The following is a 144179-nucleotide window of genomic DNA, read 5'->3' as shown; positions in this document are numbered from 1 at the left end:
AAGACTATTGATATTGCCTCCTCCCACCCCCCTTCACCACACACACACACACACACACACCAATCTTCCCTAAATACTTGGGAAGATATCGATCAGAATTATTCATTATTTCGAGTTATATGACGAGTCAACAGTAAAGGTCATACGCCGAGGTGATGCTAATCAAAAATTTGTCACCTTTAAAATTATATTCATCATTACTCTCACAAGGAGATCTAATATTACCATCAAATCTTATCGTTTCCCTAAACCAAGATCTTACCATTACCCTTAAAATCTATCGTTACCCTCAGATAAAATTTATTTTTACCCTAGGATCTATTGTTAACCTCAGGTAAAATATATTTTTACCCTAGGATCTATTGTTAACCTCAGATAAAATCTATTTTTACCCTAAGATCTACTGTTACCCTCAGATAAAATCTATTTTTACCTTAAGATCTATTGTTAACCTCAAATGAAATCTATTTTTACCCTAAGATCTACTGTTACCCTCAGATAAAATCTATTTTTACCCTAAGATCTATTGTTAACCTCAGATGAAATCTATCAACACCCAGATAAGATTCTGTTACCCTTTGACAAGAGCTACTGTTACCCTTAGATAAGATCTATTATTACCCTGAAATAGAATATATCATCACCCTAAATGGTAACATCTATTATTACCCTCTGATAAGATCTATTGTTATCCTAAGATCTCTCATTACCCCTTTCTTTTAAGACCAATTACTGTAATACCCTCAAATTAGAGTCAAAATAATAACCTCCAATATAAAATACGTAACTCACCAGACTTGACGTAAATAATTCCTACCTTTCTATAAAGATTTCTTCTACGTATACAATGTGAAATATACTTAAAAAAAAAAAAATTGTTAGTCCAGAAGAATCTTCAAGGCTCCAAGACCATTCTCTCCATATATGTAAATCGTGCGTTCAAGTACAGCAGTCTGGGAATACAGTGTATAAACAGTGATGACAAACATTGACATACATTCCTAATGAGGTTTCTCATTCATGTAAATTGCCATGAGGAGTGTTCAGGAACTAGAGGATATATATATATATATATATATATATATATATATATATATATATATATATATATATATATATATATATAATATATATATATATATATATATATATATATATATATATATATATATATATATATATATATATATATAAACTATCCCTGGGGATAGGGTAGAAAGAATACTTCCCACGTATTCCCTGCGTGTCGTAGAAGGCGACTAAAAGGGAAGGGAGCGGGGGGGCTGGAAATCCTCCCCTCTCGTTTTTATTTTTTAATTTTCCAAAAGAAGGAACAGAGAAGGTGGCCAGGTGAGGATATTCCCTCAAAGGCCCAGTCCTCTGTTCTTAGCGCTACCTCGCTATCGCGGGAAATGGCGAATACTATGAAAGAAAAAGAAAGATATATATAAAATGTATATCTTGTGTATTGCGAAATACCTCGATGACTGCAAATCCTCTGCCATTCACTGCAAAATCTCCGTCTTATGTTGCAAAACTGCTTGCTGTAAATTAGCAGACGCATGACGTAAATCGGAGAACTGTCTGTACTGTGTTGTAAAATTCCTGCCGGATATTGCAAAAATGTCTACCGTACATTGCGTAATGCCTCCCGGGAATTCTACAAGTAGGATGCAAATTGCAAAATGACTGATGCATATTGCTAAATGTCTATAGCATGTTGCAATGCGACTGTTGCATATTGCAAATTGTCTGCCGCATCTTGCAAAACGACAGCGATACATTGCAAAATATCTGTATCACATTGCAAAAGGTCTGCCGAATGTTGCAAAATATCTTCAATATATTGCGAAATGTCTGCGGTGTATTACAAAATGTCTGCTGTACATTGCAAAACGTCTGCTAAATATTGCAAAAAGTCGTCTACGTATATTGCAAACTGTCTACCGTATGTTGCAAACTGTCTACCATATATTGCAAACTGTCTACCGTATTTTGCAAACTGTCTACCGTGTGTTGAAAACTGTCTACCGTATGTTGCAAACTGTCTACTGTATTTTGCAAAGTAAAATTTTTCCCCCGTGCACGCAGCCATAAATCCACAATCACTCTTGTCCAATAATTAACACATCACCATCTCTGGCTTACTTTTAATAAGCATAATCCTACCAAATCCCCATTCGACGTTTCATTAATCCCCAGAGTACGCGTGGTAATCCCAAGATAACACAACACACCACCAGTAATCCTACCCAGGGAAATCCGCAAGATGGATTTTCAGTAATCCGTAAACTGCGAGTTCAAAAAAGTACGTCTGATAATTCTAGGATTACATCACTGCCCAGCTGACGGTCAATAATTCCAAGACCGCTAAGGGGATTACTTTGGTAAATCCATGAACTTAATGATGGTACAATGTATAGTGAACGCTTTACAGGACAGGATTTTGTCGAGTGCAATGATAATATCGACCTTAGAAACTGTTCTAAGGTCAGAATCTTTTGGGTACGGCAAAACTGACCATGACCCTCATGGGTCCTCCTGCAGGTCAAAGGTCCAAACCCCATAACACTGAGGGTCAGGACCGTCGAGCCTAAGGGTCCGTCTGTTCCCCATGTTCATGGGTCTGCGTTCCGTTCCTCCGTTCCCCTCCACCATCACCGAAGACGCTGGAAACACGACTTGCGTCGCCATTCTACAAGTCCTCCCCACCCCACTACAAGCTAGGGTCGAGTTGTAGGCCACGACAAGTGAGCCCCGTCCCGGGAACTACAAGCTGGGGGTCGTCACAAGCCACAAGAGCAGCGTGTCAAGCCATCACAAGCCAGATCAGCCGCCAGCTACCTTAACAAGCCACGGCTCGTCGCCCCAAAGCGATCACAAGCCAGGTTCCTTTACGAGCTACAACAAGCCCTGTCCGTCCGTCCGTCTGTCTCACAAGCCACAATAACAACAACCTTCCTCCCCCCCAGGGGTGAGGCCACAACCGGAAGGCCTGGGAGCAACAGCTACTGCAGACACACTTACCAGTATACGAGACCTTTAACTAGACCCAGTTCACCCCCAGGTCGTCTTGATCCGTCCAGGGCGTGACTGGGCACATGTCCTCCCTTAACCCCACACCCCCCCCCCCTACATGGGGGAATCTCCTCCTTGAGAGGATTACAGGAGCCACTGTCCCCCTTCCCCATGCCCTGCTTAGCTTACTCTACAGTACACAACATGGCTCGACACTCGACCCAGCCTATGGGTCGAGTGTCGATCCTAGCCTATGGGGGCGGGTCGACAAATTGTGTACGTGCCTTAGTGTGTGTGTGTGTGTATATATATATATATATATATATATATGGAAGTAAGGGGAGTGGGGGAGGAATGGGATGTATTTAGGGAATCAGTGATGGATTGCGCAAAAGATGCTTGTGGCATGAGAAGAGTGGGAGGTGGGCTGTTTAGAAAGGGTAGTGAGTGGTGGGATGAAGAAGTAAGAGTATTAGTGAAAGAGAAGAGAGAGGCATTTGGACGATTTTTGCAGGGAAAAAATGCAATTGAGTGGGAGAAGTATAAAAGAAAGAGACAGGAGGTCAAGAGAAAGGTGCAAGAGGTGAAAAAAAGGGCAAATGAGAGTTGGGGTGAGAGACTATCAGTAAATTTTAGGGAGAATAAAAAGATGTTCTGGAAGGAGGTAAATAGGGTGCGTAAGACAAGGGAGCAAATGGGAACTTCAGTGAAGGGCGCAAATGGGGAGGTGATAACAAGTAGCGGTGAGGTGAGAAGGAGATGGAATGAGTATTTTGAAGGTTTGTTGAATGTGTCTGATGACAGAGTGGCAGATATAGGGTGTTTTGGTCGAGGTGGTGTGCAAAGTGAGAGGGTTAGGGAAAATGATTTGGTAAACAGAGAAGAGGTAGTAAAAGCTTTGCGGAAGATGAAAGCCGGCAAGGCAGCAGGTTTGGATGGTATTGCAGTGGAATTTATTAAAAAAGGGGGTGACTGTATTGTTGACTGGTTGGTAAGGTTATTTAATGTATGTATGACTCATGGTGAGGTGCCTGAGGATTGGCGGAATGCGTGCATAGTGCCATTGTACAAAGGCAAAGGGGATAAGAGTGAGTGCTCAAATTACAGAGGTATAAGTTTGTTGAGTATTCCTGGTAAATTATATGGGAGGGTATTGATCGAGAGGGTGAAGGCATGTACAGAGCATCAGATTGGGGAAGAGCAGTGCGGTTTCAGAAGTGGTAGAGGATGTGTGGATCAGGTGTTTGCTTTGAAGAATGTATGTGAGAAATACTTAGAAAAGCAAATGGATTTGTATGTAGCATTTATGGATCTGGAGAAGGCATATGATAGAGTTGATAGAGATGCTCTGTGGAAGGTATTAAGAATATATGGTGTGGGAGGCAAGTTGTTAGAAGCAGTGAAAAGTTTTTATCGAGGATGTAAGGCATGTGTACGTGTAGGAAGAGAGGAAAGTGATTGGTTCTCAGTGAATGTAGGTTTGCGGCAGGGGTGTGTGATGTCTCCATGGTTGTTTAATTTGTTTATGGATGGGGTTGTAAGGGAGGTAAATGCAAGAGTCCTGGAAAGAGGGGCAAGTATGAAGTCTGTTGGGGATGAGAGAGCTTGGGAAGTGAGTCAGTTGTTGTTCGCTGATGATACAGCGCTGGTGGCTGATTCATGTGAGAAACTGCAGAAGCTGGTGACTGAGTTTGGTAAAGTGTGTGGAAGAAGAAAGTTGAGAGTAAATGTGAATAAGAGCAAGGTTATTAGGTACAGTAGGGGTGAGGGTCAAGTCAATTGGGAGGTGAGTTTGAATGGAGAAAAACTGGAGGAAGTGAAGTGTTTTAGATATCTGGGAGTGGATCTGTCAGCGGATGGAACCATGGAAGCGGAAGTGGATCATAGGGTGGGGGAGGGGGCGAAAATTTTGGGAGCCTTGAAAAATGTGTGGAAGTCGAGAACATTATCTCGGAAAGCGAAAATGGGTATGTTTGAGGGAATAGTGGTTCCAACAATGTTGTATGGTTGCGAGGCGTGGGCTATGGATAGAGATGTGCGCAGGAGGATGGATGTGCTGGAAATGAGATGTTTGAGGACAATGTGTGGTGTGAGGTGGTTTGATCGAGTAAGTAACGTAAGGGTAAGAGAGATGTGTGGAAATAAAAAGAGCGTGGTTGAGAGAGCAGAAGAGGGTGTTTTGAAATGGTTTGGGCACATGGAGAGAATGAGTGAGGAGAGATTGACCAAGAGGATATATGTGTCGGAGGTGGAGGGAACGAGGAGAAGAGGGAGACCAAATTGGAGGTGGAAAGATGGAGTGAAAAAGATTTTGTGTGATCGGGGCCTGAACATGCAGGAGGGTGAAAGGAGGGCAAGGAATAGAGTGAATTGGAGTCATGTGGTATACAGGGGTTGACGTGCTGTCAGTGGATTGAATCAAGGCATGTGAAGCGTCTGGGGTAAACCATGGAAAGCTGTGTAGGTATGTATATTTGCGTGTGTGGACGTGTGTATGTACATGTGTATGGGGGGGGGGGGTTGGGCCATTTCTTTCGTCTGTTTCCTTGCGCTACCTCGCAAACGCGGGAGACAGCGACAAAGTATAAAAAAAAAAAAAAAAAAAAAAAAATATATATATATATATATATATATATATATATATATATATATATATATATATATATATAGCGTTGATGGGATTTTAATGAGGGCTTCAGATGCTGTCTCGAGTGGTTTAAAGAATCGCAAGGACAATGGCCTGGGGCACTTATACCTCCCTCCCCCCTGGGCAATGTGTACTGCTGGTGAGGTAAACTAACTGCTGTGTATACTGAGGGCTGTTTTGTCTACCTGGTCTGTGGGGTTCACTCCTACAGTCGTATGGATGACATACTACAGACGTCTGGATGACATGCCAGAGTCGTATGGATGACATACTACAGTCGTCTGGATGAGACACACAGACACTTAAGTCGTCTGGATGAGTCACACAGGAGTGACCTGGTTGAGCGGGAGGGCTGGTGGCGTGCTTGCGTGACCAGTGAGTTATATTTAACTGCTCTGCTTGATGCAGGCAGAGCGGGCCGTCCCGCACACCCCACCCCCGCCCTGTCATGAATCGCTAATGTGGAATAATTAGTCAAGTGAAGATTAAATCCTTCTGATATATATATATATATTTTTTCATACATATTCGCGCCACTTCACGCGTTAGCGAGGTAGCGTTAAGAACAGAGGACCAAGCCTAAGAGGGAAAATCCTCACTTGGCCCCCCTCTCTGTTCCTTCCTTTCTCTTTCATTTAAGTCGACACATGCAGAGAGGATCCTCCAGCGACTTGCAGTCTCTCTCTCTCTCTCTCTCTCTCTCTCTCTCTCTCTCTCTCTCTCTCTCTCTCTCTCTCTCTCCTTCTCAGATACGTGGCGAGTAACGACACTGTCTGACGGAGGACCTTGCGTGCTTCTGTGTGTGTGTGTGTGTGTGTGTGTGTGTGTGTGTGTGTGTGTGTGTGTGTGCCTCAGTGATGATGCCCGTCGTTATCACAGCCTCCCTCAGGCCCCTAAGATCACCTGGGCTGCTTCTTCAAGACTGATAACCGCACAGAAGCACTAGCCCTATGTAGAGATAGGTCTACTCTCCGTCTACGTCCAGGTAGTTCGTTCACACGTCTTCACCGTGTGCTGCAGACATGGGAGAGATGACTAAGAATTACCACAGGGGCGCCCAGGATTCGAACCCTGGCCCTGACGCGTGGATGATAAGGAGTTACCATAGGGGCGCCCAGGATTCGAACCCTGGCCCTGACGCGTGGCAGGCCCATACAATCAAGGAGACCTTCATTAAGGTAATCATTATCTTTCGTGTCATTATCCCCCCCCCCCCTCGGCCGAACCTCACTCAAACCTGCGTTGTTTTCATTTTCCCTCTCGACTGAGTCATTATCCAAGTGACGCGTTATCCACAACCATTCCTGGAGACTCGCTCTTTTCCAGGGACGTAGCCGGTTCCAGGCATAACCCCCCCCCCCCCCTCGCTCCTCTCCCTCCGTCCCTGGGAACCTCGCATCCGACTGACCGATAAATCCACATCCGGAAGCCCTCGTCTTCCCCAGCAGGAGCCGCCCAACGCGACCGAAGAATTCCCAAGAATTCTCTCTCTCTCTCTCTCTCTCTCTCTCTCTCTCTCTCTCTCTCTCTCTCTCTCTCTCTCTCTCTCTCTCTCTCTCGCTCTCTCTCTCTCTCTCCGGAGTGGCGAAGAAAAAAAAAAACTACTGTTGTTTAATCTGAACTTAACGAGAAAAATCAAGTTTGGGGTAACTGCAGGTCACAATTGACGGTGTTGTGGCGTATGTACGCTGGATTCGCCAGGTGTGTGTGTGTGTGTGTGTGTGTGTGTGTGTAGGACCACTATCCTCAGACGGACGGGCCCATCCACTTGAGACAGAGTACGGTGGATAGGCAGACCCCTTGTGACTGACCTAGCCACGACCCGTGGGTTGATCAAGACATGCCAGCGTGACGCGCTCGCCCGGTCGTCTCTCCTCACCAGTGAGGCGTCTCCAATCCCTCCCTCCCTCCCTCCATCGTCTAAATCATCTCCTGCTCCTCCTCCCTTGAGCGAGATATCCCCCCCTCCCCAGGGTACGAGGGGGTACGATACGACCCATCAAGCACGTGCGTACGACCCCCTCCGGAACGGACACACGAGGGTCGTCGTCCCGTCGTGCTCTATGGGGTCGTACCGTCGTGAGCTCCCCCAGGTCCCACACGAATAACCCCCCACCCCTTCCCCCTACTTAACGAACTTACCCTCGTCCCACGGGTGATGTCATCAGCACCCCAGGGTAAGAAATCCTTAAGTAACACTACCAGGCCATCGTCCTTAAGGTAGGCGACTGTGTGTACCCTGATGGTAATACTAATAACAATAACAATATCAACAACCATTACCTCAAATAGTTTAATACTCCGGCCCTGTCGTTACTGACACCATACACGTTCAACGCACCTCGACCCAGTGCTACTGGTCGCACGCTCAACGATCCTCGACCCAGTGCTACTGGTCGCACGCTCAACGCACCTCGACCCAGTGCTACTGGTCGCACGCTCAACGATCCTCGACCCAGTGCTACTGGTCGCACGCTCAACGCACCTCGACCCAGTGCTACTGGTCGCACGCTCAACGCACCTCGACCCAGTACACTACTGGTCGCCTGGTGGATAGCCGTTGGATTACATACCCGCCCAGATTGCTCCTCTTAAACCAGAGCGTCCGGGCAATTACCTTACCTGCGACAGTAAATTTACTGTTGGCATTAGAATTCGACAGCCATGCAAGTCGATACCGGAACGGGAACGGAACCGCCGCTTCACCGTTGTTGTTGGCACCTACCGCTTTACCGCTGAGGGAATCCCCGCTTCGCGCTTGGTGACATCCCCCTCTTCAACGCTGGTGACATCCCCCTCTTCAACGCTGGTGACATCCCCCTCTTCAACGCTGGTAGCATCCCCCTCTTCAGCGCTGGTAGCATCCCCCTCTTCAACGCTGGTAGCATCGCCCGCTTCACCGATGATGGCGACACCGCTTTAGCGTTGATGACAATATCGCTTCGATAATGATGATGACACCCTCCCCCCCCCCAGCTTCAGCGTTGATGGTCCCCCCCCCCCGGCCTCAGCGTTCACACCATCATCGACGTCGTCAACGTCAGCGTTGACGACACAGTCTCTTCAACGCCGGACGGCGACACCGTTCCAACGCTCCTCCCAGCGCTGATGGGAGCGGTCGCCCGGCTTCAGTATGGCATCTCGCTTGTCTCTAAAAAGTCTGATCTATTTATTGTCTTCAGTGTACCCGGGTGGCAGCCGCTGGTAAGTGACTCGTTCCTACTACGTCTCCCGAGGTGTGCCAGTGTCATCCCAAGAGCACAAGGAGACAGTCAAGACGTAGGTACGTAGGTACGACACCACAGCACGACGGTACGATACTTGAGCAAGACGGTGCGATGCTGGTGCACGACGGTGCGACACTGGAGCACAGCGGTACGACTCTGTAGTACGACGGTACGACACTGGAACACGACGATGCGACACTAGAGAGTACGACGGTACGATGCTTGAGCAAGACGGTGCGATACTGGTGCACGACGGTACGGCACTTAAGAGTATGACGGTACGATCGCTGGGTATGACGGCCTAGCCTTTATCTACATAGATCCTGAAAGGCCAGACCATCACACCCAGGGTTCGTCGTACCGTCGAGCAGAGGAATTTTAAACAGAACATACGACATACAATATACACACATGACACTGGCATTCTAAACAGACCCAACTAACTCCGGCCGAGGTATAATAAACCTCGGTGTAGTATTTAACCCCCGGGGTTGTACATCGGCCGTTATCAAAGGCTAACGAGTTTGTTGGGGTTTTTTTTTTCTAATGAAGATATATTTGCGTAATTCAATCATCCACGACTTGGCTCTTGTAGCAGGGCCGCGTTACAAGAGGCGTTACGACGCGCCGACGGGTAAGAACGCCTCAAACACACGCCCCGCGAAACATCGAGAAGACAACTTCGGGCGAAAATCTGCTGGTGAATATGAACCCCCTCACCCTCACCCTCACCCTCACATCTGCCGGAGCTCACGGAGTCTTGATCCCACTTTGCCACAATTCCCGTGAGGTTGTGTTTGCCTACGTTGATCAAACTCATCACAAGTCTTTAAGATAAAGGAGTAGATTAGATCTGGCTCGTGGGTGGGGCGCCATGAGCAGTTAGTAACAATGCCTCGTACCTCAAACCAGACCAAGATGTAGTACTTGTTAATAACGCTAGGGGACATTTAAGGTTGGTTCATCCCGTCGTTTTATCTCCGCGTTACTCTCTACATTTTCAGTCATCAATAAATCGAAATATATCAAAATCCTGTTATACTCTCCTAATTTTCCTTTTTAAATTGTACTTGTCATTTCAAAGAAAAAAAATGCAAACACACCGTTGGCTAACGCAAGAGGTAACATATACCAAGGTTTGGGACAATCTAGAATCCATGGAGGGTCCCACAGCAACACAGTAAATACCACAGACAAACCTAAACATAACAGACAAACCTTTAGCCGCCATACTAGTAGAACAGACAAGACGTGACCGACTTACCTCGAAGAGGCGAAACACTTCTAACTACACAGACAGACTTTTCAAAACGACACACTTAACTGAACAGACTTGTCCTTGAAGGCCAGACTGACAGAAGACACAAGTCCTTGAGTGACACACTAAACAGAACAGACAAGTCCTGAACCCACATACTAGCAAAACAGACAAGTCCTGAACCCACATGCTAACAAAACAGACAAGTCCTGAACCCACATACCAGCAAAACAGACAAGTCCTGAACCCACACACAGGCAGAAAAGACAAGTCCTGAACCCACATACTAGCAGAACAGACAAGTCCTGAACCCACATACTAGCAAAACAGACAAGTTCTACACCCACATACTAGCAAAACAGACAAGTTCTACACCCACATACTAGCAGAACAGACAAGTCCTGAACCCGCATACTAGCAAAACAGACAAGCCCTGAACCCACATACCAAAACACACAAGTTCTACACCCATATACTAACAGAACAGACAGATTATAAACCAAACTAATAACAGAACAGACAAGTCCGTGATTAACATACTATACAACACACTACCTCTAATATAATGACAGAAATGACAAATACCTGTCACACTAGACAGGGTAGCAATCTCTAGAACATGCTAGATCCCATAAGCCTTGTCATAACATACCAGACTGATAAAGGCCGTGGAAGTCATAGAACGCTTAAATTTAATGGATATTCAGCGCTTTTTAGCCTGAAAAAATATTTCTAAAACCTCAAAACCATTTATGTAAAATCATATAATTTGGCTCTTCACAAAAAAAAAAATCTGTTGACATTAGTATCATTTTTTCCCCAATACTTCGTTTCTTCCAATTCTAGTGCAAAATTCATAGTATATGACTCGGAGATTCCTTTTTTTTTTATATATATTACTCATCAATTACGGCAACAATGAAATTCAGGTGTCATACTGAGAGCTGGTGACCTCTCCATATGACTCCAACACCTTTCTTAATCCTTTGTAGTCTGTTATTCTTTAAGGTTTCCGTGTGCCATCTTGCCTGCGTTCTACATTCAATATAATCATCTACTCCGCTCACAGTCTCTGTGAGGTATAACTCTCGTATATAGATAGCTAGATATAGATGCTTTAGCCTTAGCATCTTCTAATTTACACTCATCTATAGATTGCTAGATGTAGTTGCTTTAGCCACAGCATCTACCATCTACCTCTTGTATACAGACTGCTAGATATAACTCCCTTTTGTCTCAACACCTGCTATCTTATCACCAGTGATGCCAACATGTCCATGAACAAGCATCAGAATTCTACACTCTTATGCTCTGAGTACATTCTTAAAATCCAATCTTGGATTCATTGGAGGTACTGAAGCAGAGTGTCATATGGCCTGGAGTGCATTCTGGGAACCTTGTATCGACTACACATTTAATTATTTTGCGATCACTCACTTCAATAAACTGTATCCTGTATACCTTATACAGCTCCGAGGTAAATACTGAATATTCTCTTGGTAGTTTTGCAATACCAGATTCTCCCACAATAACCACAGCAAAACTTAACACCTTCTTCACCTTCCTGGCCACCATTAAATATTACTATCCTGTTTGCACGAATAGTGTTATGCTGAAGGAATTTACGTTTTATTACGGAGGCAATGTTACTTTTCTTGATTTCATTCTTCCTTTGATTCCTGGAACCAAACAAATGTACTTGAACTGAGTTTATGCCCAACCTACTGTAATCAAATACCATTATTTTGACCAGCGATCTTTAACCTTTTTCTATGCAATTTTGTCATTTAACCCAGCCTACAACACAGAAATCAACCCCACCTCCATCCACGAATAATGGCAAATACACACGAAAAAAAAGAAAATCAGGAAACAATAACAGGATTTTGATTTCTTTCTCATATTGTCTCAGCCATTATATGATATCCAATGGTTGATATATATATATATATATATATATATATATATATATATATATATATATATATATATATATATATACCAAATGTGAAAATGAATCTCATTCCGTGGCGTCACTAGCAATTACTTATTCACTGTTTTCAGGTTAGTGGCTTTGTCACACATACGGCACGACATGGTATGGGCCAGATGCGATCCATGCCTTCAACTTAGTTTCAACGGTAACAAGTGAAGCCTCACGGCGATGACACACTGCGGGACAGATGGGATCAGGAAGGACCAGCAACTCTTTCGCTACAAGTCGTTGTTATCGATGCCTCTTGCGATGCTCGAGTATAATGAGGCGTTCTTAACGTTTAATTTTCGCTTGTCCTACAAACGACGAACAGCGCCCAATTCTCTCACCTGGTTTTGAAAAATACAGCTGCCTTAGAGGATCGTTTGGTGGCTCTTCAACCCAAGAGAAACAACATAACACAGACACGTTTGTGTACGATTAAATACTATGTACTCCTCTCATTAACTAGAGACGTTCAGATAACAACCAAAAAATATTTTCACAAGCCAAGTAAATCAAAGACAATCACAAACCTTCACCCTAAAACGCTCGTGTCCAGTCAACCGTACATATTCACACAGTACCGCCCTACCACAACTACCAGACGTTGACAAGAGACAACCACACACAACCATTCATCACCATGACACTCAACACCATCCCAACAACCGGACCATCGTACACCATAAACCCCACGCGGAAATATTTGCCTTTTACATTGTTTGAAAAAAAAAAAGTAATTCGACACAATTATCAAATAAAATCAATAAAATGAGAATAATGCACGATAACATATGGCCTATATAGCGGATATCCCAGCGACCAGGACTAGCCAGTAAACAAGGTAATTTACGCGCGGTCAAATGGGCCAATCATGAGGTGCTGGCAACCCAGAAGCACCACAAAAACACCAATCACTCAATTACCACAACAGTCCCACAAGTCAGCCACTCAACGCTTGACATCCTCTGAATACAATTAGTTAATGACGATTTAAAAAGTAAAATTGGTCCTTAGTACGAGACAATATTCTAAATCCAAGACAATATCACTGCGAGACATTATTAAAATGAACTGATGCAGACATGAATTAGTATAGCAGGACAATATGCATATCCGAATAATATATAGCTATAAGAGATATAAGCGCAATATGCGCTTCCGAGACTATAATGTCGTATAACAAAAGAATATAACGATATGAGATTTATATCATGACAATATTCTGATCCAACGACAGCACAGCTATAACACAATATATCAATACAGTAACATAATCGTATGACAATATAGCTGTAAGATACCATATCAAGCCAGTAGCGTAATCCTCAGACAATACAGCTATAAAGTCACGCAATTCTATAACAAAGCTACAAGATATAAAACCAACACTACAGTCTTTACAATAAGAGCTTATGAAGACAATGTTCTAATCCTAACACAATATATCTACAAAGATAGTAAAACCAGACAATATACTGTACTCTTGAGACAATAAGAAATATACAATCACTCCAAGTAATGGACTACCGTAAATAAACCCCCACACATATGAATGACCAACGGGTATTTCATTTCATTTAAATAATGTATTCATATCTAATCCCAGGAGTGATGGACCAGGGGAATTATTAACCTGATGTCAACCACTGCTCAAACAACCATCGTATTCACTGTCAACACGTATTCAGTAATACTCACTGGCGAAACGTCTGTCCTCAGGACAATATTCAGTGCGAAGCGAGACCAATCTAATGTAGCCTAGTGTTCGTGATATCCCACGGAAATCCGTGCCTTACTTCTCCCATCACGGACCCATGAAGTCCTTCCTGCTCTGTGGAGAGCAGACTGGTTTCTTCGGTAACTACCAGACGGTTTTCACCTAAAAAACATATTGGTTCCTCCTATTTGCTACCAGAAAGCTAGCTATCCTCGAAGAATATTGGTTCTCTACCAGACTGATGGTGCCTTTCGAAAATACACTGCTTTCTTCTATCACAGACAACTATTGCCTATAAATCAAACTGGTGTCTTCTAAACCAAACAGATATCACCTAAAAAGGAGACTGGCTTCTATACCGAACAGCTATATAATATATAATTCTAAAAAACAGGATTTGGTTAAGCTTAAGCTACGCTATGAGCACTCAATTACGAACCTTGGCCATGGTTCTGGAAATAACCATTTAGGATGAAAGGATCGAATTCTGAGTGGAGACGAGAGACAAAACCCACGGTGACAATGGACACACTTGTACTCCCTCCCCAGGACGCAGAATACACTCCTGCATGCTGACGCCGCCACCAAGTCGGACGGACGGTGGGATCAGGCGATGCAGAACCGTTCAGCAACGGTCGCTCACACTCACGCGTCATCCAGTACCAACATCTACCAATTATAACTACAATTCTACCTATTCTCTGCTGACGAAAGACGTCATCATGATATTCAGGATGTCTGAAAAATCCGGAGTCAAAATTCAGCATTCACTTTTAATTCAACAAATGCTCATGTACGTATGCGGGAACTGAAATACACATACACATTGTGTACGTAAATTTATCCCGTGCAGTTTGAATTTGTGCGGAGCTTAGGTAAATGATGAATTCTGCTTAATTCGGGTAAAAAAAAAATCCAGAAAACTTGAATAAAAAGAAAAATTCTATATGCATAATTCCTGATCTACCCTAAACACCGCTGCCTACTGGCAGAACAGGCGCGAGAGACCAAAACAGCATCACTAATAAGGAGCCATAAGAATAACAAAATATATTTCCTGCAAGTTTAAATGAATTAAGGACCGCCCAGTGGGGAGCTTCAAGAGAAAACGAGGGGGGTAAATCTCGACGAATACGTGACCCGCCAAGTTGCGGCATTAAACAGCTTGACCGATTAGAACAGCATCTCCAGAACCCGTGACCCAGGTCCATATGGTCAGGTTACAATGGCCTACGGACTGCGACCACCCGAAATAACCTAACTGATCAACTGGAGCAAGCGTAACTTTTGGTCTCAATCCTAGCGAGTGGAGGATACGGAACACAGCCACAAATAGCATGACTAATCAGAGTAGCTAAATCACATCCTGGTCCCAAAACCTCAGCTGTTCACAAAAAGCCTCGAAAATCATAGCATCATTGTACGGGTAATGTTTAAAAAAAAATCTGTTACCGTCTGTAAAATTATTCAGACCAGCTCCTTATTTTGAAATTTGTATATGAATGAATAACAGCAATTAATTAAATTACAGCCGTTGAAACTTCGCCCACGTCCTTTAAAATATCAATAAGAGCAATTACATTATCCCAAAAACCATCCGGTATGCACATCATAAAACAGCAATCATAAATCGGTGATTTACATGGGGAGAAGGGGTGTAAGAGTGATAAAGTTTCAGGATATGACAAATAATAGTATTTGCTCAAAGTTCTGACTTCATCCGAGGCACATAATTCGGAACTCCCGCTATAATCTACATTGTTAACACTAGTCGCATTTGCTAGCGAGTGTTCAAACCGTGAAAAACTGAACATTTCAGCAAAAACATTATTAGCTCCACAGTACCATAGACACTTGGGCCGCCCGAATAGTTTTACGTTAACTATACCTCCTAGAGGCCTTGGGCGAGTGGTACTATATACAACGGAAAGCAGTAGAAAAATGTTACCTAACTTATAATAATAATAATCTTCCTTGTGTCAACATATTCTACTACTGATAGTTTGAGGATCACCTCACAGTTCCCACATCTACTTGATTATGCATCAGCGAAAACTAATCCGTGCAATAAGCTTGGAGACACGACACACCACGACTGATGGAATCCCAGGAAAATAATAAAAACATTCACTACGTCACAGCCACAATTTAAAACAGGAAAAGATCAGCAATCATGAAAATCAATTCTGCCATTTCATAAAAAATGGGCTTAGAAGCAATTTCAAGTCGTTAATCTTATAACTAAGAGTTTTAAGCTATGTGCCTAAAATTGCGTTGTAGCATCACCATCCTATACCCCACAGACCAACCAAAAACCACAATGTAACCAAGCTGAAGATAAGAGTAGTGACAATGATGTTTCTTCCTCTTACAGTGTTGACGCCCGGGAGTGGTCCGCTAACAGTCTACTAATTTCAAAAAGTTTAACCTCTTGATCGCGACGGTATTGACCAGTGTGTATGACAGTCTGGCCTTTGACCTGACCAGTGAAAAGAGGTGAACATCCCAGGCTTCAGACCACAACCAGAATCAACCAAGCTGTCATTACTCGGGGAAGAAAAAATACACACTTCAAGTTATGAGGAAGGATAAGCTAGTAAGAGCACAGAGGGAAACGCGTATACGGGCCAGCGGTGTGATCCCAGCCTACAATGATGGGCTTGTTCCTCTGTATGGGATCCAAAGACGTACTCGGCTTGCATGACTTGGCCAGGCGCCTTAGCAAGTCGGTGGCACCGCCAAGGGGAGTTAAGCCACATACCACGACTCTCACCACACACGCAGCACGCATTTTTGAATTGAGCGTTTGCGCATCTCAAAGTGACATGGAGTATTTTGATAAAACTAATTAATTCCTCCTTTAGCGAGGAGAACTCCAGCCATCACGCCATGTAACAGACTACACCAGACAACGGGTCATCACTAACCAATACGTATCACAGTGGTGGTTTTCAAACGTTCAACCCCGACGAAGGTGAGGAGGTTGACACCCGGGTGTTTGCTTGGGTGGTGGCGGAGACCGGCCGGCTGGTGGCGGGGACTTGAACGAGCGGCGCGAGCCATACCTCAGGACCCCAGCCAAGCAAGTCACTCCCTCCGCCAGCCTAACCTCACCGGACACCAGATTCAAATAGCGCCTTTTATACACTTCTTGTATCAAGTTGCTCTTCAGCAATTTCCTAGTTGTTTCAAGTATGATGAAAGAAATATTTTCACATCAAAATAGCCGTGGAGGTTAAACCAATAAACCCACAGGAAATTTACCACAATGGTAAAGCGTCTGTCTCTCGAGACATCTTCAAGGAAACCGAGTTGCCCTTGAAAATGTCTTGAGAAATAGACGGAAGCTTATTGTCTGCCTTTCCACCACATCTTGTAAGTTTATTGGGTTTTCTCGTATGCTCTTATATTACGCTTAAAGCCGAAAAACGCCGACCTCATTTATATCTACGAATATTCCATCACCGTCAACACCTTTTTCTGATAGTCATCGTTGCCTATAAATGGTCACTCGAAACAAATCAATCAGTAAGCTTCCCTATAACAATTATACTGGTACGTGGCGATCCTGGGTTAAATATGAAACACGGGTGCTGGTCATTTACGGGTTTCGCTATATTCTAACTTCATTCCTCGACCGTAAATATATTCGTAGGCTGTAATTTGCCCACGTGTAATATGTAACGGACTTGGGGCGGGGGGAGGGAATAAGCGCTTACAGAGATAAATGCGGTTATCTATATAATGTTGGAGTCAGATGACAAATGATAGTCCGCATCAAGAAAACAGAATATTATTACACTAGTCTCATGTAGATTTATATAATACAGCAGATACAGCCTCTGCGTCAACTACAGCTACGTAAATTACATGAGAAGCGTAATAATCCACACAACCAGACACAATAACATGATATATTTTTACTATAAATTTGTGACACTTCGGGTGATAGACAACTCCTTATCAGATCCGTATTTTTCGACAAAACATTAAATCCCAAATTTCAAGGTTTTATGAAAGGTTTTCACATTACCAGAAAGACTTGAGTTACGAATAAAAATCAAAACTAAAACTGAGTGTAGCAACATATATTCATGCACTTACCTGGTGCTCACTACAATATACTTTAAGTACAATACACGCAAAAAAAAGCTAAACACTTGAACAAAAAACAAATCACAAAGCTTTCTATTACCTTGTTGAAATATTCCATCAACACAAAGGTACAGTACCAGTTTTCAGTCACACAAAAATATATAAAATAAATATCCGGGTCTGAGTAAAAGTTTCCAATATATTTCCCCCAAGCGATGGGGTGATCACTGGCTCAGCACCACGGGACGCGGAGACACGAGCGAGATGCTTCCCCTACGACGTCCGGGCGTCAACTAACTAGTCCAGCTAGGCAGCGCCCTCACTACCCGCGCGCTCCCGCAAGTCCCACCAGCCAGCGACCGACCCGCCCTGGACAAGGGGCGGGGAAGGAGAGGCCGATGTTGAAGGATAGATGTTAAAAAGGTGTGAGGGATCGTGATACTGCGGAGGGATTGGGGGAGGGGAAGGAGGGGGCGCTGGCGGTGGTGGTGGTGGGGAGGGCTAGAGGTTGGTGAGAGATGAAGATGTGCGACCCTCGCGTCTGCCGAGGGATCTAACGGAGATGTCGGTATTGAGAGACGGAGAATGTTGAGAGAGGCGCTGAGTAGGAGGCGGGCCTGAGTTGCAGGTACGGTGGCGGGAATGGAGTCGCATCGCCAGCAGGAGTACCTCAGGGGGAGTTAAGGGGAGGGGTGGGGTTGGCAAGAAGTGACCGCCCGGAGGAAGATACGCAGGTACAAGTGGTCGTCTGGATGGGTTCATGATCCTTAGTGTTACACGACAAGTACGACCATTTGTAAACGACAGTACGACCCTTGTGCACGACAAGACCCTAGAGCACGACGGTACGACCCTTAGGCATCGTGACCTGGTCTTTGAAATGACTAGGGGTCATTATCGTGCTGACGGGATCATGTATAACCTCGAATGAACTTGGGTCAACATTCCGATCATTGCTACGCATAAACAAGTGCGTAAAAGCCATTCAGTATAACAGGTAAATAACGGATGTACCCAACCAACAGAAACACCGGACTTTACGAGCAGTTTACTAACTGCCGGGGCTACCACTCCAATCACCACCACAGCCTGTACGGTGACTGTAAATCATTGTGTTGTTTGGTTGAGCTGGGGAACATATATACCCCTACTAAAGATGGGGGACTGGGGAAGGGGGGAAGGTTTACATGCCCTTTCCCTTAACCCTTAACAGCTTCCTTTGACAACAGTCCCTTTCCATAAGTAATCTTCTTTCAGCACTCCATCCCTTCCCACCATTACATTAAGCTAGCTCAGTTTCTTCAACCCCCACTAGGGGCAATGACCATAAGTCGTGGGTTAACTATACCGTCACGGTGGTTGACGACATCATCACACCGTGGGTTAACTATAGCGTCACTGTGGTTGATTTATACCGTCACACTGTGGTTCACTATACCGTCACAATGTGACTGACTGTATCGTCACATGTCGTCTCGCTTTCGTTAACTATACCGTCACACTGTGGCTAACTACGTCGTCTCACTTTGGTTAACTACACCGTCACGCTGTGGTTGACCATCTGCAGGGACTCCCCCGTCACGCCGTCACACACACACACACACACACACACACACATCCGGGCACGTCACCCCTGGTGGCGCACTCAACATAGGCATCTACAAATACACATTATACTCTCTTATAACTTCTTCCTCATATACACAAAAATGCCACTGTGGATATAACCACCAAACTGCTTGTTTCACAAGTGTCTCTGTCCCCTGATTGATATGACAACCAGACAAGCGAACACAGCAGGCGCGACCCTCCGGGTATGCTGACCTGACTTTTAACTCGGTCTTTAAAGGGGGTAAGGTCAAAAAACCAGATCTTCATACGCTAACGGTCGTACGCTGACAGGTCGTGGCTGAAGGTCGTACCGTCATGTTCAAACAGCCACGTCAAAAGTCTTGACACATGAGCATGGCGTCTCGACATAGTTTTCTCAGCGGGGTAGACGAAATCTGGTTAAGTTTAATTGCCTCATAGACCCAGTATCTACCCATCTCTACACCGGAAATTCCCCACTAAACTTTCTATTCTCCTTTGACGGGTTCTGTAATTCCACCTCTTGACTCAATGAACATACTTGGCGTTACTGTGACATCCACTCTACCTTGGACACCCCACAGAACGGAAATAGCCAAGTCTGCCTCTCAGAAGCCCGGAGACCTACCTGTTTAGATGTCGAAATTACTTTTCTTCTGAACAGATGCTCCTTTTTATACAAAGAATTTTTCCGTTCTTGTATGGTGGTTCAAGCTCTGAGTCCTTGCTTGACAGAATTCAATCGAAAGCGGTCCGACTTATAACCTGTCCCAGGCTAACTTCCAAATTTGACCTACTTGCCTTGCGCCACAGTGTTGGTTCACTTTCCTTCTTCTGTAGGTAATACTGTAGTTTTTGTTCCAGAGAGCTGGCTGCTTGTGTGCCCCCGCCACTAGCCAGACCACGCAATACTCGGCAAGCTGCTGCGTCACACGATTATTGTGTGGTCGCTTGCAACTCAAGGGTGGGCCGTTTTGATAAGTGTTCCATGCCTTACACCTCAAGGCCTTGGAACTCTCTATCTTCTCATGTCTTTCCCAACAACTCTGACCTTGCATATTTGAAAAGACAGGCATATCTGTTCCTCCAAAGTTCGTAAATACCTTCCCACGTCTCTTCTTTTTCCCTTTCAGTAACCTCTCTGTATTTCAATCAAGATCCGTGACTGGAGTCTCCAAAAACAACCTATACAGAACTTGAACGCCAATCCTGTAAGGATCACCTTAAAAGCTCAACAACATAGTTCCCAGACACTGGTAGATGCATCCGATAACAACCTCCTTAATTCAACCCTAGCCATAGGCTTCCCATGCTCACGTTAAAGCAATGTCAACGAAGCGATGAGGCCGTTTCAAATCTACGGTTACTGCCCTCCACATTTTGAGGACGAATGTGTTGGTTCGTACACACATTCTCACTCACTCAACATACTTCTCCTGTGAATGATGCACTTGTACTGAGGGCCTTTGTGTCACACATACTCATGGTAGGTCTGGCCCTCACAGAAATTTCTGGGGCGGATATAAACAACGTCACAGACGAACCATATCTAGGGTCCTAGATGAGCCACACCGGACCTATGTATGGTCTCAGACGAACCACAGTGGTCCTTCACGTATATAAGGCCAATCTCTTTGGTATAACGAGCCAAGCTGGTCCCGTCCACACACACACACACACACACACACACACACACACACACACACATATACACACACACACACACATCTTCCCACCACTATAACCACAGGGACCCAGTTCAAACACACATCCCGTCCCAACTCAAACATATTTTCGAGCCACTGCGAGGGTCCTCGCCCCCCCAAAAAACACCGACACCACCACCATCATCTGCCTCGCACAACCACCCACCTTACACCCTATTCCAACATTCGCTTCAGGTTCCATAAAATCCAATTTCGTCTCCCACATAAGCGTTTCACTTCTCCAAAGGACCCATTTATCTCAACCAATTTCGGCCTCACAAACACTCATTTCCGTCCCGGCCCCAGCAAGCCTGGTCCTCCCAAAATTAAGTTTACTCTCATACGCAGTGTTTCCGTTCCACATGTGCCCGTCTCCCTTGTACAAGAAACGTTTTCCTGTTCCACACACTCCTTTCCACACGTACCTATCTCATATTCTACAGGCACATGTTTCAGTACAACCCTCCTGACTGAGGAGTGTTGAAGTGATGGCCGGAACCATCTTACCATCCTCCGTGTCAGTAGGTTGTAGCAGGCAGCAGCCGCGCTAGAGAGATACAACCCTCCTGACTTAGGAGTGTTGTAGTGATGGCCGGAACCATCTTACAAACTCCGTGTCAATAGGTTGTAGCAGACAGCAGCCTCCCCAGGGAAGTACAACATTCCTGACTTACTTGTGTTGAAGTGACTGTGGGACGAAGGCGATCGCAATAGATGAAGACGGACCTTTGGAAGCTATACAGGAGCCAGGCCTTCTGTCGCTGAGGCCGCAAATGGCTGCCTCTGACCTCTAACCTGTGTAGCTCGCCAGGGTCAAGTGCGAAGTCACTGGATCAGCTGATCAGCTGCTGTCAAGAGTTGCAACAATGGCGGCCTCTGGCGTCCGTGTGGGAATGCGATTTCAGCACGACGAGAGAGAGAGAGAGAGAGAGAGAGAGAGAGAGAGAGAGAGAGAGAGAGAGAGAGAGAGAGAGAGAGAGAGAGAGAGAGAGAAGGGGGAGGGGGAGAGATCTTAACACCCGTATCCTCACCTAATCCAGATACCGGAAGATAAGATACAGACTTAATAATGGACGGAGAAAGACACTCTAAAAATATATCACATGTCCTGCACAAAAATGTAAATATACGCGAATGAATGACAAGCATATGAGTAGCTAAGACTACTGTATTTCGGTGTATTAGACACCTATACATGAAACTACATAGGAAAGTTCATAACATACGTGAGTCGAACAGAGGAATATACAACCTTCATAAACCAGTCGGTCCAATAGAGAGAAGAGATTAAACGTTGGTGAAAATCATAGGAGATAATACATGGTCATAAAAACAAGGGAGTGGATACAGTAAGAATTATACACGTACGGTAACTGTATCAGAGAAAAAAGATGTATAATGCAATAACTGGATACTGTATTAATGTGTCAGGAGTATACATGAGGGGGGGGGGGTAGTTTGTTGAGACATAACGATGGTTGGCGATCAGTGTTGATCGACCAAGCACTTAGTAAGCTGATGAACCCCTTGGTTGGGTTATATAGGGCCAGCTGCCGCGCCCAGGATTCGAACCCACTCGGGCTAAAATCTAAAACTACCACCGTAAATCACTGAACAAGAATTTGAACAGCCAATGGCTGGAGGGAAGAGAGAGAGAGAGAGAGAGAGAGAGAGAGAGAGAGAGAGAGAGAGAGAGAGAGAGAGAGAGAGAGAGAGAGAGAGCAATGGTAGAGGGAAATGTAATAAGAGTGGATGGGAATCAAGAGCGAAGCCTAGGATGGAGTTGCTGAGGAGAGACGGGTCGTGTTCAGCGCCGACTATGAAGCAGCGATGTATGATCCTAAGGTCAGAAATCATGATAGGGTAATTCCCGTGCACTGAGGCGGGCTGGTCTAAGTAACTCCACCAGCCATGGCACAGCCACATAATGCCAGCTTCAGTTACTACATCACCCATGGCACTGCCAGTCCTCCCTACCTTTGACAGACGACAGATCTAGTTCGAAATATTTCTCCGTTGACCTCAAAGCATAAACGTAAATGTAACCAATCATTTTTCTCTTCTGTGTAAACAAAATCACATGCGCTCTGCTCTAATTCAGACGTCACGGACAAAAATCCTTGCTAAGTGACAAAATAAAGTTGTTCCAGGCAAGAAAAATGATTAGAACGAGCTTAGGAGATAAACCTCTGCTTCTCTATTTCCACCTCTGAAGACATGGTGATGATGACATGTGTGGAGACGTGACACTACAGTACATTCTGTATTCAAAGCGTTACGTCACAGCGTACAACTGAGCACCACCCGGGAACGTGGCGCGTGTGTGTGACTAAAGCCCCACACACCAGCTCTTCTGTGAACTCCGGGGCGCGTGTGTGTGAACGGCTTAAATCACCTCTAAACCACTTTGCTGTTAACTACACATCACCCAAGTCTCTTAAAGGTGTCACATCTTTAAAAAGAGAAAATCCCCCAACGGTCTGCACTCATTCAACCTCTTAAGAAAGCTACGCTATGTTTCAAAACACGATGGCTGTTTCTCCTCCAAGGTACATAATTTATACGAATGGAGATATACCAGGGCCAAGTGTCTGCTGGCTTTGTGGAGTGTAGTGGTATTTCTTAGCTCTAGGGCTTGTCAACCAAGGGCACCCATCCTAAGGAGTGGTAGTGATGCGAGGACAGCCAAGGACTCACCCTAGAAAGTGGTATCTCATGCTCAAATACGGTCCTTACCCTAGGAAGTGGTATGGTCCTAAGTAATACTAGGACAGCCAGGGAGATGCTATCTTATGCTGAGACACGCCCTTACGATATGCTCCCTGCCACGTATATAATGTCCTAGGCTATTATTATCGACGTAAAGATAATGCCCGTGGGGTTTTAATGGGCATTTATACCCCCTTAAGGAAAAAAAACAGCAAAAATATCTGCGTCCACGCAGAAATATATGGAGTATGCAACTCAAAACATGAATTCCGTAAGGCCACAAGCCATTGCTGACGGGAAAACGATTCGTCACCAAACTGCAAACCACGAACAATTTCTACGGACGAAAGTTGTCAAATTTGCATCTACGTATGGACAGCATCAAAGTAACTACAGATTACCTTCCATACGACGTGTGTGTGTTGTAAAACGTAATTCGAGATGATACATATCCATATCTTGAAGCTTAAAGATAATTTTTTTTCTAATAATCTAAGTTTATTTAATAATGCCAGTATAAAAAATTTCATGCGAACACAGATTGCAAAGATTGAATGTTTTATTCTAAATCAACCAGAATGAAAAAAAGATCATTTTTCAAAATTTCATAAAACCTACCACTCGGTGACCTTTGCAAAACTATATCTAAATATAATTACGAATCACTTCCACTCGCAGCATGAAACAGCCGACCCCGACCCGCATAGCTAAGTTGATAACATCATTATAGCCAACAGCTCTTTACAACTAACTCTCACAATCGCTGGAAAAAAACTAGACCAAAATCCAGCTACAGTGATCACAAGTCTTGGGAGGAAAATCAATTGATCTCTCTAAGTAATATTACCAACAATGCTGATAAACATGTCTTAATAATCATCTACATAATCAGGCACAGATCTGAGATATTTGTCTTTCAAATTATCTTATCATGTACTTTCGAACAAGACCTATGCTACAAATATGAAGACACCCTGTGTAGGATTCATAGATTAAACTCTGAGTTGACACACGATGGAAAATGAGGCTGCATATACGAACTATGTATCAACAGGTCTTTCAGAATTTTTCGCTTTTGTATGCATTACATCAACTTCGGAAATAACACGGCCTAAAGAGGTAGGGACACTTATGTTTCTGGCTGCTCATTCATCTGAAACTATTTAATACATACGGCCCAAAAAGCATATTTGAAACACCTTCAAGCCAAATATATCCTTGGACGTGTAACTTATATATAATATAGTTACCCTTATAAATATATCGCCATTTTCTAATATGCCGTATTCAAAGAAAATGTCACTTTTCCCAGTACAACTATTATATGATAGTATCTGTTGTACTAGCTTCTTAAAAGCCATTTAACATATACGGACGTAAATTGTCTACATGTCATTCTTACGTCATGCTTATATTCACTGAGACCTTCCTAGGTTCATTCACAGCTCTTCACGTTCACTTACAGCACTACATATTCACTTAAAATGCTTCACGTTCACTTTGTGCGCTCTACGCTCGTTTAGAATGTTCCATGTTCACTTCGAGAGCTCCATATCACTTAGAGTGCTCTATGCTCACCAACAGTGCTCCATGGTCACTTAGAACGCACCATCTTCACTCAGAACGCTACACATTCGATTGCAACGCCACGTCTTCACTCAGACCGCTCCACGTTCAATCTGAGCACTACATTCACTCATAGCACTCTAGGTTCACTTAGAGGGCTCAACGTTCACCTTAAACGATCCACGCCCACTAAAAGCACTCCACATTCACTCAAAGTGTTCTAAGTTCACTTACAGAGCCCCAGTTCATCCAGAGCGCTCCACGTTCACCCAAAGCACTCTACGTTCACTCAGAACGTTCCAACGTCATTCAGAAAGGTCTATGGTCAATTGCAACACTCCAAGTTCGCTTACAGATAACTCAGTGAGGAAGATGTAAGGACTGAGTGCAAGAAATACGTATGGGAGAGATTTAGGATTTGAAAGGTGAAGAGAAAGGGGTGAGAGAGGGAGAAGAGAAAATATAGAGAAGGGGGATGGGGAGAAGGGATAGGGGATAGGGAAGAAGGAGAGGAAAAAGGTAGAAATGGAAAAGAAGCGGGGACTATGAAGTGAAACAGAAAGATGATAAGGAGGCGATGATAAATGTAATAACAGAAGGGAGGGGGAAATGGAAGAGGTGGAAGCTAAGAAAGTGAAATGGCAGAATAGGGAAAGCGATCTACTTATATCTATATAATTTTGACATGTTATTAATCATAACGAACAACACCTGCAGGTCAGCTGGGGTTATGAAACAGACAACACCGAGCGTTTGTGTTTCGCTTCCCAGAAGCCGCACCCTGGCGCTACATGTCACTTCAAATTCATACGAGACATTTTGCAGTGGCGTATCTAGGGTACGGCAGGTAGGGCAGGTGCCCTGGGCGCCACTTGAAGGGGGGCGCCACTCAACAGGTTTGTTTTTTGACATATGCTAACCGAGTGACATTTTTAACGGTTTGGTTTGGTGAGATAAAAAAGAAACTCGCCTACTTTTCAACTACAGTAATATTTTGCTACTATCAGTTGCATTACCGCTTCTACGTTAAAATTTTGATCAAATAAGTCCTTAAGTCTTTAAGAGTTTATATAAATTTAAGTTTGGCCTATCTCTTCAACAGTTTATAATTACACTGTGTATATTTTCATATACATCCACTGTATGTACATTTTTAATCAAGTCAGGGGCGCAATTTCAGTGCTCCAATTGATACGCCCCTGACATTTTGGTAACATTTTCAGGTATTCTGGTGCTCAAAAGGCATAGCCGATGAGCCAAAGTTTGCGAACGTCGTTATTCGGCAAGTTTTAAACGTATTCATAACTGTCGCGTAATTCTGTCTCGATAAAACTGGACAAAAATGAGAGAGTGAATCTGGAAATGTCAAGCGTTCGCCTCTTCGTCCAACGAGTCAGAGCGTTTGAATTTCTGTGAATTTCCTCCTTCATGTTTATTCATAGATTGAAATCCTCATCCAAGACAGACACAAAAATATACATTGAAAAAGATTAAAGGAATAAAGAAGTAATGAAAGAAGAGGAAAAAGACGGATACTGCAGTAGACATGAGAGAAGTTTTAGTGCAGCAAAACAGCTAAAAACATCATCCACGTATCTAGTGGACAATATATTTACTGTTGCCTTAACTAAGACTTACTCCTCAGCCTTAATCAAAGTTGCAAAGGAAATCAACGTATTCAAGACTATACATATATACATACATATATATATATATATATATATATATATATATATATATATATATATATATATATATATATATATATATATATATAGCTTAAATTAACCAGTCATGCCGGTTTCCGGAATTACAGTTCTGTTTCTTTTGCCTTTATGTACATAGCTTATAGGTATTCGTATGATACATTCATACACAAAGAGATTTTGTACATATTTAGATAGAGCACAAGTCAACCTTTTAAGACGTATGTATATCCGCCAGCCAAGATTGGTTCTGCTGCAGGTGGGGCGTTGTGCTGCTTCGGTGTGTGTGTGTGTGTGTGTGTATGTGTGTGTGTGTGTGTTGTCCAGCATTTCCCACTGTAGCAAGGTAGCGCTAGGAACAGATGAAGAATGGCTGCATTTGCTCACATCCTTTCTTTAACTGTCGTGCAATGCACCGATGACACAGCCTAGTCGTAGCAGCCGGCTGTGTCATCGGTGCATTGCACGACAGTTAAAAGAATAGATGTGAGCAAATGCAGCCTTTCTTCATCTTTTCCTAGCGCTACCTTGCTATAGTGGGAAATATGCTGGACAACACACACACACACACACGCACACACACACACACACACACACCGAAGCAGCACAACGCCCCACCTGGTGCAGCAGAACCAATCTTGGCTGGCAGATATACATACGTCTTAAAAGGGTGACTTGTGCTCTATCTCAATATGTACAATCTCTCTCTGTGTTTGAATCTATCATACGAATACCTATAAGCTATGTATATAAAGGCAAAAGAAACAAAAGCTGTAATTCCGGAAACCGGCATGACTGGTTAATTTAAGCTTAGCATATTCTGTCTACTGGAGATTTCTAAAACATCCTGTTTTTTGCCCACGGAGTTTTAAATCAATCATATCTAAACCTGATCAGACGGGTAATTAACATGTGTCCATCTAAAACTAGGTACTGTTCATGGTAACAGTGACCGACTATCTATTCCTAGAAAACAAGGAGGTATTGTATGAGGCGTCGGAGACACGTATGTGTTGGAATATTCGTCATAATCCATTCATATTTACCTTAGGACTTATTTCTAAGAAAGAATCCAAGGTTTACCAAGGATCTCTTTCCAGAGGCTCCTGAAGCCTATGGCTGCGCAACTTCCCACAACAGGGAAACGTGAACTACATTGGAATAAGTTCTTTTACGAGGCTGTATTCCCAGTTACACAGCCCCGCCAAAGGTGACCTTTCACTTGCCGTGTAATCTCGAGCAGGCATAGATCGGTAACACCTTTTAGAACATTCAAACCTCGCTTTAGAATTAGACAATGACAGCAGTCTAATCTCATCTCAAAATTCTCTCATCACATCAAAGTCTATCATCATCAAGTCACGCCTATTGACCAATGACCATCCGAGATTCGACCACGCTCCGCCCAGAATGTTATAAATAAAGCTACACCAACACCAGCTGCTCACATCCCTCGGTACACGGTAAGTGTTCGAAACCATTTCCTCTATTTAGTTACCTGAAATAAGCAATCCAAACCATAGGTGAAAGCTGGTCAAGCAAACAATATGAAGCGACCGACTGTCTTTTCACACATACACAAGATACTGATGCAAGCACAGGTTCCCTCATTTGGTTAATCCACATGAAACGTAAAATTCAACCTTTCGTCAACTGAACGTAAGTTTCCTTTAAGGGAGACAGTTTGTCGAAGTCGGGACAGCCAGAGTAGCACGGTTTAGCCGTGGAAAGAAACAAGCAGAAATTAGATCAGCCACTCTCTAAGCAGCTAATCTGCACGGTATAAAGTACCATTTACTGGCCTGTCAGCTGCTGGCGACCGAGCCAGAGGAGGACGCATGTAATCTCCCAACTCTCAAGAACAAAAGCTAAGACGCGGATTTCAACGTAAGGGAAGTTAGTGAAATAGGATGATGTCGAATAAAAATGTGGAGGCTAGTGAGAAGTACATTATAAATACGCTCGAAATCAAAAAAAGAAAAAAAAATACGTTTCTGGTGTTTCCTTGACATGAAATTTATGTAAATGATTGCAGCTAAAATCAGTCTCATACAATCTACATACATATATAGTCATTATTTACCTTTATTTCCTTTTTTGAAAACTTTGTCAGTTCTGAAAGGCTTCGACGCTTGGATGACCTCTAGTGACGCTACACTGCCATTCTGTGCATATTTTCTTGGTCCTTTACCTCCTCACATCTTACCTAAAGAGGAAATACTAATTCAGTGCACTATTCTCCAATTCATACATCATCACAAACCTACAAAACAATAATGCATTCCCTAAGCCTTGATGACAAAATATGCTTTTGATTAAGTTAGTGTTTCTGTCTGATCTTAACAATGGCTCACACTCACCGGAGCTAATTCATTATCTTCTACCAAAGGTAAACCATGACAGTCCAGTTAACCAGGGTGGTGATAGTGGTGGTGTTGGTGCTCTGTCTGTCCCGGTATGCCGAGAGCAGCCCCACCACAGTGCTATGGGCCACTCCGAGTGAACTCCACCCAGAGCCAAGGTCTGCTCCAGCTGTAGGTAAATTACAGGTTAGTTCAATGCTTCAGTTCGGGTAGGTACAGGATCTGACAATGGACCTCCATTCAATATCCATTCACATTAATATAAAGACTAATTTCAAAAGGTTTCTTAAACAGAATTTTCAGTCATATAAAACACAGACAAATTTCAAAAGGTTTCTTGAAAACAGAATTTTCAGTTACTTATACTGAAAAATAATGTCCGCTCACTGACATTTTGCCACTTTCTTATTGTAATTCGAAAGGATAAATACATTACAAGTAAGAAATTAAGATTAAACGTACGTGGGAGACGAAGGAATTTTATGCTCTTGATTATTCATTTGGGTGGGGCCTTTATTCGAGAGGAAGATCCTATTTCAGATCAGTTATAAAATACAAGACAAGCAAAATGATTCATAAGGATAGTCACACAAAGTTAGGAGAATTAAGGATATTGAGAGCGAGAAAAGTGAGCCTTGGATATGGAGAATGGTTAATAAGTTTCCCATGATACATTTTTATGACATAAAAACACCATCATCTCTTAAACCAATATCAAATACACTTAATTTGTTATGGTTTTCGTTACTTAGGTTATACTGTAATGTCGATACATCACAAACGAGTTATAGAAATAATTGTTTTCCGATGCATATGATTAGAAGCAAAACATCTTTGTCATGTTAAAGTAAATTGATTTCCTAGGGCAAATATAACCAAGCCCGTGTTTTCTTCCTTTCACACAGTCAGGCTGCACAAGAACATTAAAGTATACTTCTCACCGGGAAGCACTTGTAAGTAAACCAAGAAGTTTGTTACACGCTTCTCTATACTTTGTGCTTTAGCAATACGTAAATTACGTGACCTCCACTTTCTCTTTTAAATAATATCTTTCATCCTCGGTATTACGAAGTTACAAATATCAATTGAGTCAAAGAAAACATACACTGCTAATAACGTACGTGCATATACAGCTAACTTACAATATACATCTTGTAAAGTTCACATGAAAAACTTGAAACATGGGAGCGCAATTTGACGCTTCCCCCTACACAAGGTAACTGATGTACAGACCAGAAACATGTACATTCTAGTCGCTTCCTCGCATGTAGCTTGGAATCGCTTTCTTCTCTGCCACCATAAACCAGATTATTCTGAATAAAGTTTTGTTGTGATATTTTGAGAAGGCATACTATAAAGATTTGTTCTTCTTCACGGGATTGTACTTTCAGGATGCGACTTTTTTTTCGGACACTTACGCATGTGATCAGTAAAGTATCTTGTTTCCAGTCCTAAATATACACTGGGATAAATCAACAAACTGTTAATATCATTTTAAACTCTCCAGGTACTATACCTTAAACTGAAAGTACAGCTATGCATAGTTGAGCTACTTCAAGCATTACAAAGTTTGGTATACATAATTCCACTTACACCTGACCTTTGCATACTGGCTATAGAAAAGGATAAAAGCAATCAAATGAATTTCAAGACACACCGGAAAGACCTGAACATGTAAAATAGAAACGAGGGGGAGATCGTTTGAACAGCTGGGGTCATTGTCATAACCCGTGCAAATCCAAGGTCCACCAACGCTTATTATGTTATATGTGGACTTAACAAGATAAAGAACCGTTTATTTCTGCATTACAATATGGGGTAGGGACTAACCAACCCATCGTAACCATAAAATTTCACTGTAAACTGCCCACAAACACAACCGCGAATGACAATCGTTCTTGAATACAAATAAGGTAGCCAGACTACCTCTTAATCAAGGTATACTCTTGAGCACCATAATGTTAGCTGTGTTCATGGGTAACTGAAAGGGGTAAGACGGTCTGTCCCCAAACTCATTTGGTGTAAACTATACCACTGGAAAATGAAATTTGCTCTCGGAGCCCTGAAGACGTGTAGGTTATATTATGTGTAACGATGTACTTACGATTTCATAAACCATTACTATCAATAATTTGACCTCTACAATATTCACTTACGGGGATATTCAAAATCTTTTGAAAGGATAACTTAGAAATTACGTAAATACGACTCTATGAGACTAGCGAAATATTTTTTCTCGAATGGACATGCAACTACCTACTTGTTCTGTACAGGGAGGGTGTTCTACTCTTACCGCCATATTTCTTTTTTGTCATGATTCTTTTTCACTTCTCTATGCTGCTTTTATTCATTGTCTCGTAACTCATATAATTCCATTCGTCCACCACTCTCTGTGTTACAAAAGTAGTTCTTTACATTTTTCTAACGTTTCGTGCTTCATTTCCTGTTCTATCCTTCGGTTGTTCTATCCCTACATCTCTCGAGGAACTGTTCACTGTATACGTGATCGGTTTTAAAAAAAATGTTGTGATCTGGTCACCCCTCATTCTTCTCTCTACCAAGGTAGGCAAATTTAAAGCCTTCCCCCTGTAAACTAACCTAGCATGAGTCTGTCTTTGTTCCCGTTCTCTGGACCAGAATTCTTTATTTGCTCTTTGGGTTTCTTAAGAGAAGTGACTAAACTTGTGAAGCATATTCTAGCTGTGGCCTTATATACGATGTGAACAACACGCTAAATAATCCCTTATCCTTGAATTTAGATAATTGCTCGCAGACATTTGTCTCCTTAATATACGATAGGCTAGGAACTCCTGTGTCGCTTCTCAAATCTTTCTCACACACACACTCCTGCTGCGTGCTTCCTGCTGAATGATACTATCGTATCGTCTCTAGGTTTGCGTAGGACATTACACTAGTTCACTATGTAACAACGATCAGAGCAGCTCATCTAACAATAAATACACGACCCTGACGACTGTAGAACACAGGCGGTGAAAACGAAACGGGAATGCCTCACCTGGGGAACTGATATCCTTGCAGATGTCTCTGGGTCGCCTCTCTCGGCCATCTGGCCGAAGGATAACAGCCGTCCAGGATGCTGAAGCATTATCCCTGGGCCAGCTGCTGAGGACGGTGGTGCAAGAGGCGCTAGCCGAGTGTGACCTGCTGCTGCTGGTGGGAGGAAGGCGAGGCTTCGTGACCTGGGACTTCATGCTTCACCATCTCCTCCTCCAGCTTCCTAACCCCAGCAGGTCAGTCTCACTGGTAACCTTTATTTCAAACAAATGATCAAATTGTATACGACTAGGTGTAAAACTGGCATCCATGAAAACGCGTTTCAAGTAAATTTATATATTTGCGGAGTATTTTATTTTGGAGGGAGGAGATAAGATAGAAATATCAGAAAGTGAAATATGGCATAAGAATAGACTTGTGTGGCTCGAACAACCACAATAATATCATGGCAAACAGAAAGAACATACAGGGTGACAGGGTAGCTATTTCTTCTATTCGTATTGTTCTGCTTCCATGAGTGGCTGATAATGAATGGTCAGTAGTAATCTTAATATCTCTATATTTCTCTTAACAGCAACCACAAATGACCTAGAAGCTGACCCACTGCCACACCCATATGTATCATTATCTCGCACCTTGTGTCAAAACATCTGATGAAATCGATAGCTATCACAGTACAGGGATACAGTAATGGTACATAACATGGGGTGCAGAAGGAGGTAATGTTGATCCCTTTGATGGAAGATATGGATGTTCAATCATCCTAGAATATAACAGGGGCTAAATCATTACTATACCAAACTCTGCCTTTGAAAGTCTGTTATTAAAAATTATGTTCTAGGGGTTATATGATATGGAGTTACGAGATACGTAATGGACAATATGTTACACATGCCTTACCTTACAGGTGATGCGCATGACAGTGACCCAGGTTCCTGGAGGCTGGCTTCAGCTATCAACCAAGTGTCGTGGAGTCATCTACCTCATGGATGAGCCAGAACCACTCCTCACTTTGGCCAACATGACCTCCTCCTCATGGGACTACGATGGCAAGTGAGGGGCAACAGAAAACCTGAGTGATTAGAAAATAATATGTTGTTATTTATGTACCTCTCTCTTACTGTACAAACATTACATTCATATGATAAAGGCCCGGCACAATTAACATACCATAATGTGTATTTTTTGCTTGTAACATAACTTGTATCGGTCATTTTCTCAAAATTCGATTCAGATGCATATATATTTTTTTGGTTCGTTCTTTCCCGCAAAGGTGAAGTCGTGGTAGGAACAGATCAAGAAGTGGCAATGACTTGCTCACATCCAGTCTCTAGCTAGCTAGTCATGTAACCTGAGCCTATTAGTGTAATTTGGTCTGTGCTATGCACGCCTCACATCCTCCTGCGTGTTCCACTCCATCCTCCAATTTTCTCCCTGACGTCCTCCTCTTTGTTCCCTTCACGTTTCATGCATATATCCTCTTAGACTCTCCTCATTCATCCACTCCATATGTCTAGACCATTTGCATTTAGCTGTCTCCAAATTACTCCGCCTACTGCCTCTCTCTCTCTCTCTCTCTCTCTCTCTCTCTCTCTCTCTCTCTCTCTCTCTCTCTCTCTCTCTCTCTCTCTCATTCCTTACACGAGGAACCCTCCTCAAACCACATACTGCACTCAGGCATTTCATTTCCAACACATCCACACCTCTTCCATACTGTAGCATTTGGGACCTACAACTCATACCCATACAGTACCGTCAGGACTACTGTGCTGTTACACATGTCCATCTTTGCCCTTAGACAATGACCTCTTTCCACACTCTCCGCATTACACCCAGGACCTTTGTCCCCTCACCTTCCCTGGTTCACTTCAGCTCCCATTGTTCCAAAGTTCTTATCGCTGCCATTTACACTCCCAGGCAGCTAGAACATATATCCTCCACGTCCTCTCCTGGTATATATCATCCCAAACCTCTTAAGTTCGAATTTCACACATCCAACTTATCTATGTCCCTTTTTTTAAACCAGGTATTCCCGGTTACAAATCTCCTTTCAGCACATAGCTCCATAAGCTGTTCTCCATTTCCATTTTCATTCAGAGTGGGTAACCCATGCTACCTCCAACTGTACCCCTGACTGCCAAGTCACCCATTCTGTAAAGGGATAAAGTTTTCAAGAAGAGTTGTCATTTTCATGTTTATCTTCCACGGAGGACGGTGGTCGTGGGGCTGACCAGAGAACAGCTTCAGGAACTGACCTTCACCAAGAGTGGAAGGAAGACACAAAATATTGTAGGAGTGGTCAAGGTAAATGGAGAGGGGTGAAAGTCTGGGTAATCTGTGGATGGGTGAATGTCTGGGTAATCTATGGGGTGGCCAATTAAGTTAGTGGTTATTCAGATAAGTAGAAGTGGTCTGGGTTGGTGTCAGGTGGTTAGCGGCACTGTAGAAGTAGTGGTTAACAGTAGAAGTTGCCCAAATTTTTTAATATAAATCTTAGGAAGTTACCAATTATCTATATGATCATATAACTAAGTGAATGGCAACTAAAGTTAGAACATTGAAAATCTGCATTTCTAAAATTGTAGAATTTCAAAATCCAATGTTTACTACATTCAAACTTAATATATGAGCTTCCAGTAAAGAAATTCTGTAAAAGTATACATTCGCAGTACATATATTAACATATAATTAAAATCTAAACCTGCAGTAAGCATAAAAATAACAATGTGTTAAGATTATGCTATGATTAGACAACAAACTGGTCCAAGCATTTCTATAATTCATAAAATTGCAAAATCTGTATACAGCTTCTGTCCAAAGATTATTCATTTCCTATATTCTACCTACGCTGATGTATATACAGTGGAATAATTTTGATTTTTTCTTCTCATTCCTGTACTGTATGAGACCATGATTTCTAACATAGCATGCACTGAGTACACCATGTGATTTCGTCCAGTCTGAGCAGCCAGGACAATGGTGGTTGTACATGAACCAGTTGTTTGTGGGTGAAGGACTGACCCCTGCGACCATGTGGAGGGAAAACAAGTTTATCCAGAAACATGACCTCTTCCCAGATAAACTGGGTAATCTCCAAGGTGCTACCCTAAAAGTAAGGCTTGCCTTTATGTATTCTGAAATGTACGTAACGAAACTATATATATATACATATATATATATATATATATATATATATATATATATATATATATATATATATATATATATTTTTTTTTTTTTTTTTTTCATACTATTCGCTATTTCCCGCGATAGCGAGGTAGCGTTAAGAACAGAGGACTGGGCCTTTGAGGGAATATCCTCACCTGGCCCGCTTCTCTGTTCCTTCTTTTGGAAAAAAAAAAAAAAAAAAAACGAGAGGGAAGGATTTCCAGCCCCCCGCTCCCTTCCCTTTTAGTCGCCTTCTACGACATGCAGGGAATACGTGGGAAGTATTCTTTCTCCCCTATCCCCAGGGAATATATATATATATATATATATATATATATATATATATATATATATATATATATATATATATATATATATATATATATATCGATGAACATATACTTCCATGGAAAACAAGGGTTCGAACCCAGCACCATTCGTTTAGTAACTGGGTACGGGACACCATGTGGTTTGTGTACCCATTTACCAAATGACACGGGTATCGAATCCTTGTTGTTGGGGGGCATTATGTGATATATTTACATAATTAACCCAACGCCTTTTGCTGAAGGCCCATGTAGCCCAGTGCTGCGTTACTTCCAGTTGCAAGAAATTGTGGCCTCCTTTGAACTAAGTGACAAGACAATTTTGAGCTGCTGGGTAGCCAAGAGTCATCTCTGTCGTGGTCTTTGATTTGGTTGAAGGCAATCCTGAAAGAGCCAGTTTCCATTATCGGAGTGGCAGGACAGCAATGGTTGAAGAAACCAGAGCTTCCTAACGAGGAAGACTTGAGAGTTTCAAGTTCTAATTTTCCTAGAATATATCGTACAGAATCTCGCATGGTCATCAGACACCACACACAAAGCAAGATTTCAGAGTACACTTCCTTGAGTCGGTGAAGATCAGAACAAATCCTTTGTGACCAATCTGTTAACCTACTGTGATATCCTCCACAGGTGGTGACCCTTGAGTATGCTCCAGTGTTGTTCTTCCAGAGGGACAGAAATGGCTCATTAATGTACCGCTATGGTCGAGATATGGACATCATCAATGCACTGTCCCAAGTTCTTAACTTCACCATGGAGTTCTTGCAAGTCCCTCCAGGTAGGTGCACATTCTTCCATATATTCGTAAGTTTTTCGATTGTTGGTAAAGATAATGACTCGCAATATCCTAAGCCTCTAACCTTGACAACTCTACAGTTTCATCTTACAGAACTTTGCGGTTTTGAGTTTTTTCGAGAAATTCAATATGTCAAATTCTGTTAAGTACAGTTGTACTGAGGCAAGTTTAATGTAAGACCACCGACCAGTTTGGAATGAAGATAAGTGTTTGATATACACCAAACGGCTGACAGCTTTAATCAAGGAAGTTTATTTAATGAAACAAATGAACACGTTTTTGTAGGTGGAGAAAATTTCTGTGTTGTAAACTTTTGTCTGTTTTGGGTAGGTTGTGATAATGATTAGAATCGTTGTAAGAAAAAAATGAATCAATATTATTAACTTGTAATCGATAGTATGTAGGGAGAGATGGCCCTTAGCTCCCCCCTGGATATGCACAGGTAAGTAAAAAATTCAGTGGGTATGAGTGTTTCACACATGTTCATATTCACTAGGCCAGATGTGAAAGTCTCGGAGATCTTTGGTACCACATGTAAAATAACTTCATCACAAGTCCTAAAGTTAACTTAGCTAAATAATACAACACACCCTAATCAAACCAGAGAAAGATACTTATCCATGTAAAGGTGTTAGAAGCAAGAATAATGATAAAACAAAAAAGGAAGACGAATTAAAAAACTTAGATATGTCCTGGATCCAGAGAATTATGAGGTAATTAAGTACCAACGGCCAGGGGATGATGAATGGAGTTTGCTGATTGGTTGGTGGGCAGATCCTAGATAAGCCATAAGGCTGATAGCATGATGTAGAGGTTAGCGAGGGGTGAGAGGCATCTGCCTCACCAGAGGGCAAGGGTTTAAGAAGCTTCTGTCTCCCAGGGGTCCCAGAGAATCTCTCAAGGGTTATGAAACAAATCAACCTCGAAGAGAAAGTTCCCAAAGGGGAAATTGGAGTGTTTGACATGGCCCACTCCTGAATGGGTTATGTACATTTTGGTTTCCAAAACTCACATTCCTTGATGCACCTGGAGTTATTTCCATGCTTGTCAAGTCTCACACCTGGGCCAGAACACACATTTTCACTCTACATCACTCTCATACACACATTGCCCAGCCTGTCTAATGTCTCCCAGTAAGATACAAATGAATTCGATTTTTCTGCACATAAACATCAAATTATTAGGACAATCAACAAACCCAATATAATATCAAGGCTGTTTAAATGAAATATTAAACTATAAAATGATAGTGAATGGGATTTTGTTTGAATAAACCATAACATTGTATGCATAATGTAACAAGAAAAGTGAAAACAAAATGATATTGTGATTACTTTTTGTGTATTATGAGGAGAGAACATTACAAAGTTAAATTGATGTTGCCCTGTCTCTTAACCTTGTATACATGTACTGTGTCTTAACTACTATAAATGTATGTACACACCTCAACCTAAGCCAGGTATCCAGGGCTCTACGTGCATATGACATTGTGATTATGTGTGGATATATCCATGCCTCAGGAAATTGAGATATTTGTTGGAAAAAGGAATGAGCAATCATAAGTATTCATTTCATATCACTGTATATCCCTAACATTTAAGCATAATATAGGATAAAGTACTGTTTGTTCACTGTTTATACCCTTAACACTGTAAGGGTCAGTACCAATTAGCATGACTTTTGCCAAGATGGATCATAAACTACACCTGGACAATAATTTAACAGTATGCATTTCACAGTTTCCCGTGTTTCTTACACTGTGATTTACAAGATAATATACCTTGGTTAACAATCAGTCTGTTAATCATACCAGGTATGAGAGACTACATGTACTTAAAAGTTTGACATCTCATTCCTAGAGTTGGTATATCACTCATTAAAACCAACTGACCCTTGGTAGTTCTGTGATTCTATACATGCATTTTGTACACTAGATATCCCTGTTATTTCTTTGACACAGACTTACAGCATAACTGTTTTGCTTCTTAGTATCATAACCCTTATCTCTGTGTACACTTGACAGTTTTCAACATATTTGTAAACCAAATATCACATCATAACCTATTACTTTGGTGGTATTTAAAAGGGAAACTGAAATAACTTGTTTATGAACCTATATATCTTACTCTGATGGCAAAGTAAAGAACTAAAATAATGCATTGCTTTGCAGATTTACAAAATAATGTTTGCTTTAGACTCACTACAATCAAACCTGAATGTATTTTTAGAGTATTTTCATCCTTATATGGGATGGACACTAGCATCATCAAAATTTTTCTGTTCTTCTTTGTGATATGATATTGCAGGTGAGCTGTGGGGAGAGAGGCTGGAAAATGGCTCCTTCAATGGACTAGTTGGATTTCTTAGCAGGGATGAGGCTGACATTGCCTCTGGTAATGTGTACCTCTCCTCCCATCTGGGCCGCCTAGAACACCAATCATTCAGTGCATCATACACCACTGATGTAAGGATGCATACTCACCTTACCTAACACACCAACCTCATGCCATATATGACTTTATACAACATCCTTGTGTTCCATATCAATCAGATTATAGACTATCATTAACTGAAGTTTATCAAGAAATGAACACTTGTGCACACTAACCCTTCTTTTCCGTTAAAGGCTTTTGTCAAATGTCCCATTGCTTCTCAGCGATGAGGAATTATCATATACACCTAACATGTCTGATCTTTAATCACACTCTGCTGATTTTATCTGCTCTTGTGACATCTGCTACTTCTGTCTAATCTTGTATCATCTGGTGCTGCTTCCATCTAATCATGAGCCATACATTGTAGCTATCTACAATGTATGTAGATGTTAAAGATTGTTCAGAAGATTGTTTTGATTGATGTAGGAATGACATCAATGACCCTGGGAGTTAATAGGCCAAAAGCCCAATCAGCTATTTATCTAGTCATGGGTCCTCTTCAGTTGTTGTCTATCTTGGTTTAACTTCTGCAGCTTTTGTTTGATTACCTGTTGGTTGTCAAATTTAAGCTGCATCTGTCCAGTCTTGGTTCATCTGCTAATTCTTTTTAATCTTAAGTCATGCTCAGTTATTTCTATTTCATCTTATCTTTTACAGCACCTGCTTAATTTTGGGACTGCTGCTTCTCTCAAATCTTTTGTCATTTGCTGCATGTTATCCTTGGGTTATCCTTGCTGCATCTGTTTTTCATGGGTCATATTCTGAGTTCAGTTTAAATGATTTTTCAGATTCATCTTTTCCTTTAACTTGTGTTACTTGTTTTACTTATATATTTATCATTTTTGGTTTATAAAATTTGCTATTTCACACACTTTATTACTCATAGGACATAACTTATTTTTTCTCCCTTTTTTATCAGCAAAGCTGTTTCACAGCAAGAGTGGAACCACCACTACCCCACTGGCAGTCTTTGGGTCTTCCCTATCAGCTGAACACTTGGTTGGCACTCCTTGTGGGCCTCCTCATATACTCCACCTTCCTCTACACCTTGACCAGGATTGGTAAAGTAGGGTATGTGTGTTTGGAGGAATGATTTTTTAAAAAGATTCACAAAGCAGAAATTTTGCCAGTGCCATGAGTGCATACCTAATATCTTAATGCAAAAATGAATGTATCTAAATGCATGATCTCTCTTATATCTAATTACTTATTTAAATGTTACTAAAAAAAAGGAGTATCTACACTTATGGTATCCAACACATAAATTCTGTGTACATAATCATACAAGCCTGTGAACTTTTCATTGCTTGCAGCATTCATTTACTATTTCCTGAGCTCATTGCAGATGTCTACTATTTTCTTGAACTGGTACTTTTTTAACACCCTGCTTGTCACATCTTTGCATAGGTTTTTGCTGTTCCCCTTGTTGTCCTAGGTTTAGATGTAGAAAACTAGTTAACAAGGACAATATTATCCAAGCAATCTAAAGGCATCTTCTCCTTTATCCTTTTCTTCACTGTTGTTATTCGTAGTGCTTCTCTTCTTTCCTTGATTCATCCTCAAATTCTGGATTGAAATTTTTTGTAACTTTTCCAATACCACTTTGTCTTTTCAAATAGTTAATCCAAGCAAGTGATACATATTCCACTTTGCCCATGAATTTGAAGTGTTTCTTGTTATGTTTACCTTTATACAATCTACTTGCTTTACAGTCTTTTCATGATGGTATGCTGGTCATATATATTCCTAAGTTCCCTGTGCAGGTTGGCATCTACAGCTTACTGACTTCTAAAGTAACAGAAATTTTATGTTTTCACATTGCCCACTCCTGTTATTTGGCTAGGTCTCCATGCAAATTGTTGCATTCCTTAGTACTCCCAATTCTCTTCTTAAATCAGGCATCAAGAACACTGTAACTTAATCTGTAACTTAATGCTGTAACTTAATCCATTTGAAGGGTTTTCTCTATGACTGTCTGGAATTGTATTTCCTTTCACTGCAATTTTATGTAAACAGAATTTTCCCTTTGGAGGCAGTTGACCTCATATGAGGACCAACTCTTCAAATGGCCACCTCTGCCTTGAGTGCAATATATATGGCATAAATACTTGTAGTGGTATCCACATGCTGTGTTTTCAAACACTAAAGCCTCAACATTTTCCATATACTGTAAAGTACATGTGCATTATGCAGATTTCAAAGACATCAGCATGAGATCTTCACCATAATGTCAGGTAAAATTTTCTTTACTGTGTCTTACAAGATAACAGATGTTTCTGATGTAGATTCATTAGTACTTATCTTTGTAGCAAAAATACCTAAAATATCACACAGCCTGAAAATACTCATGGAGTACCTCCATTTCCTGGATGTGGTGCAGTATAAATTAAAAAGCATGCAGTACTAATAAAAAATGATTCAGCACATTGAATTATATATATCATTTTAGTAAAAAAATTAGGCTCTGGTCAATCATAAGAAGAGACTTAGGAAGGTAATCTTTTTTTAACATTTTGAAGTTTTGCCTCCAGTGAGCTTGGAAAATTATTGCATTTTCCTCAACAAAGGGTTAACGGACCTTAACCATCTCACCTCTTGAGTGATTTCTACTGAAGGTATTGGTATACGAGCAGCATCATTGTGCAATATTTTCATTTCAGTTTTGTAATTACCGCAGGACAAATTTCACACTCAGTCTCTAACTGTCATGTGTAATGCACTGAAACCACAACTCCCTTTCCACATACAGGTCCCACAAAACTTTCCATGGTTTATCCCAGATGCTTTACATTCCCTGGTTCAATCCACTGACAGCACGGCGACCCTGGTATACCACATCGTTCCAATTCACTCTATTCCTTGCACGCCTTTCACCCTCCAGTATGTTCAGGCCCCAATCGCTCAAAATCTTATTACTCCATCCTTCCACCTCCAATTTGGTCTCCCACTTATCCTTGTTACCTCCACCTCTGACACATATATCCTCTTTGTCAATCTTTCCTCACTCATTCTCTCCATGTGACTAAACCATTTCAATACACCCTCTTCTGCTCTCTCAACCACACTCTTTTTATTGCCATACTTCTCTCTTACCCTTTCATTACTTACTTGATCAAACCACCTCACACCACACATTGTCCTCAAACATCTCATTTCCAACACATCCACCCACCTCCGCACAACCCTATCTATAGCCCTATATATATACATATATATATTTATTTATTTATTTATTATACTTTGTCGCTGTCTCCCGCGACACACACACACAGACACACTGTACGTGTAAGCATTTTTGTACTCTGCTCATATGAAGTTGCACTGCTGTATTGAATCAATACATCATTGATATATTTAATCTCACCAGTTATAATAAAAATTCAATATAAACTTAAACTGAAGATGGGATTTGGGACTTGTACTAATATACATACAGCTGTGTGATTCCACTGCATATTCAGACCTAGGTGTTACTGGACTCTGCTTACTTTAGGTTACGCCCTAAGTGAAATGTCACCTTTGGCAAGGCTGTATCACTGGGAGTATAGTCTTGTCACAGAACTTCTCCCTCCAAAGGAGTTGACATTTCTCTGCTACTTGAAGTAGTGCACTGCTAAGCTACAAGAACCTTTAGAAAAGTCCTGGATAACACCAGGACTCTTTCATAGAAACTGGTCCTGAGGTAGTTATAATCAGAATATTCAGATTTTGCTAAGGACTCTTGAATTGAGTCATCTTATGGTTGATCAAGTTCATTATTAAAGTAAAGACAAGACACTGCATTCAGGAATGAAAAGTATGAGGTACATAATTTGGTCCATCATGCAATGAGTGGGAATCTAAAAAGTTAAGGCTTTAAAAAATACTCGAGATGAGTGAGGGAAAGCATAGCAAAGGAAGAGTGAGCAAACCAATGTAGAGGTAGAAACTAAGAGAATCATATTTTTTGAGAAGCACAGAAAAACAAGTAGAATGGGGAGGAATAATATATCTGATCTTTCCCAGGACAGAAATCATGAATTTCCAGTCCTTGACATACAGCAGCCTGTATGTATTTGGCATGCACTTCCGAGTATCTCAATCCCAGATGCCCCTGCAAAGTAACACCCAGATCTTTGTGGCATTCCTGTGGATTTATGTCATAATCATCACTACTGGCTACAGCTCCAACCTTACAGCTTTCCTCACAGTGACAAGAGACCCAGAGGGCATAGAGACTATTAAGGAGCTTCATGAATCCAAGTTGCCGGTCCTTGGGCTTGGGGAATATTTCAAATATTCTATGCTACAATCAATGAACAAACATGTCAGAGTAAGCAAAAAAATATTCTTTATGTAGTAAATTATTTGCTTTGCTTTTCATGAACTTTCATCCCGTGATCTACACAGGCTTTGTTTGCAAAATTTCATAGATACAAATAGATAGAAAAGATCCATTGGCTTGATTGGCATACAAAAATTTTTAGTAACAAATATTCCAAAGAATTTTCAAAACTTGTTTGGTTGAAAACTGTATCATAACCCTCCTGAAATGAATTGGAAGCACCTAGCATTTATTAGTTATGACAATGATCTGAAAAACAGCGAGTGTATCAGTCATGTTGTAAAACTGGATGTATTAATGCAATAAGATAATGGATGAAGTCTTATTGATAATGGTAAGCCATTTTATTTCATAATTTTGTCAATTAATAAATGTTAAACTAATTTCATTAACATTTACCATGTACTTTGAGTTTTAAATGATGTAAAACTAATCTCAAAATAGGTTTCCAGAGACTTTTATAACATTTTGGAGAAAATTTTCTCTCCTGCAGGAATGTATTTCCTGTTTTGAAGTGTAAGTCAATGGAGAAATGAGTACTGATTTTGATGTTTTGCTTTCTCATATCTTATAAATGCTGCCTGACTAGAATTCTGTCAACATTGCAGCAGCAGACGGCAAAGCTGCTTTGCTTTCCAACATCTTTTATTGAACCATTCCTCCTCCTTTCTCAACTTTCCCTCTGTATTTGTAGCTAAATGTATTCAAGCTCCTACTCCTTTGTTATAAATTTCACAGAATCTTTCTGGCCACTAAACTCCATTTCCCAATCTGTGTTACCAAGAAATTGTGGTTTCATATCATTTCCAAAAACGTCTCCTCTTGGAGTTTGGTCTTATCTCTGCTCTTTTTATACCTTTATTCAGTCCATAACGACTGAAGCTTTACATGATCACTTTTTCCATTAATGTATTGTATATGGTATTCTCAGTTTACATGCTAGTTATGTGTGAAGATAAAATCCAGTAGTGATAGTATATCAGTCCCTCTCTTCCTTGTATGTTCATCGACATACTTGTAAAGGAAATCTTCCAGTATATATTTCTTTGAACTCGTCTCCATGAAAATCCAAATTCCTCCAGTTTATCTCTGTATAATTAGTACCACACTGTTCTGAGAAGCAAGTGTTTTAATACTTCCATGTATCATCCTGATTGTTCTTTCACTGTTATTATTCTTTGGACGACTGTATATTATCAACATTATGCATTTCTTTTCTGTAATATCCTTCTCATTATATATTGTAGGAATGGGCCATCTTTCAGCATTTCCTGAAATTTACAAATATTTTTGATTAAGAGCACCAATCCTTGTCCTCTGTTGTCTTTCTTTCCCACCTTTGTACCATACATCCCTATGGACAGAACAAGTGAGATTTTATCTCTAGTAAGCTTTGTTTTCACAGCTAGAACAACAGTGCTTCTATTCGTGTCATAGTTTGGCCTGTTCTCACACTTTCCAGTCTTTGTTATTTTTTTTTACCACTGCAGTATTTTAACAGGATATCTCTGCAGCCTATCATCTTCTATTGCTTTGCAAGATAGCATTTTCAACAAAGAGATTCTGGTATAATCAACTTTTTTATGGCAAATAATTTTCATGACCGAAAATGGTAGTAGTTCCACCACTGAACTCTGTGGGGTCCCACTTATCCTACTCAGCATGAAAAGACACTCTTGACATTATCTCCTCTCTCCTCGTTTGGTACTTTAGTTTCATTTCATGCAACTAGTCTTCCTGCAACACCAGCCAGGGTAACCAATTTCATCAATCTTATTTGGGAACAGCTCTAAAGGCCTTCTAGCAGTCCAACCTCTCATTTATAATATGTTGCTTGTTCTCTACACAAGTCTAAGGAGTCTGCTGTGTAAGATCCCCTTCAGAATCCAAGTTGTCTCTCATTGTTTTAGTCCCAGTGGAGGAAAATTAAATCATGAAGTGAGAAGTGCATTAATATGCTTGGAAAAGACTTTCCAAAAGTTACTCTGCTCATCTGTTAGTGAATGATGTTTTACATATTAATACCATAGATAATGATGAATGAATCAGTGTCCATTACAAATAGATATATCTATATTTTGACCTTTGGTGAAAAAGTTGCCTAAGGTCAGTTTGTCTTTTAAACTACAAACTAAATGAAAATCAGTACCATTCTAACTGAAGTCTTTTGCAGGGCCTAGCTGATCACTATGTAGCCTCTTTTGATGTTGATGAGGTTGACAAGCTTATCATGAATGGCAAAGGTGTTAGCATCCAAGGTCGCAAGTATCAGCAGTATGTAATACAAAAACGCTATACATCCACCAGGGGTCATGCCAGTATGAGAATTCTAAAGGTAAGAATAAATCACTTATGAGGAATGATGGATTAACCAAGAATATTGCAGTCAAAATGATAGCTGCTTTGATTGAACAATGGACGTAATGATGGTATCCTTGTAAAGAAGAATTGTTTCAAGAGAGTATATAATGGCAAGATTATGCAATGGGAGGCAAAGTATGAAAAACATTTAGGACATATCAGTATTATCAAAAATGGAAATCACAAACAGTTACGAAGAAATTTTGGAAGGATATAGTTTACGTGAACCAATTCCTTATGAAGAACATATTTCTTCATAAAGCACTCTAAAAGAATATGAAGCAAAAGCAGCTTTTTTTAACTTAGAGTATATTATATAGATGACACAATATTGTTGTGGAATGCATTAAATTTGTATGGAGCATTTGCTCTCTTTTTCAGCCTTGCTTACTTTTGTATATCTCTGTCTCTCAATCATTTACACTCCTTTCCTGAAAGTACCACCCATACACCTCTCTTTTCCCTTTCACTAGCAACTTTACTTTGTCAACCCACCACCAACCACCCTTTCTCACCTGCCTACCTTCTACATGCCAGACACTTCTCTTGCACATGCCAACATCGCTTCCTTAGATACCTCCCAATCCTCACCCACTCCCCTGGCTTCAATTACGCTCACCTTTTGCCATTCTATACTCAATCTTCTGGTATTTCTTCACACAGGTCTCCTTTTCAAACTTACTCACTTTTGCCATCCTATTCTCACTCATATCATTTCTTCTACTCTAAAAACCTATACAAATCTTCACCACTGCCTCCACCAGATACTGATCAGACATCCCACCACTGCCCTTCTTAGCACATTCATATCAAAAAGTATCTCTTTTGGATGCCTATTAATCAGCATGTAGTCTAATAATGCCTGATGACCATCTTTCTTACTCAAACACATATACTTGTCCCTCTTTTTAAACCAGGTATTCCTGATCACCAGTCCTTTTTTTTAAAGTACACACCTTCAAAAACTGTTCACCCTTCTTACTCACTGGGTACCCCTACACCCTAATTACACCCTCGACTGCCACATTACTTAGCTTTGTATCTACATCACCCCTAACCTAAACCTGATTTCTTGCATCACAACTACTAACACACACAGTCAGCTGTTCTTAAAACACTCACTTCTCTTTATTGTCCTCCTCTAGGCCAGATGCATAAGCATCAATAATCACCCAGCTCTTGTAATCTACCTTCTGTTTTACCCACATCATTCTGGAGCTAACTTCCTCACACTCTTTCACATATTTCCACAGCTCTAGCTTCAGCAGTAGTGCTACCTCTTCCTTAGCTTTCACCCTCACACCAATCCCTGACTTTATCCCCCCCCGAGGTATTTTCAACCCATTCTTTTCCGTTACCCTTCAGTTTAGTTTTACTGTGAGCCAGAAAAGCCAAGTTCCTTTTTTCAAACATACTACCTATCACTCCTTTCTTCTCTTCTTGGTTACAATCAGACATCCCATCCTGAGCCTTCAAGGGAAATGAGTGCTCCTTGCTTGGCTCCTTTTGTTTCAACTTACAGAAACTGAAATACAATAAGAGGGAGGTTTCTAACCTGCTGCTTCTTCCCCTCTTAGCCATCTTCTATGATACACAAGGAATATGAGGGTAGAATTTGTTCTCTCCTATCCCTTTGGATTATACATATACATGGTGGGTGAGGGGGGGAAAGGTTCTGGGAGTGATGAAGGATGTGTGGAAGGAGAAAATGTTATCTCGGAGAGCAAAAATGAGTATGTTTGAAGGAATAGTAGTTCCAACAATTGTATAGTTGCCAGGCATGGGCTATAGATAGGACTGTATGGAGGAAGGTGGATGCTGTACGGAGGAAGGTGGATGTGATGGAAATGAAATGTCTTAGGACAATATGTGGTGTGAGGTGGTTTGATCAAGTAAGTAATGAAAGGGTAAGAGAGATGTGTGGTAAGAGTGTGGTTGAGAGAGCAGAAGAGGGTGTTTTGAAATGGTTTGGTCACATGGAGAGAATGAGTGAGGAAAGATTGACAAAGAGGATATATATGTGTCACAGGTGGAGGTAACGAGAAGTGGGAGACCAAATTGGAGGTGGAAAGATGGAGTGAAAAAGATTTTGAGCAATCAGGGCCTGAACATGCTGGAGGGTGAAAGGTGTGCAAGGAATAGAGTGAATTGGAACGATGTAGTATACCGGGGTGACGTGCTGTCAGTGGATTGAACCAGGGCATGTGAAGCGTCTGGGGTAAACCATGGAAAGTTTTGTGGGGCCTGGATGTGGAAAGGGAGCTGTGGTTTCAGTGCACTATACATGACAGCTAGAGACTGAGTGTGAACAAATGTGGCCTTTGTTATCTTTTCCTGGCGTTGCCTCGCACGCATGCGGGGGGGAAGGGGTTGTTATTTCATGTGTGGCGGGGTGGTGACGGGAATGAATAAGGGCAGACAGTATAGCACCCTAAAATACAGACCAAGACACACATAGTATACCATTAGAAAATAAAGGAAAAGAATACTAATCCACAGAAAGGTCAAAGCCAGTCTTGCTGTAGGTCAGAAGTGAGTAAGTCAATGACATTATCCCAACAGTGGTTGCTGACTGGCTGAGACCATGCCCAAAAGCAGTGATCCACCATGATCACACCTGAATGTGGTTAGTGAAGGGCGAGTGAAGGCCAGCATTTCCTCACTGGAAATACTGAGAAATGGCATATCTTGACCCAGTATTCATTGAGAATATATCCCATGCTAATGGAAAAGACCACAGAGAAAAGAAAACTGCATATAAGACACTAATACACAGAGAAGGATCTAAGTTGGTGCTATAGCAGTATTAACCACTTAGCCTCACATCACAGACAATTATAGTTTATGAGAGTAATGTAAAAAGCATATACTGGAATGCTTAACAATAATTACATATATGAAAGCCAGTATGGACTTATACCATATAAAAGTAAACAAACTCATCTCCTTAGTACACTACAATGACATATGTAAAGGTTTATTGCAAGGAAAGAGAATGGACCCTGTTTACCAAGATTTTGCTAACACATTAAACACAGTAATCTTTAGTTTTATGACATAAGGTAGATCACAAAAATTAATCAGGGTTCTTATCTACCCAAAAATACAAAGTGGTTGCTAATGGCACTGTGAAGAAAAGGATGTTCCATCAGGAGTACCATAAGTCATGGTATTATCTTCAGTGTGATTTGTAATAATTATTTCTGACACTGACAGAAAAGTGAAAGAAAGTACAGTCACAGGTTTTGTTGATATGAGAATGAGTAAAAATGATAGAAGACTAACTAAGAAGCTTGAATATGAATTACAAAAGGGGAGAAGACAATCTGATTGAATTTAATGAAGAAAATTTGAGCAAATAAGTCATGAAATATCAGCAATACATCAGCAACTCCATACAAAAGCCTAACAGGGAAGGATATAGAAAGGGAGGAAAACATCAAAGTTACCATAAACAAGCAAGTTAAATTCAAGGAGCCCATTAATAAGATCAATACTATCAAGCTAAATAATGAGTGTTTTGATAAGAACTTACAATTGGAGAGAGAAAGCTAATGATGAAAATGTTTAATGTTTACATGATACATAAGAAGCTACTCTATAGATCAGAGAGAAGAAAGGAAAGATAAATGATATAACCAATGCTTAGTAACAAATCAGGGGCATCAAAAATAATTTACTGGATCTAAGAGCATCTCAATGAGGATGATACAGAACTGGAGTCTGTAATAATACCTGGGAATATACAAGAAAGATATCAAGCTAAAACATATGATATCTCAGCAAACCAGCAAATTTTTTTTTAAAGATTAGTAACTGTCATACTGTATAAGGAAATGTAAGAGACATGCATCGAAAAATTACAGAAACACGTAAAAGAAAAATTGATATTTGGTATAGGTCAGTCCCAGACAAACCCAAGATTGATAACTATGGAATGTGCATGGTTATGACAAGAATCATTAGTCGCTGAATAAGATGTGTAGTGAGTGTTACACACAAGTCCTGCCTTTTTGGCAAAATTTTGTTGCATATACTTGAGGGTAGCTTGGCTTGGAATTACATACAAAATCAATCAAATTTTTTTCATATATAGCTTAAGTGTTAAGCTGGTACTAATACTTTCCTACAGGAATGTTTTGCATCACACAGCATTACCCTAGGCCTCCAGAGACACTCACCTCTCAAGAGTATATTTGACCGTGTGATCAGCTGGGTGGTAGAAGGTGGCCTCGTGGATCATTGGTTTTTGGAGTCTATTAATCTCTCCATACAGGTCAGTATCCACACCTTTGACAGGAAAAAAACTAGTTGATCCACAATTCAGTTATCTAAATTATAATGAAGTTTTCAAAACCCTACAGAATTTCAATACTAGACAACAGGGTGGATCATCAAAAACATCTTCCATATACAGCACTAAAATCTTGGTACATTTTTGCAGATTCCTCCATCAGTACATTCCTCAAACACGTGAACAATCTAACTGTCCTTTCACATTTATATTGGTCTTCATGTTTGCCAAATGTATTCGTCTGACTCAAACCACAGTTAAAGGCATGCTCTGCTTACCCACTCTCTCCATACATTCTTGACTATCTCAATAGTTTTATCATGTACTTTATCATACTTCATGTAAGAGTAGTGAAGATGGATTAGGTATGAAGTATAATTGGAATTACAAAAGCTCATAGATTAACTAATGAAGATTTGAGGATGTATAGAATGAAAATCTCTTAAAGACATACAGTGAGGTCATGAATCCAACTTTCATCTAATTTTCAGGCACATGACCACCTCCACCTAATCACTGAGCACATGACCACAGTACCAGGCAATCCTGTACATGTTCCAAGTCAATTTAATAACAGTTTTACATTTATTGTTAACCATCTCATCTATACCCCTATCTTTTCCCATTCTTCAGGTGCATTATTGTTATTCTCACTTACTCCATTGTAATTATTGTGCTTCTGTCTCTTTTTTCCTTTATATCTATTCCATTTTCTTCTGACTTTAATCCTATCAGGCAAACAACCACATCACTCAATCCACTTTCCTCAATCACCTCCATTAAAAAGTACTGTATCCATAATCTTCCTTACTACATCTTTTGTCACAAGCTGTGTCCCAAACCTGTCTAATACACTCCCACTCTACACACAAACCTTTTTACTTTATCTACTTCCTCCCAAAATACCTTGTTAGTTTACCTTAAGCTCACCATCATTATATTTCTGTGATCATCTGTTTTCCTTTTTCTCATATGTACCAACTTTTCTTCTTTACTCCTCAGATCTTTAAATTCATCAACTTTTGCTATTCTTGTATCACTATTTTCAGGAAGATGTGCTTCCTTTAAACTTTTTTCTTTGACCAACTTTCTTAAATCTTAGATTACACTATTCTCTTTTCATATCCAATAACTACAATGTTGAACACCATAAAGGTGTGCCATTTCAATCCACTCCTTATCTCGACACCACATTACAGCTAGTACTTGTAAAAAGTTGACAATCTTAAAGGATTAGTAAACTTAGCAGGCAAATTCTCCTTGCATAATTCACAAGGAAGCTTTAAGAACATTCTTTAAAACAAGAATGGACCTAATTTTAAAACTATTGTATCCAAACAATTCTAACAAAACTAAATCACCTTTAAGGATGGTATGGAAGAAAGTTTGTAAGCAACAAATTGTGCTACACCCTCTCAGATACTAAGAGCCATGATAGAAGATTTACTAAAATCCCAAAGAGAGTAGGACCAGAGATGGGCAACACAGGAGAGACCACCATTGGACTGAATGTTCTCAAGTAGAGAAATGAGAGTGTAAGCACTTAAGGAAATTAAAGTTCAGGAGAATATCAAACACTTTGGAGACATTAGAAGTGAAAGAGATGGGGTGCTAGTTGGAAAAGTTACATTGGTCGACTTTCTTAAGGTGGAGCTAGGCCCAGGCATGATTCCAGTGAAGAATGTAAGGTTTGGGTTTTTAGACAGGCAAAAGGAGAAAAGAAACTCAGAGACATTCCTCTGACCTTTTCACTGTGCTGTGTCACATGCATGGCCATAGTAGTATGATGTGCTATGCCACCATCAGGAGTCTAAACCATAGTGCTCTCATTTAAAATCCCCTCTAATATATGATTCCGCATCTTATCCAAAGATGTCATATAGATATGATTTTTAGGGATATGCATCAATAACAAAGTTTGGAGATGATCTCCTTTAGCTAGAAGTTATTCAAAATTACAAAAAAGCATCATACAGAATGTCTGCTGATTACCATACACTTTCATTACAGAATGAAGAAATGAATGAGAAAGTCTTGGGATCTGAAGATGTTGAAACTGAACAAAATCTGGTGACACCTGGAAATGAAGGAGTGATCCCACTTGGCCTTGATCACATGCAAGGAATTTTTCTGATTCTTATTTTTAGCTACTTAGTTTCTATTTTTGTCTTCCTAACTGAGACTACACTAATCAAAAATTATGGATAAAGGATTTATGCTAGCTTGATCATAGATATGACTTGAGTGCATATAAGAACTTTCATACTTCATGTATGTGTTTACATTAGTAGCTAATTTACAGAAGCAAGAAAAATTGGCACTACTTACAAGTTTTACCTCTCTATCTAGCCAACTTAAAAATAAAAGCTATTGCAACTTTATTTTTTAATCTTGCACTAATATTTGTATGACTAAGGCAAATAAGGATGCTACTCTGTAGCTGATTTGTGTACAACTGATGCACTTACCTGTATTCAGATTATTTCAAGATTTTTACAATACTTGTGCTAAAAAGCATAATTTTGATCTACAGTTACACCCAACAATTCTACCAAGTTTAAAGCCTATTTGTGGTGCCATTTCAGACTTATCTGTCTTGGTCACATAGATAAACAGTCATGAAATTAAGTAAGAAATGTTGAAAAAGATGTAAAGAAATACTTTTATGACATAAGGTTGGTGGATGAATGGAATAAGCTAACAGGTGATATGGTAAATGTAGATACTTGTATGACAGTAGAGAATGCTCAAGAGATGGAGCCCCATAAGAGTTAAACTCCTTCCCTTTACACAACAAACATGTTAAACCCCCTCCCCATATAGTATAAACAAGTAATTATAAACAGCTGATTTTAGTAAGATTACACTTTCCACCACACTCCAAGTAGAAGTCATACAACCATTCACCACTACATCCAGTTGTGCCTTCTTGGTGAATACTTGTTCACTTTCATGATGTTCTCATGCATTATATTATTCATATGTATCACACGTACATTTATCACTTTGTGTAATTTGGTGCATTGAGTATGAATTTGCCTCTTATAAATGTCATGAACAAGTGATAAAAATGGGTCTGGGGATGGGTCAGTCAAGATTCAAAAACATTTCCCTAACTCTTACATATCAGTGCCATATGGCACAATGTTGTACTTCAATACAATATTCTATGTTTTACTTTTTCAAACATTTAGACTGATAATGTACCTGAACCATAATGTATGTTTCTAGGCATTTTATATACATTTTGGGTGAAAATTAGCTTGATCGTCCACAAAATGTAATTCCCTTTTATCACACTGAATCCTACGATAAAATGGGTTCCAGTATTGAGTGATTCTACAGAACTGTTTTTCAGTACCACATTTCCAATGTAAAGGTACCAGGGCTAGTTCAAGAAGGTCTCACATTCAAATATGTTCTGCACACATTATGGGATGAAAATAATCTTACCTTATATTCAACATGGGACCCAGTCCTAAAACTGGAAACAATTGAATTATGGGCATTGTTTCTTTCTTGAAGAATTTTCCAAACTATTGACACCAAAATGTTACAAACAAACACATCTTTCAAAAAAAAAATTCTTATTTCATCTTTTCATGTCATCTTATCTCTTATATTTTCACCTTCCTTACATAAAATGTCATTACTTCTTTTCTGTATAACTTTATTCCAATATAATAATGTTGCATGGTAAGCAGAGAGGGGTAAAACAGTATATTTATTCAATTTCTTATAAGAGACAACTCCAAATTTGAATGCAATACAAAATCTAACAGTGTTTCCTATATGAAATATTGTCTTTCTATGAATAACCTACAGCACCAGAAATAAACAAATGAAAAGCAACTACATTAAGGCACATTTCACACTATACTCTACAACTGGGAGATCAAGTTAATACAATTTTCTAAAATTGTAATTTGTGAAATTACAACAGTATCTATCTAAAACAACAACTAAGCTAATTCACTTGGCTCTTAGTCATATGAATCTTTCACTAACCCTTAAAAATGTATTTGACAGCTCCTGTATAAGGATGGTGAACTTGCAACCGAAAACATCAAGTTTTATCAAGCTTTATATACTACGAAATGTAAATTTTAGAGTAAAAAAAAAAATGATTCATTCTAAGGCAGTATCTTGTGAGCCTTGAGTGAATCTCTGGGATCCCTTGGGGATAGAAACCTCTTAACCCTCTTCCTTATGGTGGGGTAAAAGACCCTTCACTAAACACCTGTAAAGTGCTAACAGCTTATGAACTTGGCTAGGGTTTGCCCACCAATCAATTAGCAACTTCCACCATCAATGACATCATTGTCCCTTGAATGTTGGTACTGACTTGCCTTATAATTCTAAAAATACAGACACCCATCTGATGGATGTCAACATCAGCTAAAAGAAAGTTTTTTCAAAAGGGAAGAAAATGTTGGGCAGGAAATAACTTGGTTAAATGCTCATGGGACACCATCATGGAGAGAAACAGTTTTTCATTCTTCAAAACTTGCATCCCTCTCCTGAGTTAGCTTCTCCCACAAACCTTAACAGCAAACCAACATGGAAAAAGATGGAGGTAAACTTCCTTAAAATGACATCAAAATATGGAAGAAAAGTACCTTAAAGAGTCATCTTATGGCACTCTAGGGTCTGTCTGCCTGAAGGCAGCAACTCTAGTGTCATAGAAGACATCCTCAATATACATCAAAAGTCACTGTATGTCAGCAGAATGTAAAGATCTCCACTACTGATTTCCAAGGAAGGGTACCTCAGAAAGGCCATGGTGGAGGCTACATTCCCAAAATCATAGACTTTACATAAAGACCACATTGCACCAACAAAACTGGACTCTTAGTTCAACAAGAGATGTCCCTTACTGACAGAGGTTTTGAGCATCTTTGATTCAAATATATGTTCTTCTCAATTGTCTTTGATGATCTCAACCAATTCATTTGGAGAAATAGGTGGACATAAGGAATGAGGTTCTCTAGCTATCTATAGTCTTCCAGAAGTAAATCAATGGCTTTTATCTTACTCTAATCTGTTCATTTGTTTTTTCATATTTGACCACCTTTTACTGCGTTAGTGAGGTAGCGCCTGGAACAGATGAAGAAAGGCCACATCTGCTTACATTTATTCTCTAGCTGTCATATGTAAGCACTAAAATCATAGCTCCCTAAACACAACCAGGCCCACAGAACTTTCTATAGTTTAGGCTAGATGTGTCACATGCCCTGGTTTAGTCCACTGACAGCAGGTTGACCCCAGTATAACACATTGTTCCAATCCACTCTATCCCTTCCACACCTTTCATCTTCCTGCATGTTCAGGCCCAGATCTCTCAAAATCTTTTTCACTCCATCCTTCCAATGTCCAATTTGGTCTCCCAGTTCTTGTTCCTTCCAGTTCTGAGACATATATCAGATTTGTGAATACTTCCTCACTCATTCTCTCCATATGTTTAAACCATTTCAGCAAACCCTCTTCAGTTACCTCAACCACACATGTTTTATTACCACATATCTCTCTTATCCTTTTGTTACTCAATCAAACCACCTCACACCACATACTGTCCTCGAGTATTTCATTTCCAACACATCCACTTTCCTCCACACAGCCTTATGTATGGCCCATGCCTTGCATCCATACAATATTGCTGGGACTGCTACACCTTCAAACATACCTATTTTGCTCCCCCTATAACATTCACTTTTTCCGCACATTCTTCAGTGCTCTTAAAACTTTTGCCCCCTCACCCACCTTATGAATCACTTCCACTTCCATTTGCTACCACAACCACTCCCAGATATCTAAAACACCTCACTTCCACCAAGTTTTCATCATTCAAACTCAAATCCCAAGTAATCTGTCCTTCAACCCTGCTAGACCGGATAAACTTGCTTTAATTCACATTTACTCTCAACTTCCTCCTTTCACACACTCTTCCAAACTCAGTTACCAACTTCTACAGTTTCTCACTCAAATCTTCCACCAGTGCTGAATCCATCCAAAAAGAAATTGAACAACCATGGCAACATCACACACCCCTGCTGCAGACCAACTTTCACTTAGAACTATCCACTCTCCTGTCTTCCTACTAATACATATGCCTTACTCCCTTGATAAAAACTTCTCTGCTTCTAGCAGCTTTCCTCCCACAACGTATATTCTTAGGACCTTTCACAAGGCAATTGGTTCAACCATATAATATGCTCTCTGCAGATCCATAAATGCCACATGCCATCTGTTTCTCTCTAAGTATTGCTCACACACATTCTTTAAAGCAAACACCAGATCCACACATTACCACTTCTAAAACCACACTGCCCCTCCCCAATATGATGCTCTGTACATGCCTTCACCCTCTCAATCACTATCCTCCCACATAATTTACCAGGTACACTCAATAATTTTATGCCTATGTAGTTTGAACATTCACCTTTTCCCCCTCTTACCTTTAAACAATGGCACTAAACATGCATTCCACCAATCCTGAAGCACCTCACCATGATTCATACATACACTGAAAATCCTTACCAGCCACTCAACCCTTTCTTAATAAATTCAACTGCAATACCATCCACTCCAGCTGCCTTGTCACATTTCATCTTACATACGGCTTCCACCGTCTCTTCTCTCTGTTATTTATTTTTTGCTAAATACCTTGGGTTTGCTGTTACTCACCCCAAGACATGCCAACATAAAAAATGAGAAAGTTACTTTGTCTAAACATGTATCTCAAGAACTCTTCTTGCAACATCAAAGGCTATCAACACGAGTTTTAAAAATATGGCATTAAGGGGAAAAAAGTATTTATTTATTTATTTATTATCCATTATACTTAATCTAATCGCTGTCTCCACGTCAGTGAGGTAGCATATGGAAACAGACTAAAAATGGCCCAGCCCACCCTTATACACACGTATACACATAAACGCCCACACACGCATTGCTCAACTAAAGGCAACAATCTTAAGGAGAGTTGTTCAATAAACTGCCAAAGTGTTGTTCATGAAAAACAATCCCACATCCCATGATTAAGGATATTCTAGAAGACAAAGACTCAAGGATCCCATAGCAACTTATGTTGGGCAAGGACTTTTGTTCCATCAAGAAGGTCAAACTCACATGACCTTCCAAGGAATGGAAACCCCATCCCTGACACTGGGCATCTATCTAAACCATCAAGGAGGAACAGTCTAAGACATAGGCCACATACATCTAGGATCCAGAGAAATATGAAGCAGGTCAGTACCACATCCTGGGGAACATCACATCATTGCTAAATTGAGGTTGCTGATTGGTTGGTGGGCTGATGGAGGCAAAGCCAGTATGCCACTAGTACTAAAATGACAAGAAGTTATGAGGTTTTTAACAGCCAAGGATCCTAGAAATTCCCTCAAGGGCTAACCCATCTCTGGAAAGAACACTTTACATAAATAACACAGGCTATAAAGAATAGTACATGAAACAAATGGTAAGCATTATCATACCATTTCATCTGAATTACACATTCAATGTTAGACCTATAGATATGATAAATATGAAAGTATATCAATATTTTCCTTGATATGAACAACATTTAATAAAGTTGCTCTGTTGACACAAACCACAAATAATGATGGAAAACCTTCAAGAAACATCTAAAAGTTACTTGATTCCAAAAGAACTGCATATGAAAAATATGGGCCAATGAGGTAACACTTATCAAGACTACATTTCAGTGATGTCCTCAGGTAGGGTTACTAAAATGTTGGTTCTGCTACTGGCAATGCAACAGTGATGTTGCTGATTTACAAAATAAGCTATAATAAAAATGCCTACTCTTTCAAAGAGTCAAAAGAATGTTATTCACTAAGGCACCCAATGAGGCTGAAAAATTTTCATGGCAAGTGAGGAATAAGGCAACACTGTATTGCACTTGTACTGAGAAGCCTTGAGAAGTTATTTATCACAGGAGGTCACAAAAAAAGTTAGTGTTACAAAGGTACTTCAAACTAATTCATAAGAAGGCTTCACAAACTATGTCTAATAATGAGTTCCTCATACTAAATATATCTTCATCACATAAAGAGTCAGCCATGGACAAAAAGGCATCCAATGAGAAAATGAAACATCTTGTGATATAGCTGCATATATAACAAAAGGTGATATAAGTACAGTAGTTTCATTCTAATGAATACCAAAAATAAAAATTTCTACAGTAATGTTAATAAATCTATAGCAATCATAAATATGTCACAAAAACATTAACAGTCATGTTGTAATCAGGCACAGTTCTGGGACTTAAACTATGTTGGAATAAAATTTAAGTAGTGTATACTCCAAAATATTATGTTTGCTGAGTGATAAAATTACAGTAAAACCCATAAGAAGCACTTAAGTATGCACCAACTGATGTGATAAAGCAATCTACCATACACAAAATATTTTGTACTGCAAAAAATTTAGGTTTTAAAAACTGGAAAACCATTTCTTTATGACCCGATTTCCTGCAAGATGAGAGATTCTCAGGACATTCTCCAAGAAAATCAGGGTTAGAATCTTTCAACCCTCAGCATTGCCAGTGACGAACTACTGGCCTTCCTGACATTTTCCTTGATTTGGGCTCTCCTTCAGCCAGCCAAAGACTGCCAGAGAGATGAAGTCATCAACATTCTCCTTCCATCCACCAATCACAGTTGTAATGAAAAAGGTTTCTGAGAGAAAGACAGACAGAGAAAGGGGAGCAGGAGAGGCAGAGCAGGGTAAGAGCATGATAACATATGAAGGAGGAGGGTTTTGAGGAAAACAATCAGAAAAAGACTTAACCCAAAAGTGAAAAATAAGTACCTTCAGTAATGACTTAAAGGCACACTCAAATGTGTTTCTTTTGAGGGACTCATTCCCAAGGCCTCATGGGCAGATCCACAATGTTTAAATTACTATACTGTCTGATGAAGGTGGTACTGAAGTGGAGGAAAAAAATTATACATAAGTTTTTTGAAGAAGCTATGATAGAGGCCATCTTCGATTCATTTGCTCAGGTATACATCCTAAGTAAATCCAGAAATCCTGTACTCACCAAGAGAGGCTTGAAGGTTCTAAAGTGCACAAATAAATGGTTCCCTTGACAGTCTGTAGAGAAGTTCAAAAGCATCGCTAATCTATACTAAAGTGTTACTATAGTGATACCTTTCTAGTCCTAACCTTTAATGTAACTCCCTTGACTGCAGCTCATACACTTGCAAAAGGGAGGGGAGATAAAGGACAATTAAAAACTATTTCATAACCTACTATAGTATAAAAAGTGCACACACAAACAGACTAATAGGCATGCTATGTATAAGAGCCAGCAATGCAAAATAAATACACAACATAAAATAACACCTGGATATCTGGCTCTGAGTGAAACAAAGCTCAAGGGTAAAGGGGAAGAATGGTTTGGAAAAGTCTTGGGAGTAAAGTCAGGAGTTGTGAGAGGACAAGATCTAAGGAAGGAGTAGCATTACTCCTGAATTAGCTGTGGGAGTGTAAGAAAGAAAGTTCTAGACTGATGTGGGTAAAACTGAAAGTGGATGGAGAGGAATGGGTGATTATTGGTGTATATGCTCCTGGTCATGAGAAGAAAGATCGTGAGAGCCAAGTGTTTTGGGAGCAGCTGAGTGAGTGTGTCGGTAGCTTTGCTGCATTGAAGCAGGTATTATTGATGAGTGATTTAAATGCGAAGGTGAGTAATGTGGCAGTTGAAGGTATAATTGGTGTACATTGTGAATGGAAATGGTGAAAAGTTTGTGAATTTGTGTGCTGAAAAAAGACTGGTGACTGGGAATACCTGGTTTAAAAAGAGAGATAAACAAAACTATACAGATGTGAGCAGGAGAGATGGCCAAAGGGCATTATCAACTTATGTGTTAATTTATCGGTGTGTAAAAGAGAGACTTTTGGATGTTAATGTGCTGAGAAGGGCAGCTGGTGGAATGTCTGATCACTATCTTGTGGAGGCAAAGATGAAGATTTGTGGAGGTTTTTAAAAAAGAAGAGAAAATGCTGGAAGAAGAAAGTGGTGGGAGTAAATATCCTTGGAAGGGAGACTTGCATGAGGAACTATCAGGAGAGAATGAGTGCATAATGGCAAAAGGTGAGAGCAAATGATGTGAGGGGAGTGGGTGAGAAATGGGATGTATTTAGAGAAGCAGTAATGGCATGTGCAAAAGATGCATGTGGCATGAGAAAGATGGGAGGTGGAAGATTAGAAAGGGTTGTGAGTGGTGGGATGAAAAAGTAAAGTTGTTCGTAAAAGAGAAAAGAGAGGAGTTTGGACAATACTTACAAGGAAGGAGTGCAAATGACTGGGAGATGTATAAAAGAAAGCGGCAGGAGGCCAGGAAAAAGGTGCGAGGGTTGAAAAGAGGGCAAATGGGAGCTGGGGTGAAAGAGTATCATTAAACTTTACGGAGAATTAAAAGATGTTTTGAAAAGAGGTAAATAACGTGCATAAGACAAGAGAACAAATGGGAACATCAGTGAAGGGGGCAAGGGGGATGTGAAAACAAGTACTGATGAAGTGAGAAGGAGGTGGAGTACGTATTTTGAAGGTTTGTTGAATGTATTTGATGATAGCATGGCAGATGTAGGGTATTTTGGTTGGGGTGGTGTGTGAAGTGAGAGGGTCAGGGAGGATGGTTTGTTAAGAGAGGTGAGGTAGTGAAAGCTTTGTGGAAGATGAAATCCAGCAAGGTGGTGGGTTTCAATGGTATGCAGTGGAATTTATTGAGAAAAGGGGTGACTGTGTCGTTGATTGGATGGTAAGGATATTCAATGTATGTATGGATCATGGTGAGGTGCCTGAGGATTGGTGGAATCAATGCACAGTGCCAGTGTACAATGGCAAAGGGGACAAAGGTGAGTGTTCAAACTACAGAGGCTTGAGTTTGTTGAGTATTCCTGGAAAATTGTATGGGAAGGTATTGATTGACAGGGTGAACGCATGTACCTTTTGGTAGATGCTTTTCCATAGTCATCTTCACCACAAAATCTTGATCACATATCCCCTCCTTTGCCTAAAACCCCATTGCTTCTCATTTATACTGCATTCAGTCACTTTCATCACTCTAACAATCAACATTCTTGCATGTACTTTTCCTGGTATACTTAAAAGACATTCTATTTATTCACATATTTTGCTTTGTCGCTGTCTCCCACATTAGCGAGGTAGCGCAGGGATACAGACGAAAGAATGGCCCAACCAACCCACATACACATGTATATACATACACATCCACACATGCAAATATACACACCTATACACCTCAAGACATATTCCCCTATAACTGCTACATACATCCTTTGCACCTTTTCCTTTCGAAAAAGGAACAATAATAGCTCTCATCCAATTCTCAGGCACAATGTTCTGTTTCCATGCTACATTTCATACCAGATGCATCCACTCTATCACACTGTCTCCTCCAAACTTCAGCATTTTAGCCGTAATCCCATCCACTCCAGATGCCTTTCTTACCTTCCACCTCATTCTTGCCCTTTTTATCTCCCATTTTCCTATAAGCCCTTGCACTTGTATCCTCTTCCTTCCATCCTCCATACCCATGACTGTGACAAATGCTGCTTCATCTTATCCATCATTCATCAGTTCTTCAAAGGACTCTTTCCACCTTTCATTCACTTCCTCCTTTTGATTTAGGAACTCCCCTTCCTTCCTTCTCAAGTCAACATTTCCACTCTTACATCCACCTACTTCCTCTATCAGCTTCTTAACACTGCTTACACATCTTATATTCTTCCCTTCTTCTTTGATGAAATTCCACTAGTACATTCCTTTTGAGTTATCTAACATACGCATTTTTCTTCTCTTCCACAGCATTTTTAATCTCTTTTGTCCACCATGCATTTCCCTTTTTATTCCTATATCTCACAACCTTGTATCCACTTACTAATTACAACCTTTAAGTCTTTCTATAAACATTCTAAATACCTCATTCACACATGACTGCATCCCTACATTCATTGCACTTCCAACTAAACTTTCAGTCACCCTCCTTTCATCCTTTCTGATTCAACTTCTTGCTTGCTAACACTTTTATCTGTCCATTCCCCTTTACACTATACCTCCACTTCCCCCTGATCCTTACTCTCAAAAGAACTACAAAATGGATAAAGTCTCTAAATAATCCTTTCACAAATCTAGCATCTAGCATGGCCTTTCTCAATCTTTCAACCACAGCCAAAAACTCAATGAAAACATTTTGCTCTTCTCTTCCATCATTTCCCAACCATGTTCACCTTTCTTCATCTGTTCCTAGCACTATCTTGCTAATGCAGTTAATCGTGAAGTATGAAAAAAAAAAAAGGATTCATTTAATGCTGTTCAGGGAAACACTGACATTAATAAGGTAATGTGGCTCTGGATAGTAGGGTCTAGTTTAGTTTACATACCTTAAATTTAACAGTTAAAGGGTGGATTGGGCAAATGATGCTGTTTTTTGTTTTTCTGATGCTCCTCTGATGAGGCAGAAAAGGCAATACAGTGTGAACAGAAAGGAGAAAGCGTGCATACATATATGTGTGTAAGCATGTATGCATGCATGGGTATACTTTTTTGTTCAACATCTAAGAAGAGAGATGTTCAATCAAGCAAACTTTTCACATGACCATTTGGTATTTAACATTTATATTATGCACAAATAAGAAAATATGTCCAGCTTCACAGATGTAATTTCTGAGGTAATATGAAATCACAATTGTGAAAGTAAGGAAAATACAATCATATTCTACATGCACTGCTCATAAATGGCACATTGTTAACAAAAAAATCAAAATTCTACCAATATCAAATACTACATATCTTTTTCACATGGCAAAGTATTGTCCATGCAGCATTATCTCAATACACCAAGCAATTTGCCAATTTGAACACTCAAGGACCCATCAGAATTAAAAGTAACACATGTGACATTCAGAAAAGGATCTTTTATGCTGGTTCTGCCACCTTACATAAATAACTTAACACATCTTAAATCTGATAAAATGAGAAAAATCATGAATTTCAACTTTGAATTGGAAGATCAAATGATAATAATGACAGCTTTGTGTTCAAATGACTAACGTTTAATGATTCTGCGAGTTCATCAACTTTTATCTGGTCCATCATAATCATAAAGAATCTTTGACACAATAAGCACAAGGTCATCTATAATCAAAATCTGAGAATACCTGAAGGGTTATCCATGCAATGCAGTTCAGTTACTGGAAAAGAAATAAAAGTGAGTGGAAATACTGCTTGGAAAATATCAAAAACACCTGTATCAAGTTCCACGACCAAAGGAGTTCTTTTTCCAATTGAGAGTAACATTAAGCTTCCAGGTTACATTTTTTATAAGAGGCATAATTCAAGTAAGATGCAATTTAGAGTTTTGGATCTTGTGTTATTAATTTCACTGAATGCTTGGAAATAACTGTGCGAAGTTTCATGATTAACTAATTTAAACTCTTCAGGATATGATCATTTAAATCAAGCTGACTCCTAACAAGTAAAAATGACTGACTGATGAACAATGAAGGAGGATGACAAAGTGATCCCTAAGAGTCTGCCATGCAAGTACGGATGACAAAGTACTTGTTTATGTGTTGTACTTGCCATGCAAGTACAACACATAATCTATAAAGAGTCTGCCATGCAAGTATGCAACATGAAAACTACTTCAATGTGAAAAGAACGAGTGTGAGCTTTGCTAAAAACTGGAAAATCAAACGATACAATGAATAAGAGGCTTCATGCTCAGATGATAAATTTTTTGGAGAATATTCATTAAAGTCAACAATATCAAATTCAGCAATAAAAGATCATTAGAGGCTATCACAATGACAGGGAATATGTAGCTGAATATGGTGTGATTCAATAGTCTGTAGATTAGAATATGTTTCATCTTGAGGCATACATATTCAATTTTGGAAATTATGAGACACTTATAATAAGTTTGCAGTAACTGTAATTGGAAAATGCTAATACTTTATCTTCAATACTCAATTTTATCTTATACTGCCATTTCATACACAAGTACAACTATAAACGAGAACCAACTGCTAAAATTAAGTATACACTACCTCTCCACTTACTAGACAAATAAGAAAGAACTTAATTGCAACCCAGGGGTACAGTTCTGTATGTGCAAGAACAAAATACTCATCACATTTCTGCTTAGCTCCTAGCACCTAAAACTGAACATTAATCCAAAATCACAAATGTATATACTTTTGATTATTGAGGCAGTATGAAGCTACTTTCTACTTTCAAGATTCAACTTCCCAAAAATCAGCAACTTCTAGTAGGTCATTATAACACTCAACTTGATAATTCAAGATACAGAATTTTAACAGTAATACCAGACCTATAAAAGTTATTCTACATTCTTGAGAAAGAATTTGAAAGTCATTATAATATACCATTCTTAACCTGAAAAATAGTCATATAAAATTATATCTGCAATGCCAGACTTAAAAAAGTTATTATACAATCTTAATAATGAGCTTGAAGACCAGTTCTAATAAGTATAAGTTGTGTTTTCAACTTTATCAAAAATTTAAGAGCTAGGCATACTGAATCACAATAAATCAGATTCTAAGAAATCAATAGGTTGAAAAAATCTAATATGATATCTACTGAATATAGTATCCAATATGTCATGTTAACAGTATGGGACAAATAAATTCACTAGAATCAAAATGCTCCAATAAATGGCAGAAAGGATCAATAATGTGATGTCTTACATATTTTTGTCACTTAAGCTAAAGGCAATCAATACATTACCAGAGCTGCATGCATTTATTTGATCCTTCCTAGGGTAAGAGGTCAGACTTAAAGATCTTTTCTTTCTTTCAAACTATTCGCTATTTCCCGCGTTAGCGAGGTAGCGTTGAGAACAGAGGACTGGGCCTTTGAAGGAATATCCTCACCTGGCCCCCTTCTCTGTTCCTTCTTTTGGAAAATAAGAAAAAAAAAAAAAAAAAAACGAGAGGGGAGGATTTCCAGCCACCCGCTTCCTTCCCTTTTAGTCGCCTTCTACGACACACAGGGAATACTTAAAGATACAACATATAAAAACAGAGAGCATCAAGACATCACCATATCAAACACTAAATATTTGACAGGTTTTCTCATAAGGACCTCACCATAATGTATAAATACATACATTTAAAACTACCAAAAGCATGAATATATATTCACTTTCCCTTTCACACTTGATCGCTGCTATTTGCATCAGCAAGATAGCGCCAGAAACAAACGAAGAAAGGCCACATTCTCTCACATCCATTCTCAAGCTGTCATGTGTAAGCACCAAAATCACAGCTCCCTATCCACATCCAGGCCCCACTGACCTTTCCATGGTTTACCTGGGGATAGGGGATAAAGAATACTGCCCACATATCCCCTCCATGTTATAAAAGGTGACTAAAAGGGGAGGAACTGGGGGACTGGAAATCTTCCCCTTCTGTATTACTTTCCAAAATAAGGAACAGAGCAAGGAATCAGGAAAGGATTTTTTTCCTTTAAGGCTCAGTCATCTGTCCTTGATGCTACCTCATTCATGTAGGAAATGGCAAACATGTATAAAAGATATAAGTATACATAGTTGGTGTTATCAGATTACATCTGCTTAAGATTACCCCAAGAGTGAAAAGTTACCTTTGGTGAGGCTGTACCAATGGCAGTATGTTGTCAAAGAACTTCTCACTTTAAAGGAGGTGACATTTCTATGTTCCTGGAACAAGTGCAGCCTAGGGCTGCAGGAGCCTTTAGAAAAGTCTTGTGTAACACCAAGACTCCTTCAAAGAAATTGATCCTTGAGTAACTATAAATAATTTTTTTTTTCAAACATACTTGCCATTTCCAGCATTAACAAGGTAGAATTAAGAACAGATGACTGAGTCTCAGAGGGAAAAATCTTCACTTGCCTTGCATCTCTGCTCCTTCTTTTGGAAAAGTAAAAAAGATGAGAAAGAGTGAAAGGATGTGATCCCTGTGTGATGTGGGTAACAACTAAAGCTGATTATGGTGATAATCAGTGCTCATGCACCTTGCCACGAGAAGACTGAGGAAGAAATGCAAGTGTTTTAGAAGGGGCTGAGTGAGTGTGTCAGCAGTTCAGATGTGAGATTGTGTATTAGTGATGAGTGATTTGAACACAAAAATAGGTAGTGTGTCAACTGAAGGTGTAATTGGGAGGCACGCAGTATTCAGTGATATAAATGGATATGGTGAACAGTTGGTGGAGTTATCACTGAAAAAGGACTGGAGACTAGGAATATAGGAATACCTTGTTTCATAGGAGAGCCATGTGAGTTAGTAGCAAAGCTGGTACATGGGCATTACTGGATTATGTATTAACTGAGATTTGCACAGCAGAGAGACTCTTGGATGTGAATGTGCTGAAAAGAACAGTTGGTGGGATGTCTGATCAGTACTTAGTGGGAACTTTCAGTAAAGAAGTGATATTGTTGAGAAGAGAGCTGTGAAAGTAACTGAGCTTGGAAAAGAAGCTTGTGTGAAGATATACTAGAGAGATTCAGTGTGGAATGGCAAAAGGTGGAAGTCAATGGTGACAGGGTAGTGGCAGGAATTCAGGGAAATAGTGCTGACACATGTGAGAGAAGTATGTAGCATGTGGAAGGTGGCCAAAGGGCACATGTGAAAGGAAAATGAATGGTGGGATGAAGAGGTTAAGTTGCCGATGAAGGTGATAAGAGACGTGTCTGGGCAGTGCTTACAAGGATGGAGTGAGTGATTTGGAGATGTACAAAAGAAAGCAGCAGCAGGTCAAAAGGAAGATGCATGGATTGAAAAAGAGAGCAAATTAAGCAAATTAGAGTTGGGTAAGCAACTACTAGCAAGGTTCAGAGAGGATAAGAAAATGTTTTGAAAGGAGGTCCATAGTGTGAGAAAAAGAAAACAAATGGAAACATGAGCGAAGGGGCAAATGAGGAAGTGATAACAGGCAGATATGAGATGAAGAGGAGACAGAATGAGTACTCTGAAGGACTGCTGAATGTGTCTGATGACAGGGTAGGATATGTGAGGTGTTTGGGATAGGAAAATATGCAAAGAGAGAGACAGGTGATTTGGTGAATAGAGAGGTGGTGAAAGCAATGCATACAATCAAATGAGGCAAAGAGGCTGGAGAGAATGGTATTGCAATGAAGAGCTTAATAAAGGGAGTGACTGTGTTAATAACTGGATAGATAGGATCTTCAATGTGTTTGGATCATAGTGAGGTGTCTCAGGATTGGCAAAACACATATACAGTGTCACTGTATAAAGGCAATATGGATAAAGGTAAGCATTTGCATTACAGAGGTACAAGTCTGTTGGGTGTACCTGCTAAGCCGTACGAGAGAGGTGGTTGAGAAGGTGGTGACTGGTGAGGAATAGTATGGTTTCAGGAGTGATAGACAATGTGTGGATTGGGTCTTTACTCTGAAGAATTCAACTGAGAATTACTTAATGAAACAGAAGTATCTGGATGAAGCATTTATGGATCTAGGGAAATCAAATAATGGGGTTGATAAAGATTCCCTCTCTTTCTGGAAGGTGTTAGGAATATATGTAAAGGGAGCAAAGATAATAAAAGCAGTGAGGAATTTCCATCATAAAAGTAAGGCATGTGTATGAGTAGGTAGAGAGGATCTTAAAGATGGTACATTTCATGTGATCTATAAATCTTCCTCATTTTCAGCAAATAAAGTCAGCAGGCAACAGTTAAAGAAAACATGAAACTATTTGTGTTTTCATACTACATTACTTCTTTTGTATTATAAAACAAATCATTAAAATTACAATTAGCTTATCAAAACCTTAAGAGTATGAGCAACAGCTTTTTTATATTTGCGCCACAAACAGCACCGTGATATTCGAAGTGATCCTAAGTGATCACTGAACAATTCACAAGAATGAGTACTGATTTGTTCTAAGTTTGTATGGAAGGGAATAGCAATATCACTGTTCATAAAGGAAATAATTAATGGCATGTACCTTGAAATGCATATGCAAAAATATCTGTAAATAACACACCAAGCCGTGTTCTATGTGCTCTATCTGCTTTTGACTAGTTTATATACTACAGCTGCTGTGATAATCATCCTATGTCAAATATAGGTGAATGACCAAGAATTCTGTTTTCCATCTCACAGAATGGAAAATTCTAGAATACCAAAAAGATAAGGTCTGAACACATCACCAAGATTGGCACTCAATACATGAATGGCTGGCACAAAAATCTGAGACAGAGGCCTCATAGGGAATTTCAAATATTAATGTACACAACATTTACTATCTAGAATAAGTATACTATGTTAGTCTACTCTAAAGCACTTACTATTTACAAAACGAGGTCAAAGTTCTAATCTAATCTACGTTCCTGGAAGAGCTCCTCACGAGTATTTCATGTCAAAATGAGCTGAGCTTGTTATCTTGCCACTCTGTACCTCAAACTAGAGATTATCACACTGAGTGGAAAGACAAGCAAGACAAAGATGTATATCAACAGATGACTGCACCTACATATGTGTGGGTGTGCAACCACAAGCATTCCTATACACAAAGCTGTAAATGTGTGTCCATGTACATGTATGTATACACCTCTATGAAATACCATATAAAAAACAGAAAAATCTAATAGTAAATACTGTTATGAAATTGAGGCACTACTCTAACACTACATATCTATAAATGTTTTTTTCAGAGTGTCTTCAATGACTACATTCTTTTAAGACCTCACCTTCTTCCTTAAGTTGGCTGTTTTCAATTTCTGTGCTTTGCATTAAATTTTCTGTTTCAACTTGATCACTAGCATCTATCTCATATTCAACTCTTGCTATGTGTGTTTCATCAAGATGAGCATTCTCTTCAGTTTTTCCCTCAACTGTTCTTCCTTCAACTGCATCCTCATTTTCACAATCTAATCTAACAGTTCTGTTTTCTTGTTCCACTTCTGTTGAATGTGTCTGTGAATCGTTTTCATTACTTTCAATGATTACCAAATCTGGGCTATTTTCCAACACCTCTTCATCATTACCAAGCTTTCCTTTCTCTTCTTCTAGTAACTCTTTCACAGTTTCAATAGGAATATCACCATTTATCTTGGCAAGGCCCATTTGTAATGCTAAGGTGGTCTTCTTGGGATCTTTGATTGTTGTACAAGCTGCATATGTCACTTCATCCAAGCTAGCTAGTTGTGGTAAAATCTGCAATTTAAGTGCGAAATTAAATAATGTAAAGAAATTCAGCTTCAAAAATTGGATGTAAAAACTGGATGTTTGGTGTATCTAAAGTGGTGGTGTGTTGTTGTGTAAGTGTGGTACGTGTCAAGGCAGTGTATTATGGAGGAAGGAAGAAAGTTACCTCTCAGCTTGAGAGAGAGAGAGAGAGAGAGAGAGAGAGAGAGAGAGAGAGAGAGAGAGAGAGAGAGAGAGAGAGATAGAGAGAGAGAGAGAGAGAGAGAGAGAGAGAGAGAGAGAGAGAGAGAGAGAGAGAGAGTTTCGAAGAAATCTACTTACATCTTCAGCTCCAGTCCCAGGAACTTCAGGAGAAACATCCACCATTTCCAACTTTGCCATGAGTTCAGAGAGTTTGCAGGCCTTCCTTCGCTCATTAGCTTCAATGATTCGGCAAAGATGTTCTGTCAGTAGTTCCTTCCTTTCCAGTTTGCTGAATAACTGCAGTTTGGCTTCTATGAAATCTTTTTCTGCCTTGTCATAACGCTTTCTACCAATAAAAGGGAAAAACAAAAAATAAGACCTTTTACAATATATAATGTACATCTTGGTGTTTAAGTACTGGACAAAGATTTACCAAGGTCAAGACATGAAATTTACTTTATAGAAGAAACTAAAAAATATGCAGAATGATAGAGGCAGTAGTAACTTAGCTATGGTACCAACAACAAGCTTTTATCATGAAGTCGGATTAGTGCTCAGCTCTCTCCACATTAGAGAAAGACTGCCTATAAAGAGATTTTGCCATTAATCATGGCTAACATATAGCATTTACTTGATTGAAAATATCATTTTTCTCTGCTGCCACACACACTGTGTATAATTCATCACCTTCAAGCTCATCCAGAACTGGTTTTAGTTATCTACCAATGCTTCTTTTGAAAGTTGCTGTGCTTATCTCATGCAGATTTATCATATGATTTTGTAGATCACTGAATAATCTTTCCATATTTTCAATATATGCTAAGATATCAAGGGCAACTGAATGCCCTTACCAAGGCCATCTCATTAGTGCTATCTATCTATGTAACAATTTGAGGTGTTTGGTAGACTCAATAATGTTCACTCATGAAACTGAGGCAGATAATACATTGCCATTCTTAGACTGTAATATTCACAGGGATGAAAATTACCTAAAATCTAGCATATATCAAAAACCCACAAATGTCTGTTAATATCTATCTATCTATCTACCTATATCTCTGACACCTGTTCCAATTGGAACTCCCTCAAGGGGTGGTCCTGGCATCAGAGTCTCTAACTCCAGTGCCCCTTCTTAGCCTTTAGTGCCTCATCCTTAACAGGCAGAGAGCAACTCTAGTGTAGTGTTTGCAGAGGCTCCTGCCTAAAATTCATGGTGACTAATTCTATCTAATGCTCCTACCTACTACTTCTACCAAATGTTTCTACCTAATAATCCTGCCTAAATGTTCCTAACTACTACTTCTATCTATTGCTCCAACCATTTTGCCAAAAGGCAGGGATAGGGCATCGTGCTCACCACAGAAAAACTTAGACTTACGAAGAATGAGCTGCACAAGCTAAGTGTTGTCAAGTGTTACATAAGACAAGGAGAGATTTTATGTTTGTGGACAGAATGACAATAGTCTGTTAACATATTCACTACTACTCTACTCATCACAATAAAGTAAAGTATTCTGTGTTTTCATCAATTTTTCTTTGTGCATTTCGCATACGTAGTCCAGAACACTAATGATGAACTCTGCAATATCTATGATAATGGTTATAAATTTCAGTACCACAAACATTTCTTTGATTAAGCTTGTAATTTTGCTAGAAAGTCTTTTTACAATGTTCAACCTAAAGAAACATTCATAAAGAAATACTTGTTAGTATTACCCCATTGTGAGAAATTGCTTACTGTTCCTCTTTTGTTAATTTTCTTTCATATTAATGTAGTCTTTAGCTTTTTATAAGGGTTGTGTGTACAATACATCCTGTAAAGAATGTGATCAGTTTTACGTTGGTCAAACTAGTAAGGTTCTTAATATCTGGATTAAACAACATTAAAAATAATGTTAGGTATGTTCAAGAATCCAATGCCCTATTTGTCCACCTCAAACTAACTGGAGCAGTGTGACAGTTATCACATACAATAACCCACTAATGGTTAAAAATACTTTGAATCATCTCTTATCAAACATAATAGAGATATCAATATGAATGAAAACGTTGCTTTATATAAGTTAGAGAACTTTACAAGTGAGAAAATTGTTAATGTTTCCCAAAACATGGGCTAACCAGAGTTTGTGACATGAGGGAGGTGAGATCCTTGAAAATGACTTGGGCCCTCATTCCTTCATCTGTTTCTTTATTGTATATAGTGATTCCCCATAAAGCGAGGACTACATGTACCTCACTCAAGTTACACACTAGAAATGAAAGTGGCAGCAAAGAACAAAACATAAAACAGCTTGTAAGTAATTGCACATGAAAGTTAATGATTTAATGATGCAACAACTAGGTGACAGACAACAGTAAAACTAAGTAAAATCACAAGTAACACACTCACTGTGCCTCATTAAACTCTTGGCTGGCAACTTCTATCTGGTCCCTAAGGATAGAGACATCAGTGGACAGAAGGGAGTCTAACTTGGCCAATTCTGACTGAATCTGCTTCAACTTCTGCGCTTCTGACTGCGTGCGACGACTCCTGTAAATGTGGTGGTAAATGCACTAAGCAAAAGAGCTCATACAAACTCTATATACATCAAATCCAAATTTTATTAACTCACGCAGAATCCTCTCCAAACTTTTTGGAATCAATGATCTCCATGCCTTCAAATATCAAAGACTCAACAGCAATGCTGAAATATTTGATAAAGGAGTCCACATTTTGATGTACGTTTCAACTAGATGAATCATAAGCAATTTATCAGCAACATTCCATAAGAATGTAAATCGAATTAATCCCTGTATATCTTACATAGTATGTACAATAGGTAGAAACATTAGGTAGGAGTAGCTGGTAGGAATAATTGGCAGGAACATTAAGTAGACATAGTCAGTAGGAACATTAGGTAAAAGCCTCTGCAAACACTGCACTAGAGTTGCCTTCTGCCAGTGGCCTGCTAAGGGTAAAGCACTAAAGACTATGAAGCGACAACGGAGTTCACTGGCTATGGAGACAGATGGATATAATAGTATATGAAAGGAATAGAAAAAAGTACAAAGGTATGATAAAAGATTACTGATAAAAGTAGAGGAAAGTAAAATAAAGAGAGGAAATGTAAAAACAGCTTTGTTTACCCCTTAAACTGCAACACAGATTATATGATGGTTTATGATCAACTGTGACTTAAGCATATAAGGCACATTGTGCACCACATTTTAAAGTACATGCCAAGTCAGCATTCATAAGTGTCACAAGTTCCAGTATGCCTTCAGTGCCTAAACATTTTGTAAAGGTTACCCTCAATGGAATCAAACAAAATAATCCACATTCATCCAAACAACAAGGCTAGACCCAGTTAATTCATGACCAAATTACATGCAAACTTCACACACCATACCCCCTACACAGTATTTGTGGCAAAACATATCATAAAGCATTTGACATTGTCCCCTGATATATTCCAACATAAAAGATACTTGACACACCCTCTGCAATAATGACAAAAAGTGACTGGCCAACTTTAAAGCTGATTGACAAATTGGAGTGACTCTCAAAAGGCATCACCTCTAAACATCCTTAAGCTCTGAAACAGGGTTCCCTTAAGAGTTCTTTCTCCAACTTCTTCAATCTATTCCTACATGTCCTTCCATCACCTCCTACATGCCAAGGTGTGAAAATCCTCTCATATGTAGACATTACAATCACATCACAGAACCATGACACTACACAAGCAACTACAAACATGCAACACTACATCATACAACTGATACACCGGCTTACCTAAAACACAATGTCTGCACTCCACATAAGTCTTCAGTCACCCTCTTAATCTCAGACACGAATACTGTTACTCTACTGTTACTTAACATTATTACATTTGAACAGTATAAGCTGTGTAAAAATGAAAACAATGTCATCCAATGACAGGTTATGCAAAGAAAAGGACAAAGTAAGTCTAGGCTATGCTTAAATTAAAGTTATTGAGAGACTGTCTTGTGGTTCAGAATAGTAGATATTTTACAAAACTGGCAAATGCTGGTACTATATTCTGAGAGGCATACCAGAAAATTGAGGAAACTGTAAAATCTGGCAATGACTGTTCCCAAAGTGTCCTGGATACACATAGAGCACATGTATACATACTTCTGCCTCTACTTCCATTTCTCAAATTACATATCCATTTTTCATTTGTGTATACTACAGTAGATTGTAACAATCCTACAAAGGATTCTAACTAAATCTAGACCATATTTTTTTCTATCACTGCTCTCCTCTGAGCTCCAACAAAATCTGAAGTAACAAGAAATCTCTCTTTCTAACCATTCAATAAAATCTTACCCAGCACCTCCTCTTTCTCAAATGCATTTCCCTTGTTTTTATCTGTATTCACAATTATTTCACAATACACATGTTCCCAAACTCATTTTGCAGGTGTCTGCAATTCTCCTACCTCAGTAAATATCAGTGTCGTATATCCACATAAAAGCTCAATTCATTCTCCCCTTAGTCTTTAATCCTATAACCCACATTACCAACTACTACCTCGCTAACTATGCTAACTAAAACAGCATTCAACAACGTCAACATAATTTATCCCTATACAGACAGACCAGTGTAAAATAATCGCTCAAAACTGTTCCCTTAGATACATGCTCTGAAAACTTTTAAAAAAAATGTATTAAATGAATTTCCCCTAACAACAAGCTCTTTGAAACACTTTTTACAAACTTTCATAACTGGTTTCATTAGAATAACAATCTTTTGAAACATACCTGTCTGCAATGGCCTGAATCAATAATTCTCTTCGCATCTTATTTTGCTCCTCTATGATCTTTTGACGTTTCTGAAACTTTTCAAGAGATGCCTCATCTCCATCTCGTTTTTCACAATCTTCATCAAGATCATTTTCTTCTGACAAGTCAAAAGAGTCTGTCACTGTATCAGGTGGCTGCTCCTCCATGGGTGAGCCACCTGCTGATATCAACTCATAAGAATTGTTGTCTCGAAGGCGAAGTCTAACATTCTTAGCATGACTACCTGTAAACAATACAAATGTGTAACATAACTGAAGAGTAAAAGTAGAAACCAGTCTGCGATAATGTGAAAAAGGAAAAAGCTGAAAACGAATGTGAACGATTGTAAGTTCATGAGGTGCAACAGGGAGCTGGGACACGATGCAGTGCTCTATATACCTGGGAGTGAACTTGGCAGTGGACGGAACTACGTGGGGTGAAATTAATCATAAGGTGGGAGAGGGGCTTAGGTCCTAAATGCAATAAGAAATGTATGGAAGTAAATGTCACTGTCTGTTAGATCAAGTATAGGTTTCATTGAAGTTGTAGTAATCACATCATTGTCGCTAGCATGTGAATTTTGGATCCTAAAAGCAAAAGAATGGAAGATGCTGGACATGTCAGAAATAATATGCCTGAGGACAGCATGTGTGTTAGGTTGGTGTGTCATGTACGAAATGAGAGTGGAAGAAAGGTGTGGTAGTCAGTGCAGTATGATTCAGAGAGCTGACCAAGGTTCCAACATTTGGACAGGATGAGCAAAAATGACTAAAAGATCACTAAGAAGATCCACATGCCAGAAGTTGAGGGGGGAATGGAAGGGGTAGACCAAGAAGGAGATGGGAGTATGGAGTACAGGAGGCTTTGGGGTACTTGGGTCTGAAAATTCTGGAGGATAAGAGGTGTGCATGGGTGTCAATGTGTGTACATTGGGCAAAGTACTTTCAACAGGCTGAACCGGGACACATGATGTAAGTCATCAGGCCTGAATGTGGATGGTGAGCTCAGTTGTCAGTGCATTACACATGACAGCTAAAAACTGGATAAATACACGAGGCTGTTGTTCACTTGTTCCTGATGCTACATCACTAAGACAAGAGAAGAAACAGTGCATAAAAAGAAAAAAATATCCATAATTTCTCAATCTTATGTAATCCTCCACAGAGGACTACCAGTAGACGCTTCAAGCAGCACAGAACTGTTGAAATTACAAAACTTCCAAAATCCATGGTCTTGCACATTTACGATTAACATCAACTTAAAGCATAAGCTCCCTGGAAATAATTTCCATAAGTATTCATTTAATGTTTCATATACTACAAAGTACCATACATTGCCCACAAACAACTTGGTCTGCCCACCTGTACATTTTCAAATATGAAATCACACTTACATTTTCATATTTTGCCATCTCCTTTGGCAATGATCACCATCTACTGACATCTATGCATAGAACTGGTAAGGTTCCTTAAGTATTCTAGGTCCATGTTTTGGGTTCAAAGGGTCTTGATCTCCTGAATAGGGTGAGGAACTTATGAGGTGGTGCAGGAAGCAGCTGTCTGATCTTACGTTCTGGGGATCTAGCGCACCTAGAAATCTCACATGTACCCACATTCTCTTGCTTACAGGTGAGAATTTGGGTTTCCTCCTCCTCAATAAAAGGTAAGAGCCAACCATCATGAAGCACACGTGGAAGAAATACAGCAACTAGAAGTGAAATCCAGCCAGTGGCAGCCAGAAAGAGTAAAGAAAGAGCACCATTTCAAGAAAGCTTAAGGCAAACTGAGGCAGGTGCTGGTATTAACACTGTCAGAAACAATAGTCTCAGCAATCATATTTCCCCCTAAAAGTCTCATATGCTAGTACCCATAATAAAAAGCTGTGCATTGCCTTTGAAAATATATGGGGGCACACAGTGTTTTTTGCAGATACTGTATATTACAAACAAACATTTAACTCTGCACTAGGCATGCAAAACTCTATGTGTTAAGGTCACAACATGTTCAGACAACTATCTGTGGTCCAAGCATTTCTAAATTCCATGAAATTCTAAATTCTAAACACTGCTTGGTTTCAAGACTTACACAGATTTTCAATATTCTGTGTAATTTGAAGTGGTATTTTTTTCCTTTAAAACTTTCTTAACCTTTTCATGGCACAATTCCTCAAAAATTTCCCTCATCCAGTGCACACACCCAAAAAGATTTTTCCCTAACGACTATGTCTATATCATACATCAATGAAAAATTACTCAAAAAAGTACACTTTCCCTATGATGGTATTGGCAGATGTTTAGCGGACAGGGGAAGGCCTGGGTTGACAGCATGGATGCTCCTTATCTATGTATACCCAAGATGCAATTTCCCTACAAAAAACACTGAATGCTTACTCCTAAATTGCCCTGAATGCACCTCATATAGACATGCACACATCAGCTCTCCCTGACTTATGGTCCCACCCAGTGGATGTGGTTGGCTTCCTGAGCACTGCAGAGCTCCATTGAAGGGGTTCCCATGGCAGGAAGGTAATGGTTATGGTATAATCATATTTTTTCCAGGCACATAATATTCTTCAAAAACACAAATACATTACACACATTTCTTCCAAGCATGATTTCAAACAATAAATACATATCATTTACACATTTTTTCATATACTTACTCTGATATAAAATATATATCACTCATGTTCCTAAATATCATTTGCCAAAGCATAAATTTCTTCATATCAAAAAATGAAAAAATTACAATACATGCAAAAATACTGTACTATAGACACTTTCTCTCATTTCAAAAATGACTAAAATAGTAGACATGTAACTCTGGAATTACGTCAAGGTGATGTAGATGCACTCTATGAGGATCTGTGGGTAAGTGTGATGCATGATAACTCTCCAGGTGTGGCCAGTAACACCTCCAGACTCCCCTGTAGGTGCTCCCTTGAGGAGCAGATTATGCCCTACTGTCTATATCTACAGCCTATAATATTTCACTTACAACAGTGGCTTCAATCCTCTTTTTATATCATGTGTGAAAATAATTGCATGGAGAATTTCTTAAGAGGCAAATATAGGATGCAAAAACCGCATTTACAATTTCATTCACTGCAACTGCAGCAGGAAAGTACTTTTACACTTATTGTTATACAGAGAAAAAATCCTAACAATATTCATAACCATCCATATAAAAAATACCACATATTTTACTAAAAAATAAATGGCTACAAGATCCAACTTCTGTACCTTACAAATCAATGATACAAAAATGACAAAAAAACAGTTATCAAAGTAATATTCAAAAATGTTTTGCAAAAAACTAATTTTTGACCAAGGAGTGGATTTTGAAGAGGCAGGTGCTAACAGATAGAACAAAACAAAAATTTTGCAGGGCTCCACACAACATTTTGCCTAACATTTACTTTGTAAAGGAATTAAAGTCAATTCTCATATTATCCATATACTAAATATGCAAGTGTACATGATCAAATTCAAACACAATACTTGCCTGTAGGAGACTTGCATGGTGATGGAGGTACAGGAGACTGGGACTGAGAAGAGGAACTTTCAAGTGATTCTGGAGATCTGTGACCTGATGAACGTGATGGGCTGGCAGGTTCTGACTCCTAAAATAAAAACTTGAATTATATGACAATCAATAATGACAGGAGCAGTATCAGTAACAAAATATGATATTACAGAATATCAATACAAGGTTAACTAATAATAATCTAACAAATCCATTCATGTGATTAAAATTCCTAACAACACAAGAAATAGAGTAGAACACTAACTCTACCATCTATAATTCAGTTTGTTACACATCTCTAGCATTCACTCACTTTTGTGGGGTGTATGTGGTTAATTCAGCACACCCTCTTCAGCTCTCTCAACATATGGAGAGAATGAGTGAGGAGAGGCTAACTATGAGGATGTGGATGGAACAAGGAGAAATGGGAGATTGAATTGGAGATAGAAGGATGAAGTGAAAAAGATTTTAAGTGATCGGAGCCTGAACATGCAGGAGGGTGAATGGTGTGTGAAGATGAGAGTGAACTGGAAGGATGTGGTATACTGGGGTCAACATGCCATGGAAAGTTCTGTGGAGCCTGGTTGTGGATAGGGAGCTGTGGTTTTGGGATATTACACAACAGATAAAGAATGGATGTGAGAAGATGCAGCCTTTCTTTGTATGTTCCTGGCACTACCTCACAGATGTGGGGAAACAGTCATCAAGTATGAAATTTTTTTCATTATCATTCATAATTACTATTTGTGAGTTGGTGAGTTTCACTCATGTTAACCACCCAGTCTCTTAACCTTGCATGCAACTGCTGTGTCTCTGTCCACTCCTAAGCCAGGTGTATGTAGGTAATTAACTATTTGTATACTAAGGGGAAAAAGATGTACACTCATGGAGCTTCATCTCTTGTACATTTTGTAACATCACTTGATGATCATCACATGATTGGGATCCTATCCTTGTCCACAGATACAGATCTTAAAACTGGCTCTTTTTCTCTTTTCCTATTCCTGCAACATTCAAAGTATTAACTATAACCTTCCCTCTGTTGAGCACCATCTCTTTACCTCCTTTCTTGATTTTTTCCTTCTCTCTAAATCTCTCTAAAACCCAACTCTCTATAGCTGCTTCTCCACGAATGGAATTTGTGCCTAACATAATACAAATACAATGCGTCTCCTAACTTTAATGCCACCAATCTTAAAATCTCTCAATCCTCTATTACCTTGCTATTGTGTGCCATTTAGTTCCCATCTGATTTAACTGCTTCCCATGAAGTTCTGCTCTCTTTAAGTCTATGCGCTCAGATCTTCTAAGCCTTTTCACAAACAGGCATGACACTGCACATATTAGCATTTTTTCAGATTTATTTCTCTGATGAGGCTATGGCATATCAAAAATTCAAATAAGCAAGTAATCCTTTCTCTCAGGTGCAGAGCAAATAACACAGCAACAAACATCAATTGCTTCATAGCAGGTTTTCTCTTTGCAACACCTCTGACATACAACTTTTTTCAAACACATCTATGCAACAATTTCATTTACTACTCATTAACACGTTCTTCAATTCAGGGTAGGGAATATCATAATAACTTTTTTTCACTGTATTTTATTGCACTGTTAGTCCTAATAATTCCTTGTGTACACATGAATTACTTCAACTATTATGTGTTCCCTCATCCCTTTCATACATTTATATGTCTCCATTTCAATTTGTGCAATCAGAGTGCAACTTATTTCTATGTATGACATTCAAAGCAAAGCATAATTCTCTGACATATATTTCAAATATCCTACAAGGTCTCCATCATCAGAATGTGAATATAGAGCAAAATCCAATTGCTAAGAAGACTTTCAATGTCCCACTCTGCTGTAAATGCAAAATAAAGCTAAATAATCACAATCATAGAAAAATAAAAAGAAATCTATACATTCCTACACATCATCATACACTCATCAACCCAAGTTCTAAAACAATCATATTCTAAAACTTAGATACATTATTCTTGCTTCTTACAAGGCAGTTCTTTCTCTCTCTCTCTCTCTCTCTCTCTCTCTCTCTCTCTCTCTCTCTCTCTCTCTCTCTCTCTGAAAGGGTATCAAAAACCTGCTTGTACAAATTTACATTTCTTACCTTAGGCTGAGAAAGTCTGGCCTGTGGTGGAATAGGTGCATAACAGTGAGAAGTCTTAGCTGCCTTTGTCAATGCCAGTTTCTCTCTTGAAAACATTCTTCCTTTGGAATGCAGTCTGGATGGATGGAATTCCTGCCTTTGATTTTGTGCTGTAAGTATATCAAATCTACTAAGTCAAAAAAAATTATTAAAACACTATATCTGCTATCAAGAGGAATTACATCAAGTGTCATAATGTATTATCTTTGTTACTTATCCAACCACCAAAATTAATTTCTTGACCAAGGCAGAGAGGGGTATGGAGATGAAGGTAAACAACAGAGAAAGCAAGTGACAAACTGTGAAGTTACACATCATATCCTCAATGATTACAGAGTAGTAACTATGATAAAATGAGTCATAATTACAATTAAACTGAGTAATAATTACACGTAGAGAATGAAAAACATCTGCTTTCCAATATTGTGGGTTACAAAGTCATTCTATCGTGCAACATTTGTGGTAGGGATGAAGTATTATACACAATGCATAAAATATTTCATAGTCAGAAAAAATTAGGGTGAGCATTATATTTCTACAAATTTTGGGCTTTGATATTTGTTTTTGTATGACCCTCTAACTTAAAAAACTGCTACACTCTTTCCCGAATGTCCAAGAGCCATAAACTGTCAAAATGAATATCTATTTTTAAGTGTAATGTGTCATGCAGAACAAGATATGTATTTCCTGCAATTCATTTTATGACCTTTAGACCACTTGTAAAGATTCTGAGATACTTTTAAAAGTGCTTGGACCTGTACCACTGAAGAGCAGGGTGATAAATAATATTGATGATACTGATGCCTTTCATAATTGACATTAGTGCAAATGCAAGTATTATGATACAGTAGAGGGCAATATGACAATGTGTACCTAAAACAAGAATACCCTAACACCTGAAAAAAGATCATACTCATATTTGGAAGTATGTACCATCTTTTAACTCCAAAGTGAGATAGGACTGATACTAATTGCATCTATGTTACAGTAGGTTAAATAAGAGTAAATGATAATAACAAACCAACCTAAATAAACCTAGGTAAAACAACACTGAACTCTGAATCGATGTACAAGTAAAAAAATCTATTCTAACATGTGAACCAACTCATTTGATTCTCATCTATAGCTATGTGAATAAAGAAAGGTGTAACCCTAAAAAAGTATCCAAATTCAAATACATGTTGACTGATCATATAACGCAAAGCAAATCTTTTGCTTTGATTTACTGCCACTTTACAAACAGTGGAATCTAATAAAATCTTATGAAATAGTAGGATTTCTCAATAAAAGTAAATGAAAACTGGGAAGTATTATTAGGGTAATCTATTTTCATGATTGTGATATTAAATAATAATGAAGAGATGTAAGATCACTAACAACATAGGATTAAATGAACTACAAACATACCTGTAAAAAATAAAATGCTACAAAGACATGACCTGATTTTTAATAATCAAGCACACGCATGTGAACCATATCTACAGTGTTTTCTATTTGTTACAGTTTCCACTGGGTACCACCATCATTACACTGGCTGTTGCTATGAAGTAAAATGCCTAAATCCAAACAAAAACCTAAATCAATGCCCTAATGATTAAAAGTACTTCCAATTCTTTCTCTAGTGTATTCAATATACTTTGGTTGGATCTGCAGACTTCATAAGGCAGTAGCACAGATGCATTTTTGGATAGCCTACATCAAAATGACATCATAAATGTTTCAACATCATGTACTACGTGCACATGGATCTCATATGTATTGGTACTCTAGTCCTCATATGTGACATAATTAGAAAGTTTTCAGACTAACAATTATACTAATTTGCAAGACAAAAAAAATCACACCAGTTGCGATTTTCACATGCTACATTTGACGATATATCCCACAAGTGTCGGTTATGACTGGAGTCTTACTGATTTAATCTATAAATTTCATAATAATAAACTTGTTTATCTTCTTGATGGATCACATATCAAATGCTGCATCATACATTTATGGAAAGCATAGAAGTGTGATTGGTTTAAACAAAAAAAATCCAGAACTTTGATTTAAAAAAAAGTCAATGAACAGGGATCCTCCCAAATAAGACTCATCACCTTTATATATATGTGTTAGGTACCGACAGATTAGGTTTTTCTAAGGTCGATGGTATTTTCTATAAGCCTGGTATCTACTTTGTCTTATTGTTTCCTTACAATGCCTGAAGGCCCAGCCCACTTTGTGAGGCTTTACTCACGTCAATTAATGATGTACATGATCTTTCTCACAAGTATAATTATAAACGATAAGAAAGTCAATCACATGAATCATTTCACATTCTAACAATCAATACCATGGCAGCACTATAATAAACAATCAACAATTATCAATCATAGTCGAAATGTCAATAGATACTGGCACGCCCCTCCGATATACTCTTACAATCACCATAACTAAGCTGACAGAAGCACAATTTCGTATAGTCAAAATGCTGGCAATCTTAACCTCATCCTCAAATACATTTCTGTGAGAGTTTATCTCAAAACACTTTCACATGCCTAACATACAAATAAGAGCCTTCAAATACGTGGCGCTTATGCCGTCACGCATGGAGCGGGAGCCGCGACCATGGTAAAGGTCTCACGGTTGGGATATTTAAGACTTTGAACCACTTTTCAGAGTGCATTATACATGTACTGCCACTTTATTACCTTGTGAATCTCCCGAGCCATTTCCCTGTTGGACATTGTGAATCTCTTCTTCCGTGAATCCTGCCCAACCCCTTGAGGTCATTTTGTGTTTACATCTGTCATGACCAAAGGCTGCCAACATTTGCATGATAGAAAAGACAAATTAGTTAACTCATTCGGTATCAATATATTACTCACTTTAATCTAAATAATAATATCAATCTAAACTCTTTATTTTTCATATCTTATTATTCGTAAGTGAAAGCTGACGGCAAAGAATTCCGGACGGAGAACTTAAATAGTTGGCATTTGTGAAAAACTTGCCAAGTGATAAGAGATATGTTAAATGTAAAGTGTTTTATCCATTAAGGGAGGATGAATATACCGTGCGGTTACTCAACATTTACACACACACACACACACACACATAAGCTTAACAATATCAATGTTAACTTTGATTTAAAACTTGCTAGCTTTGATGTTTCATCTCTGTTCACAAAAGTTCCATTGATGACCTCTTAGAATATCTATTTGATGTTTTGGATGATATTCATTTACTTGTTTCCAAGTACGTTTTTACTGAACTGATAAGACTGTATAAAAGACTGTATTTCACTTTCATGGGAACATTATGCTAAAAAAAAATATGGTATGGCAATGGGTAACCCTCTTTCACCTGTATTAAGTAATCCTTATATGGAATTCTTTGAATCAAAATTACTGAAGGATATCTAACCTTCTAAAGCTATTTGGTTTAGGTATGTAGATGATGTTCTTTGTGTTTGGCCAACAAATGAAAATTCACAAACATTTCTCCCCTTAACTATTTAGTACTTTCCATCAAATTTTCCGTAGAATATGAAAATAATGGCATGTTACCATTTTTAGATTGCCTGATCCTATATAGGGATGGAAACAAGTTAAAGCTTAGCATACACAGAAAACCTACCAATGTATGCTCATATATCCATTATTACTGAGCTCAACATGAGTTAAATTATCATCATTCTAGTCTATGTTCCTTAGGGCATTACGTATTTGCAGTCCAGAGTTTATTGATGATTTGTTTGAGAAGATATATTCTATTGGATCCAAGTTAAAGTATCCTAGATCTTTCATTGATAAATCCCTTAATTTAGCAAAGAAATCATTCAATAGAGTTGAACCCAAACCTCTCCTTGACATAGAACTTTTAGTTCTCCCTTTTAATAATAATTTTACTTCGCTTTCCATGTTGCTTTAATCCTTTAATGTAAATGTTGCCTTCAGCAACAATGATACTATAAAGAATATCTTAATCAGAAACTCACCAAAAGTTCTGCTGGATGCATCTATAAAGTGCCATGTAGAAATTGTGATAAGTTTTATGTTGGGCAGACTGGTAAGGATCTTTATGTTAGACTTGATCAACATAAAATATTGTATAAGAATAGGATAAGAATAAGAAGCCTAGTTTAATCACGTCAGAAACTAATATTCCTGGCATTTTGAGAAAAATCAACACCGAATGATAACATGGGGAACTTGAACAGATGACAGGTATTTTAAAGGCAGATTCACTAAATTCCAGCGCATGTGGTTTGTGATGGTGTGCAGCACATTCTGAGACAACTCCTTAAACACGACTGTACGATAGCGTGACCTTTGACCCGAATGCTGTGCTCAGGGGACACGCCGTCAAACTTAAGCGATTAAGTCTCTTTAGAAGCCATTGAACTAATCCATCATCATATACCTTTCCGCCTCTCTCTACAACCTTCTATGCATACTGTACATACCAGTCAGTTCATTTAAGATATTGAATAAGACGTCTGTTGTTAGGTGCACAAAAGTGGGGTTTTAACATTGACTAGGCTGTGACTGAAGGAGGAAACTGTTGCAGTTCTATTGGAAGATATTTGATGAAGTTCTATCAATTCAACAGTGCGGGTCCAGCGGACAGCCCGGCTATCCTAAACTATATATAAGTTACATACTTTATCACATAGTGTGGGTGACACCTTTCTAACTGCACAGTCTTTTAAGATATTCTCTATAATCTGCATCTTTGGGCTGACAATTAGGCAAAACTAGGTGGATGTTGTAGGTACCAGGCGATGTTTAGATCTACTCGAAGCCCTGGCATTCCTGGGTATACTGACAGTCCTTTTTTTTTTTTCTTCTTTTTGAGGATGGAGTTAATTCCAGTCATTTAGTTACCCAAGCTCGTATATTTGGGCCAGAGAACCGGGTAGGCCTACCTGCGTTCATCTAGGCCTATTAAACGGGCCCTTCAGGTATAGGTCAAGAACATTATATATACCTGGGAACTCTAGATTTGTTTTTTCATTAATATTGCACTGGATGAATAAGTCTTTCAACGCCCCAGGAAGTCTCAAAACTTCATCGGAAGGTTCATTATTTGACGGCTGTAAAGACGTACCGTACATTTTGAAATGATCAGGAGGGTTCTACAACGGCTCATATACCGTCTGCTACAGTTGTCAGGCTCCAAGACGCACCAACAAACTTACAGACGTGTGGCGTGGGCGTGGGCGGGTTATGAATGGAGGCTGTGGCTTGAGTGCGCGCGGGCGCGGCCACCGCCGCCGTGACGCAGCTGCCGGGCGGCGCGCGTCCCTCAAATGGACGGTGAGGGACAGCTACCGTCACTCACCGACGGAGAGTGTTTCAGTCATGCTCACACCCGCAGCCTCGCCACACGTCTGTCACCCGGCATGAGCGCCCCCAAGGTTAACGGATGGTTCACACGCGATATGAGAACTTACGAGCAACACATTCAGTATATACGTCAACAACTTCTGCTTACCCGTAGATCGAACACCGATGTTACAATGGTGTTATTCCGTTTCGTAGGTTAACAAAAGTACATTGATGACAAACGATACGATGAATTAATATTTTCCCACTTAAAACAGTCCAGTAATGATTCGAAACGCTTTAGCTAATGAATGTAAACTTTTCGTCAATAGCTCATTAATATATACGACAGTAAGTCAATAACTAAAAAGATCTCGAAGCTAAGACAATTTATGATCTCACAATGCAAAATGAGACAAGACTAAGCACAAAGTAACGGTCTGACAACGACTGTTGGACTGGACCTTCCCTTAGCCATTGCTCATCTGTAGCCAGGTCCAGCAGGAGGGTGGGCCACTGAGGGCTCAGAAGAGATAAAATGTTATAATATTTATTCAATAAGCTGATCAGATAAAATATTAGTAATCAACAAACATTTAATAAAGATTATGTTATCGTCTTGCATTATTTCCCGTATCTTGGGCTCTCCCACTTCTCATCTCCCCGGCGACCCAGTGGGGTCATTGCCAAACCTTTCCAAGGGCCCGCGTCAGCTTTTGACGGCCCTGTCTGCAGCCCAGGAGCCCCGCAGCACTTCCCCCTAGCATGAGAATGTATGTGGAGTAGCCAAGTGTGCAGCGAGGGTGACGCGTGACCGCTGAGTCCACGGTTTCAGAAGTCCTGAGCGGCAATGCCTGGGTCCTGATGACGTGGACGCTCTGGAGGGCTCCCGAGCCCGGCTTTGCGACACCCTGGGTTATACAGTGTGGTCTTCGCAGACTTCTGCTACATCAGTTTTATAGCACAGATTTTCCTGCATCCAGTTGTCTTATTTCTAAGGCAAACATAGTTTCCTTGCAAACATGTGTTTATCGCGTCCACATGCTTGAACAGCGCAGTGGATAAACATATGTTTGTGGTCTTCAACCAAAACGCAAGCCTCGTCTCAAAAGATATTTCATGAGTCAGCTTCTGTCAAAGCGACATCCGGAGACTGGGGTTAACGGGAAATACCTTGCCAGAACTGGACTGGGACTATTGCACAGACAGCTCAACAAAGGTGACTCAAAATACCACTGAAAATCAATTTCTCGATACAGTCAAACTTAGGGAGAAAACTACCTAAAATGTTTGAAAATACACGAGAATCACGAAAAAACGAACGCTTTTTAAAGTGTATGAATCCGTTGGTAGGTCAGTGACAATATTTTCCTTGGTTAGATTAGGCAAAAGTTTACGGAAACCACTTAAATCGACTGCATGACAATCATCAAGTCACAGAGGTTACAATGCGATATGTCGTATTTTGTTTAAGACGCTGCGCCGTGCATACTGACAGAATCACTCATATAGTTCGGATTAGGTCACTCAAAGCATAGGCTTCAAAATTTTGATCCCCTTACCTTTTCCTGGTGTGGTGAGCCACCGTTCTTGTAATATATCACACGAGATACGAGACATGAGGGACACAAATGATTGTTTTATATATAGGTTACGAGAGCAGGATTGCGGGCCAGACTGTTGGCCATTGTGATAACAATGTGGTGGGCTAGGCTACGCTCCTGGGCTTTCCAGACATCCACTGATGTGGTTAAGTTGGGCGTCCGGGCGTGGTGAGCTGGTGTTCCTTGCTAGACTGTTTATATTAGTGTCTTAGATGAGACTGTTAGACAATCACATACACATTATATATATATATATATATATATATATATATATATATATATATATATATATATATATATATATATATATATATATCGTTCTTGATCGTCGTTTCCCGTGTTAACAAGGTAGCGCCAGGAACAGATGAAGAAAGGCCGCATATGCTCACATCCATTCTCTAGCTGTCATGTGTAATGTACCGAAATCACAGCTCCCTATCCACAACCAGGCCCCACGAACTTTTCCGTGGTTTACCCCAGACGCTTCACACACCCTGGTTCAGTTCATTAACATCACGTCGACCCAAGCACATCAATCGTTCCAATTCAATCCATCCAGTGCACGTCTTTCACCATCCTGCATGTTCAGGCCCCAATCGCTAAATCTTTTCCTCTCCATCATTCTAACTCCAATTTGGTCAGACCGTTCTCCTTTTTCCCTCCACCTCTGATACATATATCCTATTTGTCAACTTTTCCTCACTCATTCTACTCATTTGTCCAAACATTTCAACACACCCTCTTCTGCTTTCTCAACCACTCTTTATTTCCAAACATCCTCGCTCTCCTCCATATCCATATGATATGGGGCATTACTATTCCTCCAAACATAGGTATTTTTGTCCTTCGAGATAAAATTCTCTTTCCACAATCTTCGCACTCCTAGAACCTTCACCCTCTCACTTCCGCTTCCTTGGTACCATTCGCTGCCATGTTCACTCCTAGATATCTAAACACTTCATTTCCTCCAGTTTTTCCCCATTCAAACTCACGCCCTAACTAACGTGTCCCTCAACCCTGCTACAGCCAATAACCCTGCTTTTATACACATTTATTCTCAATTCCCTTCCAAAGTCAGACACCAACTTCTGCAGTTTCTCACTCGAATACACCACCAATGCTGTATCATTAGAAAACAAAAACTGACTTATTTCCCGAGCCCTAACCTCCCCAGTAGACTGCATACTCGCCCGTCTCTCCAAGACTTGCATTTACCTCCCTCACCATCCAATCCATAAACAAACTGAACAACCATAGTGACACAACACATCCCTGCCGCAGACCAACTTTCACTTGGAACCATTTACTCTCCTTTCTTCCTACTCGTACACATGCCTTAAACCCTAGTTAAAAACGGCTACTTGCAACTTTCCTCCCGCACCATATATTCTTAAAACCTTCCACAATGCATCTCTAACAACCTTATCATATGCTTTCTCTAGATTCATAAATGCCATATACAAATCCATCTGTTTCTATAAGTATATCTCACACATTCCTTAAAGTAAGCAGCTTATCCACACATCCTCTACCACTTATGAAACCACAATGCTCCTCCTTCATCTCATGCTCTGTACATGCTTTAGTCCTCTCAATCATTACCCTCCCATACAACTTACCAGGTATACTCAATATACTTATAATTCTGTGGTTTGAACGCTCATCTTTATCCCCCTTGCATTTATACAGTGGCACTTTACATGCATTCCACCAATCCTAGGGGACCTCATCATGATCCATACATATGTTGAAAATTCTTACCAAAAAATAAACAACGAAGTATCCTCCTTTATTCATAAATTCAGCTGCAACACCATCTACCGTTGTTGCTTTCCTTTGGACCTTCTCTGTCAGATCTATATTTTGCTACAAGTCATATGAGCAGTTTGTTGACTCATACTCACCTTGAGACTAATCCTTGAGACTAATATACGCTGAAAACAATTTGTTCATTTCTTTTCCCGTGTGTTCAAAAAGGGCGTCAGGAGAACTTCCTGTACGTTCAAATGTTCAATGCGTAGAGTCGTTTGTGCGAAGGGAACGCGTTACACAACTACCATAGCGGTCATTTTGCAGTTCGGTGTACCGACAGAACGCGTCATAACGACTCTGGTCTGGGTGTCGTTGTACTAACAGGGAGTCGTCATAACGGTCGTTACACAGGTACATCTACTAACGGCAGGTGGGATAACGTTCCCAAGAGTCAGGACGTACAACAGCAATACCTGCCAGGGGTTAGTATATGAACAGTCCCGCACACTGGCTTCAAGACGAAGGGCCTGTAAGTCTTCCTCGGCGAACTTGGCTCCTGCAAGGACGACCAGGAAAGGCCAGGTCAAGTACCAGGCCCGTCATAGCCAAGTGTCGTACCGAGGTACTCATGAGAGAGAGAGAGAGAGAGAGAGAGAGAGAGAGAGAGAGAGAGAGAGAGAGAGAGAGAGAGAGAGTGTATGTGTGTGTGTGTGTGTGTGTGTGTGTGTGTGTGTGTGTGTGTGTGTGTGTGTGTGTGTGTGAGGGAGGGTGAATGAGAGCAAGACATGACCAGCTGTGAATATCACAAATATGTGACACATGACTGAGGAACGAGTGAACAGGAAGCACAGAGAGTAGAGACGTGATGAGACATACAAAAGGCAGCTGAGAAAGATGATATAAGCGATTCGTGATCAGCTTCTACAAGGGGATGACAAAGATCTGGAAACACGGGCACTATAAGTGAAAGGCAGCCATGGGGGGTGTTGAGGAGCAAATGGGGAGGATATGGGTGAAAAAGCCCCCATTTTTTTTTTTTTTTCTCACCCCAGGTCTTCCTTCCGTGAAACATGACAGGTGCGTCATGCCCTAGAAAACCAGGTCCGTCAATACGCCAGGGATCCTCCGCGTCCTGCAACCTTCCTGGAAAAACACTTTCCTTCCTGAATCACATCCTCTCTGGCAACCCGCCTTGACTGGGTGGAGCGCGGGCACGAGAGGAATGTCTCGAGTTAGGAAGGAACTTGAGAGAAAGTACTGACAAGTCCTGACGACGGTGTCCCGCCACAAGGCAGGGGCTACAGCGTAGCGCTTACCGCACGAAAAGATACGAGTTCACAAGACTCGCGTGAGCGACGTGTCATCTCGTGTTAATATGCGAGACGCGGTATGTCTGTGGAGGGCATGTGTCATGACGGTCGGTGACCACGACGCGTCGGTACGACCCTTGAGCACTATGCTTGCGATCCTGAGCTGCGACGTCCTGGCCTCTGGCGTCGACGACCATGCTATCAAACCCAATTAGTCGTACCGCAGTAATCAAGGGTCGCACCGCCGTATTCAAGGGTCGTACCGCCGTATTCAAGGGTCGTACCGCCGTATTCAAGGGTCGTACCGCAGTAATCAAGGGTCGTACCGCCGTATTCAAGGGTCGTACCGTCGCGCTCTAAAGGGTTGTTGACCTTTCAAGACCTGCAGACCAAGAGTGTGTTTTAGCTTCAAGTAAGTAACTGCTTTCAGGCTTTCGTACACAGTGAAAACAGGACTCGTAGACTCTGTAAATCCCATGAATTATACCGGTGTAAATCCCATAAAATATACCAGTGTAAATCCCATGAAATATACCGGTGTAAACCACATGACATATACCGGAGCAAATCCTATGAAATATACCAGACAGCTTTGGCCTTATCTTCCACGAAGATATTCCAGTCATTTAGGAAGTATGTAGAAAGTGTTGGAGTCAGGTGTGCAGCTATCGTGTGTCCATACAGGAGAGGAAGGGTGGGAGGGGGTCCCACGTCTCTCTTATCAACTCCTAGTTGCAAGGATTGACCGAGTGTACACCAATCCCCTCAGTGGTCTGGCGAGAATGGCATTGCATTGCTTAAAGCGACTGTATGTCTGTATCATGTTGTATTAACACTTTTCTCATATCACTTAATACAATCAGTGTTGTATGAAGCATACTGTATTATCTGTCTTACATATAGCAATCTTCGTGTATAACTTGCCTTTCTCTAGTGTTGTAGAGCGATGTATTAGTCATTATACAGTTAAGAATTTCTTTAGCAACTCCATACATCATTGTATACTCACAACCCAGGACAGATGTGCAATGTCTAGACCCCAGTGCACGGGCCAGGGCAGATGTGCACTGCACGGACCCCAGTGCACGGGCCATGACAGGAGATGTACACCGCCTCCCTGGCAAACATGTGTACAGCAAATTACTGGTAACTGGGCGTCACGGTAGTACACAAGCAGGGAAAGACGGTGGGAGGGAGCAGAGAGGGTGGGAGAGGACTAGAAGGAAGGAGTAAGGAACGGAGGAGCACAGAGAAAATAGAACGGGGGAGAGGACCACAAGGAAGGAATGAGAGACGGAGAAACATGGAGAAAAAGAGGTGGAGGAAGAGGACCAGAATAAAGGAGCGAACGATGAAAGAAGTAGTGAGAGAAAGAAGAGATAGAAGCGAGAAGGATGTTGCGACCATGAATTGCCTTGGGCAGAAGTTAGAGCCGAGAATATAGATGGAAATCACAGAGAAGGAAACCGCTCATGAATATCTGATGGACATCAATGTCAGCCATCAGTGGCGGGAACTGTACACCCCACCCCCCAGCAGTCGTAAAGCCACTGCAGGTTACAGTAATTACAGAGAGACAAGGAAAAAGACTTGAGCGCACGTGTAGCTTCACTTTAGAACCTTCTCACGCCACATCCCTGACTCTCGCTGAGCGTGACCTCTGACTTCCTGACCTCAGACAGAACACGGCAACTGTGTTGCTATAAAGCTGGTCTACTCTCCCAACACAGCAACAGACCAACGTAGTCTAACGTAGTCTATCACTTGGCCTCTGTACCTTACCAGGGATAATAATATTCTCTGACTGCGGTGAAGGAAGGATAGGATAGTATTCCAAATTCGGTGATTTCGTCTTTAAACTCCAAATATTCAGCTGTCATACACAAAGACCAAGAAATACACATCAAAACAAGGCACGAAACATTAGAACTAATGACAACACCGAAGCAGGATGAAGGAGGATGTAAGAGTGAGAAGAGGGCAGCGAGAAAATCACGAAACAGAAGAGAGAGAGAGAAAAAAAGAAGAGAAAGTAATGAATTTAGAAACTTGGGAAGAGTTCCGAGCTGGAACAAGTGCAGGTGTCAAAACCAAGCGACAATGTGAAGGGGAAAATCAGAATATTATCAGCAAGTCAGACTCTATTCTTACATCGAGTACAATGATTAACGCAAAACATTTTAGAAAATTCTGGATTTGAGAGGCAATTGGGCATACAGAGCTTGTTGTTGATTGGCTAGTCAGGATCACCAATGTATGTACGGAGGATAGTGAGGTGGCTGAGGACTGGTGGAATGGTTAGTGATGCAAGCTGGTACGGAGGCAGGGAGGGAAGACCCACTGTGAGAGGGTGACAGGCTACTGTGGGAGAGGGAGAGAAAGAGTCGGCTGTTGTGGGAGAGGGAGAGGGAGAGGGAGAGTCGGCTGCTGTGGGAGAGCCGTCTGGTGAGTATGAGAAAGGGTGAGTGTGAGTGTGTGTGGGGGGGTAGTGGTGGTGGGATGTAGAGAAAGATGAGGAGACGTAATGGATGGGAAGCGCGGAGAGAGGCATACGAAGGTGTGGGGATGGAATCAAGAGCGATGATGAGGAGGAGAAGGGAGGAGGGGAAAGTGCGGCGGCGGCGGTGGTGGGGAGAGGCGGGGTCTGGGAACACCGACACCAGCCGCTGTGGGCCAGCCCGGCCGGCGAGGACCTCATTCCTCCCACAGGAGCCGCGCTAGCAGCACCTCCCACAGGAGACACCAACGGCCATCACCCTGCCCCCGCCCAGGGAGGAGAGACGCAAGAGAGAGAGATAGAGAGATATTTTACCCGGGAGATACCACTACAGTCGTGCTGCCCCGTGTGGAGGGGAGAGACCTAGAGACAGTATACCCTCTCCCAGTGTTAGGAGACTACTACAGTGCGACACTGTGTGCGTGGTGTGAGGGAAGGCACGTATACGTCTCCCCTACTGTCATACAAGTGCAACGTATCTGTGAAAGTGACCTGACCTTCCATGACCTTACTGTGATGATCGGCCTCTGATATACCCAGACACAGACAGACACACGCACACGCAAAGGTAAGCAGACACGCCACTTGAATTAAGTGCTCGCGACCAATTTTACTCCTCCTCCTAGAATTACGTTTAAGAGTACTAACATCAATTACCATTTTTTTTAAATGTGTGACGAAACAGCTAAATATCCTTCACTAAACTCCCGTATGTCCTCACAAGGATGACGATGGTGAGGGAACTGCTTTAAACCTGTGGTGCAAACGATTGTAACTTTGGGTCACGTTGCATGGTCGCTGGCCAGCGTTCACAGCACACACGTGCCAGAGCTGGTGACTCAAATATTCACGTTATGTGATATCCTTATGACCCACAGCCTTAATATGCCAGGTGACATTATACTTCATCAAATGTAGAGTCCAGATCCGGCATCTGTAACTCAGACGTACGAGATAAATGTGTGGTATATATATATATATATATATATATATATATATATATATATATATATATATATATATATATATATATTCAATATTTACAGTGAATGTTACTATGTTTTGCTGCTTTGAGCTGACCGAACTATATCGACTTCATCTTAAGATTCAATATTCCCCTGAAATATTTTTCCTGGGTGAGTGAAAGGCTATTTGCAGCCCAGATGATTAATCCTCTGTTAATATGTTTATTAACATGACTATTTCTCTCCGTTCTAACCCTGGGGAAACCAGCCAAATACTTCACACAGTTAAATTAGCGAAATTGGCGACTTAATCACCCTCTCTCAGGTCGTATTATAAGTAACGAGCGCTTAAACGGGTAGTTACTGATGGGTGATTCTGTCATCCACCCACCTGTACTGGTTCTGGAAATGACCAGTGATGTTTACACACCCAGATCACGTGAGTCCCCCCCCCCCACCCAACCTCTGGCTTGCCCCAGTGTGTGTGTGTGTAAACATGCAGACGTGGGGGGGTGGTTTCCATCCCCGCTGGCGGGTGACCGTGGCCGGGCCTCTACCACGCAACCACAGGGCCACGGCCAGGGACACCAGCGCTGCTGCAGACACATACTGATCCACGGCCCCTACCACACACACACACACACACTCTCTCTCTCTCTCTCTCTCTCTCTCTCTCTCTCTCTCTCTCTCTCTCTCTCTCTCTCCGTCGTACCTCACTGATCTGCTTTCCTCTTTCTACCACAGTTTAGGTCAAGGATAATCATCGTCATGGACCATCAGGTCGACTCTTTGAAATGTCCCTCTCCGCCATTCCTGACGTCTCCTCCCTCGTCCATCTCCAACACAAGCTCTTACCGTCCCTCTCCACCATTCCTGACGTCTCCTCCATCGTCCACCTCCACCACGAGCTCTCATCGTCTCCCTCCACCATTCCTGACGTCTCCTCCCTCATCCAGCTCCAACACAAGCTCTCATCGTCACCCTCCACCATTCCTAACGTCTCCTCCCTCATCCATCTCCAACACAAGCTCTTACCGTCTCCCTCCACCATTCCTGACGTCTCCTCCCTTGCCCTGAGGGTCTCTAAATCTCCCTCTCCGTCATCATCAGCATTGCACCAAAAGATTCTCTCTCTCTCTCTCTCTCTCTCTCTCTCTCTCTCTCTCTCTCTCTCTCTCTCTCTCTCTCTCTCTCTCTCTCTCTCGTTCCCCCACCCCACCCATGCCTACCAATAGGCCTGCACCCCCCCCCCAGCACCAGTCCTCTCCTAACGGTGTGTTCCACTCCCCTACTGGTGCACCTCCCGCCTCCTACGGTCAGCGGCCAGCCTCTCTCTGTGTGGGAGGGCGCCTCTCTCTCTCTCTCTCTCTCTCTCTCTCTCTCTCTCTCTCTCTCTCTCTCTCTCTCTCTCTCTCTCTCTCTCTCTCTCTCCTACATGTATTGTGGAAAGGGGACTGGGGTCTCCCCCTCCCCTACAAGCACGTCTGCCCGTCACTAGGGACCTCCACCTTCCTGTATGGTGAAGGTATTCCTTCGCCAGGATATTGAACGTAACACCAACCTTTACCTTCAGCCATCATCAGGCCTTCGTCAGGTTATAATGACAATATCACCAGACCTTCGTCAAGTTATAAAGACAATATCACCAGACCTTCGTCAGGCTATAGACAATATCACCAGACCTTCGTCAGGTACTAAACAATATCACCAGACCTTCGTCAGGTTATAGACAATATCACCAGACCTTCGTCAGTTTATAACGACAATATCACCAGACCTTCGTCAGGTTATAGACAATATCACCAGACCTTCGTCAGTTTATAACGACAATATCACCAGACCTTCGTCAGGTTATAGACAATATCACCAGACCTTCGTCAGTTTATAACGACAATATCACCAGACCTTCGTCAGTTTATAACGACAATATCACCAGACCTTTGTCAAGTTATAGACAATATCACCAGACCTTCGTCAGTTTATAAAGACAATATCACCAGACCTTCGTCAGTTTATAACGACAATATCACCAGACCTTCGTCAGTTTATAAAGACAATATCACCAGACCTTTGTCAAGTTATAGACAATATCACCATACTTGCAGGTCGACCACCAGCCATTATGCCTAATTCTGCCTCAACCTTGTCCTCAAAACATCTACGAAACCAAACTGGAATTAATTCATGCAGAAAAAACCCTGGGAGCGGGGGGGGATGAAGGCCTTGAGAGGATTTTAATACATATTTTCTTTCCCCTTAACCGGTCCTCGGGAACAAACCGGTGTCATGAACCGGTCCTCTGACACGAACTGGTGGTCATTAAACCGGTCCCCTGGAATGAACCGGTATCATTTGCAGTTTGAGGTTACTATGACAGACAGACGGGCTGACAGCTTCTGCTGCCGCTGGACTGGTTTTCGGAAAGAGGTGTTCGCCAGTTTTTTTTTTTCTTCTTTTACGTCCTGTGTTAATGGTGTCAACCCCAACCAGACCTGAACACTGGGTCAATACCGCTGACCTCCTCCGAAGGTCATAAATTCTAAACCTGAACCTTCAGCTTTTAAGATAGGGTCGTGACCTCCTCTGAAGGCCGTATGTTTCCTGAAACTCTCAGTCTTTCAGGAAAGCTCATCTCCCTTCTAAGCAGTGTAGAATCCCGACCTAATGATCAAACTCGTGTGGATGGTATTACAATCTTAGGGAGATAAAGTGTTGCATTATAACACTATCATCATTCCTATACCAATGATATCGGGTTGGGGGGAGGAGGAGGTTATATGGGCCAACCAACTGCACGACAGTCGACACACCCAGGTAAAAATATATTCAATCTAAACCTTAATGACTTACTGAACTGGAAGTCTGGTTACTCTGTTGGACAACATTGTCCTCACTCGGATGTGTTCACGACCTAACACAGCGTCTGGTTCATGTGGGTCGTGGTGTGAGCACCCAACATGGCCTTGTGGTGTGCTGCCCGAACTCACTTCAGTCGAAAGGGGTGTGGTGTGAGCACACAACATAGCCAGGGGTGTGTTGTGAGCACACAACATAGCCAGGGGTGTGGTGTGAGCACACAACATAGCCAGGGGTGTGGTGTGAGCACACAACATAGCCAGGGGTATATGTGTTACCACTCAACATGGCCAGAGATGTAGTGTTACCACTCAACATGGCCAGGGATGTACCACAAGCCTGAAGACCCACCACACACACACACACACACACACACACACACACACACACACTGGCTAACGGCACCATAATGCGCCGCCGCCCAAGCCACAGCAAGATCCAATAACTCTCACTGAGAGCCGGTAAGAGCGACTATAACAGCCAAAGTAAGAGCCAGTAAAGCCCACGCTAAAAGCCAGCAACCATCACAAGGTGCAACAACGAAGACAGACAATAACATCCATTAAGAGTTAGAGTTAGAGCCGTCAAGAGTCACAATACGAGTTAGTAACAGTCACAGTCAGAGCCATGAGTCATTCAAAGTCACGGTAAGTCACTAAGAGCCACAGCAAGAGTCACTGAGAGTGACAGCAAGAGTCACTCGGAGTCATTAGTAAGGGCCACAATAGTGACCCGTCAGGGTCATTGTGAGAGCCAGAAGGATGAGCCATGGTGGGATTAACGTTGAGAGACAATAAGAGACACAGGAAACAGTGAGAGATAATGAGTGACACAGGAAGACAGTAAGAGAATAAGAGACACAGGAAGACAGTAAGGGACATTCAGAGACATAAGAAAACAGTAAGAGACATTCAGAGACATAGGAAGACAGTAAGAGACATTCAGAGACATAGGAAGACAGTAAGAGACATTCAGAGACATAGGAAGACAGTAAGAGACATTCAGAGACGTAGGAAGATGCAGTCTTGACCAGCTTACAGGTGACACCTCCCCCTACCCCGGATTAACCTTGTGTTTTTACAGCCTAACTGGCTCGTAAACTGGTCTGTTTACACCGGCGTTCAGACCCCCCACCCACCTTCTCCTTCAATCCTTCACCACACCTCACACATCGCGAGAATTAAGGTCGTATGCAAGTTACTGTGCCGTCCTGGGGAGGACGTGTGTGTGTGTGTGTGTGTGTGTGTGTGTGTGTGTGTGTGTGTGTAGAGGATCCGCCCCATCACTGCTGGACCAGCATGATCATCAGGACTGGCACTGTGCCCATCTTCTGTACCACTCCCGGAGGTCCTTGCCCTTAATCCACATACCTACATCCCACACACACACACACACACACACACACACACACACATTAACTACAAGCTCCAACTACACGACCTTAGAATGCCGATTCTGTACCTGTAACAATACATCTACAGACACAAAGACTTACTGTAAGCCCCGTAGAACGCCCATTCTGTACCCACAATATCACAGAGAAGCGTAGACCTTACTGTAAGCCCCGCACAGCAGGTGCTCTGTACCTGTAACAATCAGAAGACTGTACCTACGAGAGTACAGAAAAACACACACACACACACACACACACACAAACCACATTACCGCAGCCGTTGGATGTAAACCTGTAAATCATGTATCCTCAGTGGCTCCAGGCCTACGGAAATATGAGGCATGGTCCGGCCATGGCCATACTGGCATGCGCACCAGCAAGTTACAGGTCAGCGACGCCTGTAACTGTACCTTACATGAGTCAATACAGCGGTTTTCTCCCACCCGCTGTAATGGCAGACTTGCATAAAAGGATTCATGCTGTTCACACGATCAAGTCTGATTAGGTAATCAATGCGGTTATTGATTATTCTTTTTTTTCTAATCTCTTTTCCAATCAATGACTCGGTTACTATAATGGAAATCATGAGGCACAAGTCACTGTCATATTCGGGTGGTTCTAATGTGCTGGGGTTCACTCCCTTACCTCACAGCCACCACGACTCTACACCCTCTGCTGATAGGTTCACTCCTCCTCCCACCACGACCTATAAGACTCAGTCATCTTCCTCCATCGTTTGAGTCCGACCTGTGAGTACAACGGTACGAGCACAGGCTATGAATAGCATCCTGTGGCTTTTGACCTGACCCTGACCCTTATTATACCCAAGGGTCGTAACGTCGTGCACAAGGGCGTAATATTTGATCGTGCTCTTCGATATCCTCCTTCGAACCCCAGCCAACGGGTTTCTCCCTCCTCCCCTATACCCTCCGTCCCCAGGAATGTCTGGCCGCGTCCTCCAGGGTCGTATCCTGGAGGAGCCAAAGGTAACGGGACGCAGGACAACAGGGACCGGGTTCCCTTGACCTAGATACTGGCGGAGGGGAGGAGGAGGAGGAGGAGGGGCCAGGGAGGGGCTGGCAGATATGGGGCGTTGGGAGGAGGAGGGAGGGCAGAAGGGTAGGCGCAGGGATATGGAAAAGGGTCGACCCAAATCCTTACAGGCGCCTCGTATCTAAATGCATCGACGATTATTTATATATATATATATATATATATATATATATATATATATATATATATATATATATATATATATATATATAAGACCGATCACACATTCTTTCCTACGTCATATAACCGGGTAACAAGATCACTGTACATTTTCTGGCTTAACAGCAGTCTCTTGGTCGTCTCAAAGGAACCCATGGGAGAGTAGAGCGCCACAAGAAAAGGATTAACACAAAGCAAGAGTTTGAGACGTAACCAGAAGCCTGCACCAGAGAGGAAGCAAGTTTTCACGTCGATTTAGAGAATTATTCTTACAGAGCCACCGTCAACTGGAGTCAGGTTGCTTGACTACCTGTTATAAATGACAATGACAGAAGACTCATCCAACATGAGATCTGACGATTGTTTCCGGTCTGTGGGTTACTAGCAACCATCCTCGTGAGCACGAGGGTGACAGCCACTGAGCACGACAATACCACCCTTGAGCACACAATACGACCACTAAGCACGACAATACCACCTCTTCAGCACGACCCTAGAGCATGAAGGTGTATATAACTCTCAAAGAACGACTCTACGACACCTTCAGTACGTTGATACAATCCCTGAGCACGACTCACAGGTATGATAGCTTGGCCTTAAAGGTGCACACGGCAAAGACTAGGCCAAATCGTGCCCAAGGGTCGTACTGAAGTGTTCAGGCGTCGTAACCAATGCGTTTAAGGGTCGTACCCTTCGTACTCAAGGGTCTTACCGTCGTACCATCGTGCTTCAGATCGTTAAGCTGACGCAAGCGAGAACAAAAGAAAACTCATCTTTCAGTAGGAGGTAACCTGGTTACGGGCCAATAGCTCTTGTGTGTTAACTTTGCTTGATAGTGTATTTACACGACCGTCTTCAACGAAGACCCAGTCAGCTGGTGCGTGAGAGAAGCCCGCGCAGTATGCCTTCCACCAGCCCGACGCGTCGGTTTAAACATCGGTTAAACCATCTTTATCTAAACCCGTTATATCTGAGACATTACGCTCCGGCCCAGGACGGGAGGATTATCCTCGCGTGGCGAAGGAAAAAAGAGAACAAAACGGGAGTATGGGCGTAGCGCGGTGTCCGACTATGGTCATCAAGGGAGATCCCGTTAGGTTAGGTCTGGCTGGTCTTGGGCCGGCCCAGCGCTAGTGTATCCTCCTCTCCGATCGCTGCTGCGGGGGGGAGGCTGTCGCCGCCCCACAGCCGACTCCCTCGGCCCAGGAGCCTCTCGCTGGAGGAGGAGGAGGAGTAGGAGGAAGTGGGTCGCCCACCCGCTCGCCGCTCCCGCCTAGTTGGAGGGGGGGAGTGGGGAGGGAGTGAAGGGGAGGGGAAGCGCAAGGAGCAGTCCCGCCCGCCAAGCTGTCACCCTCTGTGGGGGGAGGAGGGGAGAAGACCGGGGAACAATCTTCATATATCCACTAATACTTTCAAACCCTTTTTTCTAAGTTTCATAATAATTCGAGTATCTTTAAGCTTCATTAGATAAAGTTTACGATCCCTATTTCTTAAAAAGCACAATTCTTTCGATATTGTTCTGGAAAGGTGTAAAATTGAACGGTTAAAGCAGTTTTCCTATGCATCCAGTCATGTGACAGCCAAACGCACTAGTGATGAAGTAGAGTGTGTTGTAACGCTCCCATTACGTCCTCCGTCATCATCATACGTAACAGCAGGACTCTCTCTTCCGTAATCATTACGAGTGTGCGAATTTCATGCGGTATGCAAATCATCTTGATCCACAGATGTAATCTGGGGAAGGCCTAACGATCGTTGTCTTAAATTCATTTTATTACTAATCACAATTTCAGTTTTATCATCTATCAAACGCAGTTCTAATTCCACTTCACTTACAAACATAAGTTACAATATATATATATATATATATATATATATATATATATATATATATATATATATATATATATATATATATATATATATATATATATATATATATATTATTACGCTACCTCGCTATCGCGGGAAATGGCGAATAGTATAAAAGAAAAGATATATATTTATAAACGTACTGTTCACATGGCAATCGATGGCAACAGTTACTACTGGCTTCGCCTCACTAGTTTATAATTTCTGTGGCCAAGGTTCGAGTCCCGTACTCCCGGTGGTGGTTGTTGCCATATATATATATATATATATATATATATATATATATATATATATATATATATATATATATATATATATATATATATACATAAATATATATATGTGTGTGTGTGTGTGTGTACATGACGGAGTGGAAGTGTATGTGAGCGAATGTGGCCGTTCGTCTATTCCCGGTGCTGTATATATATATATATATATATATATATATATATATATATATATATATATATATATATATATATATATATATATATATCACAGATACTCATCATTTCGTTACATCTTTACTGGTGTGCGACGTACGATCTTAAGGTATTTGGTCACTCAGTTGTTTACGGTATGCTCCGCTCACCGTCTGCTGATATATATATATATATATATATATATATATATATATATATATATATATATATATATATATATATATATATATATATATATATATATATATCACAGATACTCATCATTTCGTTACATCTTTACTGGTGTGCGACGTACGATCTTAAGGTATTTGGTCACTCAGTTGTTTACGGTATGCTCCGCTCACCGTCTGCTGATGGGGCGATTTCGTTGTCTTCCCTCGTCTCTTGTAGGTCCTGCGATATTGTTGAACACTATCAATTTTATATTTTTCTATATAATATGCTTTTCAGTAATCTAATGTTTCCAGATGGTTGTTTACTTTGTTACACCGTGTGTGGAAAAAGGTATATAGGATAAAATTCATGCGGTGGAGGGCCTAAGGAGGCTGTGGGTCGGAGGAGGGGAGGAGGTCAGGAAAGAATCAGCTGATCATGTAAACAATGATCACCCCGGCCATCAGCTGATCCGCCGCCCCGACATCACATGCATGTTGAACAAATACAACCAAGTGTGTGGCTGTCTTGAACACGATTGTCTTCATACCAGATGACTGCACCGTCGAAAGCAAGGAGTGTACCGTCCTGCTCAAGAATAGTACCGTCGTGATATAAGATCGAACTTGTCTGGTCAAGAATCGTACCGTCGTGCCCGAGAATCGTACCGTCGTGCTCAAATAATCGTACCGTCGTGATCCAAGAATCGTATCGTCGTGCTAAAAGGATTGCACTGTCATGATCAAGAATCGCACCGTCGTGATCCAAGAATCGTACCGTCGTGCTCAAATAAACGTACCGTCGTGATCCAAGAATCGTACCGTCGTGCTCAAATAATCGCACCGTCGTGATCCAAGAATCGTACCGTCGTGCTCAAATGATCGTACCGTCGTGATCCAAGAATCGTACCGTCGTGCTCAAGGGATCGTACCTCCGTGTGTAAGTGCCTGTGAAGAACGTGTTACAATTATCTATCCAGCCTGATTCGTGTCATTAACCATCATTATGTGTCATCATCACACATACATATTCCACGCACCTCGCTCACGTCATTCTGGTACAGAACGTATTTCACATCGAAGTATTATACTGCATCATTTCCTCTGGTTAGATAATTATATGACATCACCTAATCTAACATGCGAGATGACGGGGTGGCTGGCATAACAGATGTTTAGTCCTGTTGCAACAGATGTTTACCAGCAGGTGTTTGTCACCAGCTGGGGCAGTAGGTACGCATCACCAGCTGGGGCAGGAGGTGCGTATCACCAACTGGGGCAGGAAGTGCGTATCACCAGCTGGGGCAGTAGGATCTAGAAATATAACTGTAAGACTTGGAAATATAATCACTAGAGCTGACAATGTCACGCATGTCTTGGAAATGTTATCTAATGCTACTGTCATCACATAACCCCTGGACCACTTCACCAGAGAATCCTGCAGCTCCAAGGCTGCGCTACGATCAGCAGCTGGGGAAGGATGGATATCCTTTGGAACGGTAAGTCGTTCCATGAGACAAATTCCACTTTGATACATCCTCGGAGAAGGTGATTATTTCACTCGCAGTGCAGTCCACAAGTCGGCGGAGTCCGGTAACACCTCATCCGGATTCTGAGAAGGTAACCAGGTGGAATACGTTTGTATCCTCTCCTGCTGGTGCGTCTGCCGTCACTCAACACACCCCTTAATCCCCCTCCTGTACTCACCCCCGTCAGGTGACGTTGTTACGGATGTGTTACGGTATTTCTCTTTACGGGTCGCGTGACGGTGGAGATATATATACACCTATATATATATATATATAGGGGACGGTTACGGGCGGTCGATCTGCTGAAGGGAATTGCTGCGACCCAAACGCCTCCATCTCGAGAGAACAGCGAAGTGGCGGGGATTTGGTGTGGCAAGACACGGGGGAAGTGGTTGGCTAGGTGGTGGTGGGGAATGTCTGGTCTAGGTACTGCGGGAGGTCGCTTTCACCTCCACCATTACCCTAAGAGTTTTCGAAACTTAACTCTCACTTTTCCTGTATACCTGGGAATTCCTTTTCGCCTTCTGCCGGACCATCAACGCGGCCTGCGAGAGGTACTGGGGGGGTCTACTGGTGAACTCTCTGGTGTCATTCACCTCAGCTCCTCTCTTACAAAACCCGGTCGATCTTTCGTAGTTGGCCTCTGACGGACACTTCAGAAGCCTTTGATTGGGTGTGGCACATGGCCCTCGCTCCACTAAGCTGCCCTCTTTGTGTTCTGTTCCTCCCTGATCTCTTCCTCCCCAGTCGTCCCATCTCGGTAGGGTTTGCGTCTCTCTCTCTCTCTCTCTCTCTCTCTCTCTCTCTCTCTCTCTCTCTCTCTCTCTCTCTCTCTCTCTCTCTCTCTCTTTATCCTGACAACGGCGTACTTCAGGGGGTTCATGCGTCCTGTCACCCACGCTCTTCATGCCGTCTACCTTCTTGCTTTCTGCAGCATCCAGACCTATTCACTCTTAAACAGACTATTTCATCCTTTGCACTTCCACTCACATTCTCTCTTTTTCGTCTAATGGCGAACATATTTTCTCTCTTAATTCAAACAGCGGAAACAATAACCAGGTTAGAGTTAGTGCAAGAAAACACAATTTTCACCCAAACCTCACTCATTTTCTCGTATTAGATTTCAAACCGCTGAAATTCACCCCTGCAATAACATGCGCAAGTTGAGGACGACCATAATTTCCTTCAATCTCTCGCCCAGAGTACTGCTCCTATCATCTACGGTGGCATATCACCACACTCATCTTGTGGCCACAATGGAAACAAATCTTTCCACCCCGTCAACTCTCCTTGCCCGTCACCAGAGCGGAATCAATAGCTTTCCGCCTTATTATCTTCCCCCTCTCTCTCTCCACCCCACCCACTCGTCACCTCCTTTTAACCGCCCTCATCCGTCCGCTATGATGTTCCGTCTGTTCCTGAGGTGAAGGCACCATTTCCGCCACTGCTCTTCGTGAGATGTCTACGTGTACGTACGTCTGAGCCACTAAATCTTGACCTACGGCGTGTTACAAGCTGTTGCTTCCCATAATTTCCGTGCGGAGACCAACAACACGAACATTAGCCGTTATAATGGTATCTTACCTTGCAGAGCCAAGCTGTGGTAAAGTCCTCTTCCCTCTTTTTTATTTCATCTTCTCCTCTTGCCATAACCTGGCCACTTCGCCAGTCGGGTCTACAAGCAAATGAGAATGTCGAATCTAATCCCCGTTCTACTCCTATTTATTAACCAGAGTTGGCTGCGAAACCGGTTGCCCTAATCGGGTCTCGAACGCGGACCCCTTGATACACACGAGCACAAAACTCTCCGGAAATAATAGCTACACCCTCGGTGCCCATGACCCCGAGCGGCTAACCACGTGTTGAGGGGGACCATTACCTGCCTACACGTGCTCAGGTTCCGCCCCGTGCCCCTCCGCCCAACACGGAGACGCCTCACCCTACTTGTTCCCCAACACGGCCCGCACGCTGCCACCATGACGTGGCTGCGCAGCTGGCAGGCGACACACAGACTCGTGTTTTCACATACATGAAGAGACATGAGGAGAGATCTGTTCAACATTCTCATTTCATGAACATAAAGAGAGAAATAAGTGTGCAGCTGCAGACACATACACCTGCAAGACAACGCATGCAAGCACACATGAATATACACAGAGAGGGGGAGAGAGACAAGTGCAAGTCTATTAACACCTGCAGCTGCATGCATACAAATCACATCTATACACAGACCTCCTGGGATACAGAGCAGATGGTCTTCGCCTGTCCCTGCACACGGGGAGGAGGCCCTTTCCACCCACACAGGAGCGATGGTCCACCGCCCACTAACGGATATATATATATATATATATATATATATATATATATATATATATATATATATATATATATATATATATACGGCTGCCCACACCACCCACAGCGTCTTCAGATCACCCTGGGTCCGTCCGGGTAACCCACCTGCGTCCATGACCTCCTTCCCTGAAGCAGTCTGAGGCTGAAAAACCTGACCATCTCGCCAGAAATGGACCGTCATCTTCACTCAGACGTGTCCTCCGCACGAACGTTTTTACCCCCTCAGGTATATTTCGTCGTCTCTCGATTCGTTTCTCTTGTTCCGTGTCAGCTGGATGCACTCACGAGGCGACAGGTAAGAGAGAGAGCAAGGGAAGGTCATATGGTGATGATGTCCCCCGAATGATGTCAGGTTCTCTTCCCAGGGGTGCGAGGTGATGGCACTTTGGCCTCGCTGAGTGGAAGGAGATAATGGATTAACTCATAACGAGGAGAAATTACTGAGTACACCTCGTGTGCTCTCACTGTGTCTGGCCGAGGTTAAGGTCTTGGAATATACCATACATCGGTCATGGAACTGCCGGGGGTGCTAAGACTCCCCTATCATGTACTGGTAGGGAAGAACCCCCTCTAGGCTACTGGTATGGGTGGAATGCCTACAGCGTACTGGCAGGGGCAATATAGTCTGCATTTCCCTACGTACGGATAATGATGAGGTTGTCAGCATGCGTCTCCTTGAGTTGCTGGGTCTTGTTTAGACAACTGGCGTAGTGATCCGTCCGTGTATCCTGTGAGGCCCAGAGCCTGGTTGTGGCTAGGGAATCTATCTCCTCCTTCTTCTTCTTCTGTCTCTCTTCTATCCTTGATTCTATCTCTTACATCACTTCTACCCTTGATCCTATCTCTTCTATCCTTGATCCTATCTCTTCTACCCTTGATCCTATCTCTTCTACCCTTGATCCTATCTCTTCTACCCTTGATCCTATCTCTTCTACCCTTGATCCTATCTCTTCTACCCTTGATCCTATCTCTTCTATCCTTGATCCTATCTCTTCTACCCTTGATTCTATCTCTTCTATCCTTGATCCTATCTCTTCTACCCTTGATCCTATCTCTTCTATCCTTGATCCTATCTCTTCTATCCTTGATCCTATCTCTGTTCTCTCTACGGTCCTTGATCCAACAGACTACCACCACCGTGTGTCTGTACCACACGACAGGACACACCTTACCCATCCTCTCCAAACACCGCCTGGCCAACAAGACCTGGTGAACCTTCCACTCTCAGTTCACTGAGTTCCTTCACCATTTCCCGTTATTATTTTTTTTTTTCAACAGCTTTCACTGGCTCCGAGAGTGACGAGGGAACTCAGGCTTTCTATCAAGCTTGGGATGGTCAGTGGACTGTGCTTAGTCACGTGATGACTGCGGTCAACGGGTCCCGGGGGCAGGGGGTCTGACCGGGAGGTGGCGCTGTCAATGAATGCGTGGGGGAGAGTGTGGCGAGGGTGTGAATGGGGAGGTAAGACCCTCAGATAGTATGGGGAGGTAATGGTGGTCGCTTCCCTGGGAAAGAGTTGGACTGTGTGTGTGTGTGTGTGTGTGTGTGTGTGTCTACCTTTCGTGCTTATTGTGCTTGGTGACGTTGCCCCCCCCCCCTTTTTTTAGGGGGGGGGTTAATCCAGCAACAGAGGCTGACTTTTCTCGAACCGGATGTGTGTTCCTTGATCACACCTGTCGACAGTATGGACGCGGTGTGTCGTCCTCAATCCACCACTTTGTATATACGCTGCCCAACCTCTCTCTCTCTCTCTCTCTCTCTCTCTCTCTCTCTCTCTCTCTCTCTCTCTCTCTCTCTCTCTCTCTCTCTCTCTCTCCGTTCATTGGTCCACAGAAACACTTCCCATCTTCTCCATCAACTCACCACTTGATATAAACACTTCCCATCTTCTGGTTCAAGATAAGATACGACAGGGTATCTTACTCAAGGGTCATAACGTCGTTCACACGGGTTGTACCGTCGTGCTCAACTATCGCACCGTCGCACACACGGGTTGTACCTTCGTGTTCAGCGGCCGCACCGTCGTACACATGAGTCGTGCCGTCGTGCACAAGGATAGTACCGTCGTACACGTGGATCGTACCGTCGAGTACATGGATCGTACCGTCGAGCACATGGATCGTACCGTCGAGCACATGGATCGTACCGTCGTCCAAGTGGGTTGTACTGTCGTCTAAGTGAATCGTACCGTCGTGCACGTGGATCGTACGGTCGAGCACAAGGTTCATACCGTCGTACACGTGGATCGCACTGTCGTACACATGGTCCGTACCGTCGTGCTCCAACAGTTGAAGATAACCAAGCCATAAGGAAAGTGTATTTTTTTGGGGGGGAGCGACATGTCATTATATGGTGCCGACAACCATACAACAAAACACAAGATCAATTTCTCCAGCCATTTAGAGGGAAGCGTGACTGACTCTCAGATCGCTCCCACTGAGACAAACAAAACAAAATAATGGCCTCCTTTGGAAGAATGAAGAGTCAGTTGCAACTTCGTAAAGTACGTTTCACATAGTGGGGGGACGGGGGGGGATCTTTCTAATGAGCCGTAACTAGAATGGGCAAACATATGGGTAGTTCCGGAGACCACAGCAAGGACACCTTGCATTGTCCCCACGACAACAGACGAGTAAAGAAATGGTGTGGGAAGGGAGTTCCCCCCACAGTGAGTAGATGAGTAGCTGAACTCACCAATGACTCATCTATGGACAAGCGTACTCACCTCGAAGTCTACACAGCCACCACAGGGCATATACTCATCCATCCAGGTGTGGATTACTCGTCCTGAAGATTACACATCCATCTATGTAATCGGTAGTCATCCAAGAACAGAAGGGTCATCCTAGAGACCACATACTCATCCATGGCCCGAAACTCATCAATACTCTACATACTCATCCGGGAACTGCATATTCATCCCAGGAGCCACATGCTCATCCAAAGACAACATACTCATTCTAGAGACCATATATTTAACGGATAACAGACCACATACCCAAGTAAGGACAACATACCCATTCCCCATAACCCACATACTCACTCAGACCAACATACTCATCCTACAGACCACATCCCCTAGTAGGGACAACATACCCATTTCCTCATGGTCCTCATATTCATGCAGGCCAAACAAATTCATCCTAGAGACCACGTACTCATCCTACAGGCCACGTACTCATCCTACAGGCCACGTACTCATCAACGGACAACATATTCATCGACGGACAGAGGAGCATTCAGCTCAGGGACTACGAAGGCTCAGAGAGGCGATGTTACATAGGCATCACCATTAAGAAACAAGCCTTACCACGGGCCTCCACCTGGGTGTATACAGACACTCCCCCTGACGCACTCCACCAACGCACCTCACTCACGCACTTCACCAACGCACTCCACCAACGCACCTCACTCACGCACTTCACCAACGCACTCCACCAATGCAACCTCACCAACGCACTTCAACGCACTTCACCCACCTCCTGCGACATCACCAGAGGGTTTACCCACATCCTGTGACGTCATCAGAGGTCATCCACCTCCTGTGACATCACCGTAGTGTTTACCCACATCTTTTGACGTCACCAAGGGTCATCTACCCCTTGCTGACGTCACCGGTAGCACTCTACCTCCCGTGGAGCCACAGAGAAGTCATCCACTCCCTTGCGACGTCACAAGAGGCCCTCCACCTCAATGCGACGTCACCAAGGACCCCATCCAACTCCTGTGACGTCATCAGGAAACATCGGGATTGTGTGACGTCACCAAGGGTCATCCACCCCAACCTCGTGACATCATCTTGAGTCAAGCTATCCCCCCAAACTGTGATGTCACAACCCTCCTGCACGGGGACGTCGTGCGGGACATCAACCCTCCTGCACAGGGACGTCGTGCGGGACATCCCTGGGATGCCCCACGCCGGCTGACGACCAAGGCACCGTTAGATCGGGTGCCATAAATGGGACGCTGGGCGCGGGTTGATTGATGCAGCGCGCCGTTGATGTGTGGGTTGATGACCCGTGGCTTGATGCAGCGGAGGATGATATCTGAGCTGTTGATGCAGCGGAGGATGATATCTGAGCTGTTGATGACCCGTGGCTTGATGCAGCGGAGGATGATATCTGAGCTGTTGATGCAGCGGAGGATATCTGAGCTGTTGATGACCCGTGGCTTGATGCAGCGGAGGATGATACCTGAGCGGTTGATGATCCGTGGCTTGATGCAGCGGAGGATGATATCTGAGCTGTTGATGAGTGGAGGGGATCAAATGATGACACCGTGTTGTCATGAGCGTTGATGCGTGGGGCCTGATGATGCGTGGGTTGATGATATTGATGATAAAGTAATGTTGATGTTGATCCTGATGATGGGGGTTGTATGGTGATACGTGGGTTGATGATACGTGGGTTGATGACACGTGGGTTGATGATACGTGGGTTGATAACACGTGGGTTGATGATACGTGGGTTGATAACACGTGGGTTGATGATACGTGGGTTGATGACACGTGGGTTGATGATACGTGGGTTGATAACACGTGGGTTGATGATACGTGGGTTGATGACACGTAAGTTGATGACACGTGGGTTGATGACACGTGGGTTGATAACACGTGGGTTGATGACACGTGGGTTGATAACACGTGGGTTGATGATACGTGCGTTGATGACACGTAAGTTGATGACACGTGGGTTGATGACACGTAAGTTGATGACACGTGGGTTGATAACACGTGGGTTGATGACACGTAAGTTGATGACACGTGGGTTGATAACACGTGGGTTGATGACACGTAAGTTGATGACACGTGGGTTGATAACACGTGGGTTGATGACACGTAAGTTGATGACACGTGGGTTGATAACACGTGGGTTGATGACACGTAAGTTGATGACACGTGGGTTGATAACACGTGGGTTGATGACACGTAAGTTGATGACACGTGGGTTGATAACACGTGGGTTGATGACACGTGGGTTGATGACACGTGGGTTGATAACACGTGGGTTGATGACACGTGGGTTGATGACACGTGGGTTGATGACACGTGGGTTGCTGGGACGATAATAAGGTAAGGGAGTGTAAATTCAGGAATATGCTGGCAGTCACGTGGAAAATGAAACACGAAGATTCGAGTGCTTGCCTGACTGAATATTCCCTTCATCAAGGATTCAGATATTCATCATCTCTGAATCACTGATGAAGCGAATACTCACGAAAGCCCTTGAATATTCATGCTCCATTTACGAATTTGTTACCAGCATATATTATTATTATTATTTTGCTTTGTCGCTGTCTCCCGCGCCTGCGAGGTAGCGCATATATATATATATATATATATATATATATATATATATATATATATATATATATATATATATATATATATATATCGTAAACATCGTCAATATCCTCTTGTGCAACAGAAATTACAGAGCTGTGCGAACATATAACTGTGACGCAATTTCATTCTTGCTTTTAATTAAAGTTGATTTTTTGACCTTTGACCTATGATCCCCCCCCCCGCCCCAAACACACACACACACACACACACACACACAAGAGTTTCCTTTACTGTGTTGAGCTGAATCTTTTTTTCCTTATTACTGTACAATTATGTCTTTAGTGGTTTCTGGGTTAGTCATTAGAGCCAATGAATCTAACGAACCATGACGTCACGCTTTCACGAACGCGCCCGTTGAAGTACACACACACACACACACACACACACACACACACACACACACAGATGCAGCAGGAAGTCTGCACGGATGTAAGGGGGATGAGGAGGGAGGATGGAGGGAGGGTGAGGGAGGAAGGTGGACCTTCATACCTGCACACACCTGCAGGTAGGTCACCCGCCCTGTACCAGGTGTCGGTCCTAATGATCATATACGGAGGACAACAACCGTTAGTTCCCCCCGAGAGCATCCAGGCAACAGAAAACGGGGAAGGGGGGGGGGGTTACTTTTGCTGTTTCGGAGAGATGGTCTGGCCGACCTGGTGTATGCTCCTAATGCGCTTAACTATCTATTTACGACGGTAAGAGGTTGGATGAGGTCACGCGAACCTTGGCCCCGGCTCTGAGGGATCGGGTTGAAAAAGCCAGGTTAGGTTATTCATACCTCAGGGTCGTGACCTTGAGTTGGCAAAGGTCAATGTCTCTGACCTTCAGCAGTGATGGTCAGCCGTCTAGCCAGTCACCATCTCTTGCCCCATCCCTTACCTACGATGATGGGTTACACATGTAACCTTACCTACAATGAGGGGTTACCCGTGTTACCTTACCTACGATGATGGGTTACCCGTGTTACCTTACCTACGATGAGGGGTTACCCATGTAACCTTACCTACGATGATGGGTTACCCATGTAACCTTACCTACGATGATGGGTTACCTATATTACCTTACCTATAGTCATGAGTCACCAATGTTACTTTACCTTCAGTTATGAGTCACCAATATTACCTCTGACTCGTGGTCATGAGGTATATATATATATATATATATATATATATATATATATCACTTTATCCAGGCCACAATCTCTCTCTCTCTCTCTCTCTCTCTCTCTGGTCTTGTGGCTGTGAGAGGTGCAGCGAGTGGGGGGAAGGGGGAGGGTGAGGGAGAGAGGAGGAGGTAGGTCCTGGCCAGCGAGTAACGGTAAACAAGGAAAGCTACATACTAGTGTGCGTGTGTGTGCCGGTCGGCCTCTACCAGGCTACTGGGAGACGGTTCCTGGGACACACACACACACACACACACACACACACACACACACACACACACACATACACACACACACACACACACAAACACACACACACACACAAACACACACACACACACACACATACACGCGCGCGCGCGCACAGCCGGTGTGGACGAATGGAATACACTGACAGAGGAAGTGATTCAATGTGGACAACACACAGAAATTCAATGATACGACAAGAGAGGACGTTCAAGTGACGGGGGCGCCCCAAGTGTGTGCAACTCCTTCCCTGTACAGTAGAAATATGTAATCACTCAGCGAACATGCCAACCAGCGAATACGCACGCTAATAACACAACCTCACCCTCCGTGCACTAGACTAGGCTTGATGTCAGATATGTTTATATCATACACATGAGAGCCAGGTGGACGTGAGCGAATGAGGCCATTTCTTCGTCTGTTCCTGGCGCCACCCCGCTGAGCCGAGATATGGCGATCATGCGTGAAAAAGTATACATTTATACATTATTCACTAATCCCATGATTATGTTCATAATCATCAACCACAGTCTCCCCTGAATTGCATATTTTCACGATTTGAAATGCTATCTTAAAGACGAGACGGTCAACTTGTGTGGGTAAATATAGTTATGTTGACCAATCAAATTACTGATCATATTTGTCCCTAGTTTATGTAAGTACATCATCTGGTGGGGCGTTACGGGGAAAAGTGGGGCAAGGAGTGGGTGGTTACATGCCCCTGTTGTGTTGGGGGTGAGGGGCATGGGTGAAGCCGTTTGGCTCAACAGGTTAGTCCTGCGCCAAAGATGCAGTACTTATATAAAGGTGAAATCAACGTTACCTTCAGCACTGGGCTATGCTTCCAGGTGAGAATATGCAAATGAGTTGAGAGGCTGCGTGCTCTAATGCCAACATTACGTCACAGAAATGGAAATCAGGTGATTATGTTTGATTCCATTCCTATCGACACGGGCCAGATCTAAGCGATAGATATGCGAGCCAGATCGGACTGCTGTGCGAACGTAGCCACACACATACAACACCTGAGAACACGTAACTCACATGACACGTTCCCCTTAACCCGGGTGACCCCTGTGGGCAGGCTGATGTGGTTAGCCTGTCTTACATGACCCACTGGTGTAGTCTATGCCCTGCTAAGGTGGCCCACTCATCCCACCTCTCCCTTCTCTTCCCACACTGTCAACGTGTTATCCTCCCCAGTCCTCTACCACCCACTCTACTGCCTCTACACACCTTATGTTCTCCCGTGTCTCCACGAGTGTTGGTGACCCCCTACCCATTCCTCACTTAATCTGCCACCACCGCTCCTGGTGGGAGAGCCACGGCTTTATCAGGGACCGCCCGTCGGCCACGGGATCATACGGAAGCTGGTAAGACTTGGGGAAACCAGCTGGAGTACAACACGGGGTCCTGACCCCCAGCGTAAAGTGCTGGTAACGAGGAGTGTTCGCCATAAAAAGTGGTTGGTAGCCAGGCAGTTCGCTTACCTCAAGCCTCTGTCCTTCTCGTATGTCTCAGCCATTATGATCATCTCGTACGTTCGCCTCGTGTTTAACATATTTCCTTCATCTATCGTAAGCTCAACTTAATATCTAATCATAATATGTCTATAATCGTGGCTTTTATGCTTGCTCCTTCCCCTCCTACGGCGTATTGTGAGCCCTTCCAGTGGCGTCCGATGTTTAGCGATTTTTTTATGGTTCCTCTCCGACCTCTAGCGGGAGCGTGCGTCACTAGGCTACTTCGGGTGAGCCGCCCTGGGGCAGGCTGGCTGGTGGACTCGGCCTACCAGGTGGGTGACCCGGGCACTCGGTCACTAGAGCTCAGGAACCTGCTGCATCTCACTCCTCCGGTTCCTGTAGTGGGTCTGGCCGGGATTCTCTGCTGGGCCGGACGCCCTCGGGCGGGATGGCGGACACACACACACACACACAGACACACACACACACACAAGCACCGAGGCCGGGGGATATGAGAGAGATGATGAGATTAAGAGTGAGGGATGTGAGATAAACGTGAGGCATTTAATACTGTTTATTGGACTGTTGCCAAGTCGGGCATGGGATGGGCATGTTGATGACGAGCGGTTGGAAACTGCTGACGCCAAGCTGACTACCAGTCCGGTGTACCAGTCCCCTCTCTCTCTCTCTCTCTCTCTCTCTCTCTCTCTCTCTCTCTCTCTCTCTCTCTCTCTCTCTCTCTCACACACACACACACACACACACACACACACACACGCACACACACACCACTAACTCACAACGAGAGCTGGCCATGCGACACCCAGCGCCGCTGGTGACACTTGCTGACGCTCGAGCAGTTCGCTGGGCGTTGGTGGAACGAGGTCGGTCGTGTACAGACGACGGTCGACGCCTGAGTGTACACCATCCCCACATCTGATGATCCTCGGATGTGAGGTCATTATTTGTAGGGTTCTCTATCATGATGTGAGGCCATTACTTGTAGGGTTCTCTATCATGATGTGAGGCCATTACTTGTAGGGTTCTCTATCATGATGTGAGGTCATTACTTGTAGGGTTCTCTATCATGATGCGAGGCCATTACTTGTAGGGTTCTCTATCATGGTGTGAGGCCATTACTTGTAGGGTTCTCTATCATGATGTGAGGTCATTACTTGTAGGGTTCTCTATCATGATGTGAGGCCATTACTTGTAGGGTTCTCTATCATGATGTGAGGTCATTACTTGAAGGGTTCTCTATCATGATGTGAGGCCATTACTTGTAGGGTTCTCTATCATGATGTGAGGCCATTCTTTGTAGATTCTCTATCATGATGTGAGGCCATTTCTTGTCGGGCTCCCTAACATGATAGACATTTCATTTCAAGTTCCCTAGAGCCACGAGAAGTCTACTCTGGCAACAACTTCCTAGCGATACAAAATGTAGCTATCACAATCTCCAGCGCCCGCTCCCTCTAGGAACTCCAATCACTGGCGTTGGCCACAGCGTAAAAATCTCCTCTTATCTGTCTCATTACACGCCTCCCTCGCATGCGACTTGCTGTGAATCACTCCCCTAGACCAGTCCGTATCTATAACTGAAGTGAAAAAAGTGAGGAAGAGATACACGTTAACACACAACGGTAAACACGGAAGCTGGCAGATTTCCACAACGCGCGCGGGGGATTGTAATTATTTCTTTGGGAAAGCTGCAGCGATGACCTAGTCTTTGACCTGACCCATAAAGACTGGGGTCATAGACCATGCGATCATTCCCGATGATCGTGCCAACGGGGTTCGAATCGTCGTACTCACGGAGTCGGATATTTCTTTCCAATTCTACGGTAAAGTGTGGGAAGACGGATGATGTACAACGACTGAACACGTCTTGAATACAGAGCCAAACATGTATGGACGAAGCCAGGTTATGGAGAGGACCACAGGTCATGTTCTGTTCATTACATCATGGTAGCATATAATGAACAAGTAAGTGTCTCCTTAACATTGTTCTTCTTTTTCAAGATTTTCAAACAAACCGAACCACACAGCAATCAGTACTGTTCTAGAAGAACAAAGGGCGACACAAGAAGAACTAGATAAGATTATAGAAGGTACGAGGGATGGCAAAGACAAGTGATGCGACTGAGAAGGAAAGAGGAACAGGATACAGGAAGAACATAACATTTAGGAGAACAGGGCCAGGAAGAACATAACAATCAGGAGAACAGGGCCAGGAAGAACTTAACATTTAGGAGAACAGGGCCAGGAAGAACTTAACCTTAAGAAGAACGTATCTCAATTATCTACTGAAGAGTGTGGCAGCTTCCACAGTACCCGCTGGTGTCCACTTCACCGCCCACCTGGCGACACAGACATTACCTCAGTGGCTCACTAAATATGTAACTATAGACTCACTGAATTAGAGAAATACTTGCTTATGAAATCGAGGCACATATTCTCTAGATTTCTTTGTGGCGAAAGTGACCAACAGAAGAAAGCGATCCACACCGAAGCCCAAGGGAGAAATACATCAAATGAGTTTCTTTTTCAAACTGAATTCTTAGAATTCCACAGAGAAAGTTATTCCCACCAGTGTACCCCAGCCTTCCCCCGCTGCTCTGCTCTGCTACCAGACCACACGTATACCCTTGTCAACGCGTGATCCATCAGCCCGCTACCTCGCTCCACACTCCTTCACCTCTGCCTGCTCAACACACCCTCAAGGGCCCAATGCCTGCTCAGATACCCCCTTAGCTCCCTCTGCCTGCTCAGAGGTCCCTGATCTCCCCCTGCCTTCTCAGACACCCCTAATGCCCCTATGCCCGCTCAGACACATTACTGTACCATGCATGACGGTATAACATCTGGAGGGTCATTCACGCCACACACAAGCAGTCTAGTCTTACATGTGGAGTCTACTGGGTCCGCCCAGGTTCGGATCCTGAGAGCGACAGTCGCCTTACACACACACACACACCTAAACCAGGTACCCATTTATCGACCAGCCTCGACGGGCCCAGGTTCGAATCCCAGACCTGGCAGTTGTTCATCCCTCCCTTCTGGGCTGGTCGCTAAACAGGTATGTATACGCATGTGTACGTAAGCTTAAGACATGGTACAAGGTTAAAAGACGGGGTAACACATGTTCACACGTAATGCACAGGTAGCAATCACATGTACCAGGTCCCTATGATGTCTGCTATACCAGGGCCTGAGTACCAGGCCTTCGCGTCCAGGGACCTGGATATCAGGTCCTTATAAGGTCTCCCACACCAGGATCTTGACCCGCAGGCCCCCCCCTCCCCACAACCCCCCCCCCTTCGTTTCAACTGCGACAGCAGGGTATGATAACCGGTCCGCGTCTTAGATGACGTACCACATCATACCGCCGCGCCCTGACGTCGCTTGACATACCACATCATACCATGACTCAGCCGCGACTGACATACCAGACTATACCACCACTCGCACCCCCCAACCCCACCTGACATACCAGAATATACCACCACGTCCTCCACACCTCACACCCCCCACATCCAACTATATCACCACGTCCTCCCCACCTCCCCGGCCTGGCCGGCCCCGCCCCCCAGCTGACATTACTACGTTATACCATATCATAAATGACGGAGGCAAGGCTGACCTGTGGGAGAGTGAGCCTGCAACCGGAGGGGGAACCTGGGCAGCCACGGGAGGGACGGAGAACCACGGGGCAGGAGAGGTAGTGGTGGGCCTCCTGATGACATCTGTGGGTGCAGCTCCCGCCTGAGGGCTCCCCACACTCAGCCATGTCACACACACACACACACACACACACACACACACACACACACACACACACACACACACACACTACCTCTCAAGCCCGTCAACTAGGTCGGTGTCCGCGGCTCTGACCCAAGTGGTTGTGGAGTGTCTCTGAGGACTTGTCACTGTCTGCCCACATCTGCCTTCGTCAGGTCGAGTGGTGTACCAGCAATACGAAGGTGTGATAAGAGGAGGACTTTATATACAACCTCTCCATACGGCACCGGACTCACCTAGTACAAATGTTCTTACGTAATCATAGACTCAAGCCATACTAGAAAAATAAATAATGGCCGTAAATGAATCCTAGTTTTATGTACTCGAGAAATGGGCAAAGAAAAAACCAACAAATCGCTTGCGTTTTTGTTCAAAAAGTCAGTAGAAGGGAATCACTCCCAAGGAAGTGGGAAAAAAAAGCAACCCTCATACCCATCTTTGAGAAAGTAGGTTGGGATATTGCACTAAACTACTGGCCACCATTTCTGACAAGTTAAAACTTGTAAAGATTTGGAGAATATAACAAACCTAAGAGACAGACAGACTGAGAAGCAAGAGGTCATGAATTACACATCTTCTGAACATGTATGACAGAGTGAACACTGGTCAAGACGAGAGAGATGGATGGGTGGATATATGTTCGTGAACTAAGAGAAAGCCATTGACACTGTTAATAGTTTGAGGATCATTAAGAAATCTGAGCTACGGGAAGGCATGAGAGGAGGATTCATACCTTCAGTAAATCGAAAATTACCCAAGTGGAAGGGAACAAAGGATGTGTATGAGAGGTGCGCTCTCAAAGCAGATAAGAGTAATCATCTGGGTTTCCCTAGGGTTCGACCTTTGGGCCTCTGCTGTTTCAGCGGCTTGCCAGAGATGGAATCATGGACGCGAATGTGTTTGCTGATGATGAGGGTGTCATGAGGGAAATGAGAGCTGCGAAAAACCTCCAAAGCCGACCTAGATGAGCCACATACCTGCTAAGGAAGATCAACCCAGCTATTGTGTGATGTGAAGGGTACAGAGTGAGAGAAAGCCTAACGATGACTGACACCTGCAGGAGAGAAAAAAAATGCTTACGCCTCAGTTACACACACACACACACACACACACACACACACACACACACACCATCAAGACAATACGGTTCCGGTCGTAGGGCGTGGCTAAGATGCGAATGACACCTAATTAACGAAACAAAAACATTGAAAGCGAATAAGGCGACACAAAAGAGCGTCTCACCCGGAACTATTGAAAGGACGAGACAAATGATCCGAGCGGAAGAGAGATTCGTGTGTTTCCAGGCGCTACCTCGCCGACGCGGGAAACCGCGATTAAGTATACTGAAAAAAAAATATGAAACATAAATACATTATGACAGTTCATACGGAGGTCAACTTTCTCTTGGAGTCTTATGTGTCCAAGGGCGATGCAAGTGTCGCTATTGTGTACTGGGTGCGGTAGCGAGGCGGGGAATAGATTAGATACGGTGGTGTGTGTGTGTGTGTGTGTGTGTGTGTGTGTGTGTGTGTGTGTGTGTGTGTGTGTGTGTGTGTGTGTGTGTGCGTGCGTGCGTGCGTGAAGTAGCTGTGTGTGTTGGGGGGGAACAATGCTAAATGGCCACCTGGAGACCTTACAATGCATGACACAGATACGGTCTTTTTCTCATGTCCTGCCCGCCGTATGAACACAACACTACGCATGCGCACGTCAAACTTCCCACTCACTGTGGAGCAGCGGGTCTTGTACAAGACAACGTACAGCAAATATAAAGGATTCGATTTTTTTTTTTGTGTGTGTGTGCGCAAGTCAAGACCGCGACATGAATAAAGGTGCTGACCCATTACAGTCATTATCTCCACCTGGCATAGTGATGATGACGTCTCCGTTTCATGTCGTATTGATATTAATGACCCTCGGGCGAGTCCAAGTGTGGGGCGCGGGGGAGGTGGGTGTATATCACATGTAAGCTACACCCCCCCTCACAACTGGTTCATCGAACAACCAACGTCATTCACGTCCCTGATTATGTTCATTCACGCCTCTCTCTCTCTCTCTCTCTCTCTCTCTCTCTCTCTCTCTCTCTCTCTCTCTCTCTCTCTCTCTCTCTCACACACACACACACATCGCCATTCCCCAATCCACACGTCCTGCTGGGCACGTTTCCCCCACCCCACCTCACCTAAGTCCTCACCGCATCCCCTGACCACTCCCTGACAAGGTCTCTTTCCCTCCCTCCCTCCCTCACTACCCGTAGCGTGACCCTGCCAGACGGAGGCTGGAGAAGACCCAGTACGTATTGGCTCAGTACTTACTGCTGCATTGAAATTACTGTACCTCAGCTCCCTCACCCCCAGCTCCCTGATGCTGCTATGATATATATATATATATATATATATATATATATATATATATATATATATATATATATATATATATATATATATATGTATGTATACTGAAAGAGTAACACAGCCAGTCTAACAGGCCTCACCAGCCCCAGTAGACCCCACCAGCCCCAGAAGACCCCACCAGCCCCAGCAGACCCCGCCAGACCCCCCATCACCCATATACCGTTCCATCATGACAACTGTTGGGCCCAGTAATATAAGGTCTTGCAGACCGGTGAGTGATGGTGAGCGGGTCTCACTCATGTGACGGGTCCTGAGTCATGTAGAGAGCCAGTGACTCACCCTCCCGTCCAGTGGTGAGTAATGCTACATGTTACGGTGTCCTGAGTGGAGTGCAGGTCACTGACTCATCATCTCGTCCACTGGTGAGTAATATTCCATGATGCGGGTCGTGAGTAAAGTACAGGTCACTCACTCAGCTTCTCACTGCCACCGGCCAGTCACACCACCACACACGGCTCTGCTTCGCCTAATCCCAAAACATTCTCTAAATACCAATACAAAGCAAATTTACCATAAATGAACTACACATTTGGGAAGCGTAATTACCTTGCATGTAAGTTAAGTATATTCTTGAGCTAAAACACTTCAGTACGAGGTGCATCTGTTATAACAGGTATATAAAACTGTTATAACAGTTAAACAAAACTGTTATAACAGTTAAATAAAATAGTCAGGTACATCTTATGAACTTAGAGTGCAAGTTTCAGCTGCGTTTATTCCAGCGACCGAAAGTCTCGGAGCGAACCAAAATCACAGCGACCGAACCTACCGGAGGAGCGAACCAAAATCACAGCGACCGAAAGCGGTCTGTCGTGCGCTGGTTATTATTTTCATAACCTTCACTTATCACTCATAAAACCCCTCCTTCCCCTGATCTATCTCTTGGCTTCACAGCGCGCCGTTAACATCACGCCAACCCATAAAGAGAATTTCTCTCCAGTGCGTCTATCGTATGGCCTCCCAGGACTGCCAATCCGTGTGCTGAGATAACAGTATTGCCAAGTCTTATGGGAGGTGTGATGGCCGACCAGACATCAGCTATTACCAGTGGCGTATCTAGGGTATGGCAGGTAGGGCAGGTGCCCTGGGCGCCACGTGAAGGGGGGCGCCACTCAACAGGTTTGTCTTTTGACATATGCTAACCGAGTGACATTTTTAACAGTTTGGTTTTGTGGGATAAAAAAAGCAACTCGCGTACTTTTCAACTATAGTAATATTTTGCTACTATCAGTTGCATTACCGCTTCTACGTTACAATTTTGATCAAATAAGTCTTTAACTTTAAGTCTTTAAGAATTTATATGAATTTAAGTTTGGCCTAACTCTTCAACAGTTTAGAATTACACTGTGTATATTTTCATATACATCCACTGTATGTACATTTTTAATCAAGTCAGGGGCGCAATTTCAGTGCTCGCCATTGGCGCTATATCCCCTAGATACGCCCCTGGCCATTACGACTCTAAACGTAATGGGATGGTGGAGGTAATGACCCTTACTTACATGCCATCTCTCACACATGGAAAAAGGCTACTGTAAATAAGTCTCTCTCTCTCTCTCTCTCTCTCTCTCTCTCTCTCTCTCTCTCTCTCTCTCTCTCTCTCTCTCTCTCTCTCTCTCTCTCTCCACCCCTGACTTATATGGGGATCTCTCATCTCGCACGAACAACCACAAGCAATATGCGATCTTCTGAGTGAAGACAATGGTTGCACCAAGAACACGCGGGCTACCACGTCTGGATAGGCAAGGGCCGCACTGTTACAGTCTGGATAGGCAGATCCAATATGGTCTGTGACGTGTGGACAGTATAAAGCAGTGTGGGCTGTTGGCCAGGGATAGTCTGAGCCGTAGTCTGGCTGTTATGTCTGTATCCAGAGCCAGTGGTGGGCTGTTGACGTAGGAACTGACCATTTACGTACTCGACCACATAAGGAAGGTGGTCACGATCTTTGAAGACAACGGGGAGACGAGAGAGCACTTCGATAAATGACCTGGCCCTCAGGTGTCAGGTGGAAGGCCATGGTATTATACCCAAGGGTCATGCCGTTGTGCTCATCAAGGGCCGAACTGTCGAGGCCAAGGGTCGTACCGTCCAGTCTTAGGGTCGTCCCGTCGTGCTCAAGGGTCGTAACGTCGTGCCCAAGGGTCGTAACGTCGTCCTCATAGGTCGTAAAGTCGTCCTCAAAGGTCTACCATAGTGCTGAAGGGTCGTACTGTCTACCGTCACGCCCAAGGGTCGTACCGCCGTGCTCAGGGAAGGGAGAACCTATATCTACCAACACACCAACTCCTTCCCTCCCGTGACGAAACCATCACACCATTGTTGGCTCATGACGCCGTACTAGTGGCACCCACCCGTGTCCCTAGATCGAATCCAACCACGTGTGTGTGTGTGTGTGTGTGTGTGTGTGTGTGTGTGTGTGTGTGTGTGTGTGTGGCCTCCGGCGGGCGGGCGGGCTGGCTGGCTGGCTGTGCATCTCATTAGCAACTTCCGGACGAGTCGGCGGGGGCGTAAGCCGCAGCGAACAGTCCGCTGGGACACGGGGCTGACCGCGGCTACGCAGCAACTAGGGCGGAACGATCGGCAACACTGCCCCCCCTCCCCCCCTCCACCTGCAGGATGGCTCAGCCTACCTGCAGGATGGCTTGCTGTACCTGTAAAATGGGACAGTCTTACCTGTAAGACGGGGCGGTCTACCTGTAGGGTGGCAAGGGCTTACCTGTAGGATGGGGGAGTCTACCCTTATTGCACTGTCTGTAGGATGCAAAGGTTTACTTGTAGGATGACACGATCTGCCCATGATCACGACGGGGTGACTCCAGGGCATGATGACGTAACCTTTTTAACCACACCATAAGGACCAGGTTAATGATTAGGATATCATACCTTACGGTCGTACCTCAGTGCTCTGGGGGTCCTGCGGTCGTACTTAAAAGGTCGTTCTGTCGTCCTCGAGGGCTGTACAATCATGTTCGTGGGTCACGTACCCTGGATTAGCCCAAAGGCAGACCGTCGCCCCCTGTAAGCCACATCGCTCTAATACTCTATCCTACGCACGCCTCTCACCCCCCTTGCAAGTTCAGGCCCCGGAGAACCACGAGCCGGTCGGCCCAGGGATGACCTGCTGGGGCGACCAGCGTACCACCAGTGACCCTGCGTCTCACGTGACCTTCTTAGGGCCGCCAGGGGTCCAGGCACGGTACGGTGAGGACGGTGAGTGTTCACACACGGAGCTGTGGGGTTCAGGTACGGTGGTGAGGGCTCAGACTGAGAGTTGTCAGGGGTTCAGAGTGGGGACGGTGAGGGCTGTGAAGACTGTGAGGGCTGTGAGGACTGTGAGGACGGTGAGGACCGTGAGGACGGTGAGGGCTGTGAGGACCGTGAGGACTGTGAGGACGGTGAGGGCTGTGAGGACGGTGAGGGCTGTGAGGACGGTGAGGGCTGTGAGGACCGTGAGGACTGTGAGGACGGTGAGGACCGTGAGGACGGTGAGGACCGTGAGGACGGTGAGGGCTGTGAAGACTGTGAGGACGGTGAGGACCGCGAGGACGGTGAGGGCTGTGAGGACGGTGAGGGCTGTGAGGACGGTGAGGGCTGTGAGGACGGTGAGGGCTGTGAGGACGGTGAGGGCTGTGAGGACGGTGAGGGCTGTGAGGACGGTGAGGGCTGTGAGGACGGTGAGGGCTGTGAGGACGGTGAGGGCTGTACAAGGAGACGTCGGGTTGTGTCCAGCTGGTCACTCCAGGCAGACAGGTGGTCACCACATTCCTGACGTGCCAGCCCGTTAACCCCAGCCTCCAGGAGGAGGGGGAGGGCATGTACAGGGAAGGGGCAGTGACGTTGGGTATGTTTAGAGGAGGGGGAGTGACGGTGGGTATGTACGGGGGAGGGGTGGCGACGGTGGGTATGTACGGGGGAGGGGTGGCGACGGTGGGTATGTACGGGGGAGGGGTGGCGACGGTGGGTATGTACGGGGGAGGGGTGGCGACGGTGGGTATGTACGGGGGAGGGGTGGCGACGGTGGGTATGTACGGGGGAGGGGTGGCGACGGTGGGTATGTACGAGGGAGGGGTGGCGACGGTGGGTATGTACGGGGGAGGGGTGGCGACGGTGGATATGTACGGGGGAGGGGTGTTGACGGTGGGTATGTACGGGGGAGGGGTGGCGACGGTGGATATGTACGGGGGAGGGGTGGCGACGGTGGGTATGTACGGGGGAGGGGTGTTGACGGTGGGTATGTACGGGGGAGGGGTGGCGACGGTGGGTATGTACGGGGGAGGGCTGGCGACGGTGGGTATGTACGGGGAGGGATGGTGACAGTGGGTAGGTACGGGAGAGGAGCAGTGACAGGAGAGGGGAGGGAAAATTACTCAGCATCTTGTCTCACTCACCTCGAATACCTCAGCTCATTTACCTAATCCTTTCAGTTCACTCGTCTCGCCTCCACAGCTCACCTCAACATCTCAACTCACTCACCTCAACCCTTCCATCTCACCCACCTTACCAGAATCTGCTTACTCACCTCAACGCTTCAGCTCACTCTCCTCAATGCCTCACCTCACTCAACTCGACACCCCCAGCTCATTCACCTGAACCCGGGAACTCACCCGAAAAAAAGAACAACCAACCACTCCGTCAACAACCTTTACTGAATCTCATCTGAGATTTCTATACACTGAATCCTCCAGTGAACCAGTGAAGCACAGGTCACATACAGGCAATCAGAGCGTCTATGGATCTTAATCATCGTCTTGAACACCAGGAGAAAGTCTTCAGATATTGCTTCTCGAGTGGTGGTTATACCTCGACGGCCTTGGTGACCCTGGTACTCAGTCGACAACCCAGATAACCAACCAACCATCAGATGAAGCAGTGTTTCCAACCCGATGTTTAGTGAAGTCAAATGTCCATGACGGTACGGTACGACCCTGGCGTTTGATTGACTGGCTTTTAACCTTTCATGGTTCATATATATATATATATATATATATATATATATATATATATATATATATATATGTGTGTGTGTGTGTGTGTGTGTGTGTCTGTGTGTGTGTCTGTGTGTGTGTGTGTGTGTGTGTGTGTGCGCTTGCATTAATACTTTTTCCCGCTACATTAAGATGGCGAGAATATACATAATGCATTTACAAAAATGCCTTCTTCCTTTCAACTGCCACTTTCCAACAACGTACGATTGAAACAGCGTTAACATCAAAAGATATTACCAAATTACATGCCATTACATAGTTACCATCGTTTTTTTTTTTTTTATGAGAGAATTTCTATCAAAAGAGCGCTTAATAACCTCATTTTTGCATTATTAAAGAAGAGGAAAAATAATGAACACGAATGACATGTCGACGATAAGAGCACGTAGATTACTTCTCTTACTGTGTGCCACTCATATATAATATTCTTTTAACAGTTACCGTTATGATATTCCGTCGACAGTTACCAATACATATTCAAAATCAGACACAGTAAATAATGAAAATAATAAAGAGTAATAACTAGAGGCAGAAGTATTGACAAAAACATAAATGTAAGAAATATATGTAAATATCAACAAAAACATCACCTAACATTATTAGCAACAGTTGCTATATCAGGAAAATATCAACAAAAACATTACCTAACATCATTAGCAACATTTGTTATCATATCAGGAAAATATCACCAAAAACATCTATCATTAGCTACATTTGCTATTATATCAGGAAAATATCAACAAAAACATTATCTAACATTATAAGCAATATTTGCTATATCAAGAAAGCAAGCAAAGCGCATCAGCAAACAGGATGGAGATGGCAGCATTGCTCCACTGAGACGGTAAACAGTGCAGATGCTGCACTGACCACCAAGTGGGGGAGGGGGGGAACAATGGCGCATTCAAATGAGCGTCCGTATTCCTGCCACACATGCACATCACTTGCCCATTGACATCCTTTCTGTAATGGTTCGACGTTCCTCCTCACTTACTTGCTGTTTAGGATGAGTTGCTATTAGTGACCTAGATTTAGCAGTTTCCATTCTTCATTACGAGTTAGCAGCTTATAAGGATTCATACTGTATGATTTCTGCATGTCTATATTTTACGTTAATAAACCAACCGCACATTAAAAATGAGGGTAACCATTAACAAATTAAAGAACAATGCCTTCCACCTCTTCGAGGTAAAATGTTTGCCACACAGACAGCCCAGAAATAGTAAGTTTTGAGTCAAATTGTTACAACCAGTAATGAAGACGAGCGTGTCAATAAATCTCAATTGGCGTCCAGTCTGATAGTAAATATATTCTTTTCAACTTGATCGTCTTTACTTAAATCTAGGCTTGGGTCCATTATCATCATGCCACTACCAAAGACACCACAGGAGAGCAGGTGAGCGAATGAGGCCTTTCCAATCTGGCAGAGATAATGCAACTTCCTGCATCCATCTTAACGGAGTGTTGAGCAAACATATGGCCAGCAGGAACTGCTTCATCTTTTAAGCTCGACGATACGATCCCACGACGGTACGATCCCACGACGGTACGATCCCACAACGGTACGATCCCACAACGGTGCGATCCCACAACGATACGATCCCACGACGATACGATCCTTCAGCATGACGGTACGATCCTTGGGTATGATAGCCTAGCCTTCATCCTTATCCTTAAGAATCAAGCCAAAGGCCATGTCCAAGGGCTGTACCGTCGTGCTCAAGGGCCGTACCACTGTCTTCAACATTTTACATTATAAATTAAAAACTATCCCTGAAATTACCTTATATATATTTCCAAACACATAGTAACGTTATTCAAGCAGTAAGCTACTGGAGACTACAACAATTGGTGGGTGATTTTGAGGAAATCTTTCCTCGTCCGGAGTCCATGAATCAGGCGTCCAGGATTACCACATCCTGGGTCAGCTGAACGCTACGTTCTCATAGTTAGTTCCACATGTGGGCCCGCTTCCTGGAGGCTTCTCTTGTCTGGCTACACTGCCTCCTCCTCCTCCTCCTCCCGCCCCCACATCCCGCTCCAGTGTTACCATCTGCATCGGTGGCATCCTTAACGCAAGTCTGTTCCTCCTAGACTTTAGGGAGGCAATAGACTAGATTTACCTCGTTGATTATGACGATTTAACTCCCATGAGAACGACTAATGAAGCGCGACGACTTAATCTTTTTGAGCATAATGACTTACCTTCTAATGTACGACGACGTCAGCCATTAAATACTTTAGTCATCGTACTCAAGGAGCAAAGTTATCGTACTCGAGCGATTAAGTCCTCGTACCTTAGGGGTTAAATTGGTTAGCCTTGTTGATTGTCTTAAACACTCTAGGTCTATATCATTATTTACTTTAATTAATCTTCTACATCATTATCTTAATCATGTTATTTAATCTGTCGACTGTATTCACTTATCTAAATATACCTCCCTCAACGTGTTGCAATCGTCATTCCCCTAAGTATCCTAATACTTAACGGATGTGTTCCTACCATTTCCCCCCGTTATATCTACCAACTCTCACTTCTGCCTCTCTCTCATCCACCAGACACTACCCCAGCCTTCCTCCCATCAGCCAGTCACTTCTCCAGCCTCCCCACCACCTGCCAGTCACTTCCCCAGCCTGTCATCACTTGCCAATCACTTCTCCCATCCTCCCCACCACCTGCCAATCACTTCCCCAGCCTGTCATCCATCACCTGCCAGTCACTTCCCAAGCCTGTTATGATCAGCTAGTCACTTCCCAGCCTGTCATCACCTGCCAGTCACTTCCCCCAGCCTCCCTAAACCAACGCGTGCCCGGGGGTCCACACCCAGTCAACGGTAACAGTGATAAACGCTGACGCTTCGCTATTTATGAAACGAACAAATACACACAGCCACAAACCGAGGCAGGAGCAGCACAGACGTCGGAAGACAGGAAGTCGCAATACGAGAGAGAGAGAGAGAGAGAGAGAGAGAGAGAGAGAGAGAGAGAGAGAGAGAGAGAGAGAGAGAGAGAGTCAACCGTTTCCTGGTTTCTCGAGTCTCAAACGACGACCCCCCACCCCCCAATGTTGTTGCTTGCCAGCCTGCCGACAACCACAAAAGACGTATGCCCCTAGCACTCATTTCCGACCATACGTCAGTGTTTCTAAAGGGCGAAAATACCGGACGCTTATTCGTGCTGGGGGTTGACACTTTCCTACGCCCGCTTTGCATCGGAATCATTCTGGAAATAACGGCGTCAGGTCGGGAGAGGCGTCACCTTCCGTCAAATGCGTACGTCCGATATTTGTCCTGCTGGGCTTGGCGTAGCGTAAGGCTGGCGCACGGTGGCCTGCACTGGTGCACGCGCGCGTACCATATGTTGCGTATACGCTCTTAATCACTTCAGCATGATGATACGCCTTTAACCTGCTCCTCAAAGACCAGGTCGTACGCTAGGGCATCTTAGCTTGAACCATAGTGATTGACTAATTTCCCATCTTCCTGTTTTCCTGATAATGTCTCCCCGTGAGGCATTTTTCCCTTCCACGACAGTCATAATTTCCTGCAATATATTTTCCTCTTCGTGAAGTCTCTCTACTCGTCTCTCTTGTGCAACAAGCGTCATGGCTCCACCTACCACTCAGCAGTCTAAATGTCATCCAGCTCTGTCTTTACGTAATCTTAAACTGTATCTATCCTCTCACTGAGCCACTCCCTGTCACAACCTCTTCAATAGCCTTCTTCTCTGCTCTCCATTACGGGTAAGACAAGCTCTGACACTCAAGGTAGTTCAACTGGTCCAACTGATGCTTCCTCGCTCAACTGACCTCTGTTAACCTTCAATTTCTATTTGTCTTTCATAACATTTCAACCATCAAAAGCTCTCTTGTTCAAATCACGTTTCGTGTTTCATTGTGTGTGTGTGTCTTTAAATCTTGGTGGCCTATGACAGCTCCTCACCAATCCACCGTACAGACCCCCATGTACCTCAACAAATGTCCAAATTCATGTCAATGCACGTTGAACAGTTGACGACCATAAGGTCAAATCGTGACCTCTACCCATGTGTCCAGATTCATCAGAAACTATGTCTGATTAATCATTACTGTCTCGCTGTCTTCCAGTCCTTTGCTAAATCCCTCTTTAGTACATTACCTATAACAAGATGGCTGCCTTATACACGTCCTCAGTCTTATATCCTATACGAATATTTCCCTCCTTTGTTATCCTCAACTATATACCCTGGACGAACATCCTCCTCCTGTATTATGTTCTTATCAACCTTTCTTATCCCCCCCACAGATGCGGCCAACGTCCGGTGTGGTGGTAAGTAGGGCATCCGCCCTTCTCTCTCTCCTGCTGCTGCTGTTGCTGGTGGTCGCCGCTGTCGTGGACGGGGAGACGACCCGGGGCGATGACCTGGCCAGTCGTCCTCGCCAGGGCCGCCTGGAGGAGGGAGAGGAGGAGAAGGAGGGGCAGGGCCGCCTGCCGCCCCACCCGCTGTACGACTCCCTGCCACAGGACAACAGGCGGGTGCTGACGCTGGGCCAGGCCGACGACCTCCCCAACGAGGTCTTCGAGGCCTACCTTCACCATGACCCCTACGGCGACACCGTCTCGGTGAGTCCACCTGCTGGTACCCCTCCGTCAGCCCCTACCCGCTGGCACCTTCAATCATTCCCAGTGTGTTCCTATGTGCACGGTCAAACTTGAACTCTGCCTAAGACAGGACAGGACTAGTGCATGACAGTAGTACCTGTAAAGTCACATTCTATATTGTTGCCTAAGATTGGACAGGCAATCCCTCACTGTGTGTGTGTGTGTGTGTGTGTGTGTGTGTGTGTGTGTGTGTGTGTGTGTGTGTGGCGGAGTAACCCACCGAGTCTTGTTCTCCCCCAGGGTTACAAGCTGCCCAATTCCTTCTCCTCGGCGCCCTCCTACGCCGACCCGTCGCTGCTCTCCGCCGTCATGCAGCAGGCCGACCAGGCCAACTTCAGGTAGGTGCTGGCCTTTAAACACTTGGGTGCGTGGCGGACAGGTGTCCTGCAGGTGGTTAAGATGGCTGTCAGCTGGGCTGGAAGGTGATTACGTGACTGGAGGATGGTCAGGTCGTTCACAAGGAGGTCAGATGGATGCATAATGGGTAGATTGGTGGCTGGAATGCACGGAAGACGAGTTGCTGGAAGAGGGGCGGACGGGCGAGTGGAATGGGTGACATCGGAGTGGAATGGAGGACTGGTGGGTGGAATGGGAGGGATCAACATTACTCACAGCAGACATTTGAGGAAAAAAACAAAAACAAGTAAGACAATATATGGGAAGACAACATGGTGAAGGAAACATAAGGTGATGACGACATGCATCACAAACACCAGGACACCTTGTTTTTTTAGGTCGATATCTTACTCCTCGGTGACGTCTGGTTTGGAGAACGACACAGCCCCTCGCTGACAGCTTGTGCTACTAACGAACTTCTCATCGAAATCCTTCACTCCTTTTTTTTGTTAATATCTTCATCCAGAATGTACGAAAATGGGGCAGTTCTAACACCAGATTCGAGTGGAAAAGAATGCGAGGTATCAACCCTCCCAGTCTGACCAACATTTGACCCACTTGTCCTACGCTGTACTGCTGGTTCTCTTTTTCTTCTTCTACAGACATTACTTTCGTTTCTGATCCTCTGAGAGGGCTTCACGCGTGCCTACACCATTCGCTAAACCATTAACGCATGTATTTACTCTGTGGCTATTGGCCAGCCAAGACCAACCGCACTTTACAAACGGTAACCTTTCTATGTACGCGACTGAAGCGTTCGACATTACAAAGATATACATATATATATATATATATATATATATATATATATATATATATATATATATATATATATATATATATATATATAAGCGAGTGCTAAATATCTGTGAAAGCCACATATAGTCATTTATATTATAACTATTCTGGGTTCGACTCTGCCTTATCTATCACTGACCCCAAATTAAGCACTGCTGCTTTTCCAGGTACCCAATAGTGACGACAGTGCCTCCGGGACCCGACCAAACGAACCCCAGCAGTGAGGAGGTGGCTGAACCCACCGCCCCGCAGGAGAATGAGATCAACCCGTTCCAGCTGTTCCCGCCGCAGTTCCATGAGCTGCTGGAGATCCCCCTCCACACTTACTCCAACGGCTCCTCCTTCAACACCCATGACCGCTTCCGTCCCGTGGGGCCGCTCATCTCAAAGGGCTACGCCAGCACCAAGATCCAGGGCAATACCAACAGTCGCACGCAGACGGGGCAAGACACCCCACAGGTCGTCTTCAAGCCCAAACCGGTCTTCAACGAAACGACGAAGCCCCAGAGGAAACACCAGGCCTCGACGACAGTCACCTCAACGACGACGGAATCGACTCGACCGTCGAGGAAACCGACAGAGCCGCCGTCGACTGAGCCACCCATTTCCCGAACCAGACCCATTACACAACGTCCTCGCGTTCGATCCACGACACAGTCCTATCCCTCCCGGTTGTCCAGTCTGCCCTTCCGTCCCTTACCCACCGGGACAACCCACAAACGTCCCCCTCCACGAGACACTGCCGGGTTACCTCTCGCTGAGAGGCCCTCTCGCCCGTCCGTAATTCCCCCACTGAGATACACCCGTCGTCCCTACACACGCCGGACCACCCGGCCGCCCTACACCTCACGCCCCACTACCACGCCTTACGCTACCAGACCCTCACCAACTACGCCAAGACCTTTCACTACGCCTAGTCCAACTACCACGCCCCGGCCTACCACCACGCCTCGCCCTACCACCAAGCCCCGACCTACCATTACAGCCTGGCCGAGCACCACGCCCAGACCCGACCCCACGACATACCGTTCCACACAGAGGACCAGAACTACTACCGAACCAAACCTCAGGCACGAAACATTCGAAGTTCCACAGAGGCCGACCGCAGCGCAGCCTGAGAGCGGTGATGTTTCCTTCGGAACGAGAATTCCTTCAAGACCTTCCCAGCCACGTCCCACCCCATCTAAGGCGGACGTGCGCCCTCCAGCTGAAACGCCACATCTCACCCGAGAGAAGGTGGACGTGCGTCCTTCAGCTGAACACCCACGCCCCATCCCAGTGGAAGTGGAAGAGCGCCCTCCTGTTAAACAATCACATCCCACCCCAGCGGAGGTGGATGTGCGCCCTCCTGTTAAACACTCACGTCCCACCCCAGCGGAGGTGGACGTGCGCCCTCCTGTTAAACGCACACGTCCCACCCCAACGGAGGTGAGAGTGCTTCCCCCAGTTCAACAGTCACGTCCCACTCCAGCGGAGGTGGACGTGCGTTCCCCTGTTCAACAGCCACGTCCTACCCCATTTGAGGTGGACGCGCGTCCTCCTGTTAAACACCCACGTCCTACCCCAGTGGAAGTGGACGCACCTCCCCCAATTGAACATCCACGCCCGACCCCATTTGAGGGGGACGTGCGTCCTCCTATTGAGCAGCCACGCCCAAGACCAGGCAGCAGGCGGCACCCACCCTCTGCCACTCCGCCACAACCGTCCCTCACAGAAAGACGTGATGAGGATAAAACTTTCCGGCCTTCTAAGGTCGACCCCTTCCTTCCCTCCGGACGTCCGGCTGCCCCTCGTCTTCCCTCGGCCGGTGGGGTCCGACCTGGCCACTTCGCGGGCTCCCGGCAGCCGCCGCCTCCCGCGGTCAACACGTTCGAGCCAACCACCTGGCGGCCTCCGACCTACCCTACGATCAACCCACTGCTGCTCACCAGCTCCCCCGAACCTCCTCTCACCTCCCTCCCACCTCAATCACACCCACCGATCAGGCCGTTCCTATCCTCTCTCCCCATTCCTGCCAGACGCCCAGCCCTTCCACCTATCCGCCCGTCCTTACAGCCCTCCCAGCCAGCCGGCGCCGCACCGCCCCTCCTGCGTCCGCCGCCCCCGCGCCCACAGAACCTCCCAACACCTTCTCACCTTCCCCAGCCTCTCGCAGGACCAGCCCAACCATCCAAACCCCAGTTTCCGGTCAGAGCTTCCCCACCAGCCTTGGCCAGACCGGTGGCTGACTGGCCGTCCCTGCCCCCGGCTGCTTTGGGACCTCCTCCCCGCCAGCGTGTACCCCAGCAGCCCCGACCTGCTCCCCCGGCGGGTCCCCAGACTACTGAGCGCCCCCGTCAAGAAGTACGTCCATTCCAAATAGTTCCCTCTGGACTGTCTCCACCACTTCCCCAGGAGGTGGCCGACCAACCTGACTCAGGTTTTACCCTTCCCCAGGAGGCTGGAAACTTGCCGACGCGCCCAACGCAGGACGAGAACCTGATCCGACCGCGGCCAGATGACGCCGGGCCCAACGTCCTGCCACAGTTCCGGCCGAACGCGCCGCCCCAGCAGGAGACCTTTGGGTTCCAGGACCCGCCAGCCAGGGTGTTCAACGTTCGCCCGCGGCCGCTCCGGCCTGACGGGCGTCCTGTGCTCAGCAAGCGCCCACCATTCCTGGAGAACTTTAACTTCTTCGGTCGTTCGCCCGTGAACCGCCGGCGGGGTGAGACCGGCCCACTAGCCGAGGCCAACAGTGCCAGCAATAAGGTGGCCAACAGGCGCAAGGCCACCACCAAGGGCGTCTCCGTCCAGTACCAGCTGACCCACGGGTCCGTGCCTAAGCATGCTCAAAAGGTCGTGTTAATCGGACCATTCCAGCAGCCGCCGCCCGGGGCACCAATCATCACCCTGCCGGACAGAGATCTCCCGCCTCCTGTCACCCCAGACGACCCGCTCGTCTTGCCTCCACCTCCCCTTCCTCCCCCACCATTTTCAGGTCACCGTCTCCCTCCCCCACCACCTAGGGTCCCCACACCCACCACCACCACCGGTCAAAGAACTCGCGTCCTGGAGGGGAAGGCTCAGGCTCCTCTCTCCAAAAGGACGTATCGAGAACAAGCTGGCGCCCGCGACTCTGCTCCACCACTCCCAAGCCCCCAGGCCTTAGTGCAGAAACCCCAGAAGCAGTCATCCCCTGCACCAGCAGACACCCTCACCAAGAAGGCCAAGAAGAAGGTGCCACTGGTCGTGTATGGTCGCCTGGTAGACCCCACAGTCTACGCCGCACCGGTGGACAATACTCAGACCGACGTTAGTACCACTGTCAACGTTACCGAGGTGAAGTTAGGGGGCGCTGCCGGCACGACGCCCCTGCGCAACTCCACCACGTTCTCCCGGGACGTCCCCGTCACCAACCACCTGGAGGAGGTAAGCGAGGAGCACAAGGAAGCCATAATTGCCGGCAAAATCAGGTTCCCTCCGTCGGGCGTGGAGAGGTCAGGAGAGGGCGGAGGTGGGCGCCTCCCCCCCGGCATCATCCCTGTCCCCGTGCCTATCCTGCCGCAGCAGCGGCATCCATCGCGCCGTCCCTTGCCCCCGAAGTCCTCCGGTAATAGTTTTTGGTCCTTCCTAGGGTTCGGTGACGCCAAGCCTAAGCCCGTGGCGGCTGACAGACGCGTGATGGTGGCGTCACCAGCGGCCAAGAACTCAGCCTCAACACCTCTAAAGACCCGCCCACACCCGGCCAGGGCCAACAGACCTGTCCCTCACATCCTTCTGCCGCCGCCACCGACCCCACCACGCCCGCGGCTCGCCAGCACCTCAGTACCGCCACCCGTATACACCTCCTCACCACCGACTACCACACCCGCACACCTGACCACACCCTCGACTCCACGTGCGCAGACAGACCCGTCCTTCATCACCGCGTCCACACCACACTCGCCGAGACCTACCGAGCCACGACCCGTCTACAAGCACACAACGACGGAGCGCACGACCACCGCCAAGACCTCGACCACCAACCCCACAGAGAATCCCCTAATCCGGTCCACTGCGCCGCCCGCAACCATCCCCAACGGCGATACAGAGTACCGGCCACACAAACTGGACACACAGGATCAAGGAACCATCATAGTGCCTGGGGTCCAGTCTTCCTCCTACGACGGCTGGAGGGTGGTGGGCGAGCCGGTGGAGGGTGTGGGCGCTGCCCTAAGCCCGGTCGTGTCGTACGTCAGGGAGAACACCCCAGAGATCATCATACGGGGTCCGACGCCGGGCATCATGGACGAAGAGGTGGTGACGGGCGTCATCAGCGACAGAATGGGCGAGGTCGAGGACGACCAGATGGTCCAGTTTTCGTCCAAGCTGAACGTGGAGACGCCAGGCATCGTCAGGAGCTACTGGATCGAACCACCCGTGCTCGCCTAGACGTGGCCGGACTTGAGCCTTGCAAGTGACGATATACTCCCCTTATCACCACGGTGTGTTGTGACGGAGGAACAACGTTGCGTTGACTTGGGCGGTGGAAGTGATGCTGTAAAGCCACTTAATCATGCCATTGACGACGACACATTAACGGAAGTCCACTTAATCATGCAAATGACTACATGTACGAAGATACAAATACGTAAAAATAAGAGCCCCTGATACACCCCAAAAAGCCTAACTCAAAGGCTTTTTACTGTAGAATTTATGAATGTGAAGCTAAAGTGGTCTGTAACAGCATCATGTTTCAAAATCAATTTTCTAACAGACACAAGACTTGCGGCTTCATCTGACTCGCTCTTGGAAGTGAGGCAACACAGATGAAGCTCAAAAGTCACACACAGACATGGTATGATGTGGTGCAAAGCTGACCAAAGACGATTGATTTCGAAGTCGACACACGATAAAGAGCTGATGGCTTTGTATATGGGTATAGGGATCATCAGCTTTCCATGAATAAGTTTAATAAGTCATCAATTAATAGAGAAAATTCAGCTAATGGCGAAAACACTGAAATTATGTCTACGAAATTTCTGAACGAGTTTGCTCCGAGAGAGGAAAATGCTATTTCTGCAGTTCCACACATCGTACACCGAGAACCATCGACAAACCTATTACCAAATTCTTCAGCTCGCAAAACCCTTCCCTACGATCAACAATCATGGGTGATTTTCGTGGCTTTACAACTGAAGATAGTAACCAACGTGCACGCAACGATACGACCTTTCAACACGACGGTACGACCCTTAGGTATCATGGCATGGCCTCTAAACCTATCTCCTTAAGAGGTCACGCCATCCTACCCAACGGCCGTTCTCTTTGGGTCCCCCTTCTTGTGTTTGGGTGGTGACGGCGTCTGCTGGGAGATGTGCATGTCATAATAATATGATCCATGTTATTTTGTAGTTTCGAGACTAACGTCGAGTTCAAGTGGTTGTACCGGCCTGTTTTAAGGGTTACGTCCCAAACCCGTCAGAATGGTTCAATTCTGAAATGTAACACGGGAAAACGACTAATGGACGCATGAGAAAGATGAACGCAGCTGCTAGCAAAGGGTCTTCTGCTTTTAAAACTGTACCAAGTACTCTGCTTTCACCTGTAATGCACATGTGTCCACACGCCAATATATATATATATATATATATATATATATATATATATATATATATATATATATATATATATATATATATGTGTGTGTGTGTGTGTGTGTGTGTGTGTGAACTGGAAAAACGTACATGTACAGTGGCATGATAGCATATTGCTGCAAGACGGACTGCCTTCAAAGACAGACTTGATATTTGCCTTCTCTGTCGTTCGTGACAACGACAAATATTTACTGCAAGACAATACCCTGCATTCCCCCTATGTGTCGTCTTTGACACACACACACACACTTATATCCTTCACACGATAGGATATCGTGTTTTGTACAGTTGTAAAACTCTAAGTGGCATTCATATTTATTTCCATGACGTAGAGTAAACTCTACAGTTAATGGATATAACTTTAAGATAAGTATTTCGCTATTAAGAAATCAAAATGGGCTTTTCAACGTGAAAGCCTAGCCCTCTACAGAAGCTTGGGATGGAAGGGCGGAACTTCGCCTGCTCAGACAAACTTGCTATAGCGCAAACAGCACTTTCCTGATATCAAATGTAATTCAAGAACTATACTGTACGTTGGGTTGCTCTTCTGTGTATGTATATCCTGTTCTTCACACCACATATTTTCGTAATCTGATGAGCAGTAGATGATCATACCTAACCATTTTCAGAGAATAATTCATATTTTCTTAGCCTGGAACCAAACTCGTGTGGCCACAAGAGTGAGTTATAATATTTCTTCAAATTAAATACATGGTTTTTGCATCTCATCCAAATATTTTTGCTCATAAGTTTTCCGATACAACTCTAGAGTAAGCTTATGAATATAAATCAATGGAAATGGACTTTACACAATACTCATAATTCACATAATATGATCTCCACATACCCCCTTTACATTTGTGTATCAGACTGTGTGTATGTGCTTTGCCTTTCCTTGTCTTCCCATAGCATCGTAGTTCAGTAGTTACATTCGTCAAATGATTCGTGTTTGTAGACTGTGGCAGCATATCAGAGGGGACTGAAATCTACTATTGACGTCCTTTCTAATTTCCTTCCTTCATCGTGGTTTTCCATCTACATAGCTTACTTTATATTTTCATATATAATGCGATGGTTCAACACTTTCCATAAACGCATACTTTCAAATACAACCCAATATCTGTTACTTCAGAATTCAACAACTTCAGTGATTCCTTTCGGTGTATATTTCAAAAGAACTATTAGTATTATCAACTCATCGCAAAAGAAAATGTATCAAATATTTCTCACCAATCTTCTTGACAAATGAATGCATAGATTTATGGGATCTACATCAGCTTTAGCAAGGGGACCAAAGCACCAGGCAGCTGCTGGCATGGTCATAATCACGAATCATTAGTTTCTGTTGATATGTAAGGCAATCGCACATGATAGCAGCTGAAAAATCCTAATCATATATATATATATATATATATATATATATATATATATATATATATATATATATATATAACGAGTCTGATACGTCTTCATTATCATTCGTACCTGACAACCTGATCACCAGTTGACACAAAGTGCTCAACAAAGAAGGAACAGCAGAGCATGAGTGACTGTTCCGCTGGCGGTGATGAACAGTCATTTCTGCAGCAAATACTTAGCAAAATTATGTTAAACCACGACGGTACGACGCTTAGGTCAGGCCTTTGAACTAGACTTCAATGGCCATTACCCTCAAAGTATTCCTAAGGGTTATAACGTCATGCTGACATAAGCACTCCAAACTCTTTCCCGATAGCTAACCAATGTGTTCCTTTTCATGATATTTTAGGAACAATCTGTCAGGGTTTTTCTCATGTATATAATTCTTTTTTCTTCATCAATGTTCACTGTGAAGACTAACAAGTCATTTATAATGAAAATTCTAATATATCTGGTGTTTTCTTTTCCTTCACAAATGTATACATTTGACACGCCTAGGAACCATATATATCATTTCAACTCACGTGAGTGGAAATTTGTACTTATACTCCATAATGTATCGGAGAAAAAGCGACAAGAATAACAGCAGAGACGACTGAGCTACAGTGATTGTAGATATACATCGAACTAGGTTACACTCGCTACAACCATTGTTGGCTACGATCGCTACAACTAATTTGATAACTTGGCAATGGAGCTCCTGGGTAAAGTCCTAGGACCTCTTTCTCTCTTACTTTTCTTTTCCTACGAGGCCCATACGAGCAATGCGAGCGTGTATCATCTTGACATTAAACTGAACAGCTGAAGTTGATAAAGATTTGTCGATTGGTTAAAAATTGACGTTGACGACCATAAATGATTCTGATAGTCTATAGGCCTACAGCTCATGTAACTAACCAACTTCTTGTCCTACCTTTACTTGATTCAACGAACTTTTGAAGAAAAAAAATCGCCTCTCAAAGTCTATCCCAAATAGCAGTCATAAAAAATAGGTCATAACTTTGCTTCGAGTCCCCTGGGAAGGACAGGATCAACACAGTTACAACATCCAACCAGAAATATCTCCACGTAGAGACAACGAAGACTTCTACATTGATGGCCCAACTGCAAGCTACACTTCACACCGAAAGCGTCCATCATATTCCTCTTTAGAAAACATGCAATGAAGATGTGTACCAGCTGTTCAGCATTCTTTCAGTGCAACTCAGGTTTTTGTCCTGCCTCTTGCTCTCCTTTGTTAAGGATTTTCACAACACACTCGTGATCTATAGCCTAACTACAAATGTGATTCTAAAAAGTTCCATCCTAAGAAATACAATGCTCATGTTTATATATTGCAGTTAGCAACATGTTCAGGTTAGGAACAGAAACTGTTCATACTTAAGTCATGAAAAATGAATGCAATAACAGGCATACCAACTAGGCTACACTAAACTAAAAAACATTAGAAATGCTATTATCATTGTCGCATGATAGTACTCATATATATATATATATATATATATATATATATATATATATATATATATATATATATGCTAAAGAACTACGGGGCAAATTCCGCATCGAGCTTACCTGAAACATTGTTTACTGTCACTCGTTGAGGGTCGTCTTCAATCAACTTCCAGTTTATCCTTCTCCATAATCAATATCGACTTCTTCCTCGTTATTTCACACGGACACAGATGAGAATACATATGCAAATCTATTTCCAACTACTTTCGAGTGCACACTTTTTCATTATGGCACATAACACTAACGAATGACACACGCCACATGCACCACCTCGCCTCCCTTATGGTCGTCAACACAGGTGTCTATGACGTCGTGCCCCCAGAGGGACAACGTCACTACTGCGTCACGCCTTACATCTAGATTAACTACTACTAATCATGTACAAATAATGGTAAGGTCATATCTAAGGATGGGGATGTAATACTTTTTTGAGGGATAGTTTTAGGAGGTTTGTGATATTTTTGGTGGGGTACTATGTTAAAGGACACGAAATACCGAGGGAGGTAGAGGCTGTCCCCGAGTTCTGTAGTTTTAAGGGTACATGAGAGAAGGAAGAACGATTTCACCAGTTCTATCCAATCGTTTCATTAATTCATTGCTAATTACATGTAATTTACAACTTGTGCACGAAAATCTCGTAGTTTTATCCCTGGAAATAAGTAACCCTTAATCAGCAAGATAAAAATATTAGTTATGGTTTCTTGTGGACCTAATCATACTTTTTTTCGCGTAGGCTACAAGATTGGGCAATCGTGCCAAAAATGTTTTCCTAAACTGTAAGCGATTAATTCATAAACAAATTAAAAATGAGTAATTTTTATGCGTTCTATTTTGCTGTTGTTCCATGGGAACGTCAAAGAGAAATAATTAGAGCATCGACAGGCTTAACTCTCGGTAGTGCGACAAGACTTGAACTAGTCAGACCGGTCTCTTATATATATATATATATATATATATATATATATATATATATATATATATATATATATATATATATATACCCAGCAAACCTCCGCAACCTGTAGAGCCGAGTTGACGCGAGACTTTGCAACCGACATTTAGTTTCTTCCTAGGTTGGGCTTGTAAGTAGGGGAGGAATGGGTTAGGTTACGTTAGGCCTGTAAGTAGGGTAATAGGTTAGTTTACGTTATGCCTATAAGTAGGGTAATAGGTTAGGTTACGTTTGGTCTGTAAGTAGGAAAATGGGTTAGGTTACGTTAGGCCTGTAAGCAGGGTAATAGGTTTGGTTACGTTAGGCCTGTAAGTAGAGAATAGGTTATGTTACGTTAGGCCTGTAAGTAGGGTAATAGGTTTGGTTACGTTAGGCCTGTAAGTAGGCGGATAGGCCAGGTTACGTTGGGCCTGTAAGTAGGGTAATAGGTTAGGTTACATTAGGCCTGTAAGTAGGATGATAGGTTACGTTAAGCCTTAAGTAGGGTAATAGGTTAGGTTAGGTTAGGTTACATTAGGCCTTAAGTAGGGTAATAGGTTACGTTAGGCCTTAAATAGGGTAATAGGTTAGGTTACGTTAGGACTGTAAGTTGGGTAATGGTTAGGTTACGTTATGTTATTAATTAGGTCATGTTCATCTATGAACATAACCTTAGCTCAAAACTAAGAAATAACCAAATCTAATCTAAGGAGCTGGTCTGGGAACCCAGCCTAAGTAGGACCTAAGGACATAACCTAGGACCAAACAACCTGATGCAGGTTCTAATCTAGAACCTAAACCTACCTTTCCTAATTCCTAACCTAGCTTAGGACCTAACGTCCTAACCTACTTCGGGGATGCCTGAATATAATATGTATTTCATTATCATTATTATTTTGCTTTGTCGCTGTCTCCCGCATCTGCGAGGTAGCGCAAGGAAACAGACGAAAGAAATGGCCCAAACCACCCCCATACACATGTATATACATACACGTCCCCACACGCAAATATACATACCAATGCATCTCAATGTACACATATATATACACACACAGACATATACATATATACACATGCACACAATTCACACTGCTTTTATTCATTCCCATCGCCACCTTGCCACACATGGAATAACATCCCCCTTCCCCCTCATGTGTGCGAGGTAGCGCTAGGAAAAGACAACAAAGGCCCAATTCGTTCACACTCAGTCTTTAGCTTTCATGCAAGAATGCCCGAAACCACAGCTCCCTTACCACATCCAGGCCCCACAGAACTTTCCGTGGTTTACCCCAGACGCTTCACATGCCGATTCAATCCATTGACAGCACGTCGACCCCGGTATACCACAACGATCTAATTCACTCTATTCCTTGCCCGCCTTTCGTCCTCCTGCATGTTCAGGCCCCGATCACTCAAAATCTTTTTCACTCCATCTTTCCACCTCCAATTTGGTCTCCCACTTCTCCTCGTTCCCTCCACCTCCAACACGTATATCCTCTTGGTCAATCTTTCCTCACTCATTCTCTCCATGTGCCCAAACCATTTCAAAACACCCTCTTCTGCTCTCTCAACCACACTCTTTTTATTACCACACATCTCTCTTACTCTTACATTACTTACTCGATCAAACCACCTCACACCACATATTGTCCTCAAACAGATCATTTCCAGCACATCCACCCTCCTCCGCACAACTCTATCCATAGCCCACGCCTTGCAACCATACAACATTGTTGGAACCACTATTCCTTCAAATATACCCATTTTTGCTTTCCGAGATAATGTTCTCGACTTCCACACATTCTTCAAGGCTCCCAGAATTTTCGATCCTCCCCCACCCTATGATTCACTTCCGCTTCCATGGTTCCATCCGCTGCCAAATCCACTCCTAGATATCTAAAACACTTCACTTCCTCCAGTTTTTCTCCATTCAAACTTACCTCCCAATTGACTTGACCCTCAACCCTACTGTACCTAATAACCTTGCTCTTATTCACATTTACTCTCAACTTTCTTCTTTCACACACTTTGCCAAACTCAGTCACCAGCTTCTGCAGTTTCTCACATGAATCAGCCACCAGCGCTGTATCATCAGCGACCAACAACTGACTTACTTCCCAAGCTCTCTCATCCACAACAGACTGCATACTTGCCCCTCTTTCCAAAACTCTTGCATTCACCTCCCTAACAACCCCATCCATAAACAAATTAAACAACCATGGAGACATCACACACCCCTGCCACAAACCTACATTCACTGAGAACCAATCACTTTCCTCTCTTCCTACACATACACATGCCTTACATCCTCGATAAAAACTTTTCACTGCTTCTAACAACTTGCCTTCCACACCATATATTTTTAATACCTTCCACAGAGCATCTCTATCAACTCTATCATATGCCTTCTCCACATCCATGAATGCTACATACAAATCCATTTGCTTTTCTAAGTATTTCTCACATACATTCTTCAAAGCAAACACAAAAAGATTTGAATGTAATCTGATAATGATCAAAACTCAACTCAATTTAAGTACATGAAAATTCAAAGTTCAGTATGCCACTTTGGACAGGTGTATGAAAATAATCAGTTAAACACTAACTTTAAATCTAGTTGAAGCTCAATGAAATTTGTATTGTTCTCTAGTTTCATCCAAATCCAACATGATTTAGCAAAGCTAGTGGTTAAAAGACAATGCTTAATGAATTCAAGTTGATGAGCAATTATGGAGTCTCCTTTGCCGTGGCCACACCCTTGATGGAGTTCCCAAAGGGTTCAGGCTTCATAGATATAGACAGAATATAAAGGTGTATATGTTGTTACTGGACTCCAACTGCTTGTGGTTATGCCACCTGTGAAAAGTCATCTTCAGTTAGGTTGTATCGTCCAAGTACAAGCTCGTCAAAGAACTCAGTTGAATCCATCCTTTCCCCTGTACTAACTGCTGTACAACTAAAGATGTAGAATCCCCTTGAGACAGGGGCCTTGGGGTTACATAATAATAATGTTATATTTTAATACCTAAGAGGATAGCAAGATATTTGTAATTCCACCAAGATATACATAACTCCACTGATTAACTATAGGTGAAGATTAGAAACTAAAGAGACAAAAATAAAAGCAAAGGCAGACAAAAAGCATAACAGTGTGTGCACAAACGGAATGATCTGAGCACGAAATCAATATGCAAACTGTCACTGCCAGCTTAAATATTATTCAAAGTTCTCCATTGTTCGATATGTTCAAATATTCATTTATCTTGGGCAGCTACATGCCTTAATGTAACTCCCATTAAGTGTACATACTGCAACACTCATCCTAGGATTTTCATAAAAATTCTAACTTTAAGACTATCATAAACATCTGAGTGAGGTTGTAAACACTTTATTTATTCTATGCTAGCAGAAAGAGTTAGGAATGAGCAATAGACAGATGCACAGTACTGAATTCTCACCCATCTATGCAAATTATTTTTCATCAGGAACCTTTCTAGTGTTCTTATTACAACAAAAGACTCTTTAAGAGTTTTAAAAAGATCATAAATAATTATGCATTGTGGAAGACGTAAGTCCACATCTCAGGGCCACTGAAAATCACTGCCACAGTACACTACACTTAACAAAATATAAGATGAGGTGTGAGAGAATGTAAACCCCTATCATTTTACTCTGTTTAAAGTTCCCAGTATTTCATTCACATTTATAACATCTTTGAAAAAATCATATATATTTATACAAAAACATATATTTTCCACACTATACCCCCTATCAGAGGAGAACATCCAAGACCACAAACATCTCTAATTACCATACACCTAACATTTTCCTTGAAAATATGAACTGGATTAAACAATCATCTACATAAAAAGTTTCACTTTAGGTAAGATATATAAAATTCAAATCCTTGTGACTAATACTAAAAGAGGACAAGCAACTAAAAAATATCAACAGAAAGACATACCGAATTACCATACCTTCAAGTTGGGGAACAAAAAGAGCAGTT

General features: G+C 42.9%; 3 protein-coding genes across 6 annotated transcripts in view; 1 reads left to right on the top strand and 2 right to left on the bottom strand.

The window, feature by feature from the left end:
• Window positions 1-18390, bottom strand: part of LOC139746107 (uncharacterized) — a 131595-nt gene extending 113205 nt beyond the window's left edge. Inside the window, exon 1 of one of the 3 annotated variants that reach the window (XM_071656946.1) lies at window positions 18044-18390. In XM_071656946.1, the coding sequence (XP_071513047.1) occupies window positions 18044-18061 (18 nt within the window). In that variant the 5' untranslated portion in view covers window positions 18062-18390. The remainder of the gene's footprint in view (window positions 1-18043) is intronic. The other 2 variants (XM_071656944.1, XM_071656947.1) reach the window with 2 other exon arrangements.
• Window positions 18391-49058: 30668 nt separating this feature from the next.
• Window positions 49059-139533, bottom strand: LOC139746293 (RAB6-interacting golgin-like). 2 transcript variants are annotated; one of them, XM_071657382.1, is made up of 8 exons: window positions 139303-139533; window positions 80147-80295; window positions 77994-78115; window positions 74474-74734; window positions 72099-72239; window positions 69848-70055; window positions 69070-69535; window positions 49059-50298 (listed from the first exon to the last, which is right to left on the bottom strand). In XM_071657382.1, the coding sequence occupies exons 2-8, from the start codon at window positions 80240-80242 to the stop codon at window positions 50186-50188; spliced, it is 1407 nt and encodes a 468-aa protein (XP_071513483.1). In that variant the 5' UTR covers window positions 80243-80295; window positions 139303-139533; the 3' UTR covers window positions 49059-50185. The 2 variants fall into 2 exon arrangements, with proteins under 2 accessions (XP_071513483.1, XP_071513482.1); XM_071657381.1 differs by lacking the exon at window positions 139303-139533 and adding an exon at window positions 82876-83048 and having other exon boundaries at window positions 49064-50298.
• Window positions 92844-138177, top strand: LOC139746117 (uncharacterized). Its single transcript, XM_071656971.1, has 4 exons — window positions 92844-93225; window positions 129143-129460; window positions 129740-129837; window positions 130861-138177. The coding sequence occupies exons 2-4, from the start codon at window positions 129143-129145 to the stop codon at window positions 135101-135103; spliced, it is 4659 nt and encodes a 1552-aa protein (XP_071513072.1). The 5' UTR covers window positions 92844-93225; the 3' UTR covers window positions 135104-138177.
• Window positions 139534-144179: the final 4646 nt, after the last annotated feature.

This window comes from Panulirus ornatus, chromosome 64 (assembly GCF_036320965.1).
Source record: "Panulirus ornatus isolate Po-2019 chromosome 64, ASM3632096v1, whole genome shotgun sequence".
Taxonomy (NCBI): domain Eukaryota; kingdom Metazoa; phylum Arthropoda; class Malacostraca; order Decapoda; family Palinuridae; genus Panulirus; species Panulirus ornatus.
This window is presented reverse-complemented; position numbering and strand designations above follow the sequence as displayed.

Bases quoted from the DNA above. Each gene is read 5' to 3' on its own strand.
- LOC139746293 (XM_071657381.1), bottom strand. From the start codon at position 83,002: ATGCAAATGTTGGCAGCCTTTGGTCATGACAGATGTAAACACAAAATG. The intron at 72,240-74,473 runs GTATGTTTCAAA...CCACATTTACAG, and splicing joins ATTCAGGCCATTGCAGACAG to GAGTCGTCGCACGCAGTCAG. The intron at 70,056-72,098 runs GTGAGTGTGTTA...TTTTATTGGTAG, and splicing joins CAAGAGTTTAATGAGGCACA to AAAGCGTTATGACAAGGCAG.
- LOC139746117 (XM_071656971.1), top strand. From the start codon at position 129,143: ATGCGGCCAACGTCCGGTGTGGTGGTAAGTAGGGCATCCGCCCTTCTC. The intron at 129,461-129,739 runs GTGAGTCCACCT...GTTCTCCCCCAG, and splicing joins CCTACGGCGACACCGTCTCG to GGTTACAAGCTGCCCAATTC. The intron at 129,838-130,860 runs GTAGGTGCTGGC...CTGCTTTTCCAG, and splicing joins GCCGACCAGGCCAACTTCAG to GTACCCAATAGTGACGACAG.